The following is a 130,294-nucleotide window of genomic DNA, read 5'->3' as shown; positions in this document are numbered from 1 at the left end:
CTGATACCCTGTCAGTCAGGGGGCTGGTGCAGTTTTCCTCCAAAGGGTCCAGCGATGATGTGGATAAAAGCCTGGTTCTTCCTCTGGAATCCAGTGGAAAAAGGCTGCCTTTGGCGTTCTAAACCTCAGTTTTTATCTAGGTAGGAAAGGCTTGGCTCATCCTCCTGGCTGGAGCATCTCCCAATGGGATGATGTAATCTTATCAGTTCTACAGTAGGACTGAATGGCCCATTAACAGAAGATACTTCCCACAGAGATAAGGATGATCACCCTTCTCAGATGGTAATAGAATATTTATCTTGTATTGTAAACCAGGACATAATCCACCCCTTATTCCATTACCATCTACATTATACCCAAACCAATACCCTCTTACAGATATATATATATAAAATACAGAATGAAACCCTACACACAGTTGTCTCTTAAAACAAGGTCTCCTTGCGGTACACAGCGGGTTTCCCCATCTTTCTGCATTACCCACCAAGTGTAACCAGGTCCTTGAGCAAAAGCAATCCCCCTGATTGGTTTGCCTTTGCCCGTGGTGGGATTAATCCAAACAGTCTTTCCTAAAATACCTTTCAGGTGCACCACAGGGATTCTGTCTCCATCCACTGTGTGCAGGGGTTCAGATTGGGCAGGACCGGCTCGATTGATGGACCCTCGGGTGTTGACCATCCAGGTGGCTTTTGCCAAGTTCATTTCCCAATTTCTGAAGGTTCCCCCACCAAGTGCCTTCAGGGTAGTCTTAAGGGGTCCATTGCACCGTTCAACTTTCCCAGCAGCTGGCGCGTGGTAAGGGATATGATATATCCATTCAATACCATGTTCTCTGGCCCAGGTGTTGATAAGACCGTTCTTGAAATGGGTTCCGTTGTCTGACTCAATTCTTTCAGGGGTACTATGCCTCCAAAGGACTTGTTTTTCTAGGCCCAAGATGGTGTTGCGGGCAGTAGCATGAGGCACAGGGTAGGTTTCCAACCATCCTGTGGTTGCTTCCACCATGGTCAGTACGTAGCACTTGCCTTGGCAGTTTGGGGAAGGGTGATGTAGTCAATTTGCCAGGCTTCCCCATACCTGTACTTTGACCATCGTCCACCGTACCACAGAGGCTTCACCCGCTTGGCCTGTTTGATTGTGGCACAGGTCTCACAGTTCTGGATGACCTGTGAGATGCTGTCCATAGTAAGGTCCACCCCTCGGTCACGGGCCCATCGGTATGTTGAATCTCTCCCCTGATGACCAGAGGCATCATGGGCCCAACGAGCTAGGAATAATTCTCCCTTGTGCTGCCAGTCTAGATCCACCTGTGATATTTTCACCTTGGCAGCTCGGTCCACCTGCTCGTTGTTGTGATGCTCTTCATTAGCTCGACTCTTAGGTACGTGCGCATCCACATGTTGAACCTTCAAGGTTAGCTTCTTTACTCGGGTAGCAATGTCCTGCCAAATCTCAGCAGCCCAGATGGGTTTCCTTCTGCACTGCCAGTTGGCCTTTTTCCAGCGATCCAACCATCCCCACAGAGCATTAGCTACCATCCATGAGTCAGTGTAGAGATAGAGTTTTGACCACTTCTCCCATTCAGCAATATCCAAAGCCAGCTGGATGGCTTTTAACTCTGCAACCTGACTCGATCCACCTTGTCCCTCGGTAGCTTGCGCAACTTGTTGTGTGGGGCTCCATACTGCAGCTTTCCATTTTCGGTTAGTGCCTACAACTCGGCAGGAACCATCAGTGAAGAGGACGTTTCGTCTTTCAGTCTCTGGTAGCTCATTCTATGGTGGGGCTTCCTCGGCATGTGCCACTTGCTCCTCTTCTTCTTCAGAAGACAACCCCACAGTCTGACCTTCAGGCCAGTTTGTAATTATTTCCAGAATCTCAGGGCGATTTGGATTTCCAATACGGGCGTGCTGAGTGAGGAGGGCAATCCATTTACTCCATGTGGTGTCAGTGGCATGATGTGTGGAAGGAACTTTTCCCTTGAACATCCAGCCCAGTACCGGTAGTCGAGGTGCCAGAAGCAGCTGTGTTTCAGTGCCAATTACTTCAGAGGCTGCTTGAACTCCTTCATAGGCAGCCAAAATTTCCTTCTCTGTGGGAGTGTAGTTGTTTTCAGACCCTTTGTAGCTTCTGCTCCAGAATCCCAGTGGTCGACCCCGAGTCTCACCAGGCACCTTCTTCCAAAGGCTCCAGGATAGACCATGGTTTCCAGCTGCAGAGTAGAGCACGTTCTTTACCTCTGGTCCTGTCCTGACTGGACCAAGGGCTACCGCATGAGCGATCTCTTGCTTGATCTGGGCAAAGGCTTGCTGTTGTTCAGGGCCCCAGTGGAAATCATTCTTCTTGCGGGTAACCAGGTAGAGAGGGCTCACAATCTGGCTGTACTCAGGGATGTGCATTCTCCAAAAGCCTATGGCACCTAGGAAAGCTTGTGTTTCCTTCTTGTTGGTTGGTGGAGACATAGCAGTGATCTTGTTAATTACCTCTGTTGGGATCTGACGACGTCCATCTTGCCATTTGACTCCTAGAAACTGAATTTCCTGAGCTGGTCCCTTAACCTTACTTCGCTTAATGGCAAAACCAGCCTTCAGCAGAATCTGAATAATCTTCTCTCCTTTCTCGAAGACTTCCCCTGCTGTGCTCCCCCATACAATGATGTCATCGATGTATTGCAGATGTTCTGGAGCTTCACCCTTTTCCAGTGCAGCCTGGATCAGTCCATGGCAGATTGTGGGACTGTGCTTCCACTTCTGGGACAGACGGTTCCCGGTGTACTGCACGCCCCTCCAGGTGAAAGCAAACTGAGGCCTGCACTCTGCTGCCAGAGGAATGGAGAAAAATGCATTGGCAATGTCAATGGTGGCGTACCACTTTGCTGCCTTGGACTCCAGCTCGTACTGGAGTTCCAGCATGTCCGGCACGGCAGCGCTCAGCGGTGGAGTCACTTCATTCAATGCACGATAGTCCACAGTCAATCTCCATTCTCCATCAGACTTGCGCACAGGCCAGATGGGGCTGTTGAAGGGTGAGTGGGTTTTGCTGACCACCCCTTGGCTTTCCAGCTTACGAATCATCTCAAGGATGGGAGTCACAGAGTCTCTGTCGGTACGGTATTGCTGACGGTGTACTGTTGTTGTGGCGATTGGTACCTGTTGCTCTTCAACTCTCAGTAGTCCCACAGCAGAGGGGTCATCTGAGAGACCAGGCAAGGTATTCAGTTTTCTGATGTCTTCTGTCTCTACAGCAGCTATCCCAAAAGCCCAACGATATACCTTTGGGTCTTTGAAATACCCATTTCAAAGATAGTCTATGCAGGGGACACATGGGGCCTCTGGGCCAGTCATGATGGGGTGTTTCTGCCACCCTTTCCCAGTTAAACTCACTTCAGCTTCTACTACAGTCAGCTGCTGGGATCCTCCTGTTACCCCAGAAATAGAGATTGACTCTTCTCCTACATACCTTGATGGCATCAGGGTACATTGGGCGCCGGTGTCAACCAAAGCCTTATGTTTCTATTGGTAGGATGTGCCAGGCCACCGGATCCACACAGTCCAATAGGTCCTATTGTCCCTCTCCTCTACCTGGCTAGAGGCAGGGCTCCTCTATTCCTGGTCTTGGTACACCTTGCTCTCTTCCTGTAAATAGGTTCTTGAGGTCCCTTCAAGAGGATCAGTCATATCATCGTTCTGATACTGTTTGGAGTTCTGTGCACGAGAGACTGTAGCAGCGTTGACTCTAGATGAGCTTCTCGTGTTGGGTGTCCCTCTTTTCGGTTCACGTACCCGGGCTGATAAGGAGGAGGTGGGTTTTCCATCCCACTTCCTCATGTCTTCTCCATGCTCCTGAAGGAAAAACCAGAGGTTACCTCGTGGAGTGTGTCCTTTCTCCCTGGCTGGGAAACGCCGGCTCCTAATGGCAGAGACTCTTGTTGGTTCTGGTGAGATCTAGTAGCTTACTTCCTTAAGTTCCTTTTTTAGTTTCTGATGGCCCTCTTCAATCAAGCTCCGGACTTGCTCAACCAGCCTTGTTTCCACGGTTGAGACATGGGTACGAAATGGGGCAGTGACAGTGTCCTCATAAATTCTTAGTTTATTGGCCAAGACACCTACCATGTCCTCACCTTCCCTCCATTGCAGCGTTGCCAGGTAACGGGAGTATATCTCTGGTCCAAGCCGTGCGAATCTCAACCACATCTGTGACGTGCACCGGACACAGTCTGGGCTCTTAGGAAATCTCTCATCTTCTGAGAAAATGATCTCCAGCACAGCCAATTCCCTCAGGCATCGGATACCTTGTTCCATTGTGCTCCATTTTCCTTGGTGCGCCTGGAGATCTTCTTTACAAAGGTATCTGTCCTTCACACTTGTCAGCAGTCGCCGCCAGAGGCTGAGGGTTTCTTGGGTTTTCCCGATCCCCTGGTCAATGACCACATCCCGGGACAGAGATCCCAGCTGCCTGGCCTCAATTCCATCCAGAACTGTGTCATTGGCTGCAGCGTCCCAGATGCGGAGCAGCCAGGTCAGGATGGACTCGTTTGCCTGGCGGGTGAATTCCCTCCGCAGGTCACGCAGCTCACCCAGGGATAGAGAGCGAGTGATGATTTCTGGCTCTGTCTCTTCTGCTGGGTGCGAAGGTCCTGCCATGTCCTCATCAGTGACTATGCGAACTGATTTGCTCTTTGATTTCTTCTTCTGAGCAGGGGCAACTGCTACTGGTCTGGGCTGTTCTGGTTCGGTGACAGTTTGTGTGGAGATGCTGATGGCACTTTTGGTTTCTTCCTCCTGGGTAAAAGTCTGCGTAGACACAGACGCTGTTGCTTTTCTTTTTGGCTTTTTTCTGCTCTGTGGCAGTCTGTGTAGACATGGACGCTGTTGCTTTGTGTTTGGTTATTTTCTCCTTTGTGACACTCTGTGCAGACATGGATGCAGCTGATTTGTTTCTTTTTTCCCCTTCCTCAAGAATACGCTGCACTATACCATGTAGTGTTTTGTTTCTAAGCATTGTGAAGGCTGTGCAGAGGAGACAAAGCAGAACTAACAACAACATTATGCTGTCGTTGGTATCCAGAGAGAACTCAACATTTCCAAAAACTGCTGTGCCAGGCCTGAAAGATTGGAAAAAATCATCCTTTTCCCCTCCCCCCAGGGGCTGGGTGTGATTGTTGAGACCCCAGATGTAGCAGCCTAGACTAGGACAAACAAACAAAGTTGAGTATATATTCCGAATGATGTTCATTGCCTCAGAGGTTATCATGCAATAGACATAATCGACCAATAAAGCAATTTTTATACCATGCCCTGGTCTACACAGGAGCATTACAACCGGCAGATAGTTCCCCATGTGAGGAAAAATATAGAGAGTAAGATATAAAACCCACGTAAGCATGTTGAGAATCATCGTGAATAGGTGGCTTCCACAATTCAAAATTGTAATGCTGACTTTTTTCTCAATACCTTTGTGCCTCACGTTGGGCGCCAATAAATGTACTGGTTTGAAAAGCAAAACCAGTGAGACTTCAAGTCAGTAATACAATTTTTAATAGGGAAGAGAAAAAGGAAAAACAAAATACATGCAATAATAAAAAAAATAAAAATAAAACCACTGACAGAATCAGAATACAACCTGATACCCTGTCAGTCAGGGTGCTGGTGCAGTTTTCCTCCAAAGGGTCCAGCGATGATGTGGATAAAAGCCTGGTTCTTCCTCTGGAATCCAGTGGAAAAAGGCTGCCTTTGGCGTTCTAAACCTCAGTTTTTATCTAGGTAGGAAAGGCTTGGTTCATCCTCCTGGCTGGAGCATCTCCCAATGGGATGATGTAATCTCATCAGTTATACAGTAGGACTGAATGGCCCATTAACAGAAGACACTTCCCACAGAGATAAGGATGATCACCCTTCTCAGATGGTAATAGAATATTTATCTTGTATTGTAAACCAGGACACACACACACACACTCACACACACACACAGTCACACACACACAACCACATACACACTATCACACACATAAACACAACACACACACAATCACACCATCACAGAATTACATAATTTTGTTTGGAAGAGCCCTCCAAGATCATCGAGTCCAACCCATGCCCTAACACCTCAACTAGACCATGGCACTGAGTGCCACATCCAGTGGTTTTAAATCATATCCAGGGATGGTGATTCCACCATCTCCCCGGGCAGACCATTCCCATATTTTATCACTCTTTCAGTAAAAAAAGTTCAGTAAAAAAAGAGAAACTTCCCTTGGTGCAGATTGAGACTGTGTCCTCTCGTTCTGTCAGTGCTTCCTGCAGAAGAAGACCAACCCCAGCTGAGCACAACCACCCTTCAGGGAGCTGTAAGAGTGATAAGGTCACCCCTGAGTCTCCCTTTCTCCAGGCTGAACAACCCCAGCTCCCTCAGCCATTCCTCACAGGGTTTGTGTCCAAGCCCCTCTCCAGCCTCGTTCTATCCTCTGGACGTGCTCGAGCATCTCAATGTCCTTCCTCAACTGAGGGGACAGAACTGGGCACAGCACTCGAGGTGTGGCTTCACCAGCACCAAGCCCAAGCTCTGCATCCCAAATGTCCCCTGGATCCAGGATCCATACATGGGATCTCACCCATGACCCCATTCAGTCTGAGCATTCCCAAGTTTCCCTGGATCCACCCCAGGCTCTCCATTCCACATTTTCCCTGGATCCAATGGCTGTATCCTGACCACATTCTGGATTCTTTATACCAAATTTTCCCTGGATCCAGTCCCTATGTCCTGACCCCATAGCAGGCTCTCCATTCCCAATATTTCCAGGGTGATCCAACCCACCTCACTAAACTTCTGTGGAATTTTTTCCCAAGCCAGGAGCTGTCCAACCCCCCCAGAAAACCACAGGGCAAGAGTGACTTCCCTGATGCTGGCCACACCACTCCTGCTCCAGGCCAGGAGCTGTGGGCCTTCCTGGCCACCTGGGCACGCTGCTTGTGCAGTAAGGAGCGAACGGGACTTGGTGTCTCCAGGCACAAAAAGCCAATCTGTAACATTTTGGGTGTTACAACCATTTTGGGGGAGTTTTCACACTTTTGTGTACAGCTCTGACTGCTCCATCACCTTTCTGCTCCTCAGCACCTGGGGCAGTAAATAAACAGCATTGACGCATCCAGCAGAGATTCCTGTTCTGGACAGTTCCCGTGTCCAGGTCACTGACTCCTACGAGACAGAGCTCTTCTCTTCACTATTAGAATAGATTGTTGTACAAACTAAATTACAGATCAATAACACCATCCATGTCATCAATCAATATTGATCAGATTTACCAGTGACAGATACATAACCCATCCATGTCATCAATCAATATTGATTTTTTTTAATTTTAATTGTAATTTTAGTGTTGTGATTTTTATTTTGTGATTTTAAATTTAATTTTTTTCACATTTTGCTTATATTTATATATTTTCATATTTATATTCATATTTACATTTTATTTATATTTACATTGACTTGTATGTATATTCATGTTTAAATTGAGCTTTATATTCATATTTACATTCATATTTATATTTATTTTAGCTTTATATTTATAGTTATTCTGTTTATTTTTAAAATTATTTATATTTAATATATATATATAAATATATAAATATATGTAAAATATTTATATTCACATTCGTATTTCTATATTTTTGTACTTCATATTTATATGTGTATTTTATATTTATTCTTTCATACTTACATTAGTATTTGATTAATATTTAATTTTATATTTATGCTTATATTTGTATTTATATTTCTGTTTAAATTTAATATTATATTAATATTCACATTCCTATTTATATTGATATTGGTAATTTATATTTTATATTTTAATTTTATATTTTATATTATATGCTCTAATTATTTTTTATCCTTTTACTTTACACATTATATTTTGTATTTTGTATTTTCTTTTTTAATAATCCATATTTATATTTTATACTTTCAAGTTATTTATATTTATATTTATATATTTATATATTTATATTTATATTTATATTTATATTTATATTTATATTTATATTTATATTTTAACCTTACATTCCTTGTAGTTTTTATATTGATACATTTATATTTTTAAACATTTAAATAAATTAATATTCAAATTTCCTCATTTAAATACATTTCTAATTAACCCTTCCAATCCATCGAGAAGTTCTTATTGCCATTTCATTAATACTAATCATTAATATTAATTATCCCCATTAATCAGGAATGGAATGTTCCACGTTCCTGTAAACACCAGGATTTTCAGGATGTAATTCCTGTGATTCCCCGGATGGGGATGGAGCCCTCTGCTGGATCCAGCCCTAGGAAACATGGGATGGCTTTCCCAGGAAATATCCCAACTTTTCCAGAGGGTTTTGGGAATATTCTCCAATTAAACACCAGGTTTTTTAATAGAATTTCATGGAATTTTGGGGTTTTAAAATCATAATTCCCACTTTTCCCAAGGAATATCTGAACTTTTTCTCCAGAGGTGTTTGGGATTATTCTCTAATTAAACTCCAAGATTTTCAAGGAAATCCATGGAAATCCATGGAATTCTGGGGTTTTAATGACATCACCTTTCTCAAGGAATATCTGAACTTTTCCACAGGATTTCGGGAATATCCTCTAATTAAACTCTGAGATTTTCATGCAATTCCATGGAATTCTGGGGCTTTAACGACATTGCCTTTCCCAAGGATTATCCCAATTTTTCCAGAGGGTTTTTGGATTATTCTCTAATTAAACTGTGAGATTTGCATGGAATTCCATGGAAATCCATGGAATTCTGGGGCTTTAACGGCATCATTCCCACCTTTCCTGAGGCACATCCCAATTTTTCCCCAGGATTTTGGGAGTTTTGGATTAAAAACCTGGATTTTGATGCTGGATCTCCCTTCCCTGCCATCATTCCCTGGAAATCCCTGGAGCCCCTTTCCCACTGGGTTTTTCTTGGAGTGGCTCCCTTGGAGTGCCGGGATCTGATCTCCAGGAATTCCTGGCCTGGAGGGAATCTGGGATGGATCCATGGGATCAGTGGGATTCAGGGATGGGATCTGTGGGATTAAAGGATGGGATCTGCAGGATTGAGGGATGGGATCTGCAGGATTAAAGAATGGGATCTGTGGGATTAAGGGATGGGATCTGTGGGATTAAGGGATGGGATCTGTGGGATTAAAGAATGGGATCTGTGGGATTGAGGGATGGGATATGCGGGATTCAGGGATGGGATCTGTGGGATTCAGAGATGGGATCTGTGGGATTGAGGGACGGGATCTGTGGGATTAAAGAATGGGATCCATGGGATTCAGGGATGGGATCTGTGGGATTCAGGGATGGCATCCATGTCAGGCCTCTTCCAGGTTCCTTTTCCATCCAGGCCTCAACTCCAGAGGTTTTCCAAGAATTGTGGAGGCTCCCGGTGACACAAACATGGGATTTTCCCAGAAATTTAGTTTGGGATAGGGCAGGCTGGCTGGGAATTGGATGGGGTTTTTCTGGGAATTGGCCAGGAATGAGCTGGGAATTTGCTGGACATATGTAGGGTTTTGCTGGGAATTTGCTGGAAATTTCTTTGGAAGGAACAAGGGCTGAGCTGGAATTCTGGATCCACACAACTTGCAAACTCTACTGAGGGATTTGGGGGATTTGGGGGCAGCAAAGCAGGATCAGGGATAGGGCCCGGCCCCTCTCCTGCATCCCACAGATCCCACAGATCCCATTCCTGAATCCCACAGATCCCATTCCTGAATCCCATAGATTCCATCCCCAAATCCCACAGATCCTGCACTCGATCCCACAGATCCCATGGATCCCATTCCTGAATCCCACACATCCCATCCTTCAATCCCGCAGATCCCATCCCTCAATCCCACTGATTTTATCCCTCAATCCCACAGATCCCATATATCCCATTCCTGAATCCCACAGATCCCATCCCTCAATCCCACGGATCCCATGGATCTCATCCCTGAATCCCACAGATTCTGCTCCCAATCCCATCCCAATCCCAGCCCCCATTCCCAGGCTGCTCCCAACACCACCCTCTTCCCGGGATTTCCACACAGGGTCCAGCTGCAAATCCCCCTTTCCCATAAATCCCAATCCCAGGGATACAAATCCCCCTTCCCCAGAGATCCCAATCCCAGGGATACAAATCCCTGGGACACAAATCCCCCTTTCCCATAAATCCCAATCCCAGTGATCCCAATCCCAGAGATCCCAATCCCCAGGGACACAAATCCCCTTTCCCAACGATCCCAATTCCAGGGATCCCCCCTTTCCCAGCCCAGGATCCCTGGGAAGCAGCTCCTGGGTTATCCCGGGTGAGCCGCTCCCACTCCCTTGGCAATCCCAGCAATTCCAGTTTTTCCATATCCAGGAAAAACCAGTTCCACTCGGCCTGCCCTGGCCTGCTCCAAACATTCCTGGCTCCCTATAAATCCCAGACGGGACTTTTGGGGGCAAAATCCCATTTTTAGGGATCCCATTCCCATGGAAATCCTGGAAAATCCTGGAACCAGTCCTGTTTCCCTTGGAAGTGCTGCTGGGATGCTGCCAGGATAATTCCGTGAGTAAGGAATTCATTGATCTCTTTTCATTCCAAGGCTTTTTTTGGGGATTTTGGGGATTTTCCATCGGAATTCCACGGGCTCAGGGCCCATCCCAAAATTGCATCATCCCAAAATTGCATCATCCCTTTGAAAAGCTGTCGTGACAGCCCAGGGCAATACTTCAAATTTATACCTAAAATTCCAAATTTATCCCTAAAATTCCAAATTTCTCCCCAGAATTCCAAATTTATTCCAAATGTACCAAACTAATCCCAAATTCCTGGCCTGTCCTAAACATTCCTGGCTCCCTATGAATCCCAGCCAGGCCTTTTGGGGACAAAATCCCATTTTTAGGGATCCCATTCCCATGGAAATCCTGGAAAATCCCAGAACCAGCCCTGTTTCACCTTGGAAGTGCTGCTGGGGAATTCATTAATCTCTTTTCCTTTCATTCCAAGGCGCTTTTTTTGGGATTTTGGGGGACTTTTCCATTGGAATTCTGTGGGCTCAGGGCCCATCCCAAAATTGCATCATCCCAGAATTGCATCATCCCTTCGAAAAGCACTGGATGCTGCTGTGACAGGTCAGGGAGATATTTCAAATTTTCCCAAAATTTCCAAATTTATCCCAAAAATTCAAAATTAACCCCAAATTCCCAGCCTGCCCCAAATATTCCCAGCTCCCTATAAATCCAAGCTGGGCCTTTTAGGGGCAAAATCCCATTTTTATGGATCTGATTCCCATGGAAATCCTGGAAAATGCCAGAACCAGCCCCTCAGAAGTGCTGCTGGGGAATTCAATGAACCCTTTTCCTTTCATTCAGAGGGGGTTTTTTGGGATTTTGGGGGGTTTTTCCATTGGAATTTTGTGGGTTCAAGGCCCATCCCAAACTTGCAATAAACTGAGAAATATCCCAAATTTATCCCAGTGATATGCCAAATTTAATTCCAAATTTAATCCTGTATATCCCAGATTTAATGCCAGGTATCTCAAATCTGTCCCAGAGAAATATTCCAAATTTATCCCAAATGCCCCAAATCTATCCTGGTGAAATATCCCAAATTTATCCCAGATAAATATCCCAAATTTATCCCAGTAAAAGATCCCAAATTTACCCAGAGAAATATCCCAAATTTATCCCAAGTTCCCAAGGAATAAAGCGAATATTTCCATTTATTTCCTGGAAAAATCCAGTTCACAATGTGTACATTTAATTTTGAGGTGGAAAATAAAAGGAATATTTCCATCTATTTCTTGGGAAAATCCATTTTTTAATGTGCCAATTTCTTTTTGGAGTGGGAAAAACCTTTGGAATAAAGGCAATTAATTGATTTCTTGGGGAATATTTGCAAGATGTGCATTTTTTGTAGGGGGGAAATATCCCTAGTAAAATAAGTTATTTAATTTTTTGGGAAGAAACCCTCTGGAGTAAGTGAATTTAATTTTGAGGGAAAACCCTTTGGAATAAATTAATTTAATTTTGGGAGGAAAATCAGAAAATCCCTTTGGAATCCGTGCACTTTTCTCTCTTTTTTTTTTTCTTCTTAAATTATTTGGCATGTTAATTTTTGGAACAAACCCTTTGGAATCCGTGCACTCATTATTTTTTGGGAACAAATCTTTTGGATTCTGTACATTTATTTTTCTTTCTTTTTTTTTTTTTAATAGACCCTTTGCAATCCATGCACTCATTATGTTTTGGGAACAAAACTCTTTGCAATCAGTACATTTATTATTTTTTTAGGAACAAGCCCTTTACAATCCAAGCATTAACCCCATGCCATAAACTCCCTACACCCACTTTCCCTTGAAAAAAAAAAAAAACGGGAAAAAATCCCATTTTTAACCCGCCAAGCCTCACACCGAGCGCCTTTCCCTCTCCCAAACCCCCAAATCCCGGAATTCCCCTTCCCAAAATCCCCCCGATCAGGCTGGGGATGCTCTGGGATGCAGAACATGGGGAGAATTCCCAGGATTTTGGGTTCTGGCGGAGTCTTCCAGCCCTAAAGATGGAGCTGCTCAGCGCGGTCTCTTCCTGTGCGGCCGGGCGGATCCGGTTTGGGGTTTTTTTTTTTTTATGTTGTTGTTTTTTTTTTTTTTCCCTTTTCCCCCTTTTCCTGCCCATCCATGTGTTTCTGTTTTGTATTGTCCCGCTCGCCCTCATCCCCGTTCTAAGTGGATTCGGTGGGTGGGATTTGAGGAGGAAAAAGGGAAAGGAGAAAACTGGGGTGGGGGGGGGGAGAAAAAAAGAAATTTAAAAAAAAAAAAAAGAGGAGGAGGAGAAAGAAAAAGCGAGAGGAATAAAACCCCAAAATTACCTTTTTTCTTTTCTTTTCTTTTTTTCTTTTCCTGCAACAGGAACCGCCACCAAAAATAGTGCAAAGGCCCCGCGCTGCCGCTTTCTTTATGCTGCACCTCTCGCCGTAAAATCAGGTTTGGAATTTGGGGCTCAAAAACTGGGATTTGGGGGGGCGGTGGGGGCGGGGGGGGGGGGGCGGAAAAATGTTTTTAAAAAAAAAGGTTAAAAAAAGGCGGATCCACGTGGTGCGAGGGGGGGAAGACAGAGATCCCATTGTTCCAGGGAAATCTGGGAATGGGAATGCGGGGGGGATGGACATGGGGGAGACCCCCGCAAGGCCGTGCCCCCTCCCCAGTGAAAGAAATCACCCCAAAATCCTCTAAATCCGCGAGTGGCGGCGTGCGGGGGTTTGGGGGTCCCGCGGGGTTTGGGGTGGGGGTAAAGGAGGGCGCACCCCAAATGCCCCCCGGCGCTCCCCTTGTCCCGCTCCCCTTTGTCCCCGGGCCCTGCAGTCCCTCTGGGAACGGCCCAGCACCCAAAAAGTCCCGGGACCCCACCCGTGCACCCCCAAATGCGGAATCCCCCCTCGTGTGTCGCCCTCGGGCACCCCATGTTCCAAACCGTCCCTTTGCACCCCCTCACTCCAGACCCCCCTTTTCCAGAGCCCCTTTGAACCCCCTTTTTCCAACCCACCCTTTCCAAATCACGTTTCCAGCCCCCTCTTACCACCCCTCATTCCACCCCCTCTTGGAGTCCTCCTTTTCCAGCCCCCTCCTCCCCCATCCCGGGGGTCTCCTCTCTCCCCTCCCCCCTTGTCCCCCCCCATCCCGTGTCCCCACAAATCCCGTTCTCCCCATCCCGCGTCCTCCAAATGCCCCCCGTGTCCTCTCGCCGGGAGTCACCCATGTACCCTTGTCCCATTTCCCCAAATCCCCCCTTTTCCCTATCCCGTGTCCTCCCAAATCCCATTTCCCCTATGCCACATCCCCCAACTCCCCCCGGTGTCCCCTGGCTGGGGGTCACCCTGTCCCCATGTCCCCCCAAATCCCCCCGGTGTCCCCTGGCTGGGGGTCACCATGTCCCCATGTCCCCCATATCCCCACAATGTGTCCCTCTCTGTCCCCATCCCGTGTCCCCCTCACCGGGGCTCCCACCTCTTATGCCCCGATGGCCACCACTGTGGGTCCCCCATTTCCCCCATCTCCCCTCACCCCGTATCCCCTCTCATCCCCTCTGCACCCCTCCCACAGCGGCTCCCTCTCTGTCCCCATTTCCCCTCACTGTCCCCCTCACTCTGCCCCCTCACTCTGTCCCCATTTCCCCTCATTGTTCCTGTCACCCCAAACCCTTCAGTGTCCCCCTCCATGTTCCCCTCCGTGTCCCCCCTCACTGCCCGTCCCGCGTGTCCCGGTGTCGGTGTCTGTCTGTGTCCGTCAGTCGGTGTCTGTCTGTCTCTGGGTGTTGATGTCTGTATGTCTGTGTCTCTTGGTGTCGATGTCTGTCTGTGTCCGTCAGTGTCTGTCTCTGTGGGTTTCGGTATCGCTGTCGCTGTCTTGCCTGTCTGTCCCTCGCTATCTGTTTGTCTGTCTGTCTGTCCCCACGGCTGTGGGCGCTCTCGCTAACGCGGCCCCGCAGCCATGCCCCGCAGGAAGGCGGCGGGGCCGCCCTGGGACGCGGCGGACCCGGGCCCTCAGGGCGGCGGGCGGCGGCGGCCGGGCCCTCAGGGCGGCGGGCGGCGGCGGCCCCGGCCCGGCGGCGGCAGCAGCGGCGGCAGCAGCGAGGAGGAGGCGCCCCGGGAGCGGCGGCCGCGGGACGGCAGCCCCGGGGCCCGCAGGCCCGGCAGGCCCGGCGCGGCGGCGGCGGCGGCGGGGCCCGGAGGCCCCGGGGCCCGCGGGCAGAGCGTGGTGATCTGCGAGCCCGAGCACAGCAAGGAGCGCATCGTGAGCTCGGGGGGAGGGACCCGGCACCCCCTGGCACCCCTCAGGGACCCTGTTGTGCCTCTTTAGACATCCCCCACTGTGCTCCTTTGTACCCACTGTGCCCCCATTGTGCCTCTTTACACACCCCCGCTGTGCCCCCATTGCACCCCACTGTGCCCCTTTGACACTCCACACGGTGCCTCTATTGTGCCCCCTGTGCCCCTATCGTACCCCATTACACACCCTCATTGTCTCTCCTGTCCCACCCCATAGGATGCCCCACCTTACTGTGCCCCTTTATCCCCTCCACTGCACACCCCAACCCCCATTCTGCCCCAATGCACCCCAAATTCCACCCTAATGCACCCCCAAATTCCACTGCACCCCAAATTCCGCCTTAATGCACCCCAAATTCCACCCCAATGCACCCTCTGACCCCACTGCACCCAAATGCACCCTAAACTCTGCCCCACTGCACCCCAAATTCCACTGCAGCCCTTCAAGCACCCTTTCACTGCCCCCATGTCCCTGTCCCATGTATCCCCCACGCCCCCACACCCCAATGTCCCTGTGTCCCCCACAATGCCATGTCCCCATGTCCTCCCCATCCCCGCTGCTCCATCTGTCCCCACATCCCTGTCCCAGATGTCCCCAGTGTCCCTCATGTTCCCCACATCTTCCCCCTTTCCCAATGTCCCCAGTGTACTGTGTCCCTCAGATCCCCAGTGTCCCAGATGTCCTGTGTCCCCCACATCCCCGATGTTGCCACACCACTGATGTCCCCAGATCCCCAGTGTCCCACAACATGCCCAGGTCCCCCACACCACTGATGTCCCCAGTATCCCCAATATGTCCCCTGTGTCCCCTCGGCCCCGAGTGTCCCCTGTCTCATCTGTCCCTGAGTGTCCCCCCGTTCCTCATCCCCTGTCCCTGTGTTGTGTCCCTTTTGTCCCTGGTGTCCCCTGTCCCTGTGTTGTGTCCCTTCTGTCCCTGATGTCCTCTGTCCCTGTGTCCCCAGAAGCTCGAGGGCTCCCGGAGCCGGGGGCAGCTCCTGATCTTCGGTGCCACCAACTGGGACCTGATCGGCCGCAAGGAGGTGCCCAAGCAGCAGGGTAATTAATTCATTAATTAATGGGCTAATTAGAGCTCATAGTGATTAATGAACTGTGGGGGCAGGGTAGGGCTGCTCATTAATTAATTAATTAGTTAGCGTTAATTAGTGATTAATGAACAGTGTGGGACAGGGGAGAGCTGGTAATTAACTCAGTAATTGGAATGGGTTAGTCAATAATGAACAGTATTGGGCAGGGTAGGTCTCGTTAATGGGTGTGATTAATTGGTATTAATTAGTAATCAATGAATGTATTGGGGCAGGGTAGGGGCTCGTTAATGGTTGATTAATTGGCATTAATTAGTAACTAATGAACGGTATGGGGCAAGGTAGAGGCTCATAATAGATGGGATTAATTTGGATTAATTTGTAATCAGTGAATGGTTTGGGGCAGGGTAGGGTTTAGCAAAGCCAAATTAGCACTTTGTTTATTTTGGATGCATTTGTAGTTCATGAATTTTCCCGATTGTTTGATATGGTTCTGTTTAATTAATTTAATTCATTAATTAATCGGGGAGGGAGTCACAGTACAATCTCTTAATTTGGGTCTCCAGCAATGCCACATTAGGACTTTGTTTATTTTGGATGTGTATCTAATTAATTCATCTTCATCCTTATTTTACACGGGTTTAAGTAGCTAATTAAATTAATTAATTTAATTGATTAACTGGGGGAGGAGCCACAGTTTCACCCTTAATTAGGGCAGAGGGGCAGAGCATGGGCTCTGCTGCAAAGACAAATTAAGAGTTTGTTTAGTTTTTAGTTCATTAATTGAGCTCCTCCTTTCAGGGGGCGTATTTAATTAATATTAAACACTAGGATTGAAAATTAATTAATGTTTAGAATTAAGTAACTGGGGGGAGGCACAGCTGTAGATCTTTAATTTCCTGGAAGATTTTTCCAGTGTGGTTTGCCCCGGTGGTTTTCTCAGATTTTCCTGGATTCCTTTCCTGGATGATTTTCCGGGTTTTCCTGGATTTTCCTGGTATTCCAGGATGATTTTCCTGGATTATTTTCCCAAATTTTCCTGCATGCTTTTTCCCAGATAATTTTCTTGCTATTCCCAGTTTTCCCATATGATTTTCTGGATGATTTTCCAAAATTTTCTGGGATGATTTTCCCAGATGATTTTCCTTGATTTTCCCAGATTATTTTCCTGATTTTTTTAGGATTTTTTTGCTGGGTTGTCCTGTATTTCCTGGATTATTTCGCTGGATGATTTTCCTGGATTTTCTCAGATGATTTTCCCTAATTATTTTCCCAGAAGATTTTTCTGGTATTCCCTGTTTTCCCAAATAATTTTCCTGGATTATTTCCCGAAGTACCATTCTGGATTATTTTTCCCAAGTGATTTTCAGGGTATTCCCACTGTTCCCGAATGATTTTCCAGGATTTTATTGATTATTTTCCTGGATTTTCCTGGACTTTTTGAATTACTTTGCTGGATTATGTTCCTGGATTTTCCCAGATTATTTCCAGGATTCCTGGTTTTCCCAGATTATTTTCCTGGATTTTCAGGAATTGTTTTCAGGGTTTTTTTTCCTGGATTTTCCCACATGATATTCCTCAGTTTTCCAGGATTATTTTCCAGAACTATTTTCCAATATTATTTTCCTGGATGATTTTCCTGGATTTTCTGGTTTTTCTGGATGATTTTCCCAGATGATTTTCCCGGGTTATTTTCCCAGATTACTTTCCTGGTATTCCTGGTTTTCCCAGATAATTTTCCCACATGACTTTCCAGGATTGCCCACAGATGGTTTTCGTGGAGTGTTTTCCCACATGATTTTCTGGGCATTCCTGGTTTCCCCAGATGATTTTCTTAGATTATTTTCCTGGCTGATTTTCCTGGATTATTTCCACATTCTGTTCCTTCCCTGGCTGCTTTTCCCAGCCTTTCCTTTCCCTTTGGGGCTGATCCCAGATTTCCCGGCTGTTTTCCCTGGCTGTTCCTTTCCCTTTGGGGCTCATCCCAGATTTCCTGGTTGTTTTCCCAGCTTTTCCTTTACCCTTGGGGCTGATCGCAGACCTCCTGGCTGTTTTCCCTGAATATTCCTTTCCCTTTGGGGCTGATCCCAGATTTCCCGGCTGTTTTCCCTGGATGTTCCTTTCCCTTTGGGGCTGATCCCTGATTTCCCGGCTGTTTTCCCTGGATGTTCCATTCGCACTGTGGCTGATCCCAGATTTCCCAGCTGTTTTCCCTGGATGTTCCTTTCCCTTTGGGGCTGATCCCTGATTTCCCGGCTGTTTTCCCTGGATGTTCCTTTCCCTTTGGGGCTGATCCCAGATTTCCCGGCTGTTTTCCCTGGCTGTTCCTTTCCCTTTGGGGCTGATCCCAGATTTCCCGGCTGTTTCCCTGGCTGTTCCTTTCCCTTTGGGGCTGATCCCAGATTTCCCGGCTGTTTTCCCTGGATGTTCCTTTCCCTTTGGGGCTGATCCCAGATTTCCCAGCTGTTTTCCCTGGATGTTCCTTTCCCTTTGGGGCTGATCCCACAATTCCCGGCTGTTTTCCCTGGATGTTCCTTTCCCTTTCGGGCTGATCCCAGATTTCCCGGCTGTTTTCCCTGGCTGTTCCTTTCCCTTTGGGGCTGATCCCAGATTTCCTGGCTCTTTTCCCTGGCTGTTCCTTTCCCTTTGGGGCTGATCCCAGATTTCCCGGCTGTTTTCCCTGGATGTTCCTTTCGCTTTGGGGCTGATCCCAGATTTCCCGGCTGTTTTCCCTGAATGTTCCTTTCCCTTTGGGGCTGATCCCACATTTCCCGGCTGTTTTCCCAGCTTTTCCTTTACCCTTGGGGCTGATCCCAGATTTCCCGGCTGTTTTCCCTGGCTGTTCCTTTCCCTTTGGCGCTCATCCCAGATTTCCCGGCTGTTTTCCCTGGATGTTCCTTTCCCTTTGGGGCTGATCCCAGATTTCCCAGCTGTTTTCCCTGGCTGTTCCTTTCCCTTTGGGGCTGATCCCAGCTTTCCCGGCTGTTTTCCCTGGATGTTCCTTTCCCTTTCGGGCAGATCCCAGATTTCCCGGCTGTTTTCCCTGGCCGTTCCTTTCCCTTTGGGGCTGATCCCAGATTTCCCGGCTGTTTTCCCTGGCTGTTCCTTTCCCTTTGGGGCTGATCCCAGATTTCCCGGCTCTTTTCCCTGGCTGTTCCTTTCCCTTTGGGGCTGATCCCAGATTTCCCGGCTGTTTTCCCTGGATGTTCCTTTCCCTTTGGGGCTGATCCCAGATTTCCCGGCTGTTTTCCCTGAATGTTCCTTTCCCTTTGGGGCTGATCCCACATTTCCCGGTTGTTTTCCCGGCTTTTCCTTTACCCTTGGGGCTGATCCTAGATTTCCCGGCTGTTTTCCCTGGCTGTTCCTTTCCCTTTGGGGCTGATCCCAGATTTCCCGGCTGTTTCCCTGGCTGTTCCTTTCCCTTTGGGGCTCATCCCAGATTTCCCGGCTGTTTTCCCTGGATGTTCCTTTCCCTTTGGGGCTGATCCCAGATTTCCCAGCTGTTTTCCCTGGATGTTCCTTTCCCTTTGGGGCTGATCCCAGCTTTCCCGGCTGTTTTCCCTGGATGTTCCTTTCCCTTTCGGGCTGATCCCAGATTTCCCGGCTGTTTTCCCTGGCTGTTCCTTTCCCTTTGGGGCTGATCCCAGATTTCCCGGCTCTTTTCCCTGGCTGTTCCTTTCCCTTTGGGGCTGATCCCAGATTTCCCAGCTGTTTTCCCTGGATGTTCCTTTCCCTTTGGGGCTGATCCCAGATTTCCCGGCTGTTTTCCCTGAATGTTCCTTTCCCTTTGGGGCTGATCCCACATTTCCCGGTTGTTTTCCCAGCTTTTCCTTTACCCTTGGGGCTGATCCCAGATTTCCCGGCTGTTTTCCCTGGCTGTTCCTTTCCCTTTGGGGCTGATCCCAGATTTCCCGGCTGTTTCCCTGGCTGTTCCTTTCCCTTTGGGGCTCATCCCAGATTTCCCGGCTGTTTTCCCTGGATGTTCCTTTCCCTTTGGGGCTGATCCCAGATTTCCCAGCTGTTTTCCCTGGATGTTCCTTTCCCTTTGGGGCTGATCCCAGCTTTCCCGGCTGTTTTCCCTGGATGTTCCTTTCCCTTTCGGGCAGATCCCAGATTTCCCGGCTGTTTTCCCTGGCCGTTCCTTTCCCTTTGGGGCTGATCCCAGATTTCCCGGCTGTTTTCCCTGGCTGTTCCTTTCCCTTTGGGGCTGATCCCAGATTTCCCGGCTGTTTTCCCTGGCTGTTCCTTTCCCTTTGGGGCTGATCCCAGATTTCCCGGCTGTTTTCCCTGGATGTTCCTTTCGCTTTGGGGCAGATCCTAGATTTCCCGGCTGTTTTCCCTGGATGTTCCTTTCGCTTTGGGGCTGATCCCAGATTTCCCAGCTGTTTTCCCTGGATGTTCCTTTCCCTTTGGGGCTGATCCCAGATTTCCCGGCTGTTTTCCCTGGCTGTTCCATTCCCTTTGGGGCTGATCCCAGATTTCCCGGCTGTTTTCCCTGGCTGTTCCATTCCCTTTGGGGCTGATCCCAGATTTCCCGGCTGTTTTCCCTGGATGTTCCTTTCCCTTTGGGGCAGATCCCAGATTTCCCGGCTGTTTTCCCTGGCTGTTCCTTTCCCTTTGGGGCTGACCCCAGATTTCCCGGCTGTTTTCCCTGGCTGTTCCTTTCCCTTTGGGGCTGATCCCAGATTTCCCAGCTGTTTTCCCTGGATGTTCCTTTCCCTTTGGGGCTGATCCCAGATATCCCGGCTGTGTTCCCTGAATGTTCCTTTCCCTTTGGGGCAGATCCCAGATTTCCCAGCTGTATTCCCTGGCTGTTCCTTTCCCTTTGGGGCTCATCCCAGATTTCTCAGCTGTTTTCCCTGGACGTTCCTTTCCCTTTGGGGCAGATCCCAGATTTCCCAGCTGTTTTCCCTGAATGTTCCTTTCCCTTTGGGGCTGATCCCAGATTTCCCGGCTGTTTTCCCTGGATGTTCCTTTCCCTTTGGGGCTGATCCCAGATTTCCCAGCTGTTTTCCCTGGATGTTCCTTTCGCTTTGGGGCTGATCCCAGATTTCCCAGCTGTTTTCCCTGAATGTTCCTTTCCCTTTGGGGCTGATCCCAGATTTCCCGGCTGTTTTCCCTGGATGTTCCTTTCGCTTTGGGGCTGCTCCCAGATTTCCCGGCTGTTTTCCCTGGATGTTCCTTTCCCTTTGGGCTGATCCCAGATTTCCCAGCTGTTTTCCCTGGATGTTCCTTTCGCTTTGGGGCTGATCCCAGATTTCCCAGCTGTTTTCCCTGAATGTGCCTTTCCCTTTGGGGCTGATCCCAGATTTCCCGGCTGTTTTCCCTGGATGTTCCTTTCGCTTTGGGGCTGATCCCAGATTTCCCGGCTGTTTTCCCTGAATGTTCCTTTCCCTTTGGGGCTGATCCCAGATTTCCCAGCTGTTTTCCCTGGATGTTCCTTTCCCTTTGGGGCTGATCCCAGATTTCCCAGCTGTTTTCCCTGAATGTTCCTTTCCCTCTGGGGCAGATCCCAGACTTCCCGGCTGTTTTCCCTGGCCGTTCCTTTCCCTTTGGGGCTGATCCCAGATTTCCCGGCTGTTTTCCCTGAATCTTCCTTTCCCTCTGGGGCAGATCCTAGATTTCCCGGCTGTTTTCCCTGGCTGTTCCTTTCCCTTTGGGGCTGATCCCAGATTTCTCGGCTATTTTCCCTGACCGTTCCTTTCCCTTTGGGGCTGATCCCAGCTTTCCCGGCTGTTTTCCCTGGCCGTTCCTTTACCCTTGGGGCTGATCCCAGATTTCCCAGCTGTTTTCCCTGGCCGTTCCTTTCCCTTTGGGGCTGATCCCAGATTTCCCAGCTGTTTTCCCTGAATGTTCCTTTCCCTTTGGGGCTGATCCCAGATTTCCCGGCTCTTTTCCCTGGCTGTTCCTTTCCCTTTGGGGCTCATCCCAGATTTCCCAGCTGTTTTCCCTGGCTGTTCCTTTCGCTTTGGGGCTGATCCCAGATTTCCCGGCTGTTTTCCCTGGATGTTCCATTCGCTTTGGGGCTCATCCCAGATTTCCCAGCTGTTTTCCCTGGATGTTCCTTTCGCTTTGGGGCTCATCCCAGATTTCCCGGCTGTTTTCCATGGATGTTCCTTTCCCTTTGGGGCTGATCCCAGATTTCCCGGCTGTTTTCCCTGGCTGTTCCTTTCCCTTTGGGGCTCATCCCAGATTTCCCGGCTGTTTTCCCTGAATGTTCCTTTCCCTTTGGGGCTGATCCCAGATTTCCCAGCTGTTTTCCCTGGCCGTTCCTTTCCCTTTGGGGCTGATCCCAGATTTCCCGGCTGTTTTCCCTGACCGTTCCTTTCCCTTTGGGGCTGATCCCAGATTTCCCGGCTGTTTTCCCTGGCTGTTCCTTTCCCTTTGGGGCTGATCCCAGATTTCCCGGCTGTTTTCCCTGGATGTTCCTTTCGCTTTGGGGCTGATCCCAGATTTCTCGGCTGTTTTCCCTGGCCGTTCCTTTCCCCTTGGGGCTGATCCCAGATTTCCCGGCTGTTTTCCCTGGCTGTTCCTTACCCTTTGGGGCTGATCCCAGATTTCCCGGCTGTTTTCCCTGGCCGTTCCTTTCCCTTTGGGGCTGATCCCAGATTTCCCGGCTGTTTTCCCTGGCTGTTCCTTTCCCTTTGGGGCTGATCCCAGATATCCCAGCTGTTTTCCCTGACCGTTCCTTTCCCTTTGGGGCTGATCCCGGATTTCTCGGCTGTTTTCCCTGACTGTTCCTTTCCCTTTGGGGCTGATCCCAGATTTCCCGGCTGTTTTACCTGAATGTTCCTTTCCCTTTGGGGCTGATCCCAGATTTCCCAGCTGTTTTCCCTGGATGTTCCTTTCGCTTTGGGGCTGATCCCAGATTTCCCGGCTGTTTTCCCTGGCCGTTCCTTTCCCTTTGGGGCTGATCCCAGATTTCCCGGCTGTTTTCCCTGACCGTTCCTTTCCCTTTGGGGCAGATCCCAGATTTCCCGGCTGTTTTCCCTGGCTGCTCCTTTCCCTTTGGGGCTGATCCCAGATTTCCCAGCTGTTTTCCCTGGATGTTCCTTTCCCTTTGGGGCTGATCCCAGATTTCCCGGCTGTTTTCCCTGGCTGTTCCATTCCCTTTGGGGCTGATCCCAGATTTCCCGGCTGTTTTCCCTGGCTGTTCCATTCCCTTTGGGGCTGATCCCAGATTTCCCGGCTGTTTTCCCTGGATGTTCCTTTCCCTTTGGGGCAGATCCCAGATTTCCCGGCTGTTTTCCCTGGCTGTTCCTTTCCCTTTGGGGCTGATCCCAGATTTCCCGGCTGTTTTCCCTGGCTGTTCCTTTCCCTTTGGGGCTGATCCCAGATTTCCCAGCTGTTTTCCCTGGATGTTCCTTTCCCTTTGGGGCTGATCCCAGATATCCCGGCTGTGTTCCCTGAATGTTCCTTTCCCTTTGGGGCAGATCCCAGATTTCCCAGCTGTATTCCCTGGCTGTTCCTTTCCCTTTGGGGCTCATCCCAGATTTCTCAGCTGTTTTCCCTGGACGTTCCTTTCCCTTTGGGGCAGATCCCAGATTTCCCAGCTGTTTTCCCTGAATGTTCCTTTCCCTTTGGGGCTGATCCCAGATTTCCCGGCTGTTTTCCCTGGATGTTCCTTTCCCTTTGGGGCTGATCCCAGATTTCCCAGCTGTTTTCCCTGAATGTTCCTTTCCCTTTGGGGCTGATCCCAGATTTCCCGGCTGTTTTCCCTGGATGTTCCTTTCGCTTTGGGGCTGCTCCCAGATTTCCCGGCTGTTTTCCCTGGCTGTTCCTTTCCCTTTGGGGCTGATCCCAGATTTCCCGGCTGTTTTCCCTGGATGTTCCTTTCGCTTTGGGGCTGATCCCAGATTTCTCGGCTGTTTTCCCTGGCCGTTCCTTTCCCCTTGGGGCTGATCCCAGATTTCCCGGCTGTTTTCCCTGGCTGTTCCTTACCCTTTGGGGCTGATCCCAGATTTCCCGGCTGTTTTCCCTGGCCGTTCCTTTCCCTTTGGGGCTGATCCCAGATTTCCCGGCTGTTTTCCCTGGCTGTTACTTTCCCTTTGGGGCTGATCCCAGATATCCCAGCTGTTTTCCCTGACCGTTCCTTTCCCTTTGGGGCTGATCCCGGATTTCTCGGCTGTTTTCCCTGACTGTTCCTTTCCCTTTGGGGCTGATCCCAGATTTCCCAGCTGTTTTCCCTGGATGTTCCTTTCGCTTTGGGGCTGATCCCAGATTTCCCGGCTGTTTTCCCTGGCTGTTCCTTTCCCTTTGGGGCTCATCCCAGATTTCCCGGCTGTTTTACCTGAATGTTCCTTTCCCTTTGGGGCTGATCCCAGATTTCCCAGCTGTTTTCCCTGGATGTTCCTTTCGCTTTGGGGCTGATCCCAGATTTCCCGGCTGTTTTCCCTGGCCGTTCCTTTCCCTTTGGGGCTGATCCCAGATTTCCCGGCTGTTTTCCCTGACCGTTCCTTTCCCTTTGGGGCAGATCCCAGATTTCCCGGCTGTTTTCCCTGGCTGCTCCTTTCCCTTTGGGGCTGATCCCAGATTTCCCAGCTGTTTTCCCTGGATGTTCCTTTCCCTTTGGGGCTGATCCCAGATTTCCCGGCTGTTTTCCCTGGCTGTTCCTTTCCCTTTGGGGCTGATCCCAGATTTCCCGGCTGTTTTCCCTGGCTGTTCCTTTCCCTTTGGGGCTGATCCCAGATTTCCCGGCTGTTTTCCCTGGCTGTTCCTTTCCCTTTGGGGCTCATCCCAGATTTCCCGGCTGTTTTCCCTGGATGTTCCTTTCCCTTTGGGGCTGATCCCAGATTTCCCGGCTGTTTTCCCTGAATGTTCCTTTCCCTTTGGGGCTGATCCCAGATATGCCGGCTGTTTTCCCTGGCCGTTCCTTTCCCTTTGGGGCTGATCCCAGATTTCCCGGCTGTTTTCCCTGGCTGTTCCATTCCCTTTGGGGCTGATCCCAGATTTCCCGGCTGTTTTCCCTGGCTGTTCCATTCCCTTTGGGGCTGATCCCAGATTTCCCGGCTGTTTTCCCTGGATGTTCCTTTCCCTTTGGGGCAGATCCCAGATTTCCCGGCTGTTTTCCCTGGCTGTTCCTTTCCCTTTGGGGCTGATCCCAGATTTCCCGGCTGTTTTCCCTGGCTGTTCCTTTCCCTTTGGGGCTGATCCCAGATTTCCCAGCTGTTTTCCCTGGATGTTCCTTTCCCTTTGGGGCTGATCCCAGATATCCCGGCTGTGTTCCCTGAATGTTCCTTTCCCTTTGGGGCAGATCCCAGATTTCCCAGCTGTATTCCCTGGCTGTTCCTTTCCCTTTGGGGCTCATCCCAGATTTCTCAGCTGTTTTCCCTGGACGTTCCTTTCCCTTTGGGGCAGATCCCAGATTTCCCAGCTGTTTTCCCTGAATGTTCCTTTCCCTTTGGGGCTGATCCCAGATTTCCCAGCTGTTTTCCCTGGCTGTTCCTTTCCCTTTGGGGCTGATCCCAGATTTCCCAGCTGTTTTCCCTGAATGTTCCTTTCCCTTTGGGGCTGATCCCAGATTTCCCGGCTGTTTTCCCTGGATGTTCCTTTCGCTTTGGGGCTGCTCCCAGATTTCCCGGCTGTTTTCCCTGGCTGTTCCTTTCCCTTTGGGGCTGATCCCAGATTTCCCAGCTGTTTTCCCTGGATGTTCCTTTCGCTTTGGGGCTGATCCCAGATTTCCCAGCTGTTTTCCCTGAATGTGCCTTTCCCTTTGGGGCTGATCCCAGATTTCCCGGCTGTTTTCCCTGGATGTTCCTTTCGCTTTGGGGCTGATCCCAGATTTCCCGGCTGTTTTCCCTGGCTGTTCCTTTCCCTTTGGGGCTGATCCCAGATTTCCCGGCTGTTTTCCCTGGATGTTCCTTTCCCTTTGGGGCTGATCCCAGATATCCTGGCTGTGTTCCCTGAATGTTCCTTTCCCTCTGGGGCAGATGCAAGACTTCCCGGCTGTTTTCCCTGGCCGTTCCTTTCCCTTTGGGGCTGATCCCAGATTTCCCGGCTGTTTTCCCTGAATCTTCCTTTCCCTTTGGGGCAGATCCTAGATTTCCCGGCTGTTTTCCCTGACCGTTCCTTTCCCTTTGGGGCTGATCCCAGCTTTCCCGGCTGTTTTCCCTGGCCGTTCCTTTACCCTTGGGGCTGATCCCAGATTTCCCAGCTGTTTTCCCTGGCCGTTCCTTTCCCTTTGGGGCTGATCCCAGATTTCCCAGCTGTTTTCCCTGAATGTTCCTTTCCCTTTGGGGCTGATCCCAGATTTCCCGGCTGTTTTCCCTGGCTGTTCCTTTCCCTTTGGGGCTGATCCCAGATTTCCCAGCTGTTTTCCCTGGCTGTTCCTTTCCCTTTGGGGCTGATCCCAGATTTCCCGGCTGTTTTCCCTGGATGTTCCATTCGCTTTGGGGCTCATCCCAGATTTCCCAGCTGTTTTCCCTGGATGTTCCTTTCGCTTTGGGGCTCATCCCAGATTTCCCGGCTGTTTTCCCTGGCTGTTCCTTTCCCTTTGGGGCTCATCCCAGATTTCCCGGCTGTTTTCCCTGAATGTTCCTTTCCCTTTGGGGCTGATCCCAGATTTCCCAGCTGTTTTCCCCGCTTTTCCTTTCCCTTTGGGGCTGATCCCAGATTTCCCGGCTGTTTTCCCTGGATGTTCCTTTCCCTTTGGGGCTGATCCCAGATTTCCCGGCTGTTTTCCCTGGCTGTTCCTTTCCCTTTGGGGCTGATCCCAGATTTCTCAGCTGTTTTCCCTGGATGTTCCTTTCCCTTTGGGGCTGATCCCAGATTTCCCGGCTGTTTTCCCTGGCCTTTTCGTTCCCTTTGGGGCAGATCCAAGATTTCCCGGCTGTTTTCCCTGAATGTTCCTTTCCCTTTGGGGCTGATCCCAGATTTCCCGGCTGTTTTCCCTGGCTGTTCCTTTCCCTTTGGGGCTCATCCCAGATTTCCCGGCTGTTTTCCCTGGCCTTTTCGTTCCCTTTGGGGCAGATCCAAGATTTCCCGGCTGTTTTCCCTGAATGTTCCTTTCCCTTTGGGGCTGATCCCAGATTTCCCGGCTGTTTTCCCTGGCTGTTCCTTTCCCTTTGGGGCTCATCCCAGATTTCCCGGCTGTTTTCCCTGAATGTTCCTTTCCCTTTGGGGCTCATCCCAGATTTCCCGGCTGTTTTCCCTGGCTGTTCCTTTCCCTTTGGGGCTGATCCCAGATTTCCCGGCTGTTTTCCCTGGCTGTTCCATTCCCTTTGGGGCAGATCCCAGATTTCCCGGCTGTTTTCCCTGGCTGTTCCTTTCCCTTTGGGCCTCATCCCAGATTTCCCGGCTGTTTTCCCTGGCTGTTCCTTTCCCTTTGGGGCTGATCCCAGATATCCCGGCTGTTTTCCCTGGCTGTTCCTTTCCCTTTGGGGCTCATCCCAGATTTCCCGGCTGTTTTCCCTGGATGTTCCTTTCGCTTTGGGGCTGAATTCCAGATTTCCCGGCTGTTTTCCCTGGCCTTTCCTTTCCCTTTGGGGCTGATCCCAGATTTCCCAGCTGTTTTCCCTGAATGTTCCTTTCCCTTTGGGGCTGATCCCAGATTTCCCGGCTGTTTTCCCTGGCTGTTCCTTTCCCTTAGGGGCTGATCCCAGATTTCCCGGCTGTTTTCCCTGGCTGTTCCTTTCCCTTTGGGGCTGATCCCAGATTTCCCGGCTGTTTTCCCTGAATGTTCCATTCGCTTTGGGGCTCATCCCAGATTTCCCAGCTGTTTTCCCTGGATGTTCCTTTCGCTTTGGGGCTCATCCCAGATTTCCCGGCTGTTTTCCCTGGCTGTTCCTTTCCCTTTGTGGCTGATCCCAGATTTCCCGGCTGTTTTCCCTGGCTGTTCCTTTCCCTTTGGGGCTCATCCCAGATTTCCCGGCTGTTTTCCCTGAATGTTCCTTTCCCTTTGGGGCTGATCCCAGATTTCCCGGCTGTTTTCCCTGAATCTTCCTTTCCCTCTGGGGCAGATCCTAGATTTCCCGGCTGTTTTCCCTGGCTGTTCCTTTCCCTTTGGGGCTGATCCCAGATTTCTCGGCTATTTTCCCTGACCGTTCCTTTCCCTTTGGGGCTGATCCCAGCTTTCCCGGCTGTTTTCCCTGGCCGTTCCTTTACCCTTGGGGCTGATCCCAGATTTCCCAGCTGTTTTCCCTGGCCGTTCCTTTCCCTTTGGGGCTGATCCCAGATTTCCCAGCTGTTTTCCCTGAATGTTCCTTTCCCTTTGGGGCTGATCCCAGATTTCCCGGCTGTTTTCCCTGGCTGTTCCTTTCCCTTTGGGGCTGATCCCAGATTTCCCAGCTGTTTTCCCTGGCTGTTCCTTTCGCTTTGGGGCTGATCCCAGATTTCCCGGCTGTTTTCCCTGGATGTTCCATTCGCTTTGGGGCTCATCCCAGATTTCCCAGCTGTTTTCCCTGGATGTTCCTTTCGCTTTGGGGCTCATCCCAGATTTCCCGGCTGTTTTCCATGGATGTTCCTTTCCCTTTGGGGCTGATCCCAGATTTCCCGGCTGTTTTCCCTGGCTGTTCCTTTCCCTTTGGGGCTCATCCCAGATTTCCCGGCTGTTTTCCCTGAATGTTCCTTTCCCTTTGGGGCTGATCCCAGATTTCCCAGCTGTTTTCCCTGGCCGTTCCTTTCCCTTTGGGGCTGATCCCAGATTTCCCGGCTGTTTTCCCTGACCGTTCCTTTCCCTTTGGGGCTGATCCCAGATTTCCCGGCTGTTTTCCCTGGCTGTTCCTTTCCCTTTGGGGCTGATCCCAGATTTCCCGGCTGTTTTCCCTGGATGTTCCTTTCGCTTTGGGGCTGATCCCAGATTTCTCGGCTGTTTTCCCTGGCCGTTCCTTTCCCCTTGGGGCTGATCCCAGATTTCCCGGCTGTTTTCCCTGGCTGTTCCTTACCCTTTGGGGCTGATCCCAGATTTCCCGGCTGTTTTCCCTGGCCGTTCCTTTCCCTTTGGGGCTGATCCCAGATTTCCCGGCTGTTTTCCCTGGCTGTTCCTTTCCCTTTGGGGCTGATCCCAGATATCCCAGCTGTTTTCCCTGACCGTTCCTTTCCCTTTGGGGCTGATCCCGGATTTCTCGGCTGTTTTCCCTGACTGTTCCTTTCCCTTTGGGGCTGATCCCAGATTTCCCGGCTGTTTTACCTGAATGTTCCTTTCCCTTTGGGGCTGATCCCAGATTTCCCAGCTGTTTTCCCTGGCCGTTCCTTTCCCTTTGGGGCTGATCCCAGATTTCCCGGCTGTTTTCCCTGGCTGTTCCTTTCCCTTAGGGGCAGATCCCAGATTTCCCGGCTGTTTTCCCTGGCTGCTCCTTTCCCTTTGGGGCTGATCCCAGATTTCCCAGCTGTTTTCCCTGGATGTTCCTTTCCCTTTGGGGCTGATCCCAGATATCCCGGCTGTTTTCCCTGGCTGTTCCTTTCCCTTTGGGGCTGATCCCAGATTTCCCGGCTGTTTTCCCTGGCTGTTCCTTTCCCTTTGGGGCTGATCCCAGATTTCCCGGCTGTTTTCCCTGGCTGTTCCTTTCCCTTTGGGGCTCATCCCAGATTTCCCGGCTGTTTTCCCTGGATGTTCCTTTCCCTTTGGGGCTGATCCCAGATTTCCCGGCTGTTTTCCCTGAATGTTCCTTTCCCTTTGGGGCTGATCCCAGATATGCCGGCTGTTTTCCCTGGCTGTTCCATTCCCTTTGGGGCTGATCCCAGATTTCCCGGCTGTTTTCCCTGGATGTTCCTTTCCCTTTGGGGCTGATCCCAGATTTCCCGGCTGTTTTCCCTGGCTGTTCCATTCCCTTTGGGGCTGATCCCAGATTTCCCGGCTGTTTTCCCTGGATGTTCCTTTCCCTTTGGGGCAGATCCCAGATTTCCCGGCTGTTTTCCCTGGCTGTTCCTTTCCCTTTGGGGCTGATCCCAGATTTCCCGGCTGTTTTCCCTGGCTGTTCCTTTCCCTTTGGGGCTGATCCCAGATTTCCCAGCTGTTTTCCCTGGATGTTCCTTTCCCTTTGGGGCTGATCCCAGATATCCCGGCTGTGTTCCCTGAATGTTCCTTTCCCTTTGGGGCAGATCCCAGATTTCCCAGCTGTATTCCCTGGCTGTTCCTTTCCCTTTGGGGCTCATCCCAGATTTCTCAGCTGTTTTCCCTGGACGTTCCTTTCCCTTTGGGGCAGATCCCAGATTTCCCAGCTGTTTTCCCTGAATGTTCCTTTCCCTTTGGGGCTGATCCCAGATTTCCCGGCTGTTTTCCCTGGATGTTCCTTTCCCTTTGGGGCTGATCCCAGATTTCCCGGCTGTTTTCCCTGGATGTTCCTTTCGCTTTGGGGCTGCTCCCAGATTTCCCGGCTGTTTTCCCTGGCTGTTCCTTTCCCTTTGGGGCTCATCCCAGATTTCCCAGCTGTTTTCCCTGGATGTTCCTTTCGCTTTGGGGCTGATCCCAGATTTCCCAGCTGTTTTCCCTGAATGTGCCTTTCCCTTTGGGGCTGATCCCAGATTTCCCGGCTGTTTTCCCTGGATGTTCCTTTCGCTTTGGGGCTGATCCCAGATTTCCCGGCTGTTTTCCCTGGCTGTTCCTTTCCCTTTGGGGCTGATCCCAGATTTCCCGGCTGTTTTCCCTGGATGTTCCTTTCCCTTTGGGGCTGATCCCAGATATCCCGGCTGTGTTCCCTGAATGTTCCTTTCCCTCTGGGGCAGATCCCAGACTTCCCGGCTGTTTTCCCTGGCCGTTCCTTTCCCTTTGGGGCTGATCCCAGATTTCCCGGCTGTTTTCCCTGAATCTTCCTTTCCCTCTGGGGCAGATCCTAGATTTCCCGGCTGTTTTCCCTGACCGTTCCTTTCCCTTTGGGGCTGATCCCAGCTTTCCCGGCTGTTTTCCCTGGCCGTTCCTTTACCCTTGGGGCTGATCCCAGATTTCCCAGCTGTTTTCCCTGGCCGTTCCTTTCCCTTTGGGGCTGATCCCAGATTTCCCAGCTGTTTTCCCTGAATGTTCCTTTCCCTTTGGGGCTGATCCCAGATTTCCCGGCTGTTTTCCCTGGCTGTTCCTTTCCCTTTGGGGCTGATCCCAGATTTCCCAGCTGTTTTCCCTGGCTGTTCCTTTCCCTTTGGGGCTGATCCCAGATTTCCCGGCTGTTTTCCCTGGATGTTCCATTCGCTTTGGGGCTCATCCCAGATTTCCCAGCTGTTTTCCCTGGATGTTCCTTTCGCTTTGGGGCTCATCCCAGATTTCCCGGCTGTTTTCCCTGGCTGTTCCTTTCCCTTTGGGGCTCATCCCAGATTTCCCGGCTGTTTTCCCTGAATGTTCCTTTCCCTTTGGGGCTGATCCCAGATTTCCCAGCTGTTTTCCCCGCTTTTCCTTTCCCTTTGGGGCTGATCCCAGATTTCCCGGCTGTTTTCCCTGACCGTTCCTTTCCCTTTGGGGCTGATCCCAGATTTCCCGGCTGTTTTCCCTGGCTGTTCCTTTCCCTTTGGGGCTGATCCCAGATATGCCGGCTGTTTTCCCTGGCCGTTCCTTTCCCTTTGGGGCTGATCCCAGATTTCCCGGCTGTTTTCCCTGGCCTTTTCGTTCCCTTTGGGGCAGATCCAAGATTTCCCGGCTGTTTTCCCTGAATGTTCCTTTCCCTTTGGGGCTGATCCCAGATTTCCCGGCTGTTTTCCCTGGCTGTTCCTTTCCCTTTGGGGCTCATCCCAGATTTCCCGGCTGTTTTCCCTGAATGTTCCTTTCCCTTTGGGGCTCATCCCAGATTTCCCGGCTGTTTTCCCTGGCTGTTCCTTTCCCTTTGGGGCTGATCCCAGATTTCCCGGCTGTTTTCCCTGGCTGTTCCATTCCCTTTGGGGCAGATCCCAGATTACCCGGCTGTTTTCCCTGGCTGTTCCTTTCCCTTTGGGCCTCATCCCAGATTTCCCGGCTGTTTTCCCTGGCTGTTCCTTTCCCTTTGGGGCTGATCCCAGATATCCCGGCTGTTTTCCCTGGCTGTTCCTTTCCCTTTGGGGCTCATCCCAGATTTCCCGGCTGTTTTCCCTGGCCTTTCCTTTCCCTTTGGGGCTGATCCCAGATTTCCCAGCTGTTTTCCCTGAATGTTCCTTTCCCTTTGGGGCTGATCCCAGATTTCCCGGCTGTTTTCCCTGGCTGTTCCTTTCCCTTAGGGGCTGATCCCAGATTTCCCGGCTGTTTTCCCTGGCTGTTCCTTTCCCTTTGGGGCTGATCCCAGATTTCCCGGCTGTTTTCCCTGAATGTTCCATTCGCTTTGGGGCTCATCCCAGATTTCCCAGCTGTTTTCCCTGGATGTTCCTTTCGCTTTGGGGCTCATCCCAGATTTCCCGGCTGTTTTCCATGGATGTTCCTTTCCCTTTGTGGCTGATCCCAGATTTCCCGGCTGTTTTCCCTGGCTGTTCCTTTCCCTTTGGGGCTCATCCCAGATTTCCCGGCTGTTTTCCCTGAATGTTCCTTTCCCTTTGGGGCTGATCCCAGATTTCCCAGCTGTTTTCCCTGGCCGTTCCTTTCCCTTTGGGGCTGATCCCAGATTTCCCGGCTGTTTTCCCTGACCGTTCCTTTCCCTTTGGGGCTGATCCCAGATTTCCCGGCTGTTTTCCCTGGCTGTTCCTTTCCCTTTGGGGCTGATCCCAGATTTCCCGGCTGTTTTCCCTGGATGTTCCTTTCCCTTTGGGGCTGATCCCAGATTTCTCGGCTGTTTTCCCTGGCCGTTTCCTTTCCCCTTGGGGCTGATCCCAGATTTCCTGGCTGTTTTCCCTGGCTGTTCCTTACCCTTTGGGGCTGATCCCAGATTTCCCGGCTGTTTTCCCTGGCCGTTCCTTTCCCTTTGGGGCTGATCCCAGATTTCCCGGCTGTTTTCCCTGGCTGTTCCTTTCCCTTTGGGGCTCATCCCAGATATCCCAGCTGTTTTCCCTGGCCGTTCCTTTCCCTTTGGGGCTGATCCCAGATTTCCCGGCTGTTTTCCCTGGCTGTTCCTTTCCCTTTGGGGCTGATCCCAGATTTCCCAGCTGTTTTCCCTGGCTGTTCCTTTCCCTTTGGGGCTGATCCCAGATTTCCCAGCTGTTTTCCCTGGCCGTTCCTTTCCCTTTGGGGCTGATCCCAGATTTCCCAGCTGTTTTCCCTGGCTGTTCCTTTCGCTTTGGGGCTGATCCCAGATATCCCGGCTGTTTTCCCTGGATGTTCCTTTCCCTTTGGGGCTGATCCCAGATTTCCCAGCTGTTTTCCCTGGATGTTCCTTTCCCTTTGGGGCTGATCCCAGATTTCCCGGCTGTTTTCCCTGGCTGTTCCTTTCCCTTTGGGGCTGATCCCAGATTTCCCGGCTGTTTTCCCTGGCTGCTCCTTTCCCTTTGGGGCTCATCCCAGATTTCCCAGCTGTTTTCCCTGGATGTTCCTTTCCCTTTGGGGCTGATCCCAGATTTCCCGGCTGTTTTCCCTGGCTGTTCCTTTCCCTTTGGGCCTCATCCCAGATTTCCCGGCTGTTTTCCCTGAATGTTCCTTTCCCTTTGGGGCTGATCCCAGATATGCCGGCTGTTTTCCCTGGCCGTTCCTTTCCCTTTGGGGCTGATCCCAGATTTCCCGGCTGTTTTCCCTGGCTGTTCCATTCCCTTTGGGGCTGATCCCAGATTTCCCGGCTGTTTTCCCTGGCTGTTCCATTCCCTTTGGGGCTGATCCCAGATTTCCCGGCTGTTTTCCCTGGCTGTTCCTTTCCCTTTGGGGCTGATCCCAGATTTCCCGGCTGTTTTCCCTGGCTGTTCCTTTCCCTTTGGGGCTGATCCCAGATTTCCCGGCTGTTTTCCCTGGCTGTTCCTTTCCCTTTGGGGCTGATCCCAGATTTCCCAGCTGTTTTCCCTGGATGTTCCTTTCCCTTTGGGGCTGATCCCAGATATCCCGGCTGTGTTCCCTGAATGTTCCTTTCCCTTTGGGGCAGATCCCAGATTTCCCAGCTGTATTCCCTGGCTGTTCCTTTCCCTTTGGGGCTCATCCCAGATTTCCCAGCTGTTTTCCCTGAATGTTCCTTTCGCTTTGGGGCTGCTCCCAGATTTCCCGGCTGTTTTCCCTGGCTGTTCCTTTCCCTTTGGGGCTGATCCCAGATTTCCCAGCTGTTTTCCCTGGCTGTTCCTTTCGCTTTGGGGCTGATCCCAGATTTCCCGGCTGTTTTCCCTGGATGTTCCATTCGCTTTGGGGCTCATCCCAGATTTCCCAGCTGTTTTCCCTGGATGTTCCTTTCGCTTTGGGGCTCATCCCAGATTTCCCGGCTGTTTTCCATGGATGTTCCTTTCCCTTTGGGGCTGATCCCAGATTTCCCGGCTGTTTTCCCTGGCCGTTCCTTTCCCCTTGGGGCTGATCCCAGATTTCCCGGCTGTTTTCCCTGGCTGTTCCTTACCCTTTGGGGCTGATCCCAGATTTCCCGGCTGTTTTCCCTGGCCGTTCCTTTCCCTTTGGGGCTGATCCCAGATTTCCCGGCTGTTTTCCCTGGCTGTTCCTTTCCCTTTGGGGCTGATCCCAGATATCCCAGCTGTTTTCCCTGACCGTTCCTTTCCCTTTGGGGCTGATCCCGGATTTCTCGGCTGTTTTCCCTGAATGTTCCTTTCCCTTTGGGGCTGATCCCAGATTTCCCGGCTGTTTTACCTGAATGTTCCTTTCCCCTTGGGGCTGATCCCAGATTTCCCAGCTGTTTTCCCTGGCTGTTCCTTTCCCTTTGGGGCTGATCCCAGATTTCCCAGCTGTTTTCCCTGGCCGTTCCTTTCCCTTTGGGGCTGATCCCAGATTTCCCAGCTGTTTTCCCTGGCTGTTCCTTTCGCTTTGGGGCTGATCCCAGATTTCCCGGCTGTTTTCCCTGAATGTTCCTTTCCCCTTGGGGCTGATCCCAGATATCCCGGCTGTTTTCCCTGGATGTTCCTTTCCCTTTGGGGCTGATCCCAGATTTCCCGGCTGTTTTCCCTGGATGTTCCTTTCCCTTTGGGGCTGATCCCAGATTTCCCGGCTGTTTTCCCTGACCGCTCCTTTCCCTTTGGGGCTGATCCCAGATTTCCCAGCTGTTTTCCCTGGATGTTCCTTTCGCTTTGGGGCTGATCCCAGATTTCCCGGCTGTTTTCCCTGGCTGTTCCTTTCCCTTTGGGGCTGATCCCAGATTTCCCGGCTGTTTTCCCTGGCTGTTCCTTTCCCTTTGGGGCTCATCCCAGATTTCCCGGCTGTTTTCCCTGGCTGTTCCTTTCCCTTTGGGGCTGATCCCAGATTTCCCGGCTGTTTTCCCTGAATGTTCCTTTCCCTTTGGGGCTGATCCCAGATTTCCCGGCTGTTTTCCCTGAATGTTCCTTTCCCTTTGGGGCTCATCCCAGATTTCCCGGCTGTTTTCCCTGAATGTTCCTTTCCCTTTGGGGCTCATCCCAGATATCCCGGCTGTTTTCCCTGGCCGTTCCTCTCCCTTTGGGGCTGATCCCAGATTTCCCGGCTGTTTTCCCTGGCTGTTCCATTCCCTTTGGGGCTGATCCCAGATTTCCCAGCTGTTTTCCCTGGCTGTTCCTTTCCCTTTGGGGCTCATCCCAGATTTCCCGGCTGTTTTCCCTGGCTGTTCCTTTCCCTTTGGGGCTGATCCCAGATTTCCCGGCTGTTTTCCCTGGCTGTTCCTTTCCCTTTGGGGCTGATCCCAGATTTTCCGGCTGTTTTCCCTGGATGTTCCTTTCCCTTTGGGGCAGATCCCAGATTTCCCGGCTGTTTTCCCTGGCTGTTCCATTCCCTTTGGGGCAGATCCCAGATTTCCCGGCTGTTTTCCCTGGCTGTTCCTTTCCCTTTGGGCCTCATCCCAGATTTCCCGGCTGTTTTCCCTGGCTGTTCCTTTCCCTTTGGGGCTGATCCCAGATATCCCGGCTGTTTTCCCTGGCTGTTCCTTTCCCTTTGGGGCTCATCCCAGATTTCCCGGCTGTTTTCCCTGGATGTTCCTTTCCCTTTGGGGCTGATCCCAGATTTCCCGGCTGTTTTCCCTGGATGTTCCTTTCGCTTTGGGGCTGAATTCCAGATTTCCCAGCTGTTTTCCCTGGCCTTTCCTTTCCCTTTGGGGCTGATCCCAGATTTCCCGGCTGTTTTCCCTGGCTGTTCCATTCCCTTTGGGGCAGATCCCAGATTTCCCGGCTGTTTTCCCTGGCTGTTCCTTTCCCTTTGGGGCTGATCCCAGATTTCCCGGCTGTTTTCCCTGACCGTTCCTTTCCCTTTGGGGCAGATCCCAGATTTCCCGGCTGTTTTCCCTGGCTGCTCCTTTCCCTTTGGGGCTCATCCCAGATTTCCCAGCTGTTTTCCCTGGATGTTCCTTTCCCTTTGGGGCTGATCCCAGATTTCCCGGCTGTTTTCCCTGGCTGTTCCTTTCCCTTTGGGGCTGATCCCAGATTTCCCGGCTGTTTTCCCTGGCTGTTCCTTTCCCTTTGGGGCTGATCCCAGATTTCCCGGCTGTTTTCCCTGACCGTTCCTTTCCCTTTGGGGCTGATCCCAGATTTCCCGGCTGTTTTCCCTGGCCTTTCCTTTCCCTTTGGGGCAGATCCCAGATTTCCCGGCTGTTTTCCCTGGCTGTTCCTTTCCCTTTGGGGCTGATCCCAGATATCCCGGCTGTTTTCCCTGGCTGTTCCTTTCCCTTTGGGGCTGATCCCAGATTTCCCAGCTGTTTTCCCTGGCTGTTCCTTTCCCTTTGGGGCTCATCCCAGATTTCCCAGCTGTTTTCCCTGGCTGTTCCTTTCGCTTTGGGGCAGATCCCAGATTTCCCGGCTGTTTTCCCTGGCTGCTCCTTTCCCTTTGGGGCTCATCCCAGATTTCCCAGCTGTTTTCCATGGATGTTCCTTTCCCTTTGGGGCTGATCCCAGATTTCCTGGCTGTTTTCCCTGGCTGTTCCTTTCCCTTTGGGGCTGATCCCAGATTTCCCGGCTGTTTTCCCTGGATGTTCCTTTCGCTTTGGGGCTGAATTCCAGATTTCCCAACTGTTTTCCCTGGCCTTTCCTTTCCCTTTGGGGCTGATCCCAGATTTCCCGGGTGTATTCCCTGGCTGTTCCTTTCCCTTTGGGGCTGATCCCAGATTTCCCGGCTGTTTTCCCTGGATGTTCCTTTTCCTTTGGGGCTGATCCCAGCTTTCCCGGCTGTTTTCCCTGGCTGTTCCTTTCCCTTTGGGGCTGATCCCAGATTTCCCGGCTGTTTTCCCTGGATGTTCCTTTCCCTTTGGGGCTGATCCCAGATTTCCCGGCTGTTTTCCCTGGCTGTTCCTTTCCCTTTGGGGCTGATCCCAGATATGCCGGCTGTTTTCCCTGGCTGTTCCTTTCCCTTTGGGGCTGATCCCAGATTTCCCGGTTGTTTTCCCCGCTTTTCCTTTCCCTTTGGGGCTGATCCCAGATTTCCCGGCTGTTTTCCCTGACCGTTCCTTTCCCTTTGGGGCACATCCCAGATTTCCCGGCTGTTTTCCCTGGCCGTTCCTCTCCCTTTGGGGCTGATCCCAGATTTCCCGGCTGTTTTCCCTGGCTGTTCCATTCCCTTTGGGGCTGATCCCAGATTTCCCAGCTGTTTTCCCTGGCTGTTCCTTTCCCTTTGGGGCTCATCCCAGATTTCCCGGCTGTTTTCCCTGGCTGTTCCTTTCCCTTTGGGGCTGATCCCAGATTTCCCGGCTGTTTTCCCTGGATGTTCCTTTCCCTTTGGGGCTGATCCCAGATTTCCCGGCTGTTTTCCCTGGCTGTTCCTTTCCCTTTGGGGCTGATCCCAGATATCCCGGCTGTTTTCCCTGGCTGTTCCTTTCCCTTTGGGGCTCATCCCAGATTTCCCGGCTGTTTTCCCTGGATGTTCCTTTTCCTTTGGGGCTGATCCCAGATTTCCCGGCTGTTTTCCCTGGATGTTCCTTTCGCTTTGGGGCTGAATTCCAGATTTCCCAGCTGTTTTCCCTGGCCTTTCCTTTCCCTTTGGGGCTGATCCCAGATTTCCCGGCTGTATTCCCTGGCTGTTCCATTCCCTATGGGGCTGATCCCAGATTTCCCGGCTGTTTTCCCTGGATGTTCCATTCCCTTTGGGGCAGATCCCAGATTTCCCGGCTGTTTTCCCTGGCTGTTCCTTTCCCTTTGGGGCTGATCCCAGATTTCCCGGCTGTTTTCCCTGGCTGTTCCTTTCCCTTTGGGGCTGATCCCAGATATCCCGGCTGTTTTCCCTGGCTTTTCCTTTCCCTTTGGGGCTCATCCCAGATTTCCCAGCTGTTTTCCCTGGATGTTCCTTTCGCTTTGGGGCTGATCCCAGATTTCCCGGCTGTTTTCCCTGGATGTTCCTTTCCCTTTGGGGCAGATCCCAGATTTCCCAGCTGTTTTCCATGGATGTTCCTTTCCCTTTGGGGCTGATCCCAGATTTCCCGGCTGTTTTCCCTGGCTGTTCCTTTCCCTTTGGGGCTGATCCCAGATTTCCCGGCTGTTTTCCCTGGATGTTCCTTTCGCTTTGGGGCTGAATTCCAGATTTCCCAGCTGTTTTCCCTGAATGTTCCTTTCCCTTTGGGGCTGATCCCAGATTTCCCGGCTGTTTTCCCTGGATGTTCCTTTTCCTTTGGGGCTGATCCCAGGTTTCACGGCTGTTTTCCCTGAATGTTCCTTTCCCTTTGGGGCTGATCCCAGCTTTCCCGGCTGTTTTCCCTGGCTGTTCCTTTCCCTTTGGGGCTGATCCCAGATTTCACGGCTGTTTTCCCTGGCTGTTCCTTTCCCTTTGGGGCTGATCCCAGCTTTCCCGGCTGTTTTCCCTGGGTGTTCCTTTCCCTTTGGGGCTGATCCCAGATATCCCGGCTGTTTTCCCTGGCCTTTCCTTTCCCTTTGGGGCTGATCCCAGATTTCCCGGCTGTTTTCCCTGGCCTTTTCCTTCCCTTTGGGGCAGATCCCAGATTTCCCGGCTGTTTTCCCTGGCTGTTCCTTTCCCTTTGGGGCTGATCCCAGATTTCCCAGCTGTTTTCCCTGAATGTTCCTTTCCCTTTGGGGCTGATCCCAGATTTCCCGGCTGTTTTCCCTGACCGTTCCTTTACCTTTGGGGCTGATCCCAGATATCCCGGCTGTTTTCCCTGGCTGTTCCTTTCCCTTTGGGGCTGATCCCACAATTCCCGGCTGTTTTCCCTGGCTGCTCCTTTCCCTTTGGGGCAGATCCCAGATTTCCCAGCTGTTTTCCATGGATGTTCCTTTCCCTTTGGGGCTGATCCCAGATTTCCCGGCTGTTTTCCCTGGCTGTTCCTTTCCCTTTGGGGCTGATCCCAGATTTCCCAGCTGTTTTCCCTGGCTGTTCCTTTCCCTTTGGGGCTGATCCCAGATATCCCGGCTGTTTTCCCTGGGTGTTCCTTTCCCTTTGGGGCTGATCCCAGATTTCCCGGCTGTTTTCCCTGACCGTTCCTTTCCCTTTGGGGCTGATCCCAGATATCCCGGCTGTTTTCCCTGGGTGTTCCTTTCCCTTTGGGGCTGATCCCAGATTTCCCGGCTGTTTTCCCTGACCGTTCCTTTACCTTTGGGGCTGATCCCAGATTTCCCGGCTGTTTTCCCTGGCTGTTCCTTTACCCTTGGGGCTGATCCCAGATTTCCCGGCTGTTTTCCCTGGCTGTTCCATTCCCTTTGGGGCTGATCCCAGATTTCCCAGCTGTTTTCCCTGAATGTTCCTTTCCCTTTGGGGCTGATCCCAGATTTCCCGGCTGTTTTCCCTGGATGTTCCCTTACCCTTGGGGCTGATCCCAGATTTCCCGGCTGTTTTCCCTGGATGTTCCTTTCCCTTTGGGGCTGATCCCAGATTTCCCGGCTGTTTTCCCTGGATGTTCCATTCGCTTTGGAGCTGATCCCAGATTTCCCGGCTGTTTTCCCTGAATGTTCCTTTCCCTTTGGGGCAGATCCCAGATTTCCCAGCTGTTTTCCCTGGCTGTTCCTTTCCCTTTGGGGCTGATCCCAGATTTCCCGGCTGTTTTCCCTGGCTGTTCCTTTCGCTTTGGGGCTGATCCCACAATTCCCGGCTGTTTTCCCTGGGTGTTCCTTTCCCTTTGGGGCTGATCCCAGATTTCCCAGCTGTTTTCCCTGGATGTTCCATTCGCTTTGGGGCTGATCCCAGATTTCCCAGCTGTTTTCCCTGGCCGTTCCTTTCCCATTGGGGCTGATCCCAGATTTCCCGGCTGTTTTCCCTGGCCGTTCCTTTACCCTTGGGGCTGATCCCAGATTTCCCGGCTGTTTTCCCTGGCTGTTCCTTTCCCTTTGGGGCTGATCCCAGATTTCCCGGCTGTTTTCCCTGGCTGTTCCTTTCCCTTTGGGGCTGATCCCAGATTTCCCGGCTGTTTCCCTGGCTGTTCCTTTCCCTTTGGGGCAGATCCCAGATTTCCCGGCTGTTTTCCCTGGCTGTTCCTTTCCCTTTGGGGCAGATCCCAGATTTCCCGGCTGTTTTCCCTGGCTGTTCCATTCCCTTTGGGGCAGATCCCAGATTTCCCGGCTGTTTTCCCTGGCTGTTCCTTTCCCTTTGGGGCTCATCCCAGATTTCCCGGCTGTTTTCCCTGAATGTTCCTTTCCCTTTGGGGCTGATCCCAGATTTCCCGGCTGTTTTCCCTGGCCGTTCCTTTACCCTTGGGGCTGATCCCAGATTTCCCGGCTGTTTTCCCTGGCTGTTCCTTTCCCTTTGGGGCTCATCCCAGATTTCCCGGCTGTTTTCCCTGGCTGTTCCTTTCCCTTTGGGGCAGATCCCAGATTTCCCGGCTGTTTTCCCTGGATGTTCCATTCCCTTTGGGGCAGATCCCAGATTTCCCGGCTGTTTTCCCTGGCTGTTCCTTTCCCTTTGGGGCTCATCCCAGATTTCCCGGCTGTTTTCCCTGAATGTTCCTTTCCCTTTGGGGCTGATCCCAGATTTCCCGGCTGTTTTCCCTGGCCGTTCCTTTACCCTTGGGGCTGATCCCAGATTTCCCGGCTGTTTTCCCTGGCTGTTCCTTTCCCTTTGGGGCTCATCCCAGATTTCCCGGCTGTTTTCCCTGGCTGTTCCTTTCCCTTTGGGGCAGATCCCAGATTTCCCGGCTGTTTTCCCTGGCTGTTCCTTTCCCTTTGGGGCAGATCCCAGATTTCCCGGCTGTTTTCCCTGGCTGTTCCATTCCCTTTGGGGCAGATCCCAGATTTCCCGGCTGTTTTCCCTGAATGTTCCTTTCCCTTTGGGGCTGATCCCAGATATCCCGGCTGTTTTCCCTGAATGTTCCTTTCCCTTTGGGGCTGATCCCAGATTTCCCGGCTGTTTTCCCTGGCTGTTCCATTCCCTTTGGGGCAGATCCCAGATTTCCCGGCTGTTTTCCCTGGCTGTTCCTTTCCCTTTGGGGCTCATCCCAGATTTCCCGGCTGTTTTCCCTGAATGTTCCTTTCCCTTTGGGGCTGATCCCAGATTTCCCGGCTGTTTTCCCTGACCGTTCCTTTACCTTTGGGGCTGATCCCAGATTTCCCGGCTGTTTTCCCTGACCGTTCCTTTACCTTTGGGGCTGATCCCAGATTTCCCGGCTGTTTTCCCTGGCTGTTCCTTTCCCTTTGGGGCTGATCCCAGATTTCCCAGCTGTTTTCCCTGGCTGTTCCTTTCCCTTTGGGGCTGATCCCAGATTTCCCGGCTGTTTTCCCTGGCTGTTCCTTTACCCTTGGGGCTGATCCCAGATTTCCCGGCTGTTTTCCCTGGCTGTTCCATTCCCTTTGGGGCTGATCCCAGATTTCCCGGCTGTTTTCCCTGAATGTTCCTTTCCCTTTGGGGCTGATCCCAGATTTCCCGGCTGTTTTCCCTGGATGTTCCTTTACCCTTGGGGCTGATCCCAGATTTCCCGGCTGTTTTCCCTGGATGTTCCTTTCCCTTTGGGGCTGATCCCAGATTTCCCGGCTGCTTTCCCTGGATGTTCCTTTCCCTTTGGGGCTGATCCCAGATTTCCCAGCTGTTTTCCCTGAATGTTCCTTTCCCTTTGGGGCAGATCCCAGCTTTCCCGGCTGTTTTCCCTGGCTGTTCCTTTCCCTTTGGGGCTGATCCCAGATTTCCCAGCTGTTTTCCCTGACCGTTCCTTTCGCTTTGGGGCTGATCCCAGATTTCCCGGCTGTTTTCCCTGGATGTTCCTTTCACTTTGGGGCTGATCCCAGATTTCCCGGCTGTTTTCCCTGGATGTGCCTTTCCCTTTGGGGCTGATCCCAGATTTCCCGGTTGTTTTCCCTGGATGTTCCATTCTCTTTGGGGCTGATCCCAGATATCCCGGCTGTTTTCCTTGAATGTTCCTTTCCCTTTGGGGCTGATCCCAGATTTCCCGGCTGTTTTCCCTGAATGTTCCTTTCCCTTTGGGGCTGATCCCAGATTTCCCGGCTGTTTTCCCTGGCTGTTCCTTTCCCTTTGGGGCAGATCCCAGATTTCCCGGCTGTTTTCCCTGGCTGTTCCTTTCCCTTTGGGGCAGATCCCAGATTTCCCGGCTGTTTTCCCTGGCTGTTCCATTCCCTTTGGGGCAGATCCCAGATTTCCCGGCTGTTTTCCCTGGCTGTTCCTTTCCCTTTGGGGCTCATCCCAGATTTCCCGGCTGTTTTCCCTGAATGTTCCTTTCCCTTTGGGGCTGATCCCAGATTTCCCGGCTGTTTTCCCTGGATGTTCCTTTCCCTTTGGGGCTGATCCCAGGTATCCCGGCTGTTTTCCCTGGGTGTTCCTTTCGCTTTGGGGCAGATCCCAGATTTCCCGGCTGTTTTCCCTGGCTGTTACTTTCGCTTTGGGGCTGATCCCAGATTCCCGGCTGTTTTCCCTGGGTGTTCCTTTCCCTTTGGGGCTGATCCCAGATTTCCCAGCTGTTTTCCCTGGATGTTCCTTTCGCTTTGGGGCTGATCCCAGATTTCCCGGCTGTTTTACCTGGATATTCCGTTCGCTTTGGGGCTGATCCCAGCTTTCCCAGCTGTTTTCCCTGGCTGTTCCTTTCCCTTTGGGGCTGATCCCAGATTTCCCGGCTGTTTTCCCTGGATGTTCGTTTCCCTTTGGGGCAGATCCCAGATTTCCCGGCTGTTTTCCCTGAATGTTCCTTTCCCTTTGGGGCTTATCCCAGATATCCCAGCTGTTTTCCCTGGCTGTTCCTTTCCCTTTGGGGCTGATCCCAGATTTCCCAGCTGTTTTCCCTGGCTGTTCCTTTCCCTTTGGGGCTGATCCCAGATTTCCCAGCTGTTTTCCCTGAATGTTCCTTTCCCTTTGGGGCTGATCCCAGATTTCCCGGCTGTTTTCCCTGGATGTTCCTTTCGCTTTGGGGCTGATCCCAGATTTCCCAGCTGTTTTCCCTGAATGTTCCTTTCCCTCTGGGCCAGATCCCAGATATCCCGGCTGTTTTCCCTGAATGTTCCTTTCCCTTTGGGGCTGATCCCAGATTTCCCGGTTGTTTTCCCAGCTTTTCCTTTACCCTTGGGGCTGATCCCAGATTTCCCAGCTGTTTTCCCTGGCCGTTCCTTTCCCTTTGGGGCTGATCCCAGATTTCCCAGCTGTTTTCCCTGGCTGTTCCTTTCCCTTTGGGGCTGATCCCAGATTTCCCGGCTGTTTTCCCTGGATGTTCCTTTCCCTTTGGGGCTGATCCCAGATTTCCCAGCTGTTTTCCCTGAATGTTCCTTTCCCTTTGGTGCAGATCCCAGATTTCCCGGCTGTTTTCCCTGGATGTTCCATTCGCTTTGGAGCTGATCCCAGATTTCCCGGCAGTTTTCCCTGGCTGTTCCTTTCCCTTTGGGGCTGATCCCAGATTTCCCGGCTGTTTTCCCTGAATGTTCCTTTCCCTTTGGGGCAGATCCCAGATTTCCCGGCTGTTTTCCCTGTCCGTTCCTTTCCCTTTGGGGCTGATCCCAGATTTCCCAGCTGTTTTCCCTGAATGTTCCTTTCCCTCTGGGGCAGATCCCAGATTTCCTGGCTGTTTTCCCTGAATGTTCCTTTCCCTCTGGGGCAGATCCCAGATTTCCCGGCTGTTTTCCCTGGCTGTTCCTTTCCCTTTGGGGCTGATCCCAGATTTCCCGGCTGTTTTCCCTGGCCGTTCCTTTCCCTTTGGGGCTGATCCCAGATTTCCCAGCTGTTTTCCCTGGCCGTTCCTTTCCCTTTGGGGCAGATCCCATATTTCCCGGCTGTTTTCCCTGGATGTTCCTTTCCCTCTGGGGCAGATCCCTGATTTCCCGGCTGTTTTCCCTGGATGTTCCTTTCCCTTTGGGGCTCATCCCAGATTTCCCGGCTGTTTTCCCTGGATGTTCCTTTCCCTTTGGGGCTGATCCCAGATTTCCCGGCTCTTTTCCAGCGGCGTACCGAAACCTTGGTCAGAACCTGTGGGGGCCGCACCGCTACGGGAGCCTGGGGGCTCTGCGGGTTCGCTCGGTGGTGTCGGGGCCCTGCGCCGCTCACAGCCTGCTCATCACCGCCGAGGGCCGCCTCTGGAGCTGGGGTGAGCCTGCAGGGAGTCCCAAACCTCCCCCGGGATAATGGGAGTGGACCAGGAATCTGCCCTGGGGTAACAGGATTGGGCCAGGGAACTGCTCTGGAATAATGGGGTTGGACCAAAAAACTGCCCTGGGATAACAGGATTGTCCCCAAAAACTGTCCTGAGATAATGGGAATGTCCCAAAAATCCACTAGGATAACGGCATTCGTCCTGAAACCACCCTGGGATAATGGGGTTCATCCTGGAAACCGGCCTGGGATAATGGAATTGTCCCAAAAACCTCACCTGGTATAACAGGGAATGTCCCAAAAGAGTGATCTGGGATAATGGGGTTGTCCCAAAAATCCACTGGGATAATGGGTTTCAGGTTAGGAACTGGCCTGGGATAACAGGGTTCATCCCAAAACCTGCCCTGCGATAATGGGGTTCATCCCAAAAAACTAGCCTGGGATTCCTCCCAAACATCTCCCCTGGAATTCTGGGATTCCCCAGGGAGCTGGGAGTGGGCTCAGCCTGCAGAAAAAATGGGATCAAGGTGTGGGGACTTCCATAGCTCTGAAATTCCCTGGCAAGGATTCATTCCCAGGGAACTTCAGGATGAGAGGGAGCAGCCTGGGGGGAACTTTGGGAAAACATTTCCCTGGAAAACGTGCTTGGGAGTCAGAATGAGCTGCCCAGGAGTGGCCATCCCAAGGAAAGCCGGGATGTGGCACTTGGAGACAGGGTGAGCTTTTCCCATTGTGGCATTCTGGGGTTTTTTTGGGATCTCCCCAGGTCGGAACGAGAAGGGGCAGCTGGGCCATGGGGACACAAAGCGCGTGGAGGCTCCACGGCCGATCGAGGCCCTGGCGGGGGAGGCCATCGTGGCAGCGGCGTGCGGCCGGAACCACACCCTGGCACTGACCGGTGCGGAACCAGGGATCCTGGGAAAGAGGGCCCTGGTCCCGGGGAGCACTGCCCTGATCCCCGGGAATGCTGCCCTGATCCCCGGGAACTCTGCCCTGATCCCGGGGAACGCTGCCCTGATCCCGGGGAACTCTGCCCTGATCCCTGGGAACGCTGCCCTGATCCCGGGGAACGCTGTCCTGATCCCGGGGAGCTGCACTGAATCCTGGGGAACTTCCCTGATCCCGGGGAACTCTGCCCTGATCCTGGGGAACGCTGCCCTGATCCCGGGGAACGCTGTCCTGGTCCCGGGGAACGCTGCCCTGATCCCCGGGAACTCTGCCCTGATCCCCGGGAACTCTGCCCTGATCCCGGGGAACGCTGCCCTGATCCCGGGGAACGCTGCCCTGATCCCGGGGAACGCTGCCCTGGTCCCGGGGAACGCTGTCCTGGTCCCGGGGAACGCTGCCCTGATCCCGGGGAACGCTGCCCTGATCCCGGGGAACGCTGCCCTGATCCCGGGGAACTCTGCCCTGATCCCGGGGAACGCTGCCCTGATCCCGGGGAACGCTGTCCTGGTCCCGGGGAACGCTGCCCTGATCCCCGGGAACTCTGCCCTGATCCCAGGGAACGCTGCCCTGATCCCGGGGAACGCTGTCCTGATCCCGGGGAGCTGCACTGAATCCTGGGGAACTTCCCTGATCCCGGGGAACTCTGCCCTGATCCCCGGGAACGCTGCCCTGATCCCCGGGAACGCTGCCCTGATCCCGGGGAACGCTGCCCTGATCCCGGGGAACTGCACCAGAACCAGCCTCATGGCCAAAATCCCAGGAAAACTGCTTCAAATCCAACCCTTTTGCCCCAAATCCCAGGAATACTGACCCAGATCTGACCCTTTCGACCTAAAATCTGGGAAAACTACTCCAAAATCCACCCCTTGTTCCCCAAAGTCTTCCCCCCTTTCCCCCAAACCTGCCCCATTTTCCCCAAAATCTTTCCCTTCTCCCCCAAATCCATCCTTTTTTCTTTAAAATCCACCCATTTTGCCCAATATACACCCCTTTTGCCCCCAAATTCTGGGAAAACTGCCCCAAAATCTGCCCCTTTTACCACTAAATCTGCCCCTTTTGCTCCAAATTCCACCCGTTTTTCCCAAAATCCATTAAAACTGTCCCCAAATCCATCTCCTTTCCCCCAAATCCACCACGTTTTCCCCTATATCCACCACTTTTGCTTTAAAATCTGCCCATTTTGCCTAAAATCTGCCCATTTTGGGTCCAAATTCTGGGAAAACTGCCCTCCAAATTTGCCCCTTCATAAGTCTGTCCCTTTACACCCAAATCTGCCCCTTTGGCCCCCAAATTCTGGGAAAACTGACCCAAAATCTGTCCCTTTTGCCCCTAAATCCACCCCTTTTCCCCCCTGAATTCCAGTAGAACTGTCCTAAAATCCCATTTTTCCTCCCCAAATTCTCATTCCGGCAGAGAGTGGCTCCGTGTTCGCCTTTGGGGAGAACAAGCTGGGCCAGCTGGGGCTGGGGAACCAGACGGACGCCGTGCCCAGCCCCACCCAGGTATGGATTTGGGGGAAAATCCTGGGATTTGGGGTCTTTTCCTGAAATATTCCCCAAAATCTCCTGGGAATGCCGAATTCCCTTTCAGCCGCCAGCCGTTCCCAGCTCCCGCAAAAGCCAGGATTTTGAAATTGGGATTTTTGAGGATTTCTGGGATTTCCTGATAGAAATTCACCTTTTTTCCCCTTTCCTAAATTTTTGGATCCTGTTTTTCCAGCTTTTCCCACAGATCAAGGATTTCCCATGGAATTTTCCCTTTTTTCTCTTTCCCTGATTTTTTTCAGTCCTGCTTTCCCACATATCAGGGATTTCCCATGGAAATTCCCATTTTTTTCCTTTTCCTGTGTTTCTGATCCCATTTTCCCAGCTTTTCCTGTGTTTCTGATCTTGATTTTCCAGCCATTCCTGAAATTTCCCATCCGAATTTTCCAGCTGTTCCTGCAGATCAGGGATTTCCCCTGCAATTTCAGCTTTTTTCATTTTCCCCATGTTTCTAATCCTGTTTTTACCATTTTCCTGCATTTCTGATCCCATTTTTCCCTTGTTTTTCAATCCCCTTTTTCCTGCTTTTCCCATGGATCAAGGATTTCCCGTGGAAATTCCCCTTTTTTCCCTTTTCCCACGTTTTTCCCATCCTGTTTTTCCTGCTTTTTCTGTAATTTTCTGATCCCTTTTTACCTGCTTTTCCCATTATTTTTGACCCCATTTTTCCTGAAGATCAAGAAATTCCCACAAAAATTTCCCATTTTCAAGTTTTTCCTGATCCTGTTTTTCCAGCTTTCCCCTTTCTCCCACATTTCTGATCCCATTTTCTGGATTTTTCTGATCCCATTTTCCCTGTTTTCCTGATCCCATTTTCCTTTTGTCCCAGTTTTTCTGATCCCTTTTCCCTGTTTTTTCTGATCCTGTTTTCCTGGTTTTTCTGATCCCATTTTCCCGGCTTTCCTGATCCCATTTTCCTTTTGTCCCAGTTTTTCTGATCCCCCTTTGCCCGGTTTTTCTGATCCCCCTTTGCCCGGTTTTTCTGATCCCTTTTGCCTGGTTTTCTGATCCCATTTCCCGGTTTTCCTGATCCCATTTTCCATTTTTCTGGTCCCATTTTTCTGGCTTTTCTAATTTTTTCTGATCCCCTTTGTCACAGTTTTTCTCATCCCATTTTCCTTTTGTCACAGTTTTTCTCATCCCCTTTCCCCCTGTTTTTCTGATCCTTTTTTCCTGGTTTTTCTGATCCCGTTTTCCCAGTTTTTCTGACCCCCTTTTTCCTGGTCTTTCTGATCCCGTTTTTCCATTTTCCCCGCATTTCTGATCCCAATTCCCTGTTTTTCCCAGATCCTGTACAACGGGCAGCCGATCTCCAAGCTGGGCTGCGGGGCCGAGTTCAGCATGGTCATGGACTGCAAGGGGAACCTGTATTCCTTCGGGTGTCCAGAATATGGACAGCTGGGTACAGGATTTGGGAACATCCCATGGGTTTGGGATCATCCTGTGGGATTGGGACAGTTTGGGATCGTACCATGGGTTTGGGGAAGTTTGGGATCATCCTGCGGGATTGGGACTGGTTCAGGAGGATTCCATGGGGTCAGAACCAGTTTGGGACGGCCCCATGGGATTGGGGCAGTTCGGGACAATCCCCTGGGATTGGGGCTGTTCAGGATGATCCCCTGGAATTGGGGCGATTTCAGGATAATCCCCAGGGATCAGAGCCATTTGGGATGATCCCCTGGGATTGGGGCAGTTTAGGATCATCCCCTGGGATCGGGGCTGTTCAGGATCATCCCCTGGGATCAGGGCTGGTTCGGGACGATCCCGCAGTGGCTCAGACCAGCTCTGTCCCCTCTCCCCCCGCGTTCCAGGGCACAATTCCGACGGGAAGTTCATTGCGCGGGCGCAGCGCATCGAGTACGACTGCGAGCTGCTGCCGCGGCGCCTGGCCCTGTTCGTGGAGCGCACCAAGGACGGGCAGGTGCTGCCCGTGCCCAACGTGGTGGTCAGGGACGTGGCCTGCGGGGCCAACCACACGGTAAGGGATAACAGATGTATGGGAATGGGAATGGAGATGGGAATGGGGGCAGGCTGTGGCCTGCGGGGCCAACCACATGGTGAGGGATAACGGGAATATGGGGTAACGGGAATGGGAATATGGGATAATGGGAATGGGATTGGGAGCGGGACGTGGCCTGTGGCACCAACCACATGGTATGGAATGGGATCAGGATAACAGGAGTATGGGATAATGGGAATGAGAAGGGGTGTGAGATGTGGCCTGCAGGGCCAACCACACAGTGAGGGGAATGGGAATGGCATAAGGAATGGGAATAGGAATGGGATCAGGAATGGGATTCGGAACGGGTGCTGGACATGGCCTGCAAAGCCAACCACGCCATATGGAATGGGAGTGGGAAGAGGAGCGGGAGTGGGAGAATCAGGAATGGGAATGGAAGAGTGGGAGTGGACAGGAATGGGAGAGACCAGCTCAGCCTCTGCTCCCTCGCTCCACCCCAGCTGGTGCTGGATTCCCAGAACCGTGTCTTTTCCTGGGGACTTGGGATTTTTGGGATGTCTGAGGCTGTTCTCCCACTGTCATTCCCAGCTGGTGCTGGATTCCCAGAAGCGTGTCTTTTCCTGGGGATTTGGGGGCTACGGGCGCCTGGGCCATGCCGAGCAGAAGGACGAGATGGTTCCCAGGCTGGTGAAACTCTTCGACTTCCCAGGACGCGGCGCCTCCCAGATCTACGCGGGATACACCTGCTCCTTCGCCGTCAGCGAGACAGGTGGGAATGCCGGGATCTGGGAATGCTGGGGGAGCTGTCAGTGAGACAGGTGGGAGAGCAGGAATGCTGGGATCCGGGAATGCTGAGAGGTGTCAGTGAGACAGGTGGGAATGTGGGAGTCCAGGGAATACCAGGAATGCTGGGAAGGCCATCAGTGAGGTGGGAATGCCGGGATTTGGGAATGCTAGGGGAGATGCCAGTGAGACGGGTGGGAATGCAAGATTTGGAATTTGGGAATGCTGAGGGAGATGTCAGTGAGACAGGTGGGAACCTGGGAATCCAGGATTTAGGAATGCTGGGGGAGGTGTCAGTGAGACAGGTGACAGTGCGGGAATGCTGAGATTGGAAATGCTGGGAGTGCCGGAAATGCTGGGGCAGCTGTCTGTGAGACAGGTGGGAATCCGGGATTTGGGAATGCTGGGCATGCAGGATTTGGGATTTGGGAATGCTGGGGAAGCCATCAATGAGATAGATGGGAATGTGGGATTTGGGAATTCTGGGAATGCTGAGGGAGCTGTAAGTGAGACAGGTAGGAATCTGGGATTTGGTGTTTTGGGAATGCTGAGGGAAATGTCAATGAGACAGGTGGGAGTCTTTGATTTGGGATTTGGGGATGCCCGGGGAGCTGTAAGTGAGACAGGTGGGAATGCCCGGATTTGGGAATGCTGGGAGAAAGGTGGACTGACAGGCGTGATTCCTGGGAAGATCTTGAGATTTGGGAATTCCTCACGGGTGGGATTCCCAGGATTTGGGAATTCCAGAATCCGTGCCCTGACGGGTGGGATTCCCAGGGATCTCTGACAGGTGGGATTCCCAGGATTTAGGAATTCCAGGATCCATGCCCTGATGGGTTCCCTTGCAGGTGGATTGTTCTTCTGGGGTGCCACCAACACTTCCCGGGAATCCACGATGTATCCCAAAGCCGTGCAGGATCTGTGCGGATGGAAGATCCGCAGCCTGGCCTGCGGGTGAGTGAATTCCCACATTCCCACATTCCTGGGATCCCTGGGATCCTGGCATTCCCAGGATTCGGGTGCTCCCACACTCAGCGCTCACCTCCCTTGCAGGAAGAGTTCCGTGATCGTGGCAGCCGACGAGAGCACCATCAGCTGGGGACCCTCACCCACCTTCGGGGAGCTGGTACTGACCAAAAAAACCCCGAAAAAGTCCCCAGATATCCCAAAATGACACCTCAAATGTCCCAAACTGACATCATCAAAAACCCCAAACTGACACCCCAGAAATCCCAAACTGACACCCCAAATGTCTGAAACTGACACCCCCAAAAAACCCCAAACTGACAACCTCAAAAACCCCCAATTGACACCCCAAACCCACCATCATCTGGGGGCCCTCACCCACCTTCGGGGAGCTGGTACTGACCCCAAAAACACCCAAAATGATGCCTCAAACACCCCGAAAACCCCAAATGACACCCCAAACACCCCAAAAACTCCAAATCTCCCATACTAAAACCCCAAACTGCCATCCCAAAAGCCCCAAATAATACCTCAGATTTTCTTGGGAACACCAAAGGGACCCCAAACACCCCAAACCAAGTTGGACTGGCCCCTCTGGCCCGACTGACTGACCCCTGTCCATGGGATAATCCCACAGGGATATGGGGACCACAAACCCCAAATCTCTCATAACCCCACTGACCGACCCCTGTCCATGGGATAATCCCACAGGGATATGGGGACCACAAACCCCAAATCTCTCATAACCCCACTGACCGACCCCTGTCCATGGGATAATCCCACAGGGATATGGGGACCACAAACCCCAAATCTCTCATAACCCCACTGACCGACCCCTGTCCATGGGATAATCCCACAGGGATATGGGGACCACAAACCCCAAATCTCTCATAACCCCACTGACCGACCCCTGTCCATGGGATAATCCCACAGGGATATGGGGACCACAAACCCCAAATCCCCTGTGCATGGGATGATCCCACAAGGATATGGGGACCAAAACCCCAAATCCCCCATAACCCCAAAACCCAAATCCCCTGTCAATGGGTTGTTCCCACAGGGATATGGGGACCACAAACCCAAATCCTCCACAGCAGCGCAGGAGGTGAAAACCCTGGATGGGATCTACACCGAGCAGGTGAGGGGGCAGCCCTGGGGTTTGGGGTGGGATGAACGGGGTTTGTGAGGGAGGGGGCACCCACAGGGAATCATTTGGGGTTTGTGAGGCCATGCAGAACTCCTCATGCGTGGGGTCAGGGAGTACCCACAGTGAATCATCTGGGGTTTGTGGGGCCATGCCCAGTTCAGCACAGCTGTGGAGTGATGGAGGGAGCACCTGGATTCCCCTTAAATCATTTGGGGTGACTGAGGCTGTGCCCAACTCATCACACCTGTGGGGTGATGGGGGAGGCACCTGTGGGGAATCATTTGGGGTTTGTGAACCTGTGCCCAACTCGTGACACCTGTGAGGTGATGGAGAGGGCACCTGGGGCCATTCCCTAAAATAAAGGGGGAAACCAAAGCCATGCCCAGCTGGTCACACCTGTGGGGTCAGGGAGAGGGCACCCATGGGTCCCTCCTTTGAAATAATTTGGGGTGACTGAGACTTCACACAACTCATCCCAGCTGTGGGGTGAGGGAGGTGTGCAGGGCCCACCCCTAAAATAAACAGGGAAACTGATGCCATGTACAGCTCATTGCACCTGTGGGGCTGTTTCCAAAATAAACAGGGAAACTGAGGCCATGCTCAGTTCATCACACCTGTGAGGTGATGTGTGTGGATCCCCCCTTTAAATGAATCCAGGGAAATGGAGGCTGTGCCTGGCTCATGGCACCTGTGGGCGATAGAGCACATCGAAGCCATCCCCTAAATAATTTGGGGTTTGTGAGGCCATGCCCAGCTGGTGGCACCCATGGGACACCAGGGCCGTCCCTCAAACCCCAGGGCAGCTGAGGTCCTTGGGATGCTCCACACGGGGCCGGATCCCAGCAGGCAGGAGGGATCCCTGGGAAGGCTCTGGATCACCTCGGCTCCCCCTTTCCCATTCCATGGGAATTCCCATTCCATGGGCAGTGTCTGCTCCTGGGAGACCCCTTCCCATGCCATGGGACATTCCCATTCCCTGGTGCCTCTTTCCCATTCCCAGTTCCATGGGCTATTCCCTGGTGACCCTTTCCCATTCCAGGTGGCCATGGGCTGTTCCCATTCCCATTTTCCCATTCCAGGTGGCCATGGGCTATTCCCACTCGCTGGTGATCGCCCGGGACGAGTCAGAAGCGGAGCAGGAAAAGCTGCGGAAGCTCCCGGAGTACAACCCCCGCACCCTCTGAGGGGCCCCGATCCTGATCCCAATCTTGCTTCTCCATCCCGCCCGCCGTTCTCCCTCCCCAGTCCCGTATTCCCAGCTCTCGGTGGGATCATTCCCACCCCCATTCCCGGCTTTTGGAATTCCCAGCCGCAGCCGGACCTTCCGGCACCTCCCACCCTGGGTTTTGTAGGGTCTTGCCTTGAATTATTTTTATTTTATTTGTATGTTTCTGCAGCTTTTTTTTACTGTTTACCGTTTTTCCAGCCCCAAATCTCCCGTGGCTGCCGACTTGGGATCACTTTGGGGATCTGATCCCGGCTTGGGATCCCTTTAGGGATCAGCTGCCAATGCCTGTTTTTTTCCCCTATATTCCCATTTTTCCCCCCAATATTCCCATTTTTTGCTGGTTTTCCCTACTTTGGGTGCTACAGTTTTCGGGATTCCCCCCTCTCCCACCACTCCAGCATCCGCAGGGATCCCGGATCCCATCCCAGCAGCATTCCCGGATCCCATCCCAGCAGCATTCCCGGGCTCCCCTCCCCGCCCTCACCCACCCCGGGGACATCTCAGGGATCACGAGGGGAGTCCCAAAGGAATTTTTTTTCCCGGGAATTCGGGTTTTTTTGTTCCTTCTGGCGGATGGTTTGGCCCGGGATCAGCCGGAATTCCCAATTCCCAATCCCCAGTTCCCTCCCTGCCAGGTCACTGTGCTGGAATCTCGAGGTGCCTTCAGGAGTAGAGCCCAGCTCTGCCCCGCGCCATTCCCACTCCCTTCGGGCCATTCCCAGGGATTCTCCTGGATTTTTCCATGGATTTTGGCTCCTTCCCATCTCCCCCAGGGCGGCGCTCGGGGAGTTTGCAGTAAAAAAAAAAAAAAAAAAAAAAAAAAGGTGTTTTGGCAATTTTTGGGGTCGGGGGTTATTTTCCAGGGGGTTTGGAGAGGGAAGATCCAGGCCGGGGGGAGCTGGAAAATCCCAAATCCTGCTTGTTGCTTTTTCAGCAAGATTTAGGATTTGGGGTTGGGCAATCACCAAAACCCCACTTGGAACCCCAAAAGCCTTGGGGGGGCTGTGTCCGCATTCCCAAGGAATTCCTGCATTCCCAAGGAAGTCCCGAGTTCAGAAAGGATTCAGGGGAGCCATTCCTGCATTCCCAAGGAATTCCCAGATTCAAGAAGGATCCAGAGGGGCCATTCCCAAGGAATTCCTGAGTTTGAGAAGGATCAGGGGAGCCATTCCTGCATTCCCAAAGGGGCTGTGCCCGCATTCCCGAAGAATTCCCAACTTCAGGAAGGATCCCTAAGGAGCCATTCCCACATTCCCAGAGGAATTCCTGAGTTCGGAAAGGATTCTGAGGAGACATTCCCGAATTCCCAAAGAAGCCATTCCCATATTCCCAAGGAATTGCCATCTGGGGAAGGCTCCAGGATTCCCTGCGGAGGATCCAGGGAATTTTGGATTCCTTGCAGTAAAGCGCAGCTGGGTCGAGGCCGTTGTGTCTCCGCTCAGCTCCCGTGGGTTGGAGGGCAAAAAATTCCTGTTTTTCCATTTCAGTCCCTGATTTTTGGCATTTTGAAATCCTGGCTTTGTTTTTCAATATTAAATTTTTACTTTTAATTTTTTTTTTGTTTCCTATCTTCAGGTTTTTATTTTTATTTTCTTTTTCATTCCAGTTTGTCTTTTATTTCATCAAAATCTTGTTTTAATTCGTAAGTTTTTTCTTTGGTTCTCATTATAGATTCAACTTTGAACTTTCATGTTTTTCTTTTCTACTTTATTCCATCAAAATGCCTTTGTTTTAATTTCTGCTTTTTTATTTGGTGAATTCAAATTTGAACTTCATATTTTCTATTTCTCCTTTTTCCAATTCTGTACTTTTAATTCACCTTTTTATTTGTATTCCTAATTTTTAATTGCTTAATTTTTAAATTCTGCTTTTAATATTTTTAATTCAAATTCAATTGTAACATTTCTTTCTCTAATTTTCCATTTTAATTCAACTTTAATATTTATTTTACATTTTCCCTCTAAGTTTTAATTCTATTTTTTTATTCTGCTTTTAATTTTCTATTTTAAACTTCACTCTTTAATTTTCCCTTCATTTTTATTTCCCCATTTTTTTTCCTTCTGTCCCAAAATCCACCAGGCTACATCCTAAAGCATTTCCACTCCCGTTTTTCCCTTTGGAATTCCATAGGGACACAGCTCTGGGATTGGGGGTTTCTGTCCCTGTGTGGGGTCACTCCACGGGAATAGCTGTGGATTCTGTCCCTCTGGAATTCCGGCAGGGCTCAGACACAGCTCCCCATAGAACAGGGATGGATTCCAAGGGTGGGAATGGGGAATGGGGAATGGGGAATGGGAATGGGCAGAAGCTGGGCAATCCAGGTGAGACCCCACCTGCAGAGCTGCCCCAGCCCGGGGGGTTGGCGGGTCCAGCACAGGCAGGAGCTGGAGCTGCTGGAGCCAGGCCAGAGGAGGCTGCAGGGTGATCAGAGGGATGGGGCAGCTCTGCTGGGAGGATAGGCTGGGAGAGCTGGGAATGTTCACCTGGAAAAGGGAAGGCTCCAGGGGGAGCTCAGAGCCCCTTCCAGGGCCTGAAGGGGCTCCAGGAGAGCTGGAGAAGGACCAGAGACAAGGGCTGGAGGTACAGGACACAGGGAATGGCTTCCAACTAGAAAGGGACAACTCAGATTGGAGTATTTGGGATAAACTGTTCCCTGTGAGGGTGGAAGAGGCTGGGATGGAATCCCCAGAGAAGCTGTGGCTGTGCCTGGATCCTTGGGAGTGTCCAAGGCCAGGCTGGATAGGGCTTGGAGCAGCCTGGGACAGTGGAAGTATCCCAGTATCCCTGTCACTGGGAATGGATGAGCTTTAAGGTCCCTCCATCCCAACCATTCCCTGATTCCAAAATTCCTTGTTTCCATAAGCCCATGATTCTGTAATTCCATGATTCCCTGTTTCCATGATTCCACAATTCCATTATTCTGTAATTCCATTACTCCCTGTCCCCCTAATTCCTTGATTCTGTAATTCTGTCATTCCCTGATTCCATGTATGCTTTCCCCACATGGATCTTGGCACCGGAGCCCCACCCTCCCCTATTCCCCACCAGTTTAACCAGTCTAGTGTTCTCCCAGTGCTGGGAAAGCCCTGAAGAGCCCCCGGAGCTGCAGCCCTGGTTTATTTCTGTCATCGAAGGCGCTCAGCAGGGACAGGGACAAGGACAGGGAGGGACAAGAGGGGACAGGAGGGGACAGGAGGGGCCGGGGCCACCTCAGGGCACCACGTGCCACCACTTGAAGGCAAAGGGCTTGCGGCGCACGTTGGTGCCACAGTGCACATCCCCCGACAGGACGTGGTAGGAGAAGAAGTCGTCGATGAAGGTACAGGAGAGACCCAGCGGCTCCAGCAGCTCCCGCACGCGCTGCTCCAGGCAGCAGCGCCCGCCCACCACGGGCCCGAAGGGCTTGGGGATGCCCAGGTGCCGGCCCAGCACCAGCATGTTCACCTGCAGCAGCAGCAGCGTGGGCGTTGTGGCATGGATCGCTGCCAGGGGACATCCCAGGGATACCCTGGGGACATACCAGCCCCAATCCTGGACCCGATCCCACCCTGGGACATCCCGGCCCCTCTCCCGCTCCATGGAACATCTCAGCCCCGATCCTGGCCCAGGAACATCCCGTCCCCGATCCTGATCCCGATCCCACCCCAGGGACATCCCAACCCTGATCCCGTCCCTGACCCCATCCCAGGGAACTCAGGGGTGCTGCTACCATGTCTGGGAAAAAGGCCTGGCCCCCCGAGGTGGAGTCACCCTGGAAGAGCTGCGGGATGTCCAGGATGTCCGGCTCGGCCAGGCCCAGCGCGCGCTTCAGGACGTCCCGGTTCCAGCTGATGCAGCTCTGGGAGCCAGGAGAGAGGGGAGGGTGAGTGGGGAGAGGGAGGGGAGAAGAGAGGGGAGGGAGGGACAGGGAGGACAGTGGGATGAGGAGATGGATGGATGGATGATGGATGGATGATGGATGGATGGATGGATGGATGGATGGATGGATGGATGGATGGATGGATGGATGATGGATGGATGATGGATGATGGATGGATAGAGGGATGGATGGATGGATGAATGGATGATGGATGGATGGATGATGGATGGATAGATGATGGATGATGGATGATGGCTGATGAATGGATGATGGATGGACAGAAGGTTGGACAGAGTGAAGAATGGAGGGAGGGAGCGATGGATGGATGGACAGGGATGTTGCATGGACAGGGGGATGGTGATGGAGGATGGGTGGAGGGATGGAGGGAAGGAAAGAGGGACAGGAGGACAAAGGACATGGAGGGAGCGATGGATTGGAGCCTCCTGTTCCCGCCCTCACCTGAGCATAGTCATTGAATTTCCGGAGCTCCTCATTAGCCAGGATCTCGTTGATGGTCGGCTTGGGCACCCTGTCCAGCCCTGCTGGGATGGAGCCAGGCTGGAATTCTGCCCCAGCTTGGCTGGGAAGAGACTCCTGCTCTGACATCGGAGCTCCATCCCAACTGGGAAATCCAATCCATGCAGCTTTTAATTAATTCATTAACTCTGCTCCATTGTGCCCCCACTTCCCGGCTCTCACGGTCCATCCACCTCCCCCACCAAAATTTGCAGAAAAACAAAAGTGTGGATCCCCATTTCCCGTGCTCCCCTACCCTGGAACATCACAGCCTCGCCGAACCCCTCCTCCTGCTTCTCCTTGAGCAGCTGGTAGCAGGTGCTGGGGCTGGCCAGGAGCAGCCGGAATCCCTGCAGCACAGGACAAGGTTGGGGAGGGCTCTGGGGGTCCCATCCCACCTTTTCCCACTCCCGGGATCCATTACCTTGCGGTCGGGCGCGGGGACAAAGCTCAGGAACTCATCCACGTGCCCAACTTCGAGCCAGTCCGAGAAGAGCTCCACAGGTGCCTGCACCTTCTGGGCCACCAGGAAATCCCGCACGGCCTTGGCCATCCTGCGGCCACCGAGCCTGGGGGAGCACCAGGGTTTGGGGGGCCAGGAAATCCTTCTTTTGGGGTGTTCCTGCTCCTGCCCAGCCTTGGGGAGCACTGGGGATTTGGGGAGGCCAGGAAATCCTTTTTTTGGGGTTTTCCTGCTCCCACCCAGCCTGAGGGAGTGCTGGGGGTTTGGGGGGAGGCAGAAAATCCTTTTTTTTTTTGAGGAAAATCCTTTTTTTTTGCCCCAGCTCACCTGGGGAAGCTGCTGCCGATCAGGATGCGCCCCAAGGGGTACTCCTTGCCTCGCACTGTCACAGGTGGGCTCACCTCCAAATTCCCAAAGGAATCCAAGCTGGAAGTGCCCTCTGGAGCCTGCCTGGCCACGTAGCCAAAATCAGGGCCCTGGGTGGGGGAAAAACAGGAGAAAATGGATTAAGAGAAATGCAGCTGTCATCCCTGAAGCACTGCACCCCCAAATCCTCTGTCCTGGAGCTTCCCACCCCAAAAATGCGGGAAATGAAGGGATTTATCTCTGTTTTTAAAGGGATTTATCCCCAATTTTAAAGGGATGGATCCCAAATTTTAAAGGGATTTATCCTGGTTTTAAAGGGATGTATCCCAGTTTTTAGGGGGTTGCCAAGCTGGGTAAGGCAGGAGGAAGGCGCTGGATACCAGGATGCTCCTGACAGGAAAATCCTTCAGGCCACGGTCCCGGGGCGAGTCGAAGACCACGGGGAAGGTTTTATGGGGAGCTTGGATGTAGCCGAACTCCATCTCATCCTGGAGAAGGGAAGGAGACATTTGGGAACCCCCCAAGCGCTGCTGTGGCATGGAGGGGCTGGGCAGGCCCTGCTCCCACCTGGATCCAGCGGTCCTGGCGGTTCTGCGGTGCCGGGCACACGGTCAGCGGGCACTGCGCCCGCTTGGCCAGCGCGCCCACGGCCGCCACAAACTCCTCATTGCCATCCACACTGTGGGGAATAAAAGGGAAATCGGGGTTTGGGAGCAGGTCTGGCAGTGGGCAGGGTGGGAGCAGCCTGCACACACCTGCAGACAAACACCTCGAGCGGTGCCGCCGTGTTGGGAGTCATGATCCAGGGAGCCACGCGGAAAACCACAGAGTCCGTGAAGATCGGCGACTCCAGGAGGCCCTGGGATGGCAGGGATGGAGTTTGGGATCTGTCCCCACTATCCCAGCCCCCCTGGGAGGAAAAAATTGAGGGAAGAGGGAAAATAGGGGTTCTAGGCACTGGTAGAAAGGGAAAATTGAGCGAAAAGTGGGAAAATGATGGTTCTGGGATGGCAAGGAAAGAATCTGGGATCTGTCCCCACTGTCCCAGCCCTGCTGGGATTACAGGGATGGAGTTTGGGATCTGTCCCTGCTGTCCCAGGTTCCCCTGGGATGGTGGAGACAAAGGTTGTGATCTGTCCCCACTGTCCTACCACCCCTGGGATTACAGAGATGGACTTTGAGATCTGTCCTTTCTGTCCCAGCTCCCCTGAGTGGAAAAGTTGAGAGAAAAGTGGGAAAATATGAGTTCTGGGATGGTGGGGATGGAGTCTGGGATCTGTCCCCACTGTCCCAGCCCCCGGGATTAACAGGGATGGAGTTTTGGATCTGTCCCCACTGTCCCACCCCCCCCATTCCCCCCAGACCTTCTCAGGGCTCTCGAGCAGGGTGACGTGCAGGGACACAAGGCCAGAAAAGGCCACGTCGGGGAAGGCCAGGCCCTCCAGGTAGAAGACACTCTCGTGGCAGTGCCGGCTCGGCCGCACGCTGTAGACCAGCTTGGAGCCCCCCAGGACGTGCCTGAACTTCTCCAGCTCCCCACTGCCTGCAGGACACGGACACCTCAAACCCCAAACCCACCCCATCCCCGCAGTGTCCCCAAAGTTGCCCCAAACCCGCCTGGCTCAACTCAACCCCACCACGGTGCCATGGAGAAGCAGCACGAGGATTTGGGGTTGATCCTGGTGAGCCAGCACATCCATGCCCCCCAAGTCCCCACAAATCCCCACAAATTCCCCAAAACTCCAGGTGCTCACTGCCGCCATAGAAAACGCCGATTTTGTCGGCGTCGCCGTAATCCACATGGAGCAGCAGGCGGTGCCCGGTGAAGATGGCGCGAGGCCCACGCGTCCTCAGCACCAGCTGTGCCATGTCCTGTAGGTCTGGGGAGCCGGGAAAAATCAGGGAAAACTCAGGGAAAAATCAGGGAAAAATCAGGGAAAAGGGGAAAACTCAGGGAAACAGGGAAAATCGGGGGAGAAGGGGAAAACTGGGGGAAAAGGGGAAAACTCAGGGAAAAGGGGAAAACAAAGGGAAAAGGGGGAAAACTGGGGGAAACTGGAGGTTCTGGGCTGGGTAGGGAGGGAAAATTGATGGGGAAAGTGGGAGAATTGGGGATTCTGGGCTGTGTTGGGAAGGGAAAACTGAGGGGAAAGTGGGAAAATTGGAGTTCTGGACTGGGTAGAAAGGAGATTGAGGGAAAAGTGGGAAAAGCAAGGGAAAGGAAAAGGGGGAAAACGGAGGGAGAAGCGGCAAAATTGGGGGTTCTAGGCTGTGGTAGGGAGGGGAAATTGAGGGGATAAGTGGGAAAATTGGGGTGAAAGTGGGAAAACTGGAGTTCTGGGCTGTGGTAGAAAGGAGATTGAGGGAAAAGTGAGAAAACAGAGGGAAGGTGAGGGAAAACTTGGGGAAGGGGGAGGGAAAACTCAAGGAAAATCAGAAAAATTGGAGTTCTGGGCTGTGGTGGGAAGGAAAAATGGAGGGGAAAGCTGGAAAACAGAGGGAAAGGTGGGAGATGGGGTTGTGGGCCATGGGCACCGTTGTAGGAGCGCACGGCACTGTCCTCATTGTCTGGGCCCTCGGCGCCAGCGTCATCGCGGTCGCAGTTCACGAGCAGCACGGCCCCGTGGCCATCGGGGCCCCACGTCCAGCTGGCCTGGGGGACACAGAGCGGGGCCGGGGTCAGCCAGAAATTCCCAATCCCATCAGGATCTGGAGGTTCAGCCAGGAATTCCCAATCCCATCAGGATCTGGGGTCTCATCCAAGAATTCCCACTCCACACTGGTTCCCAGCCCTTCTGGATACCTTGTCCAGCAGTGTCCGGCTCACGGCACCGCTGCGGTTGACATCAGCGTCCAGCGACACCTCTGTGGGACAGGGATGAGATGGGAAAAAGGGGAAATCCTAGGAATGGGGTTTGGGAACAGGGGATGGGGGTCACTCCCCCCTTACCCACACAGGTGAGGTAGAGCACTGCCCGGCCCACAGGAACACCACCAGCCTCACGAAAATAGGAAATCCTGACCTGCAACAGGAAGGGGAGGTGGAATGCCGGATCCCAGGATCCAGCTGGAATCCCAGCACACAGCAGGAACATCGGGATCCAGCAGGAATCTCAACACCCAGCAGGAATCCTAGGATCCAGAAGGAATCCCAACACCCATCCCGGCACCCAGCAGGAATCCCGGGATTCAGCAGGAATTCCAACATCCAGTGGCAATGCAGGGATCCAGTAGGATCCATCTCCCACCTTCTCGTCACCCACGTCCTTGCTGGGAGCATCCATGGCCAGCAGCAGCTCGGGGCCGGGGGCCAGGGGCCAGCGAGTGACGCTCGAGGGCAACTTCACGCTCTGAGCCTCGTGCAGCAGCCAGAGCCTCACCCCCGGCGTGGCCTGTGCCTGGAAGGACGCAGCACCCCGCGGAGCCGAGCTGGGAACAGCCGGGGGACAGCGGTCAGCATCCCGGGAATGACCAAGGACAGCGAGGAAAAGTGGAAAAATTGGAGTTCTGGGCTGTGGTGGGAAGGGAAAATGGAAGGGAAAGTGGGAAAACAGAGGGAAAGGTGGGAGATGGGGTTGGATGGGACAGCGGTCAGTATCCCAGGAATGACCAAGGACAGCGATCAGCATCCTGGGAACAGCCAGGGATGACAGGAATACTGCCAGGAATGGGGGTGAATTTCAAATATTCCCAGGAAATGCAATCTCTGCAAAGGCTGGGATGTGGAACTGGGATAAAACCTTCAAAGGGAATAAAACCTGCAATTCCAAATTGCAACAAATCCAGAAAAATGTGATTTTAACAAGTCCTGCTGTCTGGAATTGGGATAAAACCTCAAATGGGAACAAATCCTGGGGTTTGGAATATCAATGAGCCCTGGGAAATTCAAATATTCCCAGAAAATGCAATTTCAGCAAGGGCTGAGATATGGAATTCTGGTAAACCCTTCAAAATGGAAAAAAATCCTTAAAATTTGAATATCAACAAGTCCTGGAAATGTAAATATTCCTGGAAAATGCAATTTCAGCAAGGGCTGTGAGGTGGAATTGGGATAAATCCTTCAGTGTGAGAAAAAAAAATCCTGCAATTTAGAATGATAGCAATGCTGCTGCAATAAATGCTGCAATAAATGCTGCGATGCAGCTGCAATAAATCCTGCAAATTCAGTGGCAGGAGATCCTTCGGTGTCATACAAATCCTGAAAGGCTGAACATGAACAAGTCAGAAAAATTGCAAATAATCCTGGAAAGTGTGACTGCAGCAAGCCCTGAGATACGGGATTGGGATAAAATCTCTAATATTAAAAAATCCTGAAATTCGAAAATTCAGACTAGTAATAAAGCATTGAAAATGCAAATAATCCTGGAAAATGCGAAGGTAACAAGTGCTGTGATGTGAAACTCTTAATAAATCCTTCAATGTGGAACAAACCCTGAAATTCAGAATTATGAGAAGTCCTGAAAACTGGAAATAATCCTGGAAAGTGCAACTGCAGCAAGTCCTGAGATATGAAATTGGGATAAAATCTTTAATACGAACAAATCCTGAAATTTAGAAAATCTAGAATAGCAATGAATCATTGAAAATGCAAATAATCCTGGAAAATGCGAAGGCAACAAGGGGCTGCTTTGCACCCGGGAATAAACGGGAATGGATCCCACAGAAATACCCGCAGGAATCCCTCAAAAACCCAGAATCCGGGGATTTTCCTGGTGCAAAGCGCGCCTGGGAATAAACGGGAATAAAGGGGAATAAATCCCACAAAAAGACCCGCAGGAATCCCTGAAAAACTCCAAATGTTGGAATAAAAGCCGCGGCAGCGCGGGCGGGACCCGGGCGCGGTGCGTTCATCCCGGGCGGGGTTTGGGGCAGGATCTCCCCAAAAATCGGAGTTTCCCGAGCGCAGCCGGGTGGGCCCGAGCTTCGGGAGGGCCGGGAGGGGACGGGAAGCGAACCCGGAGCGGGGATCGGGGAGCAAAACCGCGAACAAATCCCGGAGCTGCTGCCCAGGGACAGCTCCGGGAGCCGGGGGTGGGGGTCGCTATCCGCCTTCCCCCAAAGTGGGAATGTTCCTTATTCATTTATCTCTGATTTCTGATTTCTTATAATTTATTGTTTCTTATTTCTGATTTCTTGGTTTTTATTTCTCATTTCTTATTTCTTGTTTCTTGATTCTGATTGCTTATTTGTTATTTCTGATTTCTTGTTTCTGATTTCTGATTTCATCCCGGTGGGATGTGGAATGCAGCATGAAACCCCCAAAAAGGGCTTTGTGGCACCCCAAAACTGGCAAAATCCCGCTGGGAATGCTGCGGTGCCGCTGCTGCGGCCAGGGCTGGAACGTCTGTGAGGGATGGACAGCGGGATGGAACAGCAAGAAAGGACAATGGGGTGGACAGTGGGGATGGACACTGGGATGGACACTGGGAAGGGACAGCAGGAAAGGACAGCGAGAAGGGGCACAGGGGATCCCACTCCTCATCCCTCCCGGGCCAGCATCCCCTGGGAAAAACTCCCGGAGCAGCAGCATCGCCCCCGCCCCACCGCGCGCTATTTTCGGGCTCTGGTTAATGGGATCAAGGGAAAAGCGGATTTGTGCCCCGCGCTCACCCGCACACGTCCAGGGCCAGCTCGGTGCCCAGCACGCACACGGTGCTGCCGGGGCGCTGCGTGGACAGCTGGACACGGCGCTGCTGCGCCATCGCGGCCAGCCCGGGCACCCTCGGGTGCCGCGCCCGGCGGCCGCCGAGGATTTATAAAGCCGGGCTGCTGGGAGGGGATCAACCCAAACCCGGCCTAATCCCACCTCCGGGCTGGGTGTGCGCGGGTCGGAGCGGGGGAAGCGGCCCGGGGCACCCACGGGATGTCCGGGGGGGCTCGGGCAGCACAAACAGGAGCACCGGGGTTGGAGCGGTCAGCGCCCGGCCCACGCCGTGAAATATTCACCGCGACACCCGAGCCGAGCTGGGCCAGGGCCAGAGCCAGCGCCGCGCCCGGCCGGGTCTCTGATTTCTTTCTGCTGAAAGGTTTTATTTGTTCAGCCGGGACAATGCGCTGGAATTCCTCCTCCAGGGAGGGCTGGAGTTGCGGGGCGCTGCCGGAGGATGTCACCTGCGCTGGGGACAGCGGACCCCGGCGGCTTTAATCGCCTTTGTTTTAATTAAACCCTGGGCTGCGCGTGGGAGAGGAGAGCCCTTTGTCCCTGCAGCTGTTCGCAAACCCCCTCCACGCGGGGTCACGCGCGGCCCGGATTTAATGTCGCTCCTCGGGGCCCGGGAATACCAACAGGGACACAGCCCCGGCGAACGGGGGTGGAAACGGGCTTAGAAATCCGCTTTTGAGGCAAAAAGGGGGCGGGTGAGTGGGAGGTGTGGGATGCTTCTCCAGAGCCGCTGAAGCCCGACCGCACCTCACACAACGCTACCAGGAAAGCAAATTGCCCAAAATGAGCGCGTCCCGCCCCAGAACGGCAGCGGGGCTCGCAGGGCCGGGCCGTGCCCCGGGCTCTGGGCGGGTTTCGGGTCCCGGGGCGGTGCCAGGCGGGTGCCAGGCGGGCACGGGGAAGTGTTGCGCTCCGGTGGAGACAAAAAGAGCGGAGGGACACGGAAATTCCTTCCATGAGAAGGCGTGAAAAGATCCCGAGCAGGGCAGGGCAGGGCACGGGGGGTTCCTGCAGGCTGAGAAGCAGGTTCCCCAGCAGGAAGCTATGTTTTGGCTGAAGGGGGTATTTTCGGGGTGTTTGCAGCTGCAAACCCGCGAGATGGGGCCTGCACCCCCAAAGCAGCCCCGAACCAAACCCCCTGCCCAAAACCAGGCTCCAAACGAGATTTTCATGGCGAGAGCGGAGAAGGGAAGGACAAGAGACGGGGAAGTGCTGCCCCCTCAGTGTCCCTCAAGCTTTATTGGCAAAACCCGTGCTTTGGGTGCTTTTCCAGTACAGGAAATGCACCTTCCCCTGGGCTGCAGGGAATGCACATTCCCCTGCAGGACACTGCCCAGGGGGCTCAGGGCACCACGTGCCACCACTTGAAGGCAAAGGGCTTGCGGCGCACGTTGGTGCCACAGTGCACATCCCCCGACAGGACGTGGTAGGAGAAGAAGTCGTCGATGAAGGTACAGGAGAGACCCAGCGGCTCCAGCAGCTCCCGCACGCGCTGCTCCAGGCAGCAGCGCCCGCCCACCACGGGCCCGAAGGGCTTGGGGATGCCCAGGTGCCGGCCCAGCACCAGCATGTTCACCTGCAGCAGCAGCAGCGTGGGCGTTGCGGCATGGATCGCTGCCAGGGCCTGGGGTCGGGGCAGGGTTGCGGGGTCGGGGTCTCACCATGTCCGGGAACAGCGCGTCGGCGCGGGATTCCGTCAGGATGAAGAGCTGTGGGATGTCCACGATGTCCTGCTCGCTCAGCCCCAGCTCCTGCTTCAGCAGGTCGCGGTTCCAGTCGATGCAGCGCTGTGGGAAGGAGTTGGAACTGCCATCCCAGCCCCCCAAATCCCACCCACGGCCCTGCAGGGTCCTGCCTGGATCCCATCCTATCCCCAGGAACAACCTCCCACCCCATCCCATCCCAACCTCCCACTCCATCCCATCTCAACCTCCAACTTCATCCCAACCTTCCACCCCAACCCCATCCCAGCTTCCCATCCCATCCCAAATTACAACCCCATCCCAACCTCCCACCCTATTCCCATCCCAACCTCCCACCCTCATCCCATCCCATCCCATCCCATCCCATCCCATCTCATCCCAATCTCCCGCCTCACCCCATCCTCTCTTTCCCTTCAGCTGCCACCTCTGTGTCCCTTGGGGCATGTCCCTCTCCTCACCCACTCCAGCCACTCCGGCCATTCATCAGGACCCACAGACCCCGTCCCTCCCCCCTGGGATCCCCCTAAACTGGAGGAGCGGGAATCCCCCGGATCAGGGATCCCCACTCACCTGCACATGCCGGTTGTCGCTGCGCAGAGACTCGTCTGCCAGGATCTCATCGATGCTTCTCTTCTCAGTGCCCTTCAGCCCTGGGGACAGCGTGGAACAGCAAGGGACACTGAGGGACAGTGAGGGACAGTGAGGGATGGACACTGGGAAGGGACACTGGGAAGGGATATCAGGAATGCTGTCCCCCAGGGATGTCCTCAGCCACCCCTCACCAATGAACTGCGTGGCTTCCCCATGGCCCTGCTGCTGCTTCTCCTTGAAGAGTTTGTAGCAGGCGTTGGGACTGGCCAGGAGCAGCCGGAATCCCTGCGGGACAGAGCCTGGCGGTCACCCCTGGCTGTGGGGGGGATAAAACACCCCAGGGTCTGGCTGGGAGGCACCAAGCCATCCCAAATCCATCCCAAGGCCATGGGATGCCCACAGGGATCCCAAATCCATCCCCGGGCCATGGATGCCCATGGTGACCCCAAACCCAGTCCCCTGGGCCTCCCCAAAGGGGCTCCATCCCCCAGAGTCCCCGAAAGGACAAACAGCTGGAAAAGGGGATTTTGGGGGTGTTGTGAAGAGCCCTGGGGAGGCTCCGGGATTGGCACCTTCCTGTCGAGGGCAGGGACGAAGGTGAGGAACTCGTCCACGTGGCCCACACTGAGCCACTCAGAGTAAACCTCGAGGGGCGCCTGCACCGTCTGTGCGAACAGGAAATCCCGCACGGCCCGGCACATCCTGCGGCCTGACGCCCTGCAGGGACAGAGGCGGGGATGGGGATGGAGACGGGACAGTGAGCACCGCTGCCTGGCAGAACACCCACCGCCCAGCACAAAAACCACTCCCCTTCCCCAAATTCACTCCCCTCAAAATTCGCTCCCCATCCCAAATTAGTTCCTCATCCCAAAATTCACTCCTCAGCACAAAACCCTTTCCCCAGCACAAAACCCGCTCCCTGGCACAAAAACTGCTTCCCTTCCCCAAAATTCATTCCCTTCTCCAAAATTCACTCCTCTCAAAATTCACTCCCCTCCACAAAATTCACCCCTGAACAGCACCAAAAATTTCATTTTTATCCTGGGAACAAGCTGGGAATGGCCCGAGCTGCATTATAGACATCCACATATTTAAATACATAATAATCACATAAATGATAGATTGTTCTACTTTAATATAGCTTCATCTGCCTAGCAGCTCAATTATGTATCATTATGTCTGCTTTATATTAATACAATCCTGTGTTGTACAGAAAGTGTGTTAATATATGCACATTGTATAAATATATATTACTAAATCCCTGTATTATATATCAATATAAATATGCATTAATAGTTTCTATATTATATAAATATATATTACTAAATCCCTATGTTATGTTTATATATCATAATAAATCCCTATCTTATACAAATCTATATTACTAGATCCCTATATTATATAAATATTTAAATGCATCTCCTTGTATTTCAGGTAAATACATTGATATATTCCTATATTATATATAAAGTGTGTTAATATATACATATAATAAAAATATATATTACTAAATCCCTACATTATATAATAATAAATCCCTATATTATATAAATATATATTAATAGATCCCTGTATTATATAAATATACCAATACAAATATATTAGTAGATTCTTATATTATATAAATACATAAATGTATCTCCCTGTATTTTGGATAAATACATTGGTATATTCCTATATTATATACAAAGTGCATTAATATATACATGTTATATAAATATATAATACTAAATTCCTATCCTATATAAATCTATATTACTAGATCCTTATATTATATAAATATATTAACGTTTCTCCCTGTATTGTGGATAAAATCCATCAATTTATCCCCTATATTTTCCCCAGTTTCTCCAGGCTGTGTCCATCCGTGGGGATTGGATCATTCCGTGCCCTGTTCCACTTTGGGCTGAGCTCTTCCCATCCCTGTGATTCCCAAATCCCAAATTTTCTCAGCCAGAAGCGGCTGGGGAAGACGTTAATTAAATCCCTGGTAATGAGGCATAACGAGGGCTCCAGTGGGGCTGGGAAATCCCATTTCCCTGCCTCTGGAAGCAGCGCGAGCCCCTGGCTGGGACCCGTCGGTTTTTTGGGGTCAGAGCAGGCGGGATTGGGTGCGGGAGTTGTTTTTCCCGGAAAATGCGCTCCTTTGTGGAGGGTTTCTGCAGGGAGCTTTGTTCCCTCGGGGCTGCCAAGTACCGCCTGCCCTGGGCACAACAATTCCCAGTTATTCTGGATTTCATCCTGTCCTGGTTCCTCCGCTAGTCTCCTAAAAGAACAAATCCAAGCGCAGGATCGGGAAGAAAAGTGGGGGGGGGGGGGGGGGAAGGGGTGGGGGGGGAAAGGGGGGGGGGAGGGAAGGAGGAGGGGGAGGAACGGAGAAACAGGAGTTTCTCGGCGGCCGAGTTTTGTGAGGGTCGGAGGAGCAGCCAGGGGGGTTTGCCTGTAAAATCTGGGGTTTGCTGGGGTCGACCCCGGGTGTTTGTTTTTTTTCCTCCGAGAGGTTCCCGAGGGAGTTTTGGGAGCTGCGGAGCCTCACCAGGGCAGGGGGCTGCCGATGAGGATCCGCCCCAGCGGGTACTCCTTGCCCCGCACCGTCACCGGAGGGCTCACGTCCAGGTTCCCGAAGGAGTCCAGGCTGGTCACGCTCTTCCCGGGGGGCTCCCGGGTCACGTAGCCAAAATCCGGGCCCTGGGAAAAAGGGAAGAGATGCCAAGGACCTCCTGTGCGGGGATTTTGGACTGGGCATGGAAAGGGGTACTCAGTGCAAGGACACACCAGGATCTTCTTGAAAGCGAAATCCTTCAGGCCTCTGTTCCTGGGAGAGTCGAAAACTACGGGGAAGGTTTTGTGTGGAGCTTCCACGTAGCCGAACTCCAGCTCATCCTGTGGGAAGGAGAGGAGGAGGAGGAAGGCGCCGGAGGGTGATAGGAATCTCCCCCAGGGATGTGGGGAGGGTGGGGCAGGAAATGCGGAGAGCCTGGCAAAGCCCAGCCTAAACCACCAGGGAGGCTCCTGCCACGATGTCCCCTGGCACTGGGACCCTCCTGCACAGCCCCACGGATCTCCCTTTCAATGGGGTCCCCTCCTACAATGAGGTCACTCTCGAGGTGTCCATTAGGTCCCTCTTCCAAAGCACCACAGGGACCCTTCTGAAAAAGGGACCCCCTTGCAATGTCCCCCAGGGTCCCATTTGCAATGGGGTCCCTCATTCAGTTCCATGGGGTCCCTTCTGCACTGTCCCCCCAGAGTCCCCTCCCTCACTGGGGTCCACCTGGCAGTGAGCCCCTCCTGCCCAGCCCCACGGGGTCCCTGTCCCGGTGTCCCCCTGTGTCCCTGGTGCCAGCCCGGGCTCCCCGGGCATTGTCCCTGTCCGTGCCACCCCCTGCAGCATTCCCTGTGCCTCAGTCCCCATTCCCTGCTCCAACCCTTGGCATTCCAGGTGCTGCCCAAGCCAAGGGTGACACTCGCGTGCCCGGGGGGCCGCAGGGAGCCCCGTGTGGGGTCCGGGGGGGCTGACCTGGATCCAGCGGTCACTGCGTGTGTCCTGCTCCGAGCACACGGTCAGTTTGCAGTTGGCTTTGCTCAGCAGTGTCCGCAGCCCCTCCAGAAAGGCTTCGTTGGAATCTGAGCCCTGCTTGATGCTGGGGAGACACAAGGGGACCGGGGCTGTGAGGGGGATCACGGGGAGCCCCCAAAACCCTGGCCCCACAGCTCGCTCCTTGTTCCTGAGCACCCTGGGCAACATTTCCGTGTGGGATTGGACCTGGAATGGGAACTGCAGCCTTTGTAGGGTTGGACCTGGAGAGGGAACTGTAGCCTTTCTCCTTGGGATCTAAACACCCTGGGTAACATTCCTGCATGGAATTGGACCTGGAAAAGGCCCTCCAGCGTTTTTCCTTGGGAACTAAATGCCCTGGGCAGCATTCCTGAATGGGATTGAACCTGGAGAGGGAGCTCCAGCCTTTGTGGGACTGGACCTGGAGAGGGAACTGCAGTCTTTCTCCTTGGGATTTAAACACCCTGGGCAACATTCCTGCATGGGAATGGACCTGGAGAGGGAACTCCAGCCTTTCTCCTTGGGATGGAAATGACTTCCACAACACCAGCTGGCTCCCTTCCCAAACCTTCCCAGTCAGGAATGCCTAAGCCTGGCTTCCCCTACAGAGCCAGGAGAGGTCGAGAACTCCTCCCTGGAGAGTCTCCCAGGGCAGGACATGTCGGGGACACCCCTCCTACCTGCAGACAAACACCTCCAGGGGCTGCTGGGTGTTGGGTGTCATGATCCAGGGTGCCACGCGGAACACCACAGTGTCCGTGAAGATTGGCGTGCCTGGCGAGTCCTGGTGGAGCCAAAACAGAGTTTGGGACTTCCACCATGGGGGGGTTTGTGGAGGGGTGGGTGCCCGACCCCCCATACCTTATGGGGCAGCTCCAGCAGGCTGGCACTGAAGGACACGAGGCCGGTGAAGCCCCTGTCAGGGAACACCAGCCCCTCCACGTAGAAGGTGCTGTCCCCATGACCAGCATGCTCCAGCACGTAGGAGAGCTTGTCCAGCCCCAGCACGGGCTTGTAGAGCAGTGGAGCATCACCACCTGGAGAGCCCCGGATTCCCACCCTGAACTCAGCAGCCTGGAGAACCCCGGATTCCCACAGTCTGCCCACAGGGAGACACAGCAGCAGCAGCAGGAGGAGGTGGCTGGTGCCCAGGGGTGGCAGAGGAGCCACCTCCTTCTCCTCCTTCTTTTCCTTCTCCTTCTCCTTCTCCTCCTTCTTTTCCTTCTCCTTCTCCCCGGGGAATATGCCTGATCTTCCCTGGACAAAGTGGGCTCCGTCCCCTCAGGTCCAGCCCTTTCAAGGTGCGTGGCTCTAGCTGAGGATCTAAAGACACCCTTAGCTTCCCGGACCTGATTTTCAGAGCGCAGCTGCCAGGGATCCAACAGTCCAAAGGCGAAGGGCGCTGCCCAATAGAATGGGCTGCTTGGCTGCTTGGATCCCTGCCCAAGCCAAAACAGTGCCAGGAGCCACGTGGGGGTTCCGGCACCATGGGAATGCCAAAATTCCAGCAGACTCATTGGCAAAAGCTTCTTCGGAGCCTTCTCCCCCTTGATTTTCCCCATATAGCCCCACCTTGTGCAACAGCAGAAGAACTTTGGGGGTAAAAGGGTGATTACAGCAAAAAGGGGCACCCCAATGAACAAAAGCTGTCAGGTTGGCTCACCTTGGGGTCACACAGGAGTACTGGGGACAGGGGAAGGCAGAGGTACTCACGGACAGCATGGAAAACCCGCACTTTGTCCGCGTCACTCTCGGGGACGTGCAGCACCACCTGGTACTTGGCGAAGATGGCACTGGGTCCCTGGGTCCGCAGCAGCATCAGTGACATGTCCTGGAGGTCTGGGGGACATGGGGGACATGGAGGGAGGGGAAGGCAGCTGGGAAGCCCCCAGGGAGCCCCTCAGAGTCACAGCCCACCTGCCGGGGTCCGTATGTCTGCCTGGCCGCTGTCCGTGCCCCCCGCACTGGGGCTGTCCCGGTCACAGTTCACCAACAGCACGGCCCCTTGTCCATCCGGGCCCCACGTCCACTTGGCCTGGAGGAGAAGCACCAAGAGGAGACAGGAGCAGGATTTCCCCCATCCCCACACTCGGAGGAAAACCCGACTGTGCCGTGAGGAGACACCAGAGCCACCCCAAACCACCTCATTCCCAACGGCCCCTCCGAACCTCCCCATTCCCAACAGCCCCTTCAAGCCACCCCATTCCCAACGGCAGCTCCAAACCACCCCATTCCCAACGGCAGCTCCCAGCAGGGCCTGCACAGACTGTTCTGAGATTTTATCTCCCAATGATGCTGGAAGTGCCTCTAGCCTCGCCTGGACACAGCTGTGGCATTTCTGGAAGCTCAGCCCATCTCGATAACCAATTTGTGCTGCCGATCGGGCTGTAGTTAATTATCCTAGCTGGGCTGCGGTTAATTAGCCCAGTCTAAGTGCCTTGGCACATGCAGATGTGTGGCCAAAGGGGGGAATCTGCTGTTTGCTCAACTCAGTCAACAGCATCTTTGGGCCCCAGAAAGGTAAAGAAAAAGAGAAAGTAAAGGGAAGGGAAAGGGAAGAAAGAGGAAAGGAAAAAAGGAAGAAAAGGGAAGAAAAAGCTGAGAGTTTTCTCCTACAGGATCCTCAGGGCCTGGCTGGAGCTGCAGGAGGTTTTGGCGTGGAATAGGAAAATAAATATTTTCCTCCTCAATTAGTAGGCTGAGGATGTGCCGGGCTGCTCACCCTCATGCAGACACCACCCAGATCCCTGTCCCTCCTGGAGATTTTCCAGGAAGAGGCCAGCGGTGGATCTGCCCTCCCACAGTGCCTCTCCTTACCTTGTCCTTGCCCTTGCTCTTCACCCGGCCGCTCCGGCTCCAGTCCACGTCCAGGGACACCTCTGGAACAGTGAGAGGGGAGGAAACCATGAGCAGGGGATGAGCTCTCCGTGCCATTTTGGTCTCCTCCTTGGCATCGTGACCCCACACCAACCCCACCTCATCCCCTGTAGCTGCTCCAGACCCAGCAATTCCAACAAAGCAGAAGAAAATCCAACCAAACAGCCTTGCCGTGACTTTCCCTCTTTGATCTCCAGCTGTCTCCTCTCATTTTGGTTCCCCCCAACAGAAAAATCCCCACTTAATGGCAGATTTTATGTTTTCATGGCAGATTTTATGTTTTCACCAATTTCCTGTTGACTGTCCTGTCTTACACAAAGCCGAAACATGCTAACGGAGGCACAAAAACACGTTTTCACTGTGGTTGAGCAAACACCCAAATAATTCCTAGGAAATCTGAGAAGGACTTCCTCTCACAGAACTCTTCTTGTCTCAGATTTCTGCCTCTGCTGCAGAGATTTACCAGTGACCTCATCCAAACCCCACCTCAGTCCTATCCCAAAATCTCCTCTTGATAGGATACACAAGGTGTGGAAAACACAGGGACTGAGGCAGAAATTTTTCTCCTTGGGGCAGAGAGGATGATGTGGAAAAACTGTGAGGGAAACTCGAAATCTAACCCAGAGAACATTTCAAAGGCAGAACCCCTGTGGCCAGTTGTGGCCCCAGTTGGCTTCAGTGGGGGATGTGGGAAACCTTCAGCCTTTCCAGGGGCAATTTTGGGAGGTGTGGACACGATTTGAGGACACAGGTCTGACTGTCATGTGAATGCTTCAGAAAATCCCAAATTTAGGGTAATTAATCCATCTAAGTGGAGGCTTCTGCACCCAGACCGGTTGTCTAGACTCCCTTTGTAGTCAGCAGGGGAGAGCAGGCATTTGGAGGGAATGATTCACCTCATCCTAAACTCCTGAAATAGGTCAGGCACCACTTTGGTGCCGATTCCTCGCCCCTCACTGCTGCAGAGGAGGCGCCGGCTGGAGCTGGGTGAGGAGATCTCCCATGAATCCTCTTCTCCAGTGGAGCCACCTCGGCAGGCCCAGGAGGATGCTCCATGCACTCCCTGGGTGGGGACATGGCCCAGCCTCCATCTCTCCCATACCATATAAGGCAGAATTTAATTAATCACGTTTTAATTATTTCCCTTTTGCTCGTCAGCATCAGTGAACACCCAAACCTTTATTGCCTGTGGCCCCCAAGGAATTCCAGCCTCACAGATCCAGCCAGATCACAAGAGAGCAGGAATTCCTGGAGCCTTGGCGGGCACCTACCGACACAGGTGAGGTACAGCCAGGCCACCGCCAGCTCGTGGCCCTCGCGGTCGTAGTAGGAGATCTTCACCTGCAGAGACATCCCCACACCGTGACCCACACCCCATGGGTGGGATCTCCATCCCCACACTGTAACCCCCACCCCATGGGCTGGTGGGATCTCCGCATTCCCAGGATCCCAGAATGAGCTGGGAAGGGCCCCACAAGGATCACTGATCCAACCACTGCCTGCCCACCCAAAACAAAAAGCCAAACTTAGGATATGTTTTGCTGACTTTTGCGACCGCCACAATGTCATTATTAGGGCACTAAGTGGGACCTTCTCCTTCTGGGTTTCATTTCTCGTCAGTGCCAATTACACAACTCTGCTCGAGTTTCTTCCAGGAAGTCCACCCTGGTGTCAGCATTACTCAGAAATCCTTGAGTTTTCCCAGGAAATTACACTTATTTTCCCCAGTCCAGGCACATGAGCAGCACCTGACCTGGTTGTCATCGACGGTCCTGCTGGTGACATCGATGGTCACCACCACCTCGATGTCGGGATCCAGGGGCCACCGTGAGTCCATGGTGGGCTTTGTGGTGGGGCTGTGGATCACATGCACTGTCACCGCCGGCGTGGCATGCACATCAAAGGACACGGCACCTCTTGGGGTGGACCTGGAATGGAGTAATCTTGGGTCAGAGACCATGGGAGCCAAATGGCCGAACCTGGAATTAAACCCAGCCACAACTGGGCGGGAAGGGCCCTGAGACCATCCCTGGGTGATGAAATGGTTCCTGGAGTTCTGCACATGGGATCTCTGTGGCGGCATTGAGCAAGTCCAGTTCCCACTGTGCTCCAGCACGTCCGGCGTTCATCCCACATCCAACCTCCCTCCACAACAGTGAGAAATTCCCAGAATTTCAGCATCCTGTGACAAAACCCCAGCTGGGGAAGGAAATTATTTCCATGCCAACCACACATGGAGCTGGGTGTTGTGGGAGCATCCCGTGACCCAAGGGATGCTCAGGCTGGAGAAGAGCCTGGATCTGAGCACGCACACCCGGCTCCTTGAGATCCTCAGGAGCCTTTGAAGTGCTGCTCCCTGCTCATTACAGCCTGGCAGCTCCAACCTGCTCCCACCTCCCCCGGCTGCATCCCAGGGGGAATCAGGTGGGAATTTCAGCAGCGAGAACATGAAAAACCCAACATCAAAACCCCGCTGTGGCAGGGATTTATCTTCAGTGTTGCTCTTGGCGCGGTGTCCCCAGTGCCTGTAGCAGGTTCTGAGGAGATTGAGGCATTCCCTGGGCTTGGCATCCCTACCCGGAACACCTTGCAAAGCTGTGGATCTGGGGAACACTGGGATCCCAGTGTCCAGATTTGGGATCCCTGTGCCCTTAGATCCCAGATTTGGGATCCCATACCCCAGATCCCAGATTTGGGATCCCAGCCCCTAGATTTGGGGCTCTTTGCTCTTTGGGTTTGTGGCCCTCCCACCTCAGCAGTGCCGACTGATTCCCAACGAGCTTCACATTCTGCCCCAAACAGCCCAAAACTGATGCATCCATCACTAAATTCCTCCCAGCTGGTGGTCCCCAGGAATAAAATTATCCCATTTTTCAGCTGGAAAAGCTTCTATCATCTGTTGTTGGGGACCACAGCTCAAATTTGTTACCAAGAAGCCAAATTACCCCAACTGGGTGTTCTGGTTCCATGTTTAAATAGGACTGAGAGGGCTTTGAGTCCAAAAGCAGGACAAAAAAAATTGCAGATAATGGATTTTCTACATTCCTGTCTGAATGAGGGGGGAAACGAGGCTGTTTTAGGGCAGCCAAAACTCTCAGAGGGGACGATGGTGCATCCTGGCCCAGCTCCAGCGCTCCATCCCAGTAATTGCCCGGATGCGATGCCGACCGGCCAGGCCTGCGTTCTCTGTCATTATAAATGTGATTTATTAAATAATGACACTGTGACAGCAGGGCAGGGACAGCCACCTATCTGCCCAGTAAAGCCACCCCATATTTAATTCTGGAAAAATCCCTTTTCCTGATGCTGCCCGTGCACGGCTGCCACTGGATTTTTTCTGCCTGAGCCACACATTTTATTCCTCCTCCCGTTTTAGCTCCAAGTTGCTCAGCTTGAATTGCTCTTGCCCAATGTTTCTAGAGCCAGAAATAGACCCAGGCTTAGCCAGGGTGTGCTCAGGCTTTGACTCCAAAGCATCCTGGCCCGGATCCGTTGTGATACCATGAGCCAATATCCCGCCTTTGGATGAGCTTTCTGTGGGACATCATCCCCAAAAACGAGCTCCCTGTGGGATATCATCCCCAAAAATGAGTTCCTTGTGGGATATCATCCCCAAAAACAGAATTTGGGGGTGAGGTCCCCATCGAACATCATCCCCTAAAACACACATAGTGGGATGTCATCCCCTAAAACAGACTCTGGGGTCAGTTCCCTTTGGGACATCATCCCCTAAAACAGAACTTGGATGAGCTCCCCATGGCCATCATCCCCTTAAACAGACTTTGGGGTGAGTTCCCTGTGGGACATCATCCCCTCAAGCACACCCAGTGGGACCTGCCCCTCCAAATTTGGGTGAACTCCTGACGAGCTCCAAGGCCCTTACCACCCATCTCCCCTCCAAACCCATCCCAAATCCCAGCAGCTCCATGGAGAACACCAGGATGCCCCAGTCTTGAGCAAACCCATCCCAAATCCTGGAAGCTCTGTGGAATGTATAGGGATGCCCCAGTGCCAGGAAAACCCATCCCAAATCCCAGCAGCTCTGTGGAATTGGGGAAAGAAAGAAGCTGGAGTTGGGGAAAGGCTGGGATTGGGGAAAAGAGGCTGGAACTGGAGAAAGGGTCTGGGACTGAGGAAACAAGGAAACTGGGATTGGGGAAGGAAAGATCCCAGCCCCAATCCCAGGCCTTACCGGCGCGTGTCCAGGAAGACCTCGGTGCCCACCACGCAGACGCCGCGGGCAGCGTGGCTGGTGGACATGGGCATGACGTGACGCGGGGCCATGGTGAGCCGGGCACGGCCGCATGGGCAGGGAGCTCTGCCGGCTGTGCAGGGAAACCAGCAGGACTGGATTAAAAGGCTCAGGAAGGTAACTCCTCCTTCCCAGGATGACAGGGTTCGGCCAGGGGACCCTGGTTCCACCTCCATCCTGAGATGGAGGTGATAGGGCAGCCCCAGGGAGGCTCCAGGGGGACATGAGGTGACAGCTAGCCCTGCTGGATGCTCCTCAGTGGTGGTTTTGGTTTATTCCCCTCTTTTTGTTCCTTCCCAGCTCCATCTCAAACCCCACGGTTCATGCATTAAACATTCCCACTCCCCCGGCAGTGCAGGGTGGTTGTTTGGGGTTATTACAATGCTGTCATTAAAACTGGGCATTTTCTTTAAAACACCCCAAATTTTCCAGCTGGCCTCTCTCAACGCGAGTGAGTCACAGCCCCAGCTGCAGCACCTGGGCCATGCCTGAATACAGCTGAACAAAAGGAAATATTTGCTCAGGTCAGTCCTTCCCATCCCAACCATCCAGAGGACAAGGATGGGGCAGGGAGAACTGGTTATGGGGCAGGCAGGGAAGGGGAAAACACCAACAGCCAACAAACAGAGGCCTCCAAAGGAAATTCAGACTGCTCTGTGTCTTGCTGGGACCTCGAGGTCCAGGAGAGTGGAGGGTTTTCAGGCCAAGATCCCACGGGAAAGATGCCCTTGGCTGGAAGGTGTCTGTCCCGCAGATATCCATCAATCTCTGGGCCATCCCATTCCAGAGGATTTGCCTGCCCTCGAGCTGGGAAACCCGGCTGGAGTGGGAGGGAGTCCCTGCCTGCAGGGAGCAGCTCCAGAGTGTCCCTGTGCCACACAGCTCATCCCCTGAAACAGAGGGAGCAGCTCCAGAGTGTCCCTCTGCCACACAGCTCATCCCCCAGGAATGGGATGAGATGTGTTTGGGACAGGGAATGGGAAGGTTGGGATGTGCTCAGGATAGGGAATGGGAAGGAGGGGTGGGAAGGGTCAAACCCCTGTGGGGAGCAGCAGGAAAAGGCCCAGGGAAGCCAGGCAGGGCTCAGAGGAGCTGGAGCCATCACTGCACTGAGCTGCACGTTCTCAGCTGTGGGAACAGAGAATTCCCTGTGAGATCCTGCTAGGATGAGTCCAGTCAGGCTCCAGAAAGGGGCTCCAGAAAAGGGAAAGGACTCCAGGAAAGGGGAAAGGGCTCTAAGAAAGAGCTGTCTCATACCCCTAGCTCCATGTCTCATACCCCAGAACAGCTTCAGTAACTCGAGGAGCCTGGAGGAGCAGCCAGGATGCTCCAGCAGAGAACACTGCTGGCATTTCCAGGCTCTCCTAGACCTCACTCCCTGTAGCTTGTGGATAAAACCCCATTTTCCACATCCAAACCCCTGCTGGGAATGGTGCTGGCTCTCCAGGCCTTCCTGAGAAGCACGAGCCCTGACTGCTCCTGAGCTGGGAGCTGGAATGGTGGAGCAGCCCCATAGCAGCGTCCCAGCAGAGCCATGGGCTGGGCTCCCCACCAGAGGCTGCTGGTTGCACTGGTTTGCACTGGGCAGGGGCTGGGGCCGTGCCCTGAGCCTGCTCAGCTGGTTTGGGGCTGGACAGGAACACCCCTGAGGCCGGGGGAGCGGGATTGGGGCGCTCTGGAATCCGCAGGGAGGGGAGCTCAGCGATGCCAGGAGCACAGTGGGAGCTGGGACAGGTGTGCTCCCCAAAATCCAGTGGGATCACATCCCTGGGTATGGAGGGGAAACAGGGCCCAAACCTTTCAGGACTGGGATGTCTGTGCTCCCCACAATCCAGCGGGATCACATCTCGGGGCACGGGGATGAACCTTTCAGGGCTGGGTGGGTTTTGTGGCTCAGTCCCAGCCCATCCTGAGCCGCTGCGGATCTCACCCAGCCCCAAACCCCAGGAGGTTTTGGGTGGAACCTGTGCTCCCTCCTCTTCCTCCTCCACCTGCCATCAGCTCCGACGTGCCGTGCTCAGTCAGGGACAGGAGGGTTTAGAGTCACCCAGCCCAGCTGGAGCTGAACGCTTCTCCCTAATTACAGCTTTTCCTGGGAAAGTGGCACATGACGGACGGGATCCCGTCTGTCCATCACACCCAGGAGCTTGGGCAGCCTGTTCTGGGGGCTGCCTTTGGCTTTCCCCCAACTCCAGTCTCCATCCTTGCCTAGTGCCAACCCCTTTCCCCAGTGCCAGCCCCTCTCCCCCAATTTCTGCCCGTTCCAAGCCCCCCTTAAACCGGACGCGACCCCCAGGAACAGCCGGATCCCTGAGGGATCCCTATGGGGTGTCACTCCTCGCCCATCCTGCAGCACCACTCTGCCAAGGAAAGTTTGATAATCTCCCTAAGACGATAATTACAGCTCATTAATTACCCCACGTAAATTACCCTGCATGCAGATTGCAGGCAAGAACCTTTACGAGCCGTGTCAGCCTAATTACCTGCAGCAGGGCGAGACATGGAACCAGTTATCAAAGCCCGCCGGGCTCAGCTGGGCTTGGGCTTCTGGAGGTTTCTTTGGGCTTCTTTAGGTTTTATTTAGGTTTATTTTGGTTTTCTTTAGGGCTCCATTTGATTTTCTTTTGGTTTTCTTAAGATTTGCTTTAGGCTTTCTTTCAGGGTTTCTTTGGGTCTCTTTTGGTTTCTTTAGGGTTTCATTAGGTTTCTTTAGGTTTTATTTAGGTTTCTTTGGATTTTCTTTTGGCTGCACCACCCCAGGCAAGCAGCAACGACTCACATCCCCCATCCCACCTGGGAGCCATCTCCTGCTCTGCCCCAGCTCTTTCCCACAGATCTGCTCTGCCTCACACATCTCCAGCTTTGCCCCACACATCTCCTGCTGTGCTCCAGCTCTGCTGCATAAATTCTCCCCCAACAACAGCACAGCCCCAGCCTTCCCCACAGATCCCGCCCCAGCCGCAGCCCTGCCCCGGCTGTTCCTCAGCGCCTCCATCCCTAATTCCCAAGTTCCAGGCACGGCCAGGCACGGCCGGGCACGGGCTCCTGTTGGCACCTCCTGAAGTCAAAGGGGCAGCCCGCAGGGCTCCGGGGACATTCCCCTCCCACTCCCTGGAATTCTGTGCCTGCAGCGGGGAGCTGGAACTACCCCTGGTCCCCCGAGTGGGCATAGGGGGAGAGCAAATCCTCGAGTTCCAGCTCTGGGAAAGCCCTCGGGAATCAGGCTGTTCCCAAACCCCAGGCTGGGATCTGCTCCCAGCTGCTGGGAATTCATCAGGAAACCGTGAGACAGATCCAGGGATAAACCGGGATCCCTCCCGATCCCAGCAAAACTGCGGGACAGCTCCATAGAAAAACCGAGTTCCAAAGAAATTATCTCAATTCCAGTGGGAATGATCCCAATTAACTCATATTCCAAATTTTCCCAGCCCTGAACTTCCGACCTCCTGGCCTGGATGCTCATCCGGGATATTCCCCACCAGAATCCCGGAATTATTTGGGCTGCAAGGGCTTTAAATCCTACCCCATTCCCCCTCATTCCATGGGGGGATTCCAGGAGGAGGATGATTCCTATAAATCCCAGGAACATCATTGCCACGGAGGGAATCCGGGGCTGGAAAAGGGAAGCCCGAGAGGGATGGAAATAAGGAACATCAACCTGAGCTCTGCTGTTGCTTGCTAATTGCTTGTGGCTTCCAGGATCTGGGGCAGCAGTTTGGGCTGGAAAATGAATATTTAGCCGGGTGTTAATAAACGACGCAAACCCCGCGTGGGTGGGAATTGCTACCGAGCGGCCCGGGGTGACAAAACCAGCTCCGAGCTCCCTTCAGCAGCCACTGCTTCTCAGTTTCCCTTTGAAAATAAACGGGGGGGGGGGGGGGGGGGGGGGGGGGAAAGGAGAGTTCTGCTCTGCCCTCAGGGCTGGGAAAGTGGGAGAAGGTAGGGATTTTCCCTAGAGAGCAGAAAGAGGGTGAAATTCATCCCAGGGATGCAGCCAGACCCCAAAACTCCGCAAATCCTCCTTGGGGATCCCAGATTGGGGTCAGGGAGGGGAGGAGGGCCCGGGAGCTGGGGACAGCTGGGGGAGCTCCTTGCCCAGGGCTGGGAGACTGCCAGGCCTGGAGCCAGCTGCACTCCTCCCTCGCTGTCCATCCCTCGCTGTCCACCCCTGTCCATCCACCCCTGTCCATCCACCCCGTCCATGCACCCCTGTCCATCCCTGTCCCTCCCTCCCCCCAGACCATTTTCAGAGCTTTCCAAGGTCCAGCCCAGCCGCCCCCTCGCTCCCATTGTCATCCCAGCCCCGGGAGGAGGAGGAGGGAGGCCGGGCCGGGGGAAGGAGCAGCAGCGGCTGTGAGGGCTCCGCGGGGCACGTCCCGGTGCCGGTGCCCATGGCCGGGGAGATGCCGGGGGAGCCCCGCACGCTGCGGCTGCAGCACGGGAACCGCATCGAGGCCCTGTGCGTGCTGGGCAGCCACGTCCGCGCCGACGTGTTCGGGTGAGAAGGACCCCAAAACTCCCCTTCATCATCCTCCTCCTCCTTCCCCGTTTTACCTTCTGCAAATCCCTGCTGCTCGTTTTTCCTCCTGTTTTCCCAAACCCTGCAGCTGCTGGGCAGCCACATCCATGCCGATGTCCGTGGGTGAGAGAGACCCCAAAACTCCCCTTTCTCTTCCACCTTTCTCCTGTTTTTCTTTCTGAGAATCTCTGCTCCTCATTTCTCCTCCTGCTTTCCTAAGCCCCGCAGCTGCTGGGCAGCTTACACCTATGTCCACAGATGAGTCGGAACCCCAAAACTTCTTTTCCTCCTCCACCTCCACCTTTCTCCTCACTTTTCAACCCTGATTTTCCCTCTGGGAATCCTTGCTCCTCGTTTTTCCCTCTGCTTCCCCAAACCCCACAATCCTGACACCGTTTTGATGCAATTTGTGGGCAAAACCCTCCCCGGGCTTTGCAGAGCTGCAAGAATCCCTGGAAAGCTTTGACCATGCCTGGATCTAACCCAGTCTGACCCGCTGGGGTCAGCAGATCCAGGGGCACCTCGGGGAGCTGCTGGAGAGCAGAGGGAAGACCAGGAGCCTGGGAAGGGACTGCAAAATTAGGGAAGAACACAAAATCTCTCAACCAAAACCTTGGGAAAGTGGGAAATCCCCACAGCACCAACCCTGCTTCCCTAAAACAAACCCCATGCTGAACTTCTGGACAATTGTTCCCCCCAAGGGAAAAAAAAGGTTAAAAGCTCATTCCAGGCTGGATTCTGGTTGGTGCTGCTATTTCAAATCCTAGCCTCGATATTCAAGACAAGCAGTGCAGTCCCAGCTCCCCTGGCACCTCTCCAGGCCAAACCCCTTCCCAGCGGGATGCCCACATTCAAGGAACCAGGAAACCAAACCAGTTTTTCTATGTGTAATTAAAGTAATTTAAGGATTTAAGGAACACCCAGGCGGGAGCAAAGGAGAGCTGGGATTTCCTCCCCCCCTTTCCAAGGGTGCAGGTTTGGTGGGACCAGTGGCATCTGAGAAACCTGATCAATGTGAGCTCTCACATGTGAGCCCAAAAATAATAACCTGGAAAGGCAGGGAAACTCAGGAAAAGGAGCCAGGAGAGGGAAGAGCAAGGACACATCGGACTGGGAGCAGGGCAGCACTGACAGCTTTAGGGCTGGATAAAACCCCCCAGAAATGAGAGTTCCTCATGGAAAAGCCTCTCAGAGGGGTGGCCATGGTGTTTTGAGTTGCTAAACACCAGGCTGAAAAAACCAGGGATTTCTGCATGGAAATGGGAAGCCAGGTTGGTTGGGATTATTACAGATCCTTACCCACAGAGATGGCTGCAAACACTCAAGGGGCTAAATCGGCCCTAAACCCGGGCTAATTCCAGTTCCCAGGCAGGAGCAGGAGCAGGAGCAGGGCAGGAAGGTGCCGGCGGTGAGCGTGGAGACACCGGCGTGCCCAGTCTTAGCCGTGCTCCGGGCAGTGAATGAATCCCGGTGGGAATGCCATGCTGGCCCTGCAAATCCCTCAAAATTCTGGGTGTTGTTGGCAGGGCGGCCCCCGCCGGGGCCGTGGCCTTTGGCGTGAAGCACACCGAGGGGGTCAGTGTGGATGTGCTGTTCCGCGGTCGCGCTGAGCCCGAGGCCGAGTCCGGAGCCAGCACGCGGTGGCCGCTGGACGAGGGGACGGTGCTGAGGTTCAGCATGAGCCGGGCCAGCTCCGAGGTCAACGACAACAAGGTGAGGAGTGGGATTCTGGCAGTGGGACTCCACGGAGGGAGAACATCCTGCCCCAACGTGGGGTTCGGGGTTCACAGGTCACCGTCAGCTTTTACGCAGATGGAGGGAAGCCCATCAACCAAGCTGGGGTGTTCCTCACCGGTGTTGGTGAGTCCGGAGCTCCAGGAGTCCATCCCTGTCCCATCGTGCCTGGAGCAGGAGCAGGGATGGGGACAGCAAAGTCAGTTTTGCTGGGTCTGGGGGTTTGGCATCCAAGCCCCTCTCTGTGCCCAGGGATGAGGTAGCTCTGTCCCCACAGGGATCTCCCTGGATGTGGATGCAGATCGGGATGGGGTGGTGGAAAAGAACAGCCCCAACAAGGTACCCCAGCCCCCCCCCCCGCCACCCCCCAGCCCCTCCCCACTCCACAGAAAATCCACGGGCTCGGTGGATCCTGAGCTCGCTGAGCCCCAGGGGTGCTTTAGGCGAGCTGGGCCTGGGGACCAGAGGGACATGGGGCCATCCTGCTGGTCAGCTGTGACAAGGAGTTCCCCTTCATTCCGCCCTCGGACTGCGACAGCCAGCAGGTGTTCAACAGGGAAGGTAATGGCTCCCCAAATGCCATGTCCCCAAAATCCCCATTGTCCCCTTTCTGTGACCTTTCCTGAGAGGGACTCAGCCCAGGACCCAGCTGCTCCCCACCAGTTGCTGAGCAAACTTCCCACGTGGGAATCTCTGTGGAATTAATGCCGCGCCAACTCACTGGAGCCAGGCAGGGCACGGAGGCAGGGCTAGGGAACGGCTGCGGTTCCAGGGCTGGCTCGGCACGGACCAGGGATGCTCCACGCAGGTGAGAGAAGCGTAGGGTGAGGAATGAGGCCGGCAGCCAGGAATCCACCCACCCATTCCTGGAAAACTCAGCCCACGCGGTGTTCCAAGGTCACAGACCGGCCATGCCAGGGATGGGCAGGGAGAAGGGAAAAGGGCATTTGGGTCACAGGAACAAGCTCTGATTTGCCAGGGTGCCCAGGCTGGTGGTGAAGGAAGAGCAGGTTTCTTGGGAAGGAGATCCAAACCCCAGGAGGGAACATGGAAAACACTGCCCAATAAGCTTCATTTGCCCCCAGATCTGCTGGACATGGCTCAGATGGTGCTGAGGACAGAGGGGCCCCAGCGCCTGCCCCGGGGCTATGAAATCGTCCTCTCTGTGTCTGTCAATGATGCCGACAAAGTTGGGGTCTTCCATGTGCAAAGTAAGGCCTTCCTCAGCTCCTCCTGTTCCCCTTCCTCCTCTTCCCTTTCTTCTTCCCCTCCTTCCTCTTCAGCCCCTTCCTTCCTCCTCTTCCTTTTCCTCCTCTTCCCCTTCCTCCTCTCCTCCTTCCTCCTGCTCCCCTTTATCTTTTGCCCCTTCCTCCCATTCCTCTTCCTTCTCTCCCCCTTCCATCTCTCCCCCTTCCTTTTCTGCCCCTTCCTCCTCTTCCTATTCTTCCTCCACCCCTTCCTCTTCTGGCCCCTTCCTTTTCCTTTTTCCCCTTTTCCTTTTTTCCCCTTCCTCCTCTTCTTCCCCCTCCCCTTCCTCCTCCTTCCTGATGATTTTGAGGTCCTCACAAGCCCTTTCCTTTCCTTTCCTTTCCTTTCCTTTCCTTTCCTTTCCTTTCCTTTCCTTTCCTTTCCTTTCCTTTCCTTTCCTTTCCTTTCCTTTCCTTTCCTTTCCTTTCCTTTCCTTTCCTTTCCTTTCCTTTCCTTTCCTTTCCTTTCCTTTCCTTTCCTTTCCTTTCCTTTCCTTTCCTTTCCTTTCCTTTCCTTTCCTTTCCTTTCCTTTCCTTTCTTCTCTGACCTTGTCATCTCCATTCCCTTCAGACCATGACCCAGCGTCCCTTCCCCATTTCCCCCCATTTTCCCCCTCTTTTCCATCAGGTGGAAAACTCTGGGGGTGAAAAAACAGAGGGAGGGGGACACAAAGGCCACGCAGCAAAGGAGTGGCAGCAAACAGCCCGGTGTGTTTTTTAAAAAGGGGGGGATTTAAAGATAAATAATGTTTGTTTGGCTCCCTAAAAACTGAAATCCTCAGGTGCAGGGGCTGGGAAGTGAAAATGAGGAAAGAGAAGCTGCTTTTGGCTCACTTTCCTCCAGCTGGGTGAGTTCGGCTCCATCTTCTGGCTCCCAGGAGAGCCCCGGGATGTGAGGCCATCCCTGCCCAGGCAATTCCAGCTGCTGGTTCTGTTTTGGGGTAAAAAAGGGAGAATAAATCTCAGGAAATGCTGGAAACAGAGCCCACTGCTGCCAACTTCATGTGGTTTGGGTTTCTTTCTTTTTTTCCTCTGTTTTTAAATTATTTCTTTTTCTGGTTCCTGCTTCCCCAGTGTTTCTCACCCCTGGTGGGTTAAACAAAGAGGGGGTAAAGAGATAAATTGGGATGTTTTTTCAGAAAATTGAATAATTTCCATTTAAAATAACAATAGAGAGATAAATTGAGATTTTTTTTTCCCCCAGAAAATTGAATAATTTCTATTTAAAAGAATGACAAATAGAGAGAGAAACTGGGATATTTTTCAGAAAATTGAATAATTCCCAGCTGCCAGCAGGGGCTGGGGTGTTAGACTGGAGGTCACCCAGCTGCTTTATCCGTGCTGGCAGCACTCTGCAGAGCACATCCCCTCCTCATCCTTCGCTGTGGGCACCAGGATTTATTTTCTGGGAATGAAATCCCTCACCCATCCAGGAATGTGCTGTAGAGGAGCTTGAGCTCATCGCTCCCTTCAGGGGGAGTCCGGGGCATTGTCCTCCCGTGGAGGGGGAGAAACTCCATGAGAACCCTTCCCAAGGGCTGCTCCATCCAAAGAAACACTGGCCAGTGACATTTCCCCTCATCTCCCTTGTCCACGACAAAATTCCAACTCCCTCAACTCCTGCTTCAAGGTGCCTCTCACAGCTGGATCTCCTCAGAGATCTGAGGGATCTGATCCTGGACATCCCCCAGAAATGCACCCCAGAAATACACATTGAGCCTCAGGGAAAACTGTGCTCCCTCCACCCCAGCATCTCTGAACACCCTCACTTTCAAAAGGGAATTTCTGGGTGGAAGCACCCCCGGGCCTCCCTGTTCCCTTTTCCCAACCTGTTACCCTATGGAAACCCAACCCTGTTGAGCATGGGAGCTCCTTTCCCGAGGGAACAGGTGAATAATCCCGATAAACCTGGGGATTTCCCTGTTTTCCCGTTCCCTGGCAGATCCCTTCTTCGGGCAGCGCTATGTGCAGGTGCTGGGTCGCAGGAAGCTGTTCCACGCCGTGCCCTACCCCGGCGGCACTGCTGAGCTCGGCTTCTTCGTAGAGGGGCTGTGCTTCCCAGATGAGACTTTCTCTGGGCTGGTGTCCATCCACGCCAGCCTCCTGGAACCACTGGCCGAGGTCAGGAGCTCCCAGGAACTCCAAGGAATGGGGCACCCAGGAGATTGGGATGGTGCCAGAATAGAGAGCGATCCCATTAACCGATCCCAAAAAATTACCTCAGAGGAGGGTATCTGGGGGAATGGTGTGGGGAACATCCCTGATTTCTCCTTGGTTCCCTCAGGGCATCCCTCACTCGCCGATCTTCACGGATACCGTGGTGTTCCGCGTGGCTCCGTGGATCATGACCCCCAACACCCTGGCCCCGATGAACCTCTTTGTGTGCAGGTACAGGTGGTGCTTCCCCAGCCCCACCAGTCCTGGGGCTGGGCAAGGAAAGGGCTGGGAACAGGGAATTTTCATCCTTCCCTATCCTTCCCCATCCTTCCCATCCTTCCCATCCTTCCCATCCTTCCCATCCTTCCCATCCTTCCCATCCTTCCCATCTTTTCCATCCTTTCCATCATTCCCACCCTTGCCACCCTTGCCATGCTTCCCACCGTCTCTAGCATGAAGGACAACTACCTGTTCACCAAGGAGATCCAAAGTCTGGTGGCCAAGGCCAGCTGCAAGCTGAAGGTTTGCTTCGGCTACATCAACCGTGGTGACCGCTGGATGCAGGTAGGGGGGCTCCAAAAACCGGGAAAACCCTTCCGTGCCAGTGCCCCACACAGGATTTTCTCCCTTCCCAGGATGAGATCAGGCTTGGCTACACCCACGCTCCCCACAACAGCTTCCCGGTGGTGCTGGACTCCCCTCGGGAGAGAGGGATGGAGCAACTCCCCGTCAAGGAGCTGCTGGTGAGAGAAGGTTCCCTGCATTCCCTGAGGAGCAGCTCCTGGGGTTCACCCAGCCCACGTTCCCATTTCCAAAATCCTTCTTGCCCTTAGCTCCATGCATGGAATTGCCTAGAAAATGAGAGCAGAATGGAGATTCCCTCCCAGCCACTTCCAGCCACATCCCCTCATCCTTCATCCTAGCCCTCCAGAAAACCTCTGATCCAGAGGGGAAAGGAGGAGCCAATGCCCCTGGGAATGAAAGGCTCCTGCCAAGCTCTAGGATGGGATTTCTCTACCCGAGCATCCCACAGATGGGCTGCATTTTCCTTTCCTCCTCCGTGCCTGGGAAGCAGGAGAGGGTCAGTTTTCTTCCTTGGAAGAGAACAGGGTGAAGCCAGTGCCAGGAACATACCTATGGGCTCCTTGGCCAAGGAAAAGGGCCAGGGCAAGCCTGGGAGGGGGCATTTTTGGGAGAGCCCAGTATGGAAAAAAACTGAATTGGGCAATCCCTTGGAGATATCCCCATTGGGGAAGGGCAGGACACCCCCAGGCAGCCATGGAGTCACTGTCCCCAACTCCCAGCCGAGCGCTGGAGCAGCCTCAGCTCCAGCAAGAACAGGAGACAAGGACAAATCCCAGCATTTGTCCCTCTGGGGAGGGCTGGGGGCTTTTGGGAGTGCTGAAATCCAACGTTTCTCATGCCTGGCATGGGAACATCCAGTTCCAGATTCATCCAGCAAATCCGCTGGGTGGCCACGCGGATCTGCCCTCTTTAGGAATTGCTCTGCCTCTTATTTAGGGCAGTAATTTCAGCCTTGGGAGCTGCTAACATATTATCCTCCAATTTCTGCTTTGAAGCCTGCCCTAATCCCCAGCCCGACCTTTTCAATCTCATTTTCCAACTAGGAATACTTAGCCCAATGCCATGGGCACAGGTCAAACCCTGAGCCCCTGGAAGTCCATGCCAGGGAAAAAGGAGACGGGAGGGAATTATCCCCTCAAAATCAGGGTGGAACTGATAGGACTTGAATGTGACCCGCAAACCTGGGATGAACCAGAGCCCTGACAGTTGAAACCAGGAGGGCTCCATGGTTTTATTGAACTGAAATTAGTTGGAAGCAGGTGGCTGGTGCTCAGGCCCTCCCTCAGCACCCAGGGAGAAAGGGATTTGATCCCGGCCATCCTCCAGAAATGCACCCCAAAAACACACGGGGAGCCTCTGGGAAAACTGTGCTCCCTCCACCCCAGCATCTCTGAACACCCTCGCTTTCAAAAGGGAATTTCTGGGTGGAAGCACTCTGGGGCCTCCCTGCTCCCTTTTCCCAACCTGTATATTTGGGTTATCCCTATGGAAACCCAACCCTGATAAGTGACTGGAATTTAACTCAAACCTCATGGACACCTGATCTCATCCCAGGGGTTGCCGTGCGCTCCAGGCCTGCACCAACTCCAACTGGGGCATGGGGAAAGTGGAATTTTGGGCCCATCCCTACCATTTTTGCTGTGTTTTTAACGCTCCCTCGGGCTTTGGCACGAGGAGTCAAGCACTAATTACCCCTGCACACACAGCTCCTTCAATCCCAGATATATTAAATCCTGGAAATCAGGGCTTAAGCAGGATTTAAGTGCTGTGCAGCCCTTGGGGTGGCTCTTAGCCCAGGGCAGAGTCACACTCGGGGGCTGGAGTTCACCTCCCTCCCACAGCCAGCCAGGAACTTTGCTCGGGGCTGCCTAATTGGCTTAATGTGGACACTTAAACCTTGGCTGCAGGAGAACAGAGGAGACCTGGCCTGGTTTAATGTGGACATTTAAACCTTGGCGGGAGTGGAGGGGGGGGGGGGGGGTGTGGAATGACAGAGGAGATCTGGCCAGGGTTCCAGGCCTGGCTCTGTTCCTGGCTTGTCCTCATTATTCCTGCCCCTCCATGACCCCGAGACCTTTCTCCTCCTGCCTTTCCTGTCCCCTGGTTGTCGCTGTGCTCACCCACCCCCTGCAGGAGGACAAAACCACAGGAGCAGCAGGGGCTCAGGGCAATTTCTCTTCCCTCAGGGCCCCGACTTCGGCTATGTGCACAGGGAGCCCCTCTTTGAGGCTGTGGCCAGCCTGGACTCCTTTGGGAACGTGGAGGTCAGCCCACCCGTGTCTGTGGCTGGCAAGGAGTATCCCTTGGGAAGGATCCTCATTGGCAGCAGCTTCCCTGCGTAAGAGAGGGGGGAAACACAGATTTGGGGAAAACTTGGATTTGGGAGCAAAGCACTCTGAAATACCACCAAAACTGGGGTAATTGGGTTCATTGAGTTAATCAACCAATGCCTGCACAGGGTGGGGGTCCCCGGGTTCCTCCGCTTCAGGGGCAATTTTTATCCCAGCATCCAGGCAGATGTTGATGGGAATAATCCCCCCAATCCGAGTGTCCAGGCAGATGTTGATGGGAATGTCCTCCCAATCCAAGTGTCCAGGCAGATGTTGATAGGAATAATCCCCCCAATCCAAGTGTACCAGACAGATGTTAATGAGAATATCCCCCCAATCCGAGTGTCCAGGCAGATGTTGATGGGAATGTCCTCCCAATCCAAGTGTCCAGGCAGATGTTGATAGGAATAATCCCCCCAATCCAAGTGTACCAGACAGATGTTAATGAGAATATCCCCCCAATCCGAGTGTCCAGGCAGATGTTGATGGGAATGTTCCCCCCAGATCCGCAGGCCGCAGGATGACCAGGCTGGTGCGGGATTTCCTCTACGCCCAGCGTGTCCAGCCCCCCGTGGAGCTCTACTCTGACTGGCTGGCCATGGGCAACATCAACGAGTTTGTCACCTTTGTCCCCACCTCCGACAAAAAGGTACCCCCAGATGCCCCGTGCTGTCCCAGGGCTCCTCCTCCAGGACACCAATCTCGCTGGGAAAACCATGCAGCTCGTTCTTTTGGCACCCCCAGACAGCATTTACTTGGGTTTCATTCCCCACCCCAAAAGGAGGGATGTGAGCACAAAGAAAGGGATTTGCTGGGCTGTTAATGAATGCAAACAGAAGGGAAGATACCGCAAAGGTATCAAAGAAATTCCAGGCTTAAGATTTCTTGGGGTTTGCAGCAGCTCAGCATCTCCCAGAGGTTTTCAGAACATTTCTCTTCCCTCTCTTGTGGCTTTTCCTGCTTCTGACACGGATTTTCCCCTCAGGGAAAGTGAACCTTGGCCTGGATGCCTCAAAAAAGGATTATTTAGACCCCCACACCCTCCATGGGTTAAACAAGGCACTAGACAACAGCAAAGACTCCCACTTTTCAGAGTTTCAGCTCAGGTTTTTGCAGGAGTCCCTGGGGCTACAGGACTGCAGCTGACCCCAGCCCTGTTCCCACAGCGATTCCGGATGCTGCTGGCCAGTCCGGCCGCCTGCTACCGGCTCTTCCGCGAGAAGCAGAAGGAGGGACAGGGAGAAGCCACCATGTTCAAAGGCAAGGGAACACAGGCAGGGACACACGGGGACATTTTCCCTGCTGGGTGTCCTTCAGCGGGATGCCTGCCTGCCGCCCCCGGCCTTCTCCAGCCCTATTTCAGGAAAGCGAGTGGGATGGCAGGGATAAAGGCCTCTGCGTGGAGGGGATGTTTGCTGCCTGGGATGGAGCCTCTGGAAATGCCAGTGGAGCTCCAGCACGGAGTGGGACAACTGGCAGCTCTAGTGTCCCCCCAGATTAGCACCAGGCTTTTTCCTTTTCATTGTGATTTTGATCCCTGACGGGGTTGGGAGAAGGTGTCCATATTGGCAAGGATATGGAGCTCCAGCACAGAGCAGGACAACCAGCAGCTCTAGTGTCCAGATTAGAACTGGCTTTTTCCCCTTTCATTGCAATTTTGATCCATGGTGGGTTTGGAAGAAGGTCTCTGTATCTCCAAGGGTTCCTCTGATCACTAAGAGGACCCGGCTGTCCCCGGAACAGGGATGACCCCATGGAGGGGGATGCTCTGGAGAAATTCAGAGGATTCCCATGGGCAGGAGAATGGATGACAGGACTTTTCCAACGCTCTCCCCAACGGGCACAGATTTCTTCCCCTCAGCTTCCCAAGCTTTGATCCTAGCCTCAGGAGACTGGGATTTTGGGGACTTTTCCTATCTCCATACCCCACCTCAAGCCAGACTCCTGCCACTGCTGCTGCATTTTGAGGGCGTTTCACGTGTTTAGGGTACTCGGGGACTGACACCAAGCGCGTCACCATCAACAAGGTGCTCTCCAACGACATCCTGGCGCAGCAGAACCAGTATGTGCAGGTAATGCAGGTAATGTGACACTCCGGGTCACAACCCCCATTTCTGGCAGCAACCACCCCAGCATGGCATAAACCCCTCCCCATGGCAGAGAGTGGTGGAATTTGGGCCCCTCTCTGCTCTGCTCCATCCCCTGCAGCGCTGCATCGACTGGAACAGGGATATCCTCAAGAAGGAGCTGGGCTTGCTGGAGGAGGACATCATTGACCTGCCAGCCCTCTTCAAGCTGGACAAGCAGGGCAAAGCCATTCCCTACTTCCCCAACATGGTAAGGGGAGGTTCCCACCCTCGGGTCCTCCCCAAGAAACAGCTCAGTCAGCCAGGATGGGTCCCCAGAGTTTTCCTGATAAAGAAAAGTCAGCTATCTGAAAAAGGGAAATATCTCCTGGATAAACACAGGTCTAACACAGCTTGGTGACTTTGAGTTTTTGAGGCAAAACCTTTTCAAGGCAGTGAAATTGCAAGGTTAGAGGCATGTTTTCTCCAAAGTTTTCCCAAAAAGAAAACTCGAGTTGTAGCAAAAGGAAATATATCCAGGCAGGCATGGATAAACACAGGTCTAACACAACTTGGTGGCTTTGTGGTGCTTGCAGTGGGGTTTTGAAAAAAAAAAAAAATAAAGTGGTGAAATTGCAAGGGGTGATGATAAAATGATAATGATAAAAGGGGAGAATCCTGAGGGAGGGCAGCTGCAAAAAGTGGTGCTGAGGGGGGTGGAGGAGGGTGATCAGTGTCTTTCCTTTGGCTTCACCCATCCCAACACCGCTGGTGTAGTGTCCCCCTGCTGGTCACCATGATCGACCTGGGCATCCCAAGCCCTTGGGCATCTCCAAATCCTTCAGTGTCGCCCATTCTGATGCTGATGTTCCCCGGTGTCACCCTGCAGGTCACCATGATCAACCTGGCCAGGGACCTGGGCATCCCCAAACCTTTCAGTGTCACCTCGCAGGTCACCATGATCAACCTGGCCAGGGACCTGGGCATCCCCAAACCCTTCAGTGTCACCCATTCTGATGCTGCTGTCCCCTGATGTCACCCCGCAGGTCACCATGATTGTCCTGGCCAGGGACCTGGGCATCCCCAAGCCGTTTGGCCCCATCGCAGAAGGCGAGTGCTGCCTGGAACGGCGGATCCGCGCGCTGCTGGAGCCGCTAGGGCTGCGCTGCTGCTTCCTGGAGGATGTGGCCTCGTACCACGGCAGCCTGGGCGAGGTGCGCTGTGGCACCAGTGTCCAACGCCGCCCCTTCGCCTTCAAGTGGTGGCACTTCACGCCATAGCCAGGCCTCCTCCTCCTCCTCTTCTTCCTCCTTCTCTCTCTGTCTTCACCCTCAGTGTGTGTTGCTTGCGATTTGCCTAATAAATTAATTTGCTGTGAGGAAGAGGCTGGGGAATTTAAAAATCATGGGGAATAACTGGGAGGGAAGCGTTCAAAGGGGTGAGGAAGGGTAGGGGTATTACTAAATCCTCCAAAATTGTCTCCAACACTGTTTTTGTAGTGTTGGTGAGTCTGGTGTCATTTTATTCTCAGCCAGGGTTTTGCGTGCGGCTGACAGAGCTCCAGCATCCACATCAATACAAAATGTTTTCATTTATTCACACATTTTAAACAAAGAAATTACTGGTCATGGGTTCTAATAATTCTCTTCATTGATTAGCGTACTGTCCTCTACTGGTTACTGATTTCTCACTCTTGATGCCAAGCTGGGCCACATTCTTTAGTTCTTTAATCATTCTTTGCTTGTCTTTTTCAATTGAGAATTCCCAAATTTCCAGGCCTCAGTCTCCTCTGTATCTTCTGCTTACTCCAGTATCCTTGAAGGGCCATAAATTTAAGATCCCAGATCTTAAGCTTCAAATCCCTTTGGCTTAATTTTTAACAAACTCAAGGTTTCAGTGATTTAATGATCAAAACAGAAGTAAGGGTCTGTGAAGAAGTTTTAACTTGTGCTGGCTCAAAGTGGGCACTGCTTACAAGTAATTATAACAATTAGTTAAAAACTAGTTAGGAAAGTTACATCATTTCCAACAGGGGTGGTTTTTTTTTGTTTTTTTTTTTTTTTTTTTTTTTTTGGCAGGGGCTGCCCAGGGAGGTTTGGAGTCCCCATCCCTGGAAGTGTCCAAGGAAGGCCTGGATGTGGCACTCGATGCTCTGGGCTGGGGACAAGGTGGGCATCAGCACAGCTTGAACTTGAAAGTCCTGGAAGGACTTTGGACAGCTTTTCCCATTTTAATGTCTCCGGGATTCTTCACTCCCCAGTACCTATTTGCCCCATTGGTGTCAGGGCAGGTCCCCTTGAAGAGTGCAGTGGCAGCACAAGTACCTCATACAAAATAATTGTAATAAATGTGATTTGTGCTAACTAAATTGTAACTATATTGGCAAAACTGTACTCGCATTAATAGCAAATAATTGTTATAAAGCAAAAAAAAAGGAAATAGTAAGGAAAAAGCAGATGGACTCCCTCAGATGTTAGGTGGGACTAGTAGAAGGATGTAGGTTTGATAAACCACATCTAGAAACAAAATTTTGACCTTGGACTGAACCAAATTGGGATGACTCCAAGCATGGAACTTGAAAGTACTTAACACCAAGCTTAGTGCTCCTGCACTGCCTGCAAGGTTACAGAGCAGACACTGATGAAGACAAAGAGCCTTCATCGGAAATAAGACACCCAAAAAGGATGAGAGACCCCTAACTATTAGTAAAACAAGTGCAGCACAATATAATGACATAGATTTTAGTAATGGAAACTAGGAGGAGTTTTCCAGAAAGTTCTGTATTAATGTGTATTAGCATATAAGTGGAATTTTTAGCCTGTTTGATATGTGAGGAAGGGTGGCGCCTCCCTGGTATCCCCAGTCAGTTTTGCTTATGCTTTATACGAACCTTAATTACACTGAATTACTCACTGCCAAATTTTGTATATTCTTAAATATGTGTGTCTACTATATTTGATTATATTAATTTATATATACAATTGCTATTATTAAAAAATTTCTGCTAAATTTACTCTTGTTCTTTAGTGAACTGGAATAGAATAGAATAATAGAAAATAGAATAACATTTATAACATAATGATGCTGGGAGTTAATGGAGAGAAAACAAGCGAAACTGAAAAAAGAAAAAGGGGGGGTTTAGGGATACTGCCCCCGACACCAGCCGCGTCCCACAGGGCGCGCCACGCCCAACATGGCGCCTTTCCTGAGGGTGCCGCCACACTTAAAATGGCGGGCTCAACTTCCGGTATCGCACAACATGGCGGCGGCGGGGACGCTTCCGGGGCGGACGGAAGGAACTGCGCAGCCCGAAGATGGCGGCGGCCGCGGTCGGAGTCTCCTTGAGGCGCGGAGTCCCCGCGCGGTTCCTGCGGGCCGGGCCGCGGGCGGTGAGGGGCCGCGGGGGTTACGGGAGCTGAGAATGGAGGGAGGGGAGGCCGGCCGGTGGACTGCAGGCGTCCGGGATGGCGGTGGGAGAGAAAGAGAGTGAGATGGGGGGGAGAGGGAGCTGGAAGAGGCTGTGAGGGAATTGGGGACGGACGGGAGGGGAGGGCTGGGAAGGGGCTGGAGAGAGGGTGGAGAAGGATCTGGGGGCTGGAGGAGAAGAGGAAAAAGATGTGAAGAGTGGGAGGGAGAAAGGGAGGGGATGGAGCTGTGGGGAGGCATGTGGAGAGGGCCTGTGAGGGAATTGGGGTGGGCAGGGGGAAAGTTCTGGAGGGGGACTGGGGTGCGGTGAAATCTGGGAAGAGTGGATGGGAAAATGGGGTAGGCTGTGTGGAAATAGGGTCAGTGGCAGAGGGGTCTGTGGGATTTGGGAAGGAATAGGTCAGTGACAGAGGGGCTGGAGGGGTCTGTGGGATTTGGGAGCAGGAAGGAGGAGGCAGGAGAGATCCAGGATGACATGAAATACGGGAAGAACGGCCAGGAAAAGGGCACGCTGAGACGGGGTTGGAGCAGCTGGAAGGGTCTGGGGAGGGTTTAGGGGAGATAAAGGATGACAGAAAATTTGGGGGGGTGGTTCAGGATGAGCTTGGGAAGAGCAGTGGGAACAGGAGTGTGGGGTGATCCCGGGAGAGGGGAGCAGGGCTGGGAAGGGGATCCCTGGAAAAGGTTGGGAAGAACAGAGGGAACACTCCAGGAAAAGGTTGGGTAGAGCAAAGGGAACAAATTTCGGGAATACCAGTCTTGCTGCAGGCAGGGGGAGCCCCAGGATATATTTATATAAAATATTTAATTTTATAAAAAATACATTTATTTTATCCATAATATTTATACAAATATGCACATATATAAATATTTATGTAAATATATATATATTTGTAATTTTATGTTTATATATACATATAAATATGTATGTAATGTGTGTATATACGTATATATTTGCAGACATATACAGATGTATGTAATTAATGTATCTAAAATGTACATAAAGATATACAGACCTAAAATATAATTAAATTATTGGAATTACACATATAGTATAATACACAAATAAATGCTATATATAAACATGTATATAAATATATGTAATTCATAAACGCTTATATAAAATATATAAATCATCCCTTATAAAATGCAGTGTATACTTTTATATACATATATATGTGTATGTATATGTAAATAAAATATGGTATGTTCTAAGTAATATGCACTGTATAAATATATCAATATATAGAGGATACATAAGCACATAGACTATAAGTACAATAAAGTATAAAATAATAAAGTAAACATAATTATATCATAATGACAGAATATACAAATACATATAATTTATAAATACATACATATAATTTATAAACAAAATACACAATAAGCAATGTATACACATATATTCTTGTTTCTGCATATACATTTACAAATATAAATATTTATAATATTCACTGTGCTATATAAGAGACAATGCAATATATAATCTATAAATACATACAATTTAATAATATTATTAATCCATGGATCATGCAGTGTACACTTTTATATCCACACACAATTCCAAACATATGTATCATGTTTGTATATAGGTGTGTGTAAATATATGTGTAGGTATTATGCTTTAATAGCTTTATATATGTGTGTGTATTTTTTTTTTATGTATACACACATATCCATCTCTGTATCTCCTCCTCGATCCAAGGATCTGAGGCTGTTTTTCCCTGGATCCAGGGCGGGATCTGAGGCTGTTTTTCCCTGGATCCAGGGCGGGATCTGAGGCTGTTTTTCCCTGGATCCAGGGCGGGATCTGAGGCTGTTTTTCCCTGGATCCAGGGCGGGATCTGAGGCTGTTTTTCCCTGGATCCAGGGCGGGATCTGAGGCTGTTTTTCCCTGGATCCAGGGCGGGATCTGAGGCTGTTTTTCCCTGGATCCAGGTGCTGCGGGCGGTGCAGACGGCAGCAGCGGCTCCGCGGCTGAAGAAATTCGCCATCTACAGATGGGACCCCGACAAGCCCGGGGACAAACCCCGCATGCAGACCTACGAGGTGGATCTGAACAAGTGGGTATCCCTTGGGAATGGGGCTGGGGAGCAATCCCAGCTCCGGGGAATGACTGGGAAAGGGCTGATCACCTCTAGCACAGGGCAGCTCGTTGTGGGCACAGCCTATGTGGGTGTTATCCTGGGGAAAAAGCAGATTTTCCCCAGGAAAAGCTGATTTTCCACAGGCACTATAGGTGTTATCCCAGGAAAAAGCAGATTTTCCACAGGCACTGTGGGTGTTAATTCCAGGAAAAGCATATTTTCCCCAGGAAAAAGCTGATTTTCCACAGGCACCATAGGTGTTATCCCAGGAAAAAGCAGATTTTTCCACAGGAAAAATCAGATTTTCCACAGGCATTGTGGATGTTATCCCAGGATAAAGCAGATTTCCCCTGTGGGGCTCTTTTCCCCTGCCTGACCTCTATGCTAAGGGTGCCCCCAGTGCCACTGTCCCAGCAGGGAAAGGTGACAGTCCTGTGACATCTGGGGACCTCTCTGTGTCCCTGGGATGGAGTAAAGAGGTGCTGGTGATTTCAATAAACTTGATTTATTTGGGAAGTTTTGGGGCTGCTGAAGAAGAGGGAGAGCAGCTTTTCCCATGGCCAGGTGGTGGCCTGGCAGGTGTCAGGAACAGTGACAGGGAATGGGGTTTGAACTAGAACAGGAGAGGTTTGGGTGGGATACTGGGAAGAAATTCTTCCCTTTGAGAGGTTGAAATGGGATTTTGGAAAGGAATTCTTCCCTATGAGGCTGGCACAGAATTCCCAGAAAAGCTGGAAGTGTCCCAGGCCAGGCTGGACATGGCCTGGAGCCTCCTGGGATAGCAAAAGGTGTCCCTGCCTGCCCCTCCATCCCAACCCATTCTGGGATTATTCCAGAAGGGAATTCCATATGCAGCTCATGACTCCCAGGGAGAGCAGGTGGGAGCTTGATCTGCTCTTCCCATCCACACCTATCTTTTATATTCCAAAACAGCTTCTGCTTCCCTGGGATCCTGGGAAGGGGCTCAGAAACCTTCCCATGGATGCTGTGTTTGGATTTCCCTGAGCTCCTCCAGAGGAATCCACCCCAAACCCTTCACTGAGCTCCTCCAGAGGAATCCACCCCAAACCCTTCCGTGAGCTCTTAGTCCCACCCACCCCTACTCAAATCCCTCTGGAGCAACAGCTCTGGTTTTGGGGTGCCTTTGCCCCAGTGAATAATCCCTGGGTGGTGCCCTGGGTGTAAAATGACAGAAATTTTCCCTAAGTGTTTGTCCTGTGTCCCTTCTGACTCACAGGGACAGGCAAGGCTGTCACAGCCTGGCCCCAGAGAGGGGAAAAGGGACCAGCACAGGTCACTAGGTTTATGCTGGCTGAAGCCTCAGTGAGGCTCAGACAAGAGTCTGATCCCCAAACTGCCCTGGGCTGCCCTGCTGATCCAGAGATCCTGTTTGATCCCCTGGATCGACACAGAATTAATGGCAGTTGATGAAAACCCTCTGGGGTGCTGCTGAGTGTGGGTGCAGGGGTAAAACCCTGAGTTTGGGGACTCTGCAGGGTCAGTGATTTGGGATTTCTGCTGCAGGTGTGGGCCCATGGTGCTCGATGCCCTGATCAAGATCAAGAACGAGATAGACTCCACACTGACCTTCCGCAGGTCCTGCAGGGAGGGTAAGGACAGGATATCCTGCCTGGAATTTCTGCCTGTGCTGATTGTGGGACCCCCAGAGAGCTCAGAACCCCTCCCCTCCCATCTGTGGGGATAAAACACTCGAGGGAACCAAGGTGTAAAACCCAGACCCCTTCCCCTCCCATCTATGGGGATAAAACACCAAAATTAACCAGGGAATAAAGCTGGAGTTGGGGTGTGATGACACAGTTCTGAGCTGCCAGCTCCAGTAAATCCTTCCACAGCTCCCAGTTGTTCCAGTTTCTCTCCCAGTCTGGTTCATCTGCTGCCTCCCAGTGCGTGGGGCAACCCAGGGAGAGGTTGCAGTGGCAAGGCTGAGAGGGCAGGGGTGGAATGGAAGCAAGCAGCAGGAGCTGTGCCAGTGCTGCTGTGGAAATCACACTGGGTGGAGCTGGGAGAGTGTGTGGGACTTCGAGGAGCAGCTCCAGGAATCTTCTCCTTGGCCCTTTGGCTGAGGGAAGGGATGGAGTGAGGAAAATGGCAGTGGTGGTTTGGGGTTGTGGCTGCTCCCAAATCTGCTCTGGGGCTGCTCTCAGACTTTCTTTGCCTGGGAAAAACTCCTGATCCACGGGTTGTGCTGGGTGCTGAGCTGTGGGATTGCATTCCTGGCTGGAATGACCCTGGATTAATAGGTGAGTCTGCAGGCAGAGGCACTCTCAGGGCAGGTGGTGCCCGGGGATGTTTTGTCTGGGATGGGAATGGAAAGCAGCACTCCTGAGGCAACTTTTCCTCTGGAACCTGCACAGCAGGGGCAGGAATTCCACATGGAGTGGGATTCCCAGACAGCCAAAACTCTTCCCAAGCTGGAATTCACTGCCCTGAATATTTTTGCTGGACAAGACAGATTTTCAGGCTGGGCTGGTTCCATCCTGCCCCTTCTGTGGCACCCTGGATCCCACATTCCTGCTCCCCTTTCCAGCTGGCTGGAAAATACTAGGGAGCCTTTCTGCAGTGGGAGGAAGAACCTCGTGGCAGTGTCAGATGCTGAGACATTGTCAGAGGTGTCATTTCATCCATTTGTTGGGCTATTTTTGTGCCCCTGCTGTCTCTCCTCTCACTTGTGGGTGAGTTTGCACCCTGGGAAGGAGCTCCTGCCTTCCTGGGGGAAGTGGGGTTCCATTCCTGAATTTCAAGGATGATTTGGATTATTTATTCCCTTTTTGTGAAGAGAGGCTGTTGGAGCTGTTTATTCCAGAGATGAGGAGGCTGAAGGGGGTGTTTTGGTTTAAGGCAAATTCGGGAGAAAACTTTTAAAGGGCTTCTAGAAAACACATTTAAGCAGGCTCTTTTCTAATTGGTTTGGGAAAAGATGTCTTTGGAGAGAAGTTGAAAGAAAATTATTTAATAGGTAAAGCACTCTCTAGCACAAAAAAGATGAACAATACTAAACAATAAAACTTATTGTTGCTCTAAAGAGATGATAAATTCAGAAAGTCTTCTTTGTGGGTTGCAGCTCAGCTTACTTAGTCTGCCATTAGTGTTTTTGGAGTTGGGAAATGTGGCCTAGGCCAGGCCTTGGTGAGCTATAGGTGTGAGCTTCCAGTGCTCTTTTGGGTTTTTAGTCTAGAGGAGGTTTAAACAATTTTAAGAAAAAGGAAAAGAAAAAGAGAATAGTGTAGGGAACATTTCTGCTTCAGCAAGTTAAAAACTAACTGGAAGCAAAGGAGAGCTCTGCAGCTGTTCAGTGCAGACAGCACAGTCTGTGTGAAGGATGCAGGGGAGTGAGTGCATCTCTGATTGTTGGAATTGCTGTTCTCTGTCAAAGAGTTGAGCAGTTGTTGCTGTGAAGTTATTTATTGTAAAGGCCCATCAGTCTCTAAAGCAGAGTCCCAAGTGTTCAACTCCATGCTAAAAGCTTTCAGCACAGAGTCCCAAATAGAAGTAAAGTCCAGGTTAGAAGTAGAAGCAGCTCCTGGTGCAAGGCCCTGAGAAGGACAGAGTTACAGAGTCCTGAGCAGAGGCTGCAGTATTTTCCTCCTCCTTTTTTCCTCCTCCTTTTTTCCTCCTCCTTTTTTCCTCCTCCTTTTTTCCTCCTCCTTTTTTCCTCCTCCTTTTTTCCTCCTCCTTTTTTCCTCCTCCTTTTTTCCTCCTCCTTTTTTCCTCCTCCTTTTTTCCTCCTCCTTTTTTCCTCCTCCTTTTTTCCTCCTCCTTTTTTCCTCCTCCTTTTTTCCTCCTCCTTTTTTCCTCCTCCTTTTTTCCTCCTCCTTTTTTCCTCCTCCTTTTTTCCTCCTCCTTTTTTCCTCCTCCTTTTTTCCTCCTCCTTTTTTCCTCCTCCTTTTTTCCTCCTCCTTTTTTCCTCCTCCTTTTTTCCTCCTCCTTTTTTCCTCCTCCTTTTTTCCTCCTCCTTTTTTCCTCCTCCTTTTTTCCTCCTCCTTTTTTCCTCCTCCTTTTTTCCTCCTCCTTTTTTCCTCCTCCTTTTTTCCTCCTCCTTTTTTCCTCCTTTTCCATGTAGTGATGATGATGGTGGAGGAAGAGAAAGAGTGACAGAGCTCTCACTCCAATACTCAGATTCTTATTTACAAATTACCCAATGAGCTAAAAACACAAATCTGAAACATTTTTTCTAAACTTATTAGAATACTAGATTTTATTACAAGAGTTTACAAATAAGCTTATGTGTAAACATATGTACACATATGGCCTTATCTGTTCTACCTGAAAAATGTAAGCACTGTTCTTACTATATTTTTATTATGGTCAAAACTACGTTTTTGAGCTTTGAGGCTTGTTTTTGAGACTTATTTTTGTTATTAAGTTCTCACTAAAACTTATTTTTCACACTAAATGTAAGTCTTTTACTTCTTAAAGCACTTAGAACACATTTTTACTTAAACTTACTTACATATTTAAAACTTAATTTTACACCTCTATTTCATGTATGAGTGGCTTAGTATACTATAATTAATTTAAAAGTTTTCATTCAAACCCTGCATTTTGATCTCTCTCTGAGGAACTCTGATTTTTAGACTCCAACATCTGATAACAAAATCTTCACTTCTCTCTCTCTTCGCTCTTGGAACCTTAAAGTCCTAAAGTTTTAGGATTTAATATCCAGCACAAAGAGAGCATATGATCAGGGATACTAACATCATAAAGTCACCCCAGGACAGAGGGGATCCCCTCAATCCTCACACATACTTCTCGGGAATGTCAGGGCATAGTCCCAGACTCTTCCCAGTGGTGCCCAGAGTCAGGACAAGGAGCAGCAGCCACAAATGAAAGCACCAAAATTCCAGCCGAATGGTTGGAAAAGGTTATTTGCCCTGGAGTGGATTTTTTTTAGAGCAGAAGAAGGGTACAGTGAGGTTTGTGAGGGTTTTATGTGTTTTCTGTCACTTGGATCCATCCTGTGACCCCCCCCAAGGGTTTGAAAGGAAGAACAATCTCAGCTTGGACTCCAGGTTTTGGGGGGAAAAGTGCTGAGTACTCCTCTAACTACTGTTTCTGTGAGTAGCAACATATTTGTGGGTTTACTACAGCTTGGATCCGTCCTGTGACATCCCAGCATGGAAAGGAAGGACAAAACCAGGCTGAATTGTGGCTTTTAGGGGCAAAAAAGGTTGGGCAGTGCCCAGGGAGGTCCCACATCTCCCTGTCTGGAAACTCACAAACCCCCTGGACACATTCCAGTGTCACCTGCTCCAGGACTGGACTGGATGATTCCCAGAGTCCCTTCCAGTCCTGGGATTCTCTGGCTGAGGACACTGCAGCAGTTTCGCACATTTCAATGCTGTTTTTTGTTGTAATTTTTTAATTATTTTTTATTTTATGCCTCTCTTGGCTCCCACCTCATACCCCAAACTGAGAGCAGAGCTGAACATTCTCCCCTCCCCAGGTCACACCCAAGCCACCTCATTTCCTTGTTGAAATTTGACTCCAGTGGTAAATTCCAGTGTTTTTCTCATTTAGGGTTTTGTGGGAAAGACCCTGGTGGAGTGGGAGGGGGCTTTTTGGGAATCTGGTTGATTGGGAAGATGTTTTTTGAGACCCTGGCAGGTTGGGAAGAAGTTTTCCAGGATAGGTGAGGACATGGAAAGAACAAGGAGGGATTTTTTTGGGATGGGTGAGGCCTCTGGAGGGTCAGGAAGAAGCTTTTCCAGGACTAGTGACAAGGTTTTCTGGGACAGGTGAGGACCCTGGTGCAGTGAGGTTTTTTGGGATAAATGGGAATCCCAGAAGGTTGGGAAGGGCCTTCCCAGGAGGTTTCCTGGGACAGGTGAGGACCCTGGCAGGTTGGGAAGGGACCTTCCAAGACACTTTCAGGTTGGGCAGAGGTTTTTGGGATCCTAGTGGATTGGGAAGAGTCAAGTGGAGTTTTCCCAAGACAACCCACGGCCGTTTTTGGGGCCAGGAGGGAAAATCCCACACTTTGCTTTTCCCCCTCAGGGATCTGTGGCTCCTGCGCCATGAACATTGCTGGGGGCAACACCCTGGCCTGCATCAAAAAAATCGACAGTGACCTCAACAAAGTCACCAAAATCTACCCCCTGCCCCACATGTACGTGGTGAAGGACCTGGTTCCGGTGAGTGCAGCCCGTGGCAGGGCTGGCAGCATCCAGGGGACAGCCTGGGGTGGGGACCAGGAGTTGGTGGGTGGCATCAAGTTCAGGGCTTATGTGTCCCTTGGGTGGGTCCCAGTGACTAAATGTGTCCTGGCCTGGAATGTGGCAGGTTTGGGGAGGGAATGCCACCTCCTGGTCAGGTGTTGAGGTGTAAATCTGGGGTGAAACTGTGCCAGGAGGGGATTGAGGTGGGATACTGGGAAGAGGCTCTGCCCCCGAGGGTGGGGCTGAAGGGAGAGGTCAGGGCTCCAGGGCTTGGGCAGCAGGGGTGTAATTTGGGGTGGATCCAGCTGGGGATATTCCCTGATTCTCCTCAGTCCCAGAACCAGTTGCCTGTGTTCTCCTGCCCCAGGACCTGAGTAACTTCTACGCACAGTACAAGTCCATCGAGCCTTACCTGAAGAAGAAGGACGAGTCCAAGGAGGGCAAGCAGCAGTACCTGCAGTCCATCGAGGACCGCCAGAAGCTGGTCACTGCCATTTCCTGTGCTGAAACCCCTCCCAGAGCAGCCCAGGGTCAAACCTGAGGAATCAGCACCTTTCCATTCCCAGAGCCCCTGTGATCCCGGGGTGGGGGACAAGTCCCAGAATGGGGGACAGGGCCCCATGGCTGCTGGTTCAGGGCAGGGAACTGGGCTTGCCAGAGGGGCTCTGATCCCATTCCCCCCATCTGCCCATTGAAATTCCAGGCTGCAATATTCCAGTGAGGAGAGGCCCAGCTGTGATGGGGTGTCTGGCCCTGCTCCCAGCTTGCTGGGGTTTTGCAGCCTGCAAAGCTCCTGGGAAAAGCCAAAGTGCAAGATTTGGGGTGTCTGTCTTAAGCAGGGGGGATTTTGAGGTGATTTTTTTTGAGCTCTTTGAAAGCCTGATGGTGTGGCCAAGTTTTGGGGTGGATTTCCATGGCTGGCACAGGGATTAGCAGCAGATCAGGAGGGGTTTTCCCTCTGAGCTGCTGGGATGGATCCATCATTCCACAGTTCCCAGCTCAGGCTGTCCCTGCTCCACTGCAGGGGCACCAAATCACCATTTTGTTGAGGGAGAGGTGAATGTGAGCTGCAGGAAGGGAGGCTGAGCAAAGGGCATCAGGGAAACACTGGGAGTGACAGCCCATAATAGCCACAGGGCTCGACAGGCTGCAGGAATCTGCAGAGGCAGCAGTTTGTTCTCCTGCACCACTTCCCAGCACACCTGATCCCTGTGGGAGCTCTGAAGGGACTTCCCTGCCCTCTGAGCCCCTTTCTCAGCCAGGTGGGAACAAGGAAACTCAAAAGCCACACCTGGAAACACACCTGGAAAACTGGCTCTTGATCCCTTTGCTGGAATTCCTTTCCCTTTGGGATCAGCTGCATGCAGGAGAAACTTGGATTTGGCTAAAAAATTCCTTTAAATCCTCGATCATTTGGAGTGGTACAGTTAAAAATCAGATTTGGAGTGAGGAGAGGGAGCTCTGCCCTCTGTGCTGGCAGCTCTTTCTGAAGGCTTGCTAGAAGCTGCTGGGAATTCTGATACCAGGAATCTTCCTGAACTCAAACTTTCATCCCAAAATAACTTTCAGGGATGTGAATTAAGCCAGGCTGGGCTCTGTCTGTGTCTGGGAGAAGTTGATGGGCCACAAGGAGGCTTGGGGGACCCTGAACTCCTCAGTTTCCTGTCCAGGATGAGAAATCAGCTCCTCATTCCAGCAGGAATGAGCACAGCTGCCTGAGTCACTTCCATGTGGGACTGAACTCCTCCTGTGCCTGGACAAAAACCTGCCCATAAAACAGGGAAGTGATCCAGGACTGGCCCTGCTTCTGTGCCTGGGGTGCCCTCGAGGACCTGCTGCACCCTGAGCTGGCCCCAAGGCTGCTGGGCAGACTTTGCTCTCCCTTCCCTGATGGGCACACCTGGAACTGTTCACTGGGAACAAATCTGTGCCTGTCCTGGCAGGGATGGGCTGTGAAGGAGATGGGAGTGCAGGAGAGCCCAGGGCAGAGATACAGGAGATCCCAGGGCAGGAGTGCAGGAGATCCCAGGGCAGGGATACAGGAGAGCCCGGCAGCTTCCTCTCCAGGCCATGCCCTGCCCCTGCTGTGCCAGATTCTGATTCATTTTGTGGGTACTGAAACCATGGAATACCCTGAGCTGAAATGGGCCCAGGAAGGCCATGGGGGGCAGTTCCTGGCTCCAGTCAGGGAGGGTTGGGATTGTTCCCCTCAGGAATTGCTGCCCCACAGCAGCTCTGCCTCACACGGGGTGGGGGAACAGGGGGTATCACCTGCCCTGCAGTGACATCCTGCCGTGTCCCCTCTTCTCACAGGACGGGCTCTACGAGTGCATCCTGTGTGCCTGCTGCAGCACCAGCTGTCCCAGCTACTGGTGGAATGGGGACAAGTACCTGGGCCCTGCCGTGCTCATGCAGGTGAGGATGGACCCGGTGTCACCTGGCTGGTGCTGATGCCTTGGAGGGGCTGCCTAGAACAGAGGCCAGACAACATTAAGAGAACAAAATCGGGTATTTATTCAAGGCCTTCTACACCTTGGGCTGTCAGAAGCCTCTGGGACTCTCTCATGAGTTTTTCAGACAGTTATAAGTTTGGTCCATTTGCATATTGGGGGTTAATCCTCCAATTACAGTTTTAGGTAATGAAGTAATTTACCCCCAGTTTGTTCCCCACAGTTCATTTTGTTTGTACTTTTTGGGGCCTGAGGCTGTAGGGTGTCCTTGAGTTTCAGAGGAATTGTTTTGTCTGCCCAAAATAGGAGAGCAGCAGCTAACAGGCTGTGCAGTTTAGAGCAAGGCACTAATGCAGTACAGGATCTGAAAAACAGAAAGTCTAAATCCTAAGGATCAGTGTCACCGAGCCTGGGCAGGCTGGGTGTTTCTGGGCAGACAGGGTGTTGCTGGATGGGCAGGCTGGATGTTCCTGGACAGGCAGGGTGTTCCAGATGGGCAGGCTGGGTGTTGCTGGACAGGCAGGGTGTTCCTGGCCTGGCCGGGTGTTGCTGAGGTCCTCAGCCGGTGCCAGCCCTGCTGTCCCCCAGGCGTACCGCTGGATGATCGACTCACGCGATGACTTCACGGAGGAGCGGCTGGCACAGCTGCAGGACCCCTTCTCCTTGTACCGCTGCCACACCATCATGAACTGCACCCGCACCTGCCCCAAGGTACGGCCGGGCACGGCTGCCAGGGGGGCACAGTGGCACTGATACGGCTGGCATGGAGGGGGCTGCCGTGGGGACACAGGGGGCATGGCTGGCATGGGGACAGGGTGGCACTGATGCAGCCTGGCATGGGAGCACAGGGCATGGTGGCACTGATGTGGCTTGTTATGGGAGCACAGGGCATGGTGGCACTGACATGGCCTGGTCAGGTCACAGTAGCACTGCCACGGCCTGGTCAGGTCATGGTGTTCTGGGAAAAAAAGGATTGCTGGGCACCTCCTGTACCAAGTATTTCTATGAGTAGCAACTCGTTTGTGATTTTATTGTGACTTGGATCCATCCAGTGACCTCCCAGGGTTTGAAAGGAAGGAGAGTATCAGCTGAATTCCTGGTTTTAGAGGGGGGAAATGTGGAATAGCAGCAGATTTGGGAAATTTTCCATCACTTGGATCCATCCTGTGACCTCCCAGCTTTTAAAAAGGATAGAACCAGCTGAATTCCAGCTTTTTGGGAAAAAGGGTGGAATAGCAGCAGATTTGGGAGTTTATTTATGCAATCCATCCTGTGACCTCCCAGGGTTTGAAAGGAAGGAGAGTATCAGCTGAATTCCAGGTTTTAGGGGGGAGTAGTAATGGGTTGAGGAGTTCACTAGGGGTTGGATGAGGAGGGAGAGAGGGACGGGAGGTGCTGCAGCCCCCCCCAGAGGCACTGACCAGCCCCTCTTGCAGGGGCTGAATCCTGGCAAAGCCATTGCCGAGATCAAGAAGATGATGGCGACCTACAAGCAGAAGGCAGCGACTGCGTGAGGGCTGAGTGACCTGGAGTGATCCCAGAGTGACCCCAGAGTGACCCTCACACCTGGCAGCTCCAGCAGGGCGTTACCTATGCCAAGGCTTACCTGTGCACCTGCAATAAAGGCTGTAAAGAACAACTCCATTGATTACTAATCCTTTATTAATCCTTTATCCCCTTCGTGGAACTTTTTTACCATCCCAGATCTCTCGGAGCTGAGAGGAGCTGGAAATCCTGGGATTGACTGGTGACAGGGAATGCTGGAGGGACCTTGAGCCTGAACTCCCCAGACTGAGGATTTGGAGCTCCCGGGGTGCAGGATAGGGCAAAATCCCAGGGGCAGATCTGCCAGAAGCGAGGTACCCTGTCCTGGCCCGGGGCATCCTGATTTTTACTCCAAATCCTAAGAAAATGGGATTTTTTAGGTTGAATGCTCTTTTCCCTGGTATTTTAACATCCAGCTTTCTCCAGTTTGGGATGTTTGGAGCACAGCTCCTGGGGTGAGAGAAAGGAATCGCTTCAAGCTTTGCTGATGAATTCATGGTTTTTGGTCTGAATGATTCAAACCTCCCAGAAATGTGATGCTGCCCCTGCTGAGGTCATCGGGACGCCACTCCCGGGGTGTCACACCCCGATTTTGGGGCGCGGATTCCAATTCCCAGCATCCTCCGAGCTGTCACAGTCGCGGTTTCGGGGTGCGGACTCCAATTCCCGGCATCCTCCGGGCTGTCAGGCCCGCTTTCGGGGTGCGGACTTCAATTCCCGGCATGCCCCGCTGTTCCTGGCCCGCCCCTTCCGGCGGTGCGCGGGGCCGCGGGGCCGAGCCATGAGCTCAGGTGAGGAGCCGGCAGTGGGATCGGGAACGGGAACGGGAACGGGATGAGGGGTCGAGATCAGGGACCGGGATCCCCAAGAGCCCGGAGTCCCCCGAACCCCCAGAGCACCGCCGGTGGCTCCCGGGACCGCTCCAGCACAGGCCGGGGAGGGCAGGAGCGGTGCGGCTCCAGGACCATTTATTCCCGTTTATTCCCATGTATTCCTATTTATTCCCTTTTTTTTTTTTTGCTTTATTTTTTGGCCTTCTAAAATTTTGCTCTTTTAATTTGCCTTATAATGTTCTCGGGTTTTTTTCAATTTTGTTTTCTTCTGCTGCCCTTTTTAAATTTTGGATTTTTATTCTTCTTTTTTATATTTCTTTAATTCTCTTTATTACTCTGCTTTATTTGACTTAATTTCATTTTATTTTGCTTTTTTGCTTCCTTATTTTGCTTTCTTTTGTGGCTTGGTTTTTTACTTTCACAATTTAATTTTATATTTGGCACCATTATTTTGCTGTAGTTTTGTTTCCTAACTTTGTTTTTCTGCTTTTTAATTGTGCTTTATTTTGCTTTTTTCCTTTGCTTTGTTAGTTTTTTCACTTCATTTCTCTTTATTATTTTCCTTTTTTTATTATTTTTTATTTTCCTTTTTCTCCTTTTTTGACTCCAATTAATTCTGCTCCTATTTTTTTTCTTTTGCTTTATTTTGCTTTTTTGGTTCCGTTTCTCTTTTATTTCACTTTATTTTGCTTTTTTATTTTGTTTGATTTCTCTTTTATTTCGCTTTATTTGAATTCACTTCCCTTTTTTATTTTGCTTCACTTCCCTTTTTTATTTTGCTCCACTTCCCTTTTTATTTTGCTTTATTTCCCTTTTTTATTTTGCTTGATTTCTCATTTTTATCCCAGTTTCTTTCCTGGTTTCCCAGCCCCTCTCCCATCCCAGATCTCCATGCCCAAGCACTTCTTTACGTTGTCTCTCCTTCCTGGCTTTTGCCTTGTCCTGATTTTCCATGTCCCCACCTCCAAGGGCCTGGGTTGGCCTTGCCATCCCCATCCCATTGACCTCAGTGGTTGGAATGGAAACTTCCATGGATGGAGCTTCCTGATTTTGTGTGCAGCTACCAGCCTGTATGGATGGATGGATGGATGGATGGATGGATCCATGGATGGATCCATGGATGGTGCTGCCCCTGCCCAGGGACCATCCAGCAGGAACCACGGGAGCAGTGGGAGGTCTCCAAGCCCCCGTGGGGTTTGTTTGCTTCCAAAGAGGAGCTTGGGAAGGGCTGGGGGAGCTGCCGCAGAAGTCTCTGGGAGCAGCATTCGATTTTCCCATGTGCACCTCAGCTGGGGATAGGGCTCCAACTCGGATCCAAACCCTGGGACAAGGACCTGGCTTTCCCAGCTGATCCCCAGCCAGGTCTCTGATCCTGATCCCATCCCGGCCTTCAACTCTGCGCTCTGGAGTCCGAGGGTTCATCCCTCCTGCCAGGATGTGCAGTGGGTGTGGAAGCATCCAAAGGAGCCTCTTCCCAAATTTCCTCCCGACAGGGCAGGGCAGGGCCTGGACTTGGAGCCAGGCAGCTGCGGGGAATTCCAGGTGGGATTTTGGCCCTGCAAATCCATCATCAACGCGGGACCTTAGCTCCCGTCTTTCCCGGACAAACTGGGCTGCTGCATCCTGACCCCTCTCCGGGACTCCGGCCTGTCCTGGCCGTTCTCCTGCTCTTAATCCCTGTTTTAGCGGCGGAGAGGGAAGCAGAGAGCAGAGCTCTGTGCAAGGCTCCGGGGGAAATTCCCGGGAGCCGGAGGCGGAGAAGGTACATCCAGGAGCCCCCGCGCCGTGTTTGCCGACAAGGAGTGGCCTCGGTGCCGGGATCGCGGCGGCGGCAGCGCGGCTGCTCCGCTCCGGACCTGCCCGGGCACGGCCGCGGGGGAGCGGGGGGTGGCGGCGCTGCCGGGACCGGCCCGGCCGATCCCTTCCCGACCGATCGCACCCTGACCGATCCCATCCCCGCCGGGAGCGCTCCCGGCAGGATGCGGCGGGGTGAGTCAGTGCCGGCGCTTTTTCTCACCTGCCGGGCTTTGGGAACAGCCAGGATGGGAGCGGGAGGGGAGGAATCCCACGGGGATGGGGCTGGAATTCCCCGGGAATGGGGCTGGAATCCCACGGGTTCGGAGCCACTTGGTTCCTCTCAAGGATTTGTTGCTTTAGGGTCCAGAAAGGCCGGGATAGTTCATTCAGGGCTTCCTATTGCCCAGAGGCTCCGGGGAGGGAAATGGGCTATTTTCAGGTTGCTTGGATACTTTTCCCCCCTCCTGCACATCCCAGGAAAAGCCCTTGTGCAAGACCCCCCACCCCCTACCCCCCCCCCGCCCTGTCCTTGGGAAGGGCAGCACTCCCGGTATCCCTGAAGCTGAAATTCCTGCTTTTAGCAGAATTTGAGGCTGGCACTGGGGACAGCTGACCCCTCCCTTCCTTTGCTCCTTCGACAGCTTTTGTTTTACTGAGCCATCCCTCAGGCTCATTCCCCAGTTCCTCCCCTCCAAACTTATCCCATGGAGCGGCACTGGCTGCAGGAGCTGGAGATGGATCCCCCCACCTAAAACAGGGAATGGTTTTAATGAACAGCTTTTATCCCTGCAGAGGAGCTTTGGGGTCAGAGAGGGAGCAGCAGGAATCCAGTCAGAGCGGTTTTTCCAGTGTAAATCCTTGAGCTGCTCTCGGTGGCCTCCTGGAAAGCCAGCCCAGGCCCAGGCAAGAAATATCCACGTGTTCCAGGAGTGGGAACAGCTCTTGGATCCATGCTTGTGCCACGTGTTCCTCCCCACTGCTGCTCTGAGATCCTGGTCTTGGGAATGCTGTGACTCCTATTCCATCCTGGATTCAGGGAATGAGCAGGTTCAGTGACTCCTATTCCATCCTGGATTTAGGGAATGAGCAGGTTCAGTGATTTCTATTCCATCCTGGATTCAGGGGATGGGCAGGTTCAGCTTCAGGCATGGAGGGTGATGGTTGAGATCCCACCTGGAGGGATCCCAGGGATGATCCCGGGGGTGATCCCTGATCCCAGTTCCCAAGGCTGAGCTTTGGTGTGCAGCAGAGCCCGGCGGGAATCAGAGCATGGTTAAAACTGGGAAATGCCAATTTTTGGCTGCCAGGAGCAAACCCAGGGAGCAAACAAGGAACAAACGAGCTGGAAAAGTGGCAGGGAGAACTCACTTGGCCCCGGCCCAGCCCTGCTCCCTTCCCATGCCTGCTGAGCTGTTGGGGTAACGCCAGAAATCCTGGGGCTGCTCCTGCATCATCCCCGTGACTGTCACGTGCCCGGGAGAATGACAGGGCAGCGATCCCGGCTGGATGGGCCAGGAATCATCACCTTCTCCTGGGACTGACCCGGGATGGCATCGCCGGGAGCCCATCCCCAAGGATAGCCGGCCCCTCTGCTGACCCTTCTCCCTATTTTTTGTGGATTTGCAGACAGCAGCCGGCTGCTGGGGGCCCAGCACCCAGGCTACGGGACACTGCGGCCAGACATGGACCTGGCCCACATGGTAGGTCTGGGCTGGGGGGGTCTCCCACACTGAATCCTGTGCTTCCCTCAACCTGGGTGCTGCTTTTCCACCCCCTTGGTCTTCCCTGCCTGGGGTTTGATTACTCTGGGATTTTGGGAATTTGGAGTTTAATGATCAGTAATCAGTTTGAGCTGATTTTGTGACTGAGCAGCCGGGTGCAGGTCAGTGATTTCCCAGTGATTCCCAGTGGTTCCCAGTGATTCCCTGTGGTTCCCAGTGATTCCTAGTGGTTCCCAGTAGTTCCCAGTCATTCCCCATGGTTCTCAGTGATTCCCAGTCATTCTCAGTGGTTCCCAGTTATTCCTAGTGGTTCCCAGTAGTTCCCAGTCATTCCCCATGGTTCTCAGTGATTCCCAGTCATTCTCAGTGGTTCCCAGTGGTTCCCTCTCCTCCAGGAGGTCACGGGTTACCAGCGCAGGACGTGGCGGGTGCTGCTGTGCCACGCGGGCTCCGTGCTGAGCGCGGGGCTGCTCCTGTTGCTCTTCCACTGGAAGCCGAGCCTGGAAGTGCAGGCCAAGTGTGAGCCCTGTGCCCTGGGTCAGGCAGACTGGGTCATCATCAGGGTAAGTCCCATGGGGCCCCATCCAGCATTCCCAGGCTGGGGTTATGGAAGCCTGGGTTTAGCTTCTGTGGAGCTGGGGTTGGATTCTGTGAATCCAGGGTTAGGGGTCTATGGAGCCAGGGTTGGATTCTGTGGTTCTGGGTTTGGATTCTGCAGATCCAGGGTTGGATTCTGTGGATCCGGGTTCCCAGCAGGACCCTGGGAATGTTCTCTCTCCTTGTCCTCCTGCCAGTGTCTGGCATCTCCATCCCTCAAGCACCTGGTTTTCCAGGAATTTATCATTATTATTATTATAATTCCTAGAATTGTCCCACTCCAGGTATCATTATTCTTAAAACAACTCCACATTTCCCCCTTCCATCCCATCCTACCTGGCTTGGAATGTCTCTTCATTGTGCCCAAACCTCAGCCACCATCTGGTGCAGGTGGCCAGGCCTCTGGAAGGAGCTGGGAACGCTCCGGACACTCCCAGTTTTCCCTGCCAGCCCATCCCTGTGTTTCAGGACCGTTTTGGGCAGTGCTTCACCACCAGGGTGCTGACGGAGATGCTGGGTGAGGCCAGGTGAGCCAGGCTTTGTCCCTGCAGGGTCTGGGAGCCACTCCTGGCTCTAGGGAAGGGTGTCTGTGCCTGAGTGTCCTCTGGCTCTGGGGGACAGTGGCAGGGCAGGGGCTGATCCTGGGTGTCCCCTGGCTCTGAGGGACCATGGCTGATCCCAGTTCCCCCTGGAGCAGCCTGGAGCAACTCCCCAGGGCCCAGCAGGACCGCAGGAGCAGCGTCGCCATCACTGTGCCAGACGAGGATGAGAGCCGTGACACCGTCCAGCTCCACGACAAGGACGAGGTGGCACCAGCACCTTCCCCACTTCCAAGGCTTCTCCCTGGCCCTGGACACTCCTCTCATGCCTCATTTTCCTGTCCCTGTTCAGCAGAAGAGCATCCTGAGGTATTACCTGTTCCAGGGAATGCGCTACGTGTGGCTGGAGCGGCAGCAGGCCTTCTGCAGAGTCAGGTATTCCCAGATCCCGGCATTCCTGGCATTCCCCGCTCCCTCAGCTCCTTCAGGATCCTCCTGGATCCAGACATTCCCAGCTCCCCCAGGACCATCCTGTCCCCCTGCCTGGAGAGGAATTATTGTGTCTGACTGCAATGGGAGAGCAGCGGCTCACACTGTATGTGGAGTTTAGAGTTAAACATTAAAGAACTGCAGGATTACAAATACATCAAAAACATAAAATCTAAAATCCCGAGGCATCACCCTTGGTGCTCGATGGCCTTCAGAGCCACCCCTGGAGCCCTCAGGGCACTCCCAGGCACATGGAGCCGGCCAGGGCAGTTTGGCAGAGCCGGACACTCCAGGCACTCGGTCTGAGCCGCTTTTGTTTTCTTCCCTTGGCAGCTGTGGGCTGCAGAAAGGCTGGGGAAACAGCCAGGGGACATGGCCAGGGAGCAGGGACAGGAGACATGGCCAGGGAAGGAGGCCAGGGAACGGGGCACTGTCCCTTCCCAAAGCGTTGGGTTTGTCTTGAGCCCTTGGCCGTGCTCTGTTCTGCCATTCCCACTGTCTCTCACTCACCTTCCCTGTTCTCCTTTGCTTCCCAGTGTCCTGGATGAGGGCTGGACCTGCGCAGAGCTGCACCTGAGCCGGGCTGGGCTGCACCAGCAGGAGCACAGTGCCAGGTGGGGGCTGGCAGCTTCCTGGCAAGCAGGGATGGGGCTTTTCCAGGCAACAGGAAATCCTGGAGCTTTTCCAGGCAGCAGGAAACCCTGGAGCCTCAGCTCTCCTTCTCTCAGACCCCAACCTGACAGGCAGGATGGAATTCCTGGGGTTGGCTGCTCCGCATAACCCAGCTCCTCACAGAGGTGTGGGCAGCATGAGGGGTCCTTAGGTTGGAAATGCAGTTCTTCCCAAGGATAAAACTCCTTCCCTCTCCTTCCCCAAGGATAAAACTCCTTCTCTGTCTTTTCATAAGGATAAAATTCCTTCTCTCCTTCCCAAGGATAAAACTCCTTCCCTTTCCCAAGGTTAAAACTCCTCCCCTCTCCTTTCTTAAGGGTAAAAATCCTTCCTTTTCCTTTCCCAAGGTTAAAATTCCTTCCCTCTTCCTCCCTGTCTTTCTGCCCTGCAGGAGGAAGATCTATGGCCCCAACCTCATCGAGGTGCCTGTCAAGTCCTATGCCAGGCTCCTGGTGGAGGAGGTGAGTTCCGGGCAGAGCTTCCTTAGGGATTTTCCCAGGATGGATCCCTCCCCTACTCCCTGTCCCTGTCTGGAAGTGCTTCCCAGCCCTGGGGAAGGGAGGAGAGGATTTTGGGAGAAGGCCAAGCCATGGAGGGCACCCTTCCTGACCCTCTTGGCTGAGACAGGAGCCTGGGATCCCTAGCATCCCTGGGAGCAACATCTGTAGGGAAATCCAGGGGGAAGGAGGGTTTGGGGGATGCCAGCCCCAGGTAGGAGCCCAGGGAAAAGGAGAAGGTTCTTCTCTGAGGGCTCCTGGAGGGCTCACGATGGGCTGGGGGAAGCTTTCCCTCCTCCAAGGAGCCTGGAGAAATTCCACTCACTGGAGATCCCGTACTGGGCCAGAGGACGCTCTCCACATCCCAGGAATCTGCAAATCCTGTACTGGGCTGAGGGAAGCTCTCCCCATTTCCAGGAGTCTGGCAATCCCATACTGGGCTGGGGGAAGCTCTCCCCATTTCCAGGAGCCTGGAAATCCCATATTGGGCTGGAGGAAGTTCTCCCCATTTCCAGGAGCCTGGAAATCCCATGCTGGGCTGGAGGAAGTTCTTCCCTCTTCCAGGGAGCCTGGAAATTCCATACTGAGCTGGGAGGAAGCTCTCCCCATTTCCAGGAGCCTGGAAATCCCATGATGGGTTGAGGGAGGTTCTCCCACCCCAAGGACATGTCCCAGTGAGCTCCCAGAAGTTCTCTCTGCTCTCAAACCTGCGTTCTCTCCTCCTTGCAGGTGCTGAACCCCTTCTACATGTTCCAAGTGCTCAGCATGGTGCTGTGGGTGTGTGATGCCTATTACTACTACGCCGCCTGCATCTTCCTCATCTCCACCTTCTCACTAGGGCTGTCCCTGTACGAGACGCGCAAGGTGGGTGGGGACAGCTCCTTGGGGTCACATCCCCCAGAACCGCCCCATTTCAGGCGAGGACAGCCCTGTCCCAGCTCTCCTTGTCCTCGCTAGGCTGTTTTCAGGGGTCTTGGTTTGAAAGACAGGTGTCTGCTAAGAAAGGCAGGAGCCTCTCTTTGAAATGAAAAATGTAACCCCCCCTCCCTCCAAATTATTATAATAGGGACTCTCAGGCAAAGATATGGGAATAGAAATAACAGTCCTTTACTAGGAAAAATGAAAATAGAAATACAGTACTACAAAGAACAAACCCAAAACACTAACAGAGTTAGGATACAACCTGACACCCCATCAGTCAGTCAGGGTGTTGGTAGCAGTCCCATTAAATGGTGGCTGCACTCCTCCTGCAGTGACAGGTGTGGTTCTTCTGAAACAGTGCTCGTGTAGAAGGTTCGCTTTTCCTCTAAAAGTCTAATGATGATGTAGAAGCGTTTGGTTTTCCTCTGGAATCCAGTGGAAAAAGGCTGCTCTGATGTCCCAAATCTCAGAGTTTATGTAGGTAGGAAATGCTTGGCTCCTCCCCCTGGGTGGAGCATCTCCCAGTGGGATGATGGAATTTTATCAGCCATGCAGTGGGACTCAGTGGACCATTAACAGAAGATGTCTACTGGAGGAAGGGTGGGTTGTGGAAAAGATAAAGAACACTGCCCCACCTGGTTTAACAGATGGCCCATTAACAGATTATATCCCCCACGGAGATAAGGATCACTGCCCCACCTGGTTTGAACAGATGGTGATAGAATAACATATTTTTGTTCACAACCTATATTGCAACCCAAGACACAGTGGTTTCCCACAGTTTTTGGGTGTGTTTTGACCCCTCCCTCCCTTCCAGCAAAGCACCACGCTGCGGAACATGGCTAGGATGTCTGTGGGGGTCCAGGTGCGGCGGCCCGGCGGAGGTGAGAGCCAGGATTTGGGAGATGTGTCCGTTGGGATCCCAGCTCTGGATCAAAGGCGTGTTAGAATAGCTGGGAATAATGCTGGGACACACTGGGTTAATGTTTTTGTACATGGGAATAATGTTGGAGTACATGGGAATGATGTTATTATATAGGCGTATAATGTTATAATATATGGGAATAATGTTATATATGGGAATAATGGTGGGATTCATGGGAATAATTTTATGAGACATTGGAATAATTTTGGGGTCTAGTGAGTAAAAGATGCCTCTGCCCAAATGAAGGTGCAAACGAGACCATATTCCAAAGCCACATTTAATATGGATTTAATATAGCAGGATATTGCAGGGAACGAGAGAGAGAGATGTGGATTATAAGGATAATCCCCCGTGAATCCTTGCCCTGTCCCACCAGCCCTTTTCCTCCTGCTCTTCCTGGCACTGGGAATCCCTGGGGTTCCTCCAGAGGTTCCATTTTTCACACAGCCCAAATCCTGGCTATCCCCAGGCCTGGCATCTCCCTGCTGGGAATTATGCTCTGGATCCATTGTCCCCAGGCCTGGCATCTCCCTGCTGTAAAATTCCCACCTCCATGGAATTAACCCCTTCCTGTTCACTGCTGTACCATATCCAGTGAATTCCATCCCCAGTGCCTGGAGATGGATTAACCCCATTCCCAAACCCTAAGCAGGATTTTCCAGGTGCTGGAGATGGGTTAACCCCATTCCCCAGCCCTGAGCAGAATTGTTTTGCAGAGGAGCTGGTGGTCAGCTCAGCAGAGCTGGTTCCTGGGGACTGTATCCGTCTGCCTGCGGCTGGGGCACTGCTACCGTGCGACGTGGCACTGCTGACTGGAGAGTGCATGGTCAACGAGAGCCTGCTGACCGGTGAGAGCCCATCCCAACACCTTGGAGGGGCTGCCTAGAACAGACAATATTAAGAGGATAAAAATGGATATTTATTCAAGGCCTTCCACAGACACACCTTGGGCTGTCAGAAGCCTCTGAGGCTGCACCCGAGATGGTCACGAGTTTTTCAGCCAATTATAAATTTATTCCATTTGCATATCAGGGGTTAATCCTCCAATTACAATTTCAGGCACTGAAGTCATTAACTCCCAGTTTGTTCCCCACAATTGATTTTGTTTGTACATTTTGGAGCCTGAGGCTGTAGAGTGTCCTTGAGTTTCAGAGGAATTGTTTTGTCTGCCCAAAATGGGAGAGCAGCAGCTCTGTGGAGTTTAGAGAGATGCACTAATGCAGCACAGGATCTGAAAAATGGAAGACCTGAAATCCTAAGGCTTCACATTCCTGCGGGATTCAGCAAGAATCACCTTCCCACACCAGCTGGCTGGCTCCTGTCCCCCCTGGGTGACAGTCCCGCCTGGAATGTTCTGGACAGGGGAGAGCGTGCCAGTGATGAAGACGCCGCTGCCGGTGAGTGGGCAGGCAGGCAGCACCACGTACTGCCCTGAGGAGCACCGGCGGCACACGCTGTTCTGTGGGACACAGCTCATCCAGGCCAAGGCCTACGCAGACAGCGAGGTGCTGGCCGTGGTCACCCGCACAGGTGAGGGTGTGGGGACAGCCGTAAATCCTGCCATGAATCCCAGGATGAATCCATCCAGGGTGAATCCTGCCATGAATCCCGGGATGAATCCCTGTGCTACCCATGCCTGTCCCGCAGGGTTCTGCACGGCCAAGGGGGACCTCATCAGCTCTATCCTCTACCCCAAACCTGTGAGCTTCAAGTTCTACAAGGACGCCGTGAAGTTCGTGCTGTTCCTCGCCATCCTGGGTAGGTCTGGGCCTGGAAGCGCATCCCAGAGCAGAATTCCTTGGAATGGGATTCCATTCCAGCTCCTTGCCATGCTGTGTGTTGTAACCAGCCCGTTCTCCCCTGGCATAGCTCTAATCGGCACCTTGTACAGCATCCTCATCCTGGTTAGGAATCAGGTAGGGCTGGTGGAGTGGGAGAGCCCTCAGGGATCCACTGGGGGAGGGACGCCCACCCATCTTCCTCGTCCTCCCCTCACAGGTCCCTGTGGGACAGATCATCATCCGCGCCCTGGATCTGGTCACTGTCATCGTGCCACCGGCACTACCGGCCGCCATGACCGTGGGCACCATCTACGCCCAGAACCGGCTGAAGAAACAGGGAATCTTCTGCATCAGCCCTCCCCGGATCAACCTGTGCGGGAAGATCCGCCTGGTGTGCTTCGACAAGGTGAGCCAGGCTGGGCGGGCGGGCAGCGCCAGAGCTCGCTGGGGCTCTCCGCACCCACCACGTGCTGGCCGTGCCCACAGACCGGCACGCTGACCCAGGAGGGGCTGGACGTGTGGGGTGTGGTACCCCTGGAGCAGCAGCGCTTCCTGCCCATGGTGCACAAGCCTCGCTGCCTCCCCTCTGGAGCCCTGCTCTACGCCCTGGCCACGTGCCACGCCGTGTCACCGCTGCGGGGACAGCTCATCGGGGACCCTGTGGACCTCAAAATGCTGGAATCCACCGGCTGGGTGAGGCGGGAGCTGGGGGGCCTGAAAGGGAGGTGGTGGTGGGAGTTTCGGTGGTTCCGGACCCTGCACGGGTGGATGAGCTCAGCACTGTTTTGACCTCTTGGTTTCAGCGCCTGGAGATGATGGAGGAGGAGGAGGGGGAGCTCCCGGCCTTCCAGCAGTTCGAGATGAAGGTCTTGGCTGTGGTGAAACCTCCGCCAGAGGAAGAGCAGCCCCAGGACAGGGTAATTCTATGGAACAGCTCCCTGTACTCCTGCCTCCTGGAGGGATTCCTGCCTCCTGGAGGAATTCCTGCCTTGTGGAGGGATTCCTGCCTCCTGGAGGAATTCCTGCCTGGCCCTGACCCAGCCTGCTCTCCACAGAGACACCAGGCCCCTGTGGGGATCCTGCGGCGTTTCCCATTCTCCTCCTCCCTCCAGAGGATGAGTGTCCTGGTCAAGCTGCCCGGGGAGGCCTCGGCCCACGCCTACGTCAAGGGCGCCCCAGAGATGGTGGCCAGTCTGTGCAGGAAGGAAACTGGTTTGTACTGGGAGGTGGACTTACCCCCAGTCCCACTGGCTGCACCCCTGAGGCTCATCCCACAGGGAATTACCGTCAGGAATGACGTGTGGCAGCTCCCAAAGACTTTGGGATTGCTCCAGCCACAGGAGGGAAAGGAAACGGAGCCAGCAGATGGGGAATGGTGTTGGGGGCTTCCCCCAGCCCAGTATGGGATTTCCAGGCTCCTTGAGGTGTTGAGAGCTTCCCCCAGCCCAGTATGGGATTTCCAGGCTCCTTGAGGTGTTGAGAGCTTCCCCCAGCCCAGTATGGGATTTCCAGGCTCCTCAGGGTGGGGAAACATCCCCCAGCCCAATATGGATTTCCAGGCTCCCAGAACAGTTCCAGAACTTCCCCTAGCCCATCCTGGGGTCTGCAGGCTCACAGAGGAACAGCTGCTTGTCAGCACCCAAACCCCAGAGCTCCATGTCCCCTCTGCAGGGCCAGGGTTTCCTCAGGAGCTTTCTGGCCTCACTTTTCCAGTGCCCCCGGATTTCTCCCAGATGCTCCGGCACTACACCTCCGACGGCTTCCGGGTCCTGGCTCTGGCCTACAAAGCCCTGGGCTCGGTGGCCACTTTTGAGGAGGCCTTGCAGCTGCCCAGGTTGGTGGCAGTCTCCCTCTCTCATTTCCCAGGATGCTCTGCAGGGAATTCAACCCTAATCCATATGGAGGGAATTCCTGGCTGAGTCCCTGATGGATTTTAGCTGTTTCCAGCCCTTGATCCTTGGTGGTGGAGGTGAAGAAAGGCTCCTTGTTTCCCACCAGGGACTCCGTGGAGAGTGGCTTGAACTTCCTGGGGTTCCTGGTGATGAAGAATGTCCTGAAGCCAGAGTCTGCCCCAGTGATCCAGCTGCTGCGCAGTGCCAACATCCGCCCCGTCATGGTCACAGGTGAGCCCAGGAGGCAGCGGCACCTGGGGCTCGGGGAGGGACAGCACACAGGCAGTCCTGGGCAGTGTGCAGCAGGAGAGGGCTTTTCCACCAGCAACCCCATCAGAAACCCCACCAGGAACCCCAGCAGGGATCCCACTTGGAATCCCATCAGAAACCCCACCAAGAATCCCACCAAGAACCCCACCAGGATTCCCATCAGAAACCCCACCAGGATCTCCACCAGGAATCTGTGCCTGAAGCAGCCTTGGGGCACCAGGAGAATTTCTGGATCCTGGCTCTGTGCATCCCTGCCCTCAGGATCTTCTGATGGGCTCAGGCATGGATGTTTTTTGGGTGGAACAACTCATTCTTCTGCTGTCCATCCCCTAAATATTGCTACATTTGAATCCCAAATTCCATGTCTGATGCAGGGGGTGTGTAGTCACCCCTGGATGTTTTCCAGACAGGAGAACAGGGGCTGAATCCACATTTCTTTGGGGCAGGGCAGGCAGGAGTTTCTGGAGAAAAGAAGGAAGCAAAGCCACCACATGGCTGTGGTGGCCGGGAGAGGGGACACGGCAGCTTTGAGCTGTTCCTCTTGGCCTGGAAATCCCAAAACCTCCTTCCTGATGCCCCGCATGTCCCTGGCAGGGGACAACATGCTGACAGCCCTGAACGTGGCACGGGGGTGCTGCATGGTGGAGCCCAGGGAGCGTGTGATCTTCGTCACGGCCTCACCACCTGGCCACGACAAACCCGCCACCCTCAAGTTCGTCCTGGCTGAGCACTCCCAGGGTGAGGAGCAGCCTGAGGTGAGAGCCCAGCACATCTTTGGGGAGCCTGGACTGTAGGGCTGGGTTTTTTGTGGAATCCCAGAATTCCAGAAGGATTTGGGTTGGAGGAACCATAAAGCTCCCCCCGTCCCATGGGCAGGGATGCTTTTACCATCCCAGGGTGCTCTGAGTCCTGTTCAGCCTGGCCCAGACACTGCCAGGGATCCAGGAGCAGCCACAGCTTCTCTGGGCACCATGTGCCAGGGCCTGCACACCTTCCCAGGGTGGAATTTCTTCCCAGTATCTAAAAAATGGAGTCCCTCAAATCCAGCTTTCTCTGAAGTCCTGGGAATCCCAGATTCCCAGTATGGGTTGGGTTTGAATGGGACCTCAGAGGTCATCCAGTTCCACTGTACCAGGGTGCTCAAACCTGGCCCTGAGCCCTCCCAGGGATGGGAAGGTCTTTTCCAGCCTCGTTACCCTTGGAGGCAGTCAAGACTGTGATCCTGCTCCTCATAAATCCATCCTCTGTGAGAGGTTCTGCTGCTCCTGCCTTTCCCTGGGGCACATCCAGGGATCCAGGCTGGAATGGCAGCTCCAAACACCTCCCCATGGATTCTGCCAGGTCCTGCTCCAGGCTGGCATGGAGGGCTGGGTCCCACACCCCAAACAACTGGGAACTGGGACTTCAGGAAGCCATTCCTGCTGCTCTGGGTCTGGCATGGACCCAGCCCTGTGACCCAAACAGCCCCATTGGGAACTGGGGTTTTGGGGAGCCATTCCAACTGCTCCAGGTCTGGCATGGATCCAGCCCCACACCCCAAACAGCCCCATTGGGAACTGGGATTTTGGGAAGCCATTCCCACTGCTCTGGGAAGGTCCTGGCTGCTCCAGGCACTCTGCAGGGATTGGGGCTGCAGAGCCGGAGCTGTTTTCCTGCAGGGCTTGCAGCAGAGGGACAGCTCCTCCATCCCAGCCCAGCACTGCCACCTGGCCCTCAACGGGAAATCCTTCCAGGTGGTGTGCGAGCACTTCTCCGACCTCCTGCCCCGGGTGAGTCCAGCAGGGGAACCCCGGGTAGGCAGGGGAATGTTCCTGAGGGATTGGGAACCTTCCCAAGGGATTGGGAACCTTCCATCAACTCGACCTCTCTGGGATTTCCCACTGCAGCCTCACAGCTCCAAACCAGAGCTCCCTGCAGGAGTTCTTTGGCTGATGTGAGATTCCCTGTTCCCTGCTGGGGATTCCTAATCCCTGCTGGCCATTCTCTTTTCTCTGCTGGTCATTCCCTATTCCCTGGTGGCCATTCCCAGTTCCCTCCTGGCCATTCCCAGTGCTCTGCTGACCATTCCCTGTTCCCTGCTGGCCATTCCCAGTTCCCTCCTGGCCATTCCCAGTGCCCTGCTGGCCATTCCCAGTGCCCTGCTGGCCATTCCCAGCACCCAGCTGGGAATGCCTCTTTCTCTGATGGATTCTCCCACCCTTGCCAGATCCTGCTCCGGGCTACCGTGTTTGCCCGCATGCTGCCTGAGCAGAAGACCCAGCTGGTGAGCAGCCTGCAGGAGCTCAAGTAAGGCCCAGGGAATGGATCCAGGGGAAGAATCCTGGAATTATGGGATGGGTTGCATTGGGAGACACCTCAGACATCACCTGGTGGCACCCATGCCACTGGCAGGGACTCTGCCACTGGGTCATTCCAGCTGGGAATGGGGCATCCACAGCTTCCCTGGGCCCAGCCAGGGCTTCTCCCCATTCCCTGAGCAATGTGGGATCCCTTTCCCATTCCCTGAGCAATGTGGGATCCCTTCCCCGCAGTTACTGTGTGGGGATGTGCGGGGACGGTGCCAACGACTGCGGAGCGCTGCGGGCAGCCGACGTCGGCATCTCCCTGTCTGAGGCCGAGGCGTCGGTGGCCTCACCCTTCACCTCCCGCGTGGCCACCATCGAATGTGTGCCCAGGGTGATCCGGTGAGCGGGGTAATCCCGGGAATGCCACTGTCCCCTTGGGATTGCTCCCTGGGGAGGGGTGGCTGGTGGTGACGCTGTGTCCATCCCCCCAGGGAGGGCCGGTGCTCCTTGGTCACCTCCTTCGGGGTCTTCAAGTACATGGCCCTGTACAGCCTGGTCCAGTTTGTGTCCGTGCTCCTGCTCTATACTGTGAGTCACACTCCAAATCCCTGCTTTTCTCAGGAATTCTTGGGCTACCGACGCCTTATGAGGCTACCTGAAACAGAACCCAGATAAAAACCCAGACAAAATTAGGGGAATAAAAAGCACTTGTATTTACTGAAGGGCCTTCAGGTACATTTTGGGCAGATGAAGACCCCCAGGGCTTCACCCAAAAATGGACCGGGTCACAGGTTTTCATACTTTGTAAGTTTGGTTCATTTGCATAGTAGGGGTTAATCGTCCAATTACAGCTTCAGGTAATGAAGCTATTTAGCTTTTAGCTATTAAATGAAGTCATCTACCCCAAGTTTGCCACCCCAACTCCCTTTTGTTTCCATTTCTCGGGGCCTGAGGCAGTGAGGTGTCCTTGATTCCCAGCCCAGAGAGGAATTGCTGTGTGTGACCAAAATGGGAGAGCAGCAGCTGCCACTGCGTGTGGAGTTTAGAGTTCTACACTACAGAACTGCAGGATTACAAAGACATGGAAATAGAAAAGCTGAAATCCTGAGGCATCATTCCCAGCTGGGTCTGAGCCTGTCCCTTCCCTCCTGCCCAGATCAACACCAACCTGAGCGATTTCCAGTTCCTGTTCTTTGACCTGGTCATCACCACCACGGTGGCCGTGCTGATGGGGCGCACAGGGCCAGCGCCGGCGCTGGGCTTGCAGCGGCCACAGGGAGCCCTGATCAGTGGGCTGGTGCTGGGCAGCCTTCTGCTGCAGACAGCCCTGCTCATCGCCGTGCAGGTCCTCAGCTACTTCATCACTGTCTCACAGAGCTGGTGAGGGCCCCAAATCCAGGTATTCCAGGGCTAGAAAAGATCATAGAGTCCAAGCATCCACCCCTGTTCACCGCTAAACCCCATATGCCACGTCCGCAGGTCTTTTGGGCACTTCCAGGGGTGATGATTGCACACTCCCCTGGATAGGCTGTTCCAGTGCTTTGCAGCCCTTCCTGTGAGGAAATCTTTCCCAATATCCCATCTGAACCTGCCCTGGGATCCTGGGGCTTTGGTGATGGGGACAGCGCCGAGGTTGTGGCAGAGCCCGGGGTTTGTCCTGGGATTTGGGATCTGGCAGCAGACAGGAATGTCCACAGCTGGAAGGGATCATGCAGTCCTGCCCCTGACCCTGCACAGACACCCCAACAATCCTACCCTGTCCAAAGGCTCCTGGAGCTCTGGCAGCCTTGGGACCGTGCCCATGCCCTGGGCAGCCTGGGCAGTGCCCAGCACCCTCTGACAAAGAGCCTTTCCTGATCTCCAGCCTAAACCCCCCTGGCCCAGCTCCCATTCCCAAGGGATCTATTCCTGGTCCCAGACCAGAGATTGGAGAGCTGCCCCTGCTCTTCCCAAAGATGTAACTGTGATGGAGAATGAGGGGTGATGTGCAGACCCCACCTTGGCCTCTCCTGCTGATCCTGTCCCCTGTCCCCCTGGCCCAGGTACGTCCCTCTGAACAGCACGGTGACAGCACCCCAGAACCTGCCCAACTATGAGAACACTGTCCTGTTCTGCATCAGCGGCTTCCAGTACCTCATCCTGGCCGTGGCCATGTCCAAGGGCTACCCCTTCCGCGAGCCGCTCTACACAAACGGTGAGGACACGGGGACACAGGTGAGGACACGGGGACACAGGTGAGGACATGGGGACACCGAGAGCCACTGGCCCCCCCTCCTCCCGCCCCTCACCCCGACCCCTCTGCATCCTGGAGAAGGGAGCAGTGTTCTTCTGAAGCATTAGTAGTGGTGAAGACGGGCCTGGTCTTCCTCTGGAATCCAGTGGAAAAAGGCTGCTCTGATGTCCCAAATCTCAGAGTTTATTTAGGTAGGAAATTCTTGGCTCCTCCCCCTGGGTGGAGCATCTCCCAATGGGATGACATAATTTTATCAGCCATGCAGTGGGACTCAGTGGACCATTAACAGAAGATGTCTACTGGAGGAAGGGTGGGTTGTGGAAAAGATAAAGAACACTGCCCCACCTGGTTTAACAGCTGGTGATAAATACACACTGCTGGTTACATCCTGCATTGCAGCCTAAGACACCCTCTCGCCCCCAGTGCTCTTCCTGCTCGTCCTTGTCCTGCTCTTTGGCCTGATGGTCTGGCTCACCCTGTACCCGCTGGGCTTTCCCAAATCCCTGCTGAAGCTCCAGCCCATCGAGGATTTCAATTTCAAGCTCCTCCTCTTGGGCATCGCAGCCCTCAACTTCTTTGCTGCCTTTGTGCTGGAGGTGGGTCAGGGGGGCTTTGGGACGGGGCAGCCCCCTGGAGCTTCCCCAGGTGGGCAAGGCGCTCTCTTTTCCTCCCCCAACCCCATTTCCCTTTTGGCTCTGGCCCCAGACTGCCCTGGATCACGGCTTGCTTGGCTGCTTCCGAAGGCTGCGCCGGAAAAAAGCCTCCAAGAAGCTTTTCAAGAGGCTGGAGAAGGAGCTGAGCCAGCAGCAGCCAGCCTGGCCACCCCTGGACCAGCCCCTGTTTGCCACACCCAGGATGTCCCTGGCCGTGAGATAGCAGTGCCAGCTGTGCCCTCTGCCCCAGCCCTCAGATGCTTCCTTTATTTATTTATCCCAGAAAAAGCAGGGGTGTGGTGGGTAGGATCCCTCGGCATCACAGATGTGAATCCCATGTCCATGGTGACCCCATGGCCACAATGATCCTGTGGTCTTACTGATCCCATGGTCACAGTAATCCCACAGCCATGCTGATCCCATGGCCACGCTGATCCTGTGGCCACATTGATCCCACAGCCGTGGTGATCCTACAGCCTCACTGATCCCGTGACCATAGTGGTCACACAGCCACACTGATCCTGTGGCCACGCTGATCCTGTGGCCACAGCCCAGAGGAGCCGGTGGTGGAGGAGGAAGGAGTGAGAAGATCCCAAGGAAGAGGAGGATCCAGCCCTGCTCTTCCTGCATGATTCCCCCCACTCCCACGCTGGCCACCATGGCCAGCTGGGCCTGTCGTGGCCGGCCCAGGCCACCAGGAAGGAGGTCCCTGATGTCCCCAGCACCCCCAGCTGTTTCACTGTGATGCCCCAGTCCCCTCTAGATGTGTAGGGAGTTTACAGTCCCCATTCCCGGCTTGCCAGGGCTGCTGCTCCATCCCCAGCATCTGGGCCCCTTCTCCACTTGGAATGCTCGGGCAGAGCACCTCTGCTGTGGGATGGGACCTCTGTAGCATTACAGACCCCACAAAATCTCTATTTTTTAACTCCTTCCCCCACGCCTCGGGCCGTGTCAGCTGTCGGGAAGGTGGCAGCGCCACTCGCGGGTTCCGGCCGGGGCCGTCACGGGTCTGGATCAATAAATTAACACTTATTTTCTTGTCTGCTGGTCCGTGCTGCCTGCTGGGATGGATTGGGGTGAGTATCTGTGGAGTACAAAGAGGTTTCAGGGTCACCTCGTTCCCAGCCAGGCTGAGAAATGCTCGGCTCAATGCTCGAAAGCAGGGACTGGAGCCAGGGATGACTCCACTGGGATTCCTGCAGCCCAAACCGAGCTGAACAGCCTCTCTCCAGCTGGAATTTCCTAGAAAATAACAATACTCGCTGGAAATGCCCAGGTGTCCTAGCCAAGACTCGGAAACCTCGTTCCTTCCACCGAGGAGAAGCTGGGAGCTGGAGACGCCGCATCCCAAAGGCGAAGAGTAGCCCGCGGGGGAGGGTCTGTGCTCCCCGCGCCCCCCTCCCGGCGTTTTCCAGTTACCTCCCAGCATCCCGGGCTGGTTCCTGCAGGGATTCCTGCCATGGAAAGTCTGAGCCCCCTCTGAGCGCCGGCGGCGCCTCTCTGCCCTCGGGAGCTGGGGATTAGGTCAGGAAATGAGGCACAGGCAGAGGTAAGAGGTTTCCTGAAGGCTGCAGTTGTTAACCCCGGCTTCCCGAGCGGGAAAATCCCTCCACGCTCAGAGCCCTCGCAGAGTTTTGCCCGTTCCTGGCGGTTTTCAAAGCAGAAGCACCCGGGAGCCGTTTCCCTTTGGAATTTCCGCTGCGCTCCGGGGTGTTTGGCTTGGATGGGTCGGGAGGGTGTTCCCAGCCCCGGGGGGTGTCGTAAAGTTCATTTAATTATTGACAGGCAGCTCCCGCCCCTGGATGGAGGTGAACAGCGCTGGGGCGAAGATAATGCTGCGGTTGGGGGCCGGCAGAAACTCGATGGGAGCAGCTGAGGTGGTTTTGGGGTCCTTTGGGTGGTATTATCCATCCTTCAGCCTGGGAACTGAGGTGGTTTTGGGGTCCTTTGGTTTTATCCATCCTTCAGCCTGGAAAACCAAAGAGGAGGGGGGAGCACCTTCCAGTCATGTCTGCCTCTCATCCTGCTCTGAAAATCCCTTTTTTTCCTGCGTTTTGCAGCTCTCAGACCCTGTCCTGGTGTTCAGCCCTCGGCACAACCCCGAGTGAGCTGCTTGGAGTCCAAATCCCATGGGAGAAAATCTGTGCTCACCGCCATTCTCATCTCCAGAAACTTTCTCCCGCCATCCCAGCGCCCTCCCTCTGCTCCTTTCCTAGGTTTTCAGCCCAAACCTACAGAATCCACCCCCCCGCCCCCAGCTCTGGTTCTGTGTCCATGCCGAGCTCGGGGTGTTTTGGGATCATCCCGATCCCGCCGGGATCCTCCTGAACGCGGCAGGAGCAGGGAAAGGGGCCCCGTGCCCGTGTGGGAAAAGCGGGATTTGGGTCCTTATCCCTCTCTATCCCGGGATAAATGCCCTACAGGGCTGGAGCATCCTCACTGCTGGGTGTGGGGGGGATCAGGATCCACCCCTGGTTCGGGAGGGGGGCTGTGAACCCAGGATCCCAGATTTTAGGGGTACGGTGATTTTTTTTTTTTCCAGGCGCTAACAGATTTTTTTTTTTTCTGAGGTGGCAGAAAAATCCCCTGAGCTGCTCATTCCATCACTCCCTCCCTCCCTTCAGCCTCAGAAAGCCCCGCTCCGCACGGGATCCTCCCCCCGCCTCGCTTTTCCATGGATTCAAAACTCATCCCACCTAGAAAAAAAAATCCAGAAACAATAATGCACCCTTGTCCCCGGCGGGCCTGGCAGGGGTGCATTCTCCTGGGTGATTATTTGTGGTTGTTTGGGGTTTTTCCCGGTTTTCCCCCGCCCAGGCAGCGCGGGAGGAGGAAGGGGCCGGCTCAGGTGTGACTTTAGGACCCAGCGGATCCCCTGTGCTGGAGGTAGGAGGTTTTTCGGATTTATTGGGTTTTTTACTCTCATTTCAAGAGTTTTGGGGAAGCAGAGAGAGGCGACCCGAGGCGGTGGGCGAGGGCAGAGCCGGCACTCACTGGTAAGGACCAGACGAGGGAAACCCCCCAATTCCCAGGAATTCCGGGGATCCCCCCAGCAGCCAACGGGATTGAACCCCCATTTTGGGGGCTTTGTGAAATCACCTTAAAAACTCCATCGGTGGGGAGCTTGGAAAAGTTGTTCTCAACTTTTTAACCTCACAAAGCCAGACCACCTTGATTTTTGGGGTGCTGAAGGAGCGGCAGCCAGGGAGGGAGGGGACCCTTCTTTGAGGCCTCACAGTTGTTGGAGATTTTTAACCACTTCCAAAAAGTCTAAAAATACTCCAAAGCCTGGAGGAAGCCGTAGATTTGTTGGTTGTTTTTTTGTTTGTTTGGTTGGTTTGTTTTTTTTTTTTTCTTTCTTTTCATCCTGGAAAAAGATTGTAGAAAAAGGATCTTTTATTCTGATTTATTTTGGGGAACGGGCCCCTGAGGAAAATGATGTATGAAAATGGGGATGGGGGCACCGAATTCTTTACCTCTGATCGAGGGCCACAAAAATTGGAATCCTTTCATATTCCCTTTGTTCTCCCACTCTTTGACAACGGGAGAGCTTAAAAAAAAAGAAAGAAAGAAAGAAAAAAAGAAAGAAAGGAAAAGAAAATAAAGGAAAAGGAAATGGGGGGGGGAGAAAGCTGGGGGAGGGGGGAAAGGCTGGGGGAAGAAGGTGGGGTTTAGCAGAATGAAAGGGACTGTGGTGTTCTTTCTGCGGGGTTGATTGTTCCCAGATGTGCAGTTGCAAAAACATCTGGCGCGGTGGGAGCCGCCGGACCCTTGCACGGAGGGAGCAGAGCCAAGGGAAGGGAAGGGAAGGGAAGGGAAGGGAAGGGAAGGGAAGGGAAGGGAAGGGAAGGGAAGGGAAGGGAAGGGAAGGGAAGGGAAGGGAAGGGAAGGGAAGGGAAGGGAAGGGAAGGGAAGGGAAGGGAAGGGAAGGGAAGGGAAGGGAAGGGAAGGGAAGGGAAGGGAAGGGAAGGGAAGGGAAGGGAAGGGAAGGGAAGGGAAGGGACCACGGGGCCCTCCGCTCCGGCAGGGAGTGGCCCAAGCAGGGGAGGGTGGGGGAGGGGGGAGAGATGGGGTGGAGGCAGCTTCATCCCCTCCTCGGTGGCCTTGGGTGAAGGGGGGACATCGTGGGGACATCAGCGTCCCTCTGGGATCTCTGTCGGGAGCAGCCGCTGGCATCACCATCAGGGCAGACATGACCCAACTGTCCCCATGGTGCAGCCAAACCCTTCGAGCTCTGGCCAAGACTTGGGGGAAATACAGGGAACTGGAGCTCGGGAGAACATTTGCAGGCTGGAAATGGGGCTGGCAGGGAGGGAATTCCAGAGCCGGGTCCTTGTGAGGGCGGGAGGATGGTGGGGGATGGCTCCGGAGGTGGTGTCTGTCTGCCCATCCCCCATCCATCCATCCATCCATCCATCCATCCATCCATCCATCCATCATCCATCCATTGCTCATCTGTCATCCATCCATCCATCCATCCATCCATCCATCATCCATCCATTGCTCATCTGTCATCCATCCATCCATCCATCCATCCATCCATCCATCCATCCATCCATCCATCCATCCATCATCCTTCCCTCCTTCCCTCCCTGCTGTTAAGCTGAATCCAGATGATGTGGACCCTCAGAATGCCAGTGTTGTCATTCCACAGGATCCCTGCAGAGCCACCAGAGCTCGGGGTGGTCACCCCCGTCCCCTCTGGCCCCCCTGGTGCTGTGCCAGATCCAAGGTCTGCCAGCTCGACAAAGCCGCAGGAGGCACCACTGATCCTGCTCATCCCCCATCCCTTTTATCCCGGGACACTTCCAGGCTGGCTCAGTGTTCATCTGGGGCCTCCTGGGGGCAGGTGGCAGGCAAGCAGGACATGTCCCACCACGGAGAGCTGGGCTGAGGCCAACTTCATGAATTCCCAAATCTGGGAAGGGTCAACATTCCCAGTGGCTCCAGTCCTAGGAATGGGGAGGTTCCTATGGGATGGGCTGTGGTGGGGAAAGGGCCTTGTTCGGTGGGGCTGCAGGAGGTGGTGGAAAGGATGAGGCAGCCAGAAGGATTCTGGGGACAGGTCAATGGAATTGGTGCAGGACAAGGTCCCTGGAAGGTGCCTTTAGTGACCTGGGTGGCTAGAAAATATAACTACAGTGATGGAGCGGGATGGGATCCCTGGAGGATCCCACCCTCCAGAGCTACTGTGGTCAATCCCCCTGACT

At 53.2% G+C, this 130,294-nt stretch overlaps 6 protein-coding genes across 19 annotated transcripts; 4 read left to right on the top strand and 2 right to left on the bottom strand.

Moving 5' to 3' along the window:
- Positions 1 to 14,495: 14,495 nt before the first annotated feature.
- Positions 14,496 to 52,888, top strand: RCC2 (regulator of chromosome condensation 2). The gene is made up of 12 exons (XM_062507787.1): positions 14,496 to 14,798; positions 15,796 to 15,889; positions 44,085 to 44,228; positions 45,000 to 45,131; positions 46,595 to 46,683; positions 48,013 to 48,127; positions 48,537 to 48,703; positions 49,274 to 49,454; positions 50,317 to 50,422; positions 50,522 to 50,594; positions 51,495 to 51,572; positions 52,661 to 52,888. Exons 1-12 carry the CDS (start codon positions 14,496 to 14,498, stop codon positions 52,763 to 52,765), a joined length of 1,587 nt encoding a protein of 528 aa, XP_062363771.1. The 3' UTR covers positions 52,766 to 52,888.
- Positions 52,889 to 56,019: 3,131 nt separating this feature from the next.
- LOC134053002 (protein-arginine deiminase type-3-like) lies at positions 56,020 to 63,715 on the bottom strand. The gene is made up of 16 exons (XM_062507786.1): positions 63,624 to 63,715; positions 61,262 to 61,442; positions 60,964 to 61,036; positions 60,817 to 60,878; positions 60,549 to 60,666; positions 59,768 to 59,893; positions 59,378 to 59,556; positions 58,769 to 58,872; positions 58,581 to 58,692; positions 58,394 to 58,501; positions 57,975 to 58,123; positions 57,609 to 57,753; positions 57,441 to 57,534; positions 57,128 to 57,207; positions 56,519 to 56,647; positions 56,020 to 56,253 (listed from the first exon to the last, which is right to left on the bottom strand). Exons 1-16 carry the CDS (start codon positions 63,713 to 63,715, stop codon positions 56,020 to 56,022), a joined length of 1,986 nt encoding a protein of 661 aa, XP_062363770.1.
- A 1,302-nt stretch (positions 63,716 to 65,017) lies between these two features.
- LOC134053001 (protein-arginine deiminase type-1-like) lies at positions 65,018 to 76,686 on the bottom strand. The gene is made up of 16 exons (XM_062507785.1): positions 76,595 to 76,686; positions 74,156 to 74,330; positions 73,674 to 73,743; positions 72,343 to 72,404; positions 71,443 to 71,560; positions 71,239 to 71,364; positions 70,387 to 70,562; positions 70,206 to 70,309; positions 69,487 to 69,610; positions 68,745 to 68,852; positions 68,506 to 68,657; positions 66,542 to 66,686; positions 66,161 to 66,254; positions 65,949 to 66,028; positions 65,337 to 65,462; positions 65,018 to 65,251 (listed from the first exon to the last, which is right to left on the bottom strand). The coding sequence occupies exons 1-16, from the start codon at positions 76,684 to 76,686 to the stop codon at positions 65,018 to 65,020; spliced, it is 1,986 nt and encodes a 661-aa protein (XP_062363769.1).
- A 4,359-nt stretch (positions 76,687 to 81,045) lies between these two features.
- On the top strand, positions 81,046 to 92,572 carry LOC134052873 (protein-arginine deiminase type-2-like). The gene is made up of 16 exons (XM_062507593.1): positions 81,046 to 81,152; positions 82,700 to 82,886; positions 82,964 to 83,033; positions 83,185 to 83,246; positions 83,351 to 83,468; positions 83,993 to 84,118; positions 86,097 to 86,275; positions 86,439 to 86,542; positions 86,764 to 86,875; positions 86,947 to 87,054; positions 89,083 to 89,234; positions 89,731 to 89,875; positions 90,393 to 90,486; positions 91,213 to 91,298; positions 91,435 to 91,563; positions 92,339 to 92,572. The coding sequence occupies exons 1-16, from the start codon at positions 81,046 to 81,048 to the stop codon at positions 92,570 to 92,572; spliced, it is 2,013 nt and encodes a 670-aa protein (XP_062363577.1).
- A 2,000-nt stretch (positions 92,573 to 94,572) lies between these two features.
- SDHB (succinate dehydrogenase complex iron sulfur subunit B) lies at positions 94,573 to 107,067 on the top strand. The gene is made up of 8 exons (XM_062507594.1): positions 94,573 to 94,681; positions 96,660 to 96,784; positions 98,333 to 98,418; positions 102,824 to 102,960; positions 103,352 to 103,468; positions 105,298 to 105,399; positions 106,023 to 106,145; positions 106,871 to 107,067. The coding sequence occupies exons 1-8, from the start codon at positions 94,607 to 94,609 to the stop codon at positions 106,946 to 106,948; spliced, it is 843 nt and encodes a 280-aa protein (XP_062363578.1). The 5' UTR covers positions 94,573 to 94,606; the 3' UTR covers positions 106,949 to 107,067.
- A 680-nt stretch (positions 107,068 to 107,747) lies between these two features.
- On the top strand, positions 107,748 to 126,652 carry ATP13A2 (ATPase cation transporting 13A2). 14 transcript variants are annotated; one of them, XM_062507436.1, is made up of 29 exons: positions 107,748 to 107,770; positions 111,236 to 111,309; positions 111,726 to 111,893; positions 112,396 to 112,454; positions 112,625 to 112,733; positions 112,825 to 112,901; positions 113,492 to 113,569; positions 114,019 to 114,088; positions 114,854 to 114,988; positions 115,863 to 115,929; positions 116,687 to 116,818; positions 117,333 to 117,500; positions 117,618 to 117,728; positions 117,840 to 117,886; positions 117,969 to 118,157; positions 118,238 to 118,444; positions 118,555 to 118,668; positions 118,807 to 118,963; positions 119,465 to 119,585; positions 119,750 to 119,874; positions 120,508 to 120,668; positions 121,572 to 121,682; positions 122,120 to 122,199; positions 122,445 to 122,597; positions 122,690 to 122,786; positions 123,355 to 123,578; positions 124,241 to 124,392; positions 124,855 to 125,027; positions 125,137 to 126,652. In XM_062507436.1, the coding sequence occupies exons 1-29, from the start codon at positions 107,761 to 107,763 to the stop codon at positions 125,305 to 125,307; spliced, it is 3,540 nt and encodes a 1,179-aa protein (XP_062363420.1). In that variant the 5' UTR covers positions 107,748 to 107,760; the 3' UTR covers positions 125,308 to 126,652. The 14 variants fall into 14 exon arrangements, 13 of the variants coding, with proteins under 13 accessions (XP_062363420.1, XP_062363430.1, XP_062363417.1 ...); XM_062507435.1 differs by having other exon boundaries at positions 107,761 to 107,770; positions 112,610 to 112,733; positions 112,819 to 112,901; XM_062507446.1 differs by lacking the exon at positions 121,572 to 121,682 and having other exon boundaries at positions 112,610 to 112,733; positions 112,819 to 112,901.
- Positions 126,653 to 130,294: the final 3,642 nt, after the last annotated feature.

This window comes from Cinclus cinclus, chromosome 23 (assembly GCF_963662255.1).
Source record: "Cinclus cinclus chromosome 23, bCinCin1.1, whole genome shotgun sequence".
Taxonomy (NCBI): domain Eukaryota; kingdom Metazoa; phylum Chordata; class Aves; order Passeriformes; family Cinclidae; genus Cinclus; species Cinclus cinclus.
Note: the sequence above shows the minus strand (reverse complement) of the source record. Positions and strands in the feature narration are given on the sequence as shown.

What these genes read in the sequence shown, in the direction of transcription:
- LOC134053001 (XM_062507785.1), bottom strand. Translation starts at nt 76,686, where the DNA reads ATGGCCCCGCGTCACGTCATGCCCATGTCCACCAGCCACGCTGCCCGC. An exon ending in GCAGTGACCGCTGGATCCAG is followed by an intron (nt 68,853 to 69,486) that starts GTCAGCCCCCCC and finishes TCCTTCCCACAG; the next exon opens with GATGAGCTGGAGTTCGGCTA. An exon ending in GCGACAACCGGCATGTGCAG is followed by an intron (nt 65,463 to 65,948) that starts GTGAGTGGGGAT and finishes TCCTTCCCACAG; the next exon opens with CGCTGCATCGACTGGAACCG.
- ATP13A2 (XM_062507433.1), top strand. An exon ending in CCAGGCTCCTGGTGGAGGAG is followed by an intron (nt 114,089 to 114,853) that starts GTGAGTTCCGGG and finishes TCCTCCTTGCAG; the next exon opens with GTGCTGAACCCCTTCTACAT. An exon ending in TCTCCGACCTCCTGCCCCGG is followed by an intron (nt 121,683 to 122,119) that starts GTGAGTCCAGCA and finishes CACCCTTGCCAG; the next exon opens with ATCCTGCTCCGGGCTACCGT.
- SDHB (XM_062507594.1), top strand. Translation starts at nt 94,607, where the DNA reads ATGGCGGCGGCCGCGGTCGGAGTCTCCTTGAGGCGCGGAGTCCCCGCG. An exon ending in TGGTGAAGGACCTGGTTCCG is followed by an intron (nt 102,961 to 103,351) that starts GTGAGTGCAGCC and finishes CTCCTGCCCCAG; the next exon opens with GACCTGAGTAACTTCTACGC. An exon ending in GCACCCGCACCTGCCCCAAG is followed by an intron (nt 106,146 to 106,870) that starts GTACGGCCGGGC and finishes CCCCTCTTGCAG; the next exon opens with GGGCTGAATCCTGGCAAAGC.
- RCC2 (XM_062507787.1), top strand. Translation starts at nt 14,496, where the DNA reads ATGCCCCGCAGGAAGGCGGCGGGGCCGCCCTGGGACGCGGCGGACCCG. An exon ending in AGCACAGCAAGGAGCGCATC is followed by an intron (nt 14,799 to 15,795) that starts GTGAGCTCGGGG and finishes CTGTGTCCCCAG; the next exon opens with AAGCTCGAGGGCTCCCGGAG. An exon ending in CCACACCCTGGCACTGACCG is followed by an intron (nt 45,132 to 46,594) that starts GTGCGGAACCAG and finishes TCATTCCGGCAG; the next exon opens with AGAGTGGCTCCGTGTTCGCC.
- LOC134052873 (XM_062507593.1), top strand. Translation starts at nt 81,046, where the DNA reads ATGGCCGGGGAGATGCCGGGGGAGCCCCGCACGCTGCGGCTGCAGCAC. An exon ending in GGTGTTCCTCACCGGTGTTG is followed by an intron (nt 83,034 to 83,184) that starts GTGAGTCCGGAG and finishes CTGTCCCCACAG; the next exon opens with GGATCTCCCTGGATGTGGAT. An exon ending in GCAGGTGTTCAACAGGGAAG is followed by an intron (nt 83,469 to 83,992) that starts GTAATGGCTCCC and finishes ATTTGCCCCCAG; the next exon opens with ATCTGCTGGACATGGCTCAG.
- LOC134053002 (XM_062507786.1), bottom strand. Translation starts at nt 63,715, where the DNA reads ATGGCGCAGCAGCGCCGTGTCCAGCTGTCCACGCAGCGCCCCGGCAGC. An exon ending in CTGGCCCTGGACGTGTGCGG is followed by an intron (nt 61,443 to 63,623) that starts GTGAGCGCGGGG and finishes GGCTGTTCCCAG; the next exon opens with CTCGGCTCCGCGGGGTGCTG. An exon ending in TGCCGTGCGCTCCTACAACG is followed by an intron (nt 59,894 to 60,548) that starts GTGCCCATGGCC and finishes CCGGCTCCCCAG; the next exon opens with ACCTACAGGACATGGCACAG.